We start from the raw sequence: 105,748 nt of genomic DNA on the forward strand, positions 1-105,748 counted from the left end.
AGGAGCTGACAACTTCATATCAACACGTGTGGGTTGCGAAGATGAAATTGAAGCTAAAGAAGCACTGGACAACTACGGAAGCAGAATTACAAAGGTTCAACACAGCCTTCCATCAAGATACTGACAAAGTTGACGAATTCAAGATAGTTCTCAACAAAAGGTTCCAAGCCTTACAAGATCTACTCAGAGAAAAAGAAAATACTATGAAGGGTAACTGGAAGTGGATCGAAGAAGCACTAACTTTAACGTGTCAGGAGGTTCTGGATCGCAAGAAGTGTCATCATAGGGAAGAGATCTCTATCAAGACCATGTGAAATATTCAAGAAAGGAAATGGGAATCAATAGGACATACATTGTGTAAATCATCAAACTGCGCCACGAGGCAAGCCCTAACTTGGAATCGTGAAGGGAAAAGAAAAAGAGGAAGGCCATAGAACACACACCACCGAGAATTGAAAGCAGACATCAAAATGATGAATAGCAACTGGGAAGGGTTGTCTCGGACAGGGTCGGATGGAAAGTGCTGATAAGCGGCCTATGCTCCTCTACGAGGGGTAACAGGCGTAAGTAGTATGTAAGTATGTCAGTGATAAGCGTCGTACGATCTGGAACATGAGAGTCGGTTTAAGCCGCCGCACCACGTCAGTACGGGATGTAATTATCAAGCCGAATGCCAGAGTAGCAGACGTGCTAACAATTTAGTGGCAGCAGATAAGATTCGGTATAGACCAAGTGATTCAAAAAACATGAATTTTTGTAATGGTCCAAAATTCGACAAATGAAGGAAAACAAATAGTGAATATACTTTTGAAATTGTGGTTGATTCTTATCCTAGAAACCCGTCCCTAATCACTAGTCACGATAATTGCAGACACTGATCGAGTAACATATGTTTACTAAGATGCCTCAGCTCAACAGCCAACGACTTTATAAATCGATGTCACATCTTGGTTTGGTTTCTCCTATATTTTTTCTCAGCCTACTCCTACATTAACAAACATCGCGCGTTGAGGTAAGATGTAGTTGGACATACGTAATACATGTGCCTACATTTCGGCCTCAACATATGAGCGCAATGGCAACTCGAACTGATGTACGTACGTACGTAGTTTTACGTTACTGACTGACTGATGAGCTCAACGCTACAAAGGTACCTATGACTAAATACCTACGACTCACAGATGTTGTATTTGTAGCGGCTATGTCTCACAACTGCGAAACAGAGCAGAGCAAACTACTCATTAAATTCATCTGACTAACATGAGAACATCTCGCCCACGCCACGAGCGGGGCATATTACTAAAAAAACAAACAGAGACCGTGCACAGACCTTATCAGGAACGAACCCACTAGAGTAAAATGCTTCTAAACTCCATGAGATTTTTTAAAAATTGCACGGAAATTATGGCCCAATATGACCCAGCTGTTAATTCAGACTAAGGACCTTGAGCAAAAAATACTCACTTTAATCAGCCGTCCTAGAGCAGATATAAGGTCAGCCCATTCCGTAGAGTATTCAAAACTTTTGAGGGACTTGTCAACTTGTGCAATAAAGCTTTTGTATTTTGCATCTTTTGGTAGATCCAAATCATCCATATGACCTTCACATTCATTAAACGCGGAAAAATACAGTGTGAGTGTTTCGCATTCAGTCTTCAGGAGTAAGGGTAGGAGGTATATCAACCTATGGTTATCCTTGCATTTTGTAATACCATAAAGATCCAATCTAGCTTCGAACTCATTAGTTTATCCTGTCATTTCTAGCCAGATTTTTACATAAACTATACTTGGAAGTTCATTTACTTACAGTATAAAAAATAAAGGACCTAGGACAGAGCCTTGGAGTGATCCGATAAGTAATGACTTACGGGATGAGCATTTGGGATTTATCCTTAGTTTCTGTCTACGATAGAAGAAGAAATCCCTGATCCACTTTAGGAGAGGTCTATAGCTTGGTGTAGGTGGTCTTATGAAGTCGATTGATAATTACACCCTTCCAGTCTGAAAGCGACTCATCTTAGCCAGGTGACATATTGAATATTGTAGTCATAGATACAGCAATGTATTTTGCAGTGTGTTTCAAGATTTTGAGGTGTATTTCAACAGGTTACGTTGATTTTTCCGAGTCTAAAACGATAAGTGCCTTTAGCACGTCGTCTCGATTAAAGTCGACAACCCCCCAAAATCCAGAACTAGGTTTGACGCAACTGTTATTGCTTCTACCAACACCGTTGACGAGTGGGTACAGGTTGTAAGGAAGAAAAGTAGGGATATAGAAGGGAACCCTGCCCCCGTAAAAGTAGTTGAAAAATCGAAAGCTGATCATGGCGACAGATCAGCTATTTTTCATAGAATCAAGGAGAACGAGAGCTCTGAACCTAAAGCTCATTTTGAGCATGACATTGTACTGATAAGGCAGCTGCTTAATCAACTCATGCCTCAAAATATGACCGGGGTCACCTTGCTAAAGGTGTACAGACTGGGGAGTCTAGCGGACTCGAAACCAAATCATTCCAGACTGCTTAAAGTAGTATTCGGCTCTTCGAACGAACGTGACCTAATTTTACAGAATGGACACAAATTAAAGGGTTCAGGAGTCTTTATCCGAAAGGACCTACCGTTGGCAGACCGTGTTAAAAGACGGGAAGCCGAGAAAGAACTACAACTTAGGTTAGACGCTGGCGAAAAGGACCTGAAAATTGTAAATTTTCGGGTTGTAAGATTTCGACAGAGAATGATGCCGGAGCCACTCTGGGTGAAGCACGAAGGCACTTAGACGGGCTTCGGATCTGTTACACCAATGCACGAAGCTTACTTAATAAGTGATCGGAACTAGGTGTACAGATTGACTCTACAAAGCAAGATATAATCGCAGTAACAGAAACCTGGCTGACAGGCTATAGATAGTATGGAACTTGATTTCGAGGGTTTTACGTTAGTAAGGGCCGACAGAACACAAAAGCGCAAAGGAGGGGAGTAGCTCTATTCATTAGGAATGCTGTCCCATTTGCCATTATCGATAGTGTATCCCATGAGAGTTGGACATGTGAATTAGTTAGTTGCCGCTTGGAATGCAAGGGACAAGAGCTGATGATTGGTTTGGTCTATCGCAGTCTGAGCTGTGAGGCAAATGAGATCCTGTTAGGCAGTCTCAATACTTGGTCCCAAAGTGGTGGATGTCTAATCCTTGAGGACTTCAATGCACCTATGGTAGACTGGGAAAATCTGCGAACTCAATCGTCGGAGAATTCATTCGACCAGGAACTAGTTGATGGGGTTATCAGCTGGAAGCTGGTTTGTTCTCTTCCACAGAAGGCTGTTGCTCATGGTATCCGACCAACGGATGTTGAGTATCTTGCGTAGACAGCTATGTATAAATACTTGCACCTTCTTGATGATGGTTGTTGTAGTTCATCAAGTTACAGCTCCATTCAGTAGAACTGCCTTGACATTCGTATTGAAGATTCTCACTTTGATATTGGTTGAAGGTTGTTTTGAGTTCCATATGTTCTTCAATTGTAGGAATGCTGTCCTTGCTTTGCCAATCCTCGCCTTTACGTCTGCATCAGATTCTCCTTGTTCATCGATGATGCTTTCTAGGTATGTGAAGGATTCCAAATCTTCCAGAGTTTCGTCATCAAGAGTGATCAGATTGGTGTTCTCCGTTCTGAATTTGAGGACCTTAGTTTTTCCCTTGTTTATGTTGAAGCCTACTGATGCAGAGACTGCTGCTACACTGACTGTCTTCATCTGAATTTGTTCGTGTACATGAGATAGGAGGGCCAGGTCATCTGCGAAGTCCAGATCATCTAATTGATTCTGAGCTGTCCATTGTATGCCGTGCTTTCCCTCAGATGTCGAGGTCTTCATAATCCAGTCGACCACCAGAAGAAAGAGGAAGGAGGAGAGTATACAGCCTTGTCTGACTCCGGTCCTCACTTGGTATGCATCTGTCAGCTGTCCTTCATGCACGACCTTGCACTGTAGTCCGTCGTATGAGTTCCGGATAATATTGACAATCTTCTGAGGAACTCCGTAGTGTCGAAGAAGTTTCCATAACGTTCTCCTATCTATACTGTCAAACGCCTTCTCATAGTCAATGAAGTAGGTGTACAGTGTTGAGTTCCACTCAATTGATTGTTCGACGATGATCCGTAATGTCGCAATTCGATCTGTACACTACCGATCCTTACGGAATCCAGCCTGTTTATAGCGAAGTTGGGCGTCCACTGCATCTTTCATCCGGTTCAGCAACACTCTGTTGAAGCATTCCCCTGTTGCTGACGGTAGTGTGATGACTCTGTAGTTTTCACATTTGCTCAGATCTCCTTTCTTTGGAATCTTGATGATCTGTGTGTGCCGCTTCGATGTCCGGTGGATTCATTGGAGCCGACCTATTCAGGAGTTCCTCGAAGTATTCTACCCATCTGTTCCGCTGTTGTTTAATTTCGGTGATTGGCCTGCCTTCTTTGTCCTTGACCGGTCTCTCTGGTTTACTATATTACCCTGCTACTTTCTTCGTTGTATCGTAAAGCTGTTTCATATTTCCTTCTCTTGCAGCTTTTTCCGCCGTCGTTACTAATTCTTCTACGTATTTCTGCTTGTCGGCTCTAATACTCTTCTTCACTTGCTTGTTTGCCTCCATGTACTCAGCTTGTGCTTGGACTTTTTCTGCTCGTGTTCGACTGTTGTTAATTGCTGTCTTCTTGTTCTTCCTTTCTTTGATCTTGTCCAGTGTTTCTGTAGGGTTCCATTCATTATAATGATGTTTCTTCCAATCAAGAACCTCTTGACGCGTTGGAGTTAATGCTTGTTCGATACCTTTCCACTTGTCCTCCATAGTAAATTCTTCTTCTTTCAGTAGATCCTGTAAGGCTTGGAACCAGTTGTTGAGAGCTATCTTGAATTTATTGAGTTTGTCAGTATCTCGAAGGAAGGCTGTATTGAACCTCTGTAATGCTGGTTGTCCAATTGTCCAGTTCTTTTTCAGCTTCAGTTTTAAATTGGCCACAACTAGGTGGTGATCTGAAGCTATGTCAGCTTCTCTCCTGGTTCTCACATCTTCCATTGTCCTTCGGAACTTTTTATTGATGCAAATATGATCTATCTGGTTCTCTGTGGTATGGTCCAGTGAGATCCATGTAGCTTTGTGTATATGTTTGTGTGGGAATATTGTGCCTCCTATGACCAATTTGTTGAATGCACACAGATTTGCAAATCTTTCCTCATTTTCCTTTCTCTCTCCCAGTCCATGTCGTCCCATGATATCTTCATATCCAGTGTTGTCTATTCCGACTTTGGCATTTAGATCTCCCATCAGAATAGTTAGGTCCTTTCTTGGGAACTTCTCTATGATTGATTGAAACCTATCGTAGAACTGATCTTTATCGTCGTCATTGCTATCATTAGTGGGTGCATAATATTGGATAACATTCATTTTGATTTCCTCCTTCTTTGTTTTGAATGATGCTATGATGATTCTGGATCTGTGAGATTCCCATCCTACAAGTGCATTTCGCGCTTCCTTAAACAGCATTACAGCAACTTCATGAGTGTGTGGATCATCTTCCTCTTCGTGATCGGAGTATAGCAGCATCTCTCCTGTACCTAGCTTTTTCTGTCCAGCTTGAGTCCAATGGGTTTCGCTGATTCCCATTACTGCCAAGTTATATCTCCTCGTTTCCGTTGCTATTTGACTGGTCTTCTCGGTCTCCCACATTGTCCGGACGTTCCATGTACCTATAAAATTTTTTGCTCTGGTTGTTAGAAGTAGCATCGGCCTCGTGACTTCCGAAGGAATTCGGCTTTCACCAAGAAGCGTCACAATTCTTCTAAATGAAGACCTTCTTACGGGATGGGGTCGCTAAATCCATGCCCAACTCTCCTCCTTTACCAGGGCTTGGGACTGGCAGCAACTCTTGGAGAGCTACAGGCGGAGTTATGTAAAGGCTTCTACATCTTCCAAATCTTCTCCGTCAGGTGTGATTCGATTGTTGCATGCTGTGTTGTATCGGAGAATCTTACTTCTCCTTCTGTGTATGTTGCGATCTACTGCTGCCGAGGCTGCTGCTACACTGGTCGTTTTCTCCTGCATTTGTTGTCGCGTGTGCGATAGAAGAGCCAGATCATCTGCAAAATCTAGATCGTCCAGCTACATTCCAGCTGTCCACTGTATCCCATGCTTCCCCTCAGATGTTGATGTCTTCATGATGCAGTCGATCACCAGGAGAAAGAGAAAGGGTGAGAGTAAGCGACCTGACTTGACACCGGTCTTTACCTCGAACGAGTCTGTTAATTCCCCTCCATGCAAAACTTTGCAGCTTAATCCATCATAGGAATTCCGTATGATATTGACTATATTCTCAGGTAAGCCGTAGTGTCGAAGAAACTTCCATAGTGTTGTCCTGTCCACGCTATCAAATGTTTTCTCATAGTCAATCAAGTTGATGTAGAATGATGAATTCCATTCAATCGATTGTTTCACAATGATCCGTCGTGTTGCGATTTGGTCTGTACACGATCGATCCTTACGGAATCCTGCCTGTTAGTCTCGAAGCTGGGCGTCTACAGTGTCCTTCATTCTGTTTAACAATACCATGTTGAAGACTCTTCGTGGTATTGAGAAAAGAGTGATGCGTCAGTAGTTCTCGCACTTGCTGAGATCGCCCTTCTTTGATATTTTGGTAAAAAGTTCTTCTTTCCAGTCTGTTAGTACTTGTTCTTCATCTCAAATCTTGCTGAACAGAATGTGGAGTATCGTTGCAGTTACTGCTACATCTGCTTTCAGTGCCTCTGCTGGAATCCTGTCTGGTCCTGCTGCTTTGACACCCTTGATTTGTCTGATGGCCATGCTGATCTCTTCAATTGTTGGTGGGCCAACATCGATTGGGAGGTCCGTGAGTGCATCTTCGATATTGGGTGGGTTCAGTGGAGCTGGTCGATTCAAGAGTTCTTTGGAGTGTTCTACCCATCTGTTTCGCTGTTCTTAGATGTTGGTGATTACTTTGCCTCCTTGCTTTTCACTGGTCGTTCTGGTTTGCGGCGATTTCCAGAGAGTTTCTTTGTCGTGTCATACAATTGTCTCATGTTTCCTTCTCTTGCAGCCTTTTCGCCGTCGTTGCTAAATCTTCCACATATTTACGTTTGTCGATTCTGATTCTTCTCTTCACTCGCTTCAGCTTGTGCCTTGAATTTCTCTGCTCCTGTTCGGTTGGTGTTGATTGGTGCCTTCTTGTTCCTCCTCTGTTGAATCTTATCCAGTGTATCAACAGTGATCCATTCCTTGTGATCGTGCTTCTTGTGGCTCAGAACCTCATGACATGTTGAAGTGATTGCTTCTTTGATCCCCTTCCAGTTGCTTTCCATAGTAGTTCGCTCTCCATTGAGTAGATCATGAAAGGCTTGGAATCTATTGCTGAGAACTATCTTGAATTTGCTGGGTTTGTCAGTATGTCGAAGAAAAGCCGCAGTAAACTTTTGTGCTGTTTTTCGCCCCACTGTCCGGTGCTTCTTCAGTTTCAATTTCACCTTGGCGACCAGCAAGTGACGATCTGATGCTATATCAGCTCCTCTCTTGGTTCTCACATCCTCCATTGTTCTCCTGAACATTTTGTTGATGCAGATATGGTCGATTTGGTTTTGCGTGGTGTGATCCGGTGAGGTCCATGTGGTTTTGTGTATGCGTTTATATGGGAATATGGTGCCGCCTATGACCAGTTTATTGAAGGCACATAGGTTTGCAAATCTCTTACCATTTTCGTTACTTTCTCCCAGTTCATGTCGTCCCATGATGTCTTCATATCCGGTGTTGTCCGTTCCAACCCTGTGCATTTAGATCTCCCATCAGAATAGTCAAGTCCTTTGTTGTGCACTTCTCGATGACTGACTGCAGCCGCTCGTAAAATTGATCTTTAACGTTTTCATTGTAGTCGTTGGTAGGTGCATAGCATATGATTGAAATGCCCTCTTTCTTTGTTTTGAAGGAGGCTTTGATGATCCTTGGTCCATGAGATTCCCATCCTATAAGTGCATATTGTGCTTGCTTTGATAGCATCAATCCAACTCCTTGTGTATGTGGTGCATTTTCTCCTTCATAGCCGCAGTATAACAGAAGATCCGCTGAAGCTAGTCGGTGTTTTCCAACTTGCGTCCAATGTGTTTTACTGATTCCAAGCACCTCCATGTTGTATCTCCTCATTTCTGAAGCGATTTGGAGAACTATTCTGGTCTCCCACATTGCAAGAGCATTCCATGCACCCAAATAAATGGTTGCTCTGGTTGTCAGAAGAGACATCAGTCTCATGGCTTCCGAAAGAACTCGGGTTTCATCATGAGACGTCAAAACTCTTCTAAATGAAGACCTCCTAACTCCCAGGGCAGAGTTTAAGTGGTTTGAATAATTTTTTTTGATTAGCTTTTTTTGGGAGAGTTAGTTTTCTATGGGATGGAGTCGCTAACCTCTTGCCTAACACACCTCCTTTATCCTGGCCTGGGACCGGCGGTAGCCCCGGAGGGGCTCCAGGCGGGGTTCTGTGCTTCTAGTACTTCAATAAATTTTGCGAAATGAGAAGGACCATGTGATGAATTGCAACTCACGGACAGAATATTGAAATTGTCACCTATTAACTAAGCTTCGGATAATAATGACAAGTATGTGAATATTCGATTTAAATATGTACCATTGGACGAGCATCATTTAGAGGTCTGAAGATACAACCAATTAGAAATTCGTGATGGGCGCACTTATCAGCAGCGATTAATATAGAAATATCTAACAATTTACAACCCTTTGAGAATTTTCTGGTCATCTGATTATCGGATATCACACGTATATAAGGAAGCCGTCTTGGATAACTTAAACGGTCGGGGGAGATCGAACTAAACTACCCTGCTGATGTTGACTGAATAACCTGGGACCTTCTCTTTGGGTCTCCTTAAAATCTCGAGAGCTGCTCGACTTGAGTTCTTATGTATGTGAACTGCATGAGTTTCTGTCTGTGTGTTATATGCGTGTATGTATATGCAAATGGTTCGGGAGCGAGTAGCACAAGCAAGGTACGCAGAAAAATATCTGCCGTATATCCAATAAAATCAGTAGCCTTATACTCCAGGTCGAAGACATAAGAATGTATAATAGCAAACACTGGCGAGAGTTGACCATCAATCTTCTCTGGAAGATTGCGTGTGTTTATTAGTATGCTATGAAGTGCTGGGACCAAAGCCGGGGGTAACGATTTCCCCACTAAATCCCATCCATGTGGCGATATTATGAACCCTAAAAACACGGAATTCAGCTCAAGGAAAGCCACACTAGCTTCACGGGATATAGTTTTATCATTTTCAAATTGCTGGAACACTGCACTAAAATATGACAAAGTACCTACTGTTGCATCATCATATCTTGCCGATGTCAACCGATTTTCCTGCACCAAAATTGGTGGCATTTGATTGTTCGCCTCTTCATATATGAGAAAAACATTCTCAAACTATTTTCGCATTTCTTGATCAATCGTCCCTCATATAACCAACTAAACTTACTCATCAATGCTTGAAAGCGTTCCTAGTCTTGCAACAAACAGATCCGTAGTTTTCAGAGTCTGTGGAGAATAGACGTACCACAACGCCTCTTCCTACATCTAAGAAGTTTCGCGAACCATTTATTCGTTCATGATGGGTAGTTGTTTGCGCTTCACGATACTAAGCATGGCATAAACCAAGGCGCAACCAAGCTAAGCGTACTTTTAAAATTACACCATCGTTCTTTAATTGATAAACTGATGTCTACTAATCAATTCGTCTTTACATCCCACCCTTGAGTGGCCGTTAACTTTGCACTCCACACATTTAAGCGAGGTCTATCGTGATCGCATATTACTTCACGGGCCCTAAACATGAATGTCAAAATAGCGTGGTTACTATTTGCTAACTGTGGGGGAATATATAGATAGACAAAATACTGAAGCATGCTCCATTACAGCTATCAGGAGCCTACTATCGAAGGACGTTTCCGATACTATGGTGGTCATCTCTGTCAAACTAGTATCAGGTGCAGCAAAACCTCCCAATATCAGGCATCTGATATTTTTGTTCAATAGTTGACTATGCTCTAAATAAAGTCTTCCGCCGAGCAGACTGAGCTACGATAGATGACACCGAGTGTAAACGTACGACATGCACAAGAGAGTTTACGGCTAGTGACTTCACAAATTCTACTATCATAAGATTCACAAACAAAGGAACAGGTGTTTATAATATTATCTATGTATATATGAACTACATATCCTTTCATGTATCTTCTAATGTCATTCTTTAGGCAGTACCATCTTGATAATTCCAAAATGACGTCAAATTCATGAACTAACCAAGTTTTTGGTCAGAGCGACGATGAGTGGTTTTATTCAGCCAATAATAAATTTAGTTCATGGGGTTCATTTCCCAGACTGCGAACATTTCTATATAAAACACCTAAGGAGAACGACCTATCCATACAGACCTTGGAAGCATTCGCTCTCAAGGCCTGAACACTGGAAAACCCACTAAGCGGAGATTTTATTCACCATCTCTTCGATGCATTTTTAATTCATCTGGTGCCGCCCTTCATTCTATTTTAACTTCTCATGACATGTCAGGTCTTACTCGGATTTCAGTGTTATCATGACTTTGAGTATTAAATAACAAAAGATTTCGTGGTTTCTTCAGTCCTAGGACCTCTGTTTTTGTTGGCCCTCCTATTATTATTGGTCCTTTTAATCTGAACTCCTGCAGAGTTATCTGAGGAGATGCTGCGAATAAATTACCAAAATTGTTTTTGAAATAATGATCGTGTCTAATTTTTCGATTGAGATCGTCTAATTCTAGCAAACTAATCAAAGCGATGTTTGACGTGATCAAGCTCTCCATAGCCACGCTAATGTTAAGTCAAGTTCTACTTTTGAAACTTTTTGATGCATTCTATCACTGCGGATAGAAGTCCATCAACATATATCAACAAAAAAATACGCATTTAATGGTGTATTTTTCTTTCTCCTTTTTCATCTTGCACTGTAGTCAATTACATTTCACTCGGGATAGCCACATCGAAACTAATTGGGATGGTAACTAGTTTGTCTGCAACTTCAGGTACTACTATAAATCGTGACCACAAATATCCAGTCGTATTTCAACATTTGGCTGCTATAGTGGATGTGTTTTCTAGCCCGTGTTTCTCAGTCTGGTGTTTAGCTCGTTCTGTAACAGCACACACTACACGAACATATTCGCAACTATCAATATTCATATGACCAGTGCGGCAACCATTAAACTTCCTACCGACCAGTGCCAGATTGCTAATCACCCCCTGGCTCACCAATTTTTTGCTCGAACAGCAAAATACAAAGCAAATGAGAGTTTTTCCCCAAGTATCTTTTATGCACGGTGGGATTTAAAGGGATGCCGATCTTGTGTTACCGCTTTTTACACAATGCACACTGCATTTCTGTCCACATTTATAAGTACGACCGACCACTGCAAACAGATTTAAAGCGGAAACATCAATAGAAATACACAGGATAATTAACAGCATCAGGATCGACTAAAAAGTACCACACAACGGATTTGAAGAACGTTCCGAACCTAACCAACATAATTCAATCTAAGGTAGACCAAGTATGCTGAGGATGCGATAGAAACACAAAAATAAAATTAGTTCAAAATAAAAGCAGAATTACTGCCTTCTTTTAGAATTCGCGCGTCGACCATGAAAAGGATTTTTTCAGAGATTTTCCCAACATCGCATAAACAAATATTCGAAGTTGACAACCTGACATTATCTATGTCAATCCTTCACTGTATTGTAATTCCAACCCCATTGTCATGTAATACGACAGAAGTGTTGTAATCAAACCAGATGGAAACACATTCCAAGGTTTAGTGAATCCTTTTACAATGCACAAATTCCTAATCTAAGAATATTTACATAAGGCAGGAAAAACTATGTTCTCTGTACTGTTATTCCGATTTCTTTGCCCTAAAGGTGTCATCAAAGATCTGAAAGCTACAAATAAGCAGTATGAAGGTTTTGGACAGTAGGGATAGGTAAATCCACAAGATAAATAGTTCTGTAGGTCCTCTGCATTATTAGTTTTACTGGACATATCCAAATTGAAGACTCTTGATCACCCATTCTCACCAGATCAGCATTCGGTACTCCATGTTGCTCATCCGTCGCACCAATTATCCAATTTAAATTCAACGCTTCTCAACATGTCAGTAATCCTTCATCAGGCTTTACTCTAATATACAGTAATGTTTATATGCATACACGGAATTATTAAACCAATCAAGGAACTATGATGCATTGTTTCAAGCCTTTATTATTCTTATCACAGCTAGTACACCTGTCATCACACTACTAATTTGTACTTTTCACTTAATAAGTTTAGTTACGTAATCTATTCCACTGTTATAATTGACTCATAAGCTCCCTTGATTGCTTTGTTAATATCGTATATGCATATAAACATTGCTGTATATTAGAGCAAATCATAGTGAGAATCTAATCAAAAACAACACTGTACACTTATGTAAGTTGTTCTAAATCACAATATAAGGGTTTTTCAAATATCGGTAAACTTCTAAATATTTCTTCGAACGCATTCATCTCTGACTTCTGCATTTCACTGAATTGATAACCTTCTATTTTGAAAGTGTTACGGAAAAATCGCTGTCAAGCCCTGAAAATTTGTGCCATTTCTAGTATAGACCACTTTGAATTGATCTTGTGAAATTCAGCACTAGTGACCGATAGGCAAACCATTTAATCTATAGTAGTTAAATTTTGGTGACACATAATATTAAATTATGCTAAAAAAATTTCCCTTCGGTTTGTCCGGTTGTTCACTTGCTTATTCACTGCTACTCTCTTAATGAGCTAGGTTGGAAAAGACTACTAGTAAAATATTCGCTTTATCAACTAGTTTTGTCGACCATCCGTTTGATTAGTTTTTCTTTCAGATAGTGATTTACCTGCAAAAACATTGCTGCTCTAATGAGGTCAATGTAAAGCTTCATAAATAATGTAATTTGACTGGTATGAACTAGTTATGCTCCAGAAAATTCCAAAAAAGCGCTGAAAACGCTGAGAAATATCTTATCAAGTCAGCATTTAATAGAAAGTTTGCCAGAAATATCTCAAATGTGCAACGTCACATTTCGCGTTTCTGAATGGATGATCATCTAGACTGCTACTATACTAAGTAGTGTTCCCGAAATTTTCGAAAACACAAGGTTATCTAAAATGCCATTAAATCCCTAGATTTTCTGTACATAAACAGAACCTTGGAGCAAAGCATTCCTACCATCTTTTGCTCAAGTAACCAGCATACAGTACAACAACTCACTTTTTCATTAATTTCTAATCATCTATTGTTTATTCATCATGTCAATACTTCACATAAAAAATCGATATATATCGAACAATGACGAACTGGAAGTTGGAGAATATTCACTTGACGAAATTGATGATGTTGTGATCGACCATAAAAATCCACCGAGAATGGAACGTGCAATTCCACTTCCACGATATGGTTAAATTACCTGTATTACTTCTATGTACATGAAATGAATGAATGTCATTTCATTTGACTAGTGTGACTTCATTTCGTCGAAAATGGTTGTGGTGCTGATGTGCTATCTGTTAGTAATGATTTTGGAGATGTTGTTTGAGGCGAACTAGGTGCTCAGATTTCATGTTGTCTATTGTTTTGTTAGAACTCATGATAAGAATATTGAATCATATCACCATATGTGTGAACAGAGTAATTACTGATCGCTACTGAAGAGAAAATACATAATAGAGTAGGTTTGTCGAATTACATTAAATAAGTGGTCGCATTCACCAGCTTTACTTCCTGTAACCAGGTTTGGTGATGTCGAAGACACCGATAAAGAAACACATTTCAGTCGATCTTGCATTATGACTCACAAATATCAGGAGAGTGGCCATAATATCATGTGCTCTATCGAGTTTCAGACGAGTAATTACACTGACGACATTTGAATGTAGATTTAATGGTGATTCATGTCTTGTTTGCCCGGAAACACGAATATTACCCCTGATTTCCGACATTCCGAATTCGTCAGGTTGTATTTTATAACACAATAACATAGTTCACGAAAATACATTTTTGGATATCACCGGATTGAGTCACCTATAGAAAACTCGTTTATGGATCACGAAATCGTCTCAGATGGAGTTGCATATACAACAAATTGTTTTGGTACTGTAGAAATCATCAGAGAGACAGAAAAATCTCTGTGGTGAGTAAATCTATGAAATTACAACTTATCTGGTTAGAACTATGAAAGATAAATTGTTTTCATCCTTCCATTTTGCTTTAACCTTTGGATTATTATGTAAATGTATTAGATATTTACAGTCTCGAATCACCTTTTATCTATCTTTCTATAAACTTACATATTAACCATACAATTATAGAAGGACTGCATTCCTACAATTGAAGAACATATGGAAGTTAAAACAACTATCAAACAATATCAAATACAAAATCTTCAATATGAATGTCAAGACAGTTCTACTGTTCAGAGCTGAAATGTGGAGAACTACTACAATCATCCTCAATGAGAAACAAGTATTTATAAACAGCTGTCTACGTAAGATACTCAATATCAGTTTACAGGATATCATCAGCAACAGACTTCTGTGTGAGATGACAAACCAGCTTCCAGCTGAGGAGGAAATTAGGAGAAGACGTTGGAAGCGGATGAGAAATAGACTGAGGAAATCCCAGGGCTGCATCACGAGACAAGCCTCAACTTGGAATCGTGAAGGGAAACGGAAAAGAGGGAGGTCAATGAACACAGTGCGTCGAGAATTGGAAACAGATATGAAAAGGGTGAATAGCGTTTGGAAAGAACTGGAAATGATTGCCGAGGACAAGGATATATGAAGAGATCTGATTGGCGGCCTAAGCTCCTCCACGAAGAGTAACAGGCGCAAGTAAGTAAATCTGATAACCTTCGAAATATAAGAGAAATACCAATCTATATATGTTTGTCTTATGAAACAGCATTCGTTTTGGTAAAGAATAATAATAAACGAAAAATCGGTGTAGTTCATTTTGTTGCTAGGTATACAAACAGACTAGTTAATTATCCCTAATCATCTGAAATCGTTCCTTCTTCCAATGTGATTTTCTTGCACCGTTTGCTTTATGTTGCAATACAGTGGTCTGGAGTTCAGAGTTATGATCAGTTTCATTGTATTTGAACACTTTCCTTTCATCTGGAAAAGAAATCAAGTTACATATGAGATTCTGTTAATTAGTTTGAGTTGAATGTTTAATAATCTGTTAGTTTTGATGGAAAACTGTAAAACAAACACTCGAATGAACATTACTTACTTACTTACATTTGTTACCCACAATGGAGCGTAGCACCTTGACCACCATACTCAAACTCACTCTGTCCTGTATCTACCTTTCTAGTTCTATCCAATTCTTGTTCATTCTTCTCATTTCTGTCTCCATTTATCAGTGTAATATGTTGTTTGGTCTTACTCTTCTGAGTTATATTGAGTTATAATGTTATAAGTTGCTCTGATTCGACTTCCTGCTTTCTTAATAGATAATTATTGAAGTGTTGTCTATCGGCAGTGGTTAGATAGTCTGCAAATGAATCGTTCATTCTAGTATCATTAGAGAGAGATAGTCCTACTCATTCTTGATTCATTTCTCTCACCTTAATTGATTAATAGCACACTATAAATTCTGAAGAAAGCAGTACATTTAATGATGTGATTCTATTGTCTCATAATTAAACATCGATATACAAAAAGAAATCACGGAGAGACGATAATTTCTAAAAGAAACAATCGAATTTAAGATAACACGTCTTGCAATTCAGCGTGAAATTCATCAGCTAAATTGTATTTTAGCATTTCAACCGATGTCAGTTGATGATGAAAACCCCGAATGGAATTCCTAACATTAACCAACAACTGTAAATCATGATTGTAATTCCTCAAACTCGGTTATAATCATCATTCAGTCCTAGTTAGTAGGTGAATATTTTCAACGTCATTTCAACTTCACTCAAATGTCGTTCATAAATTATAGTCTCATTGAAATCGCATATACACATTCAATAAATAAAACTAACTTGTTATTGATTGATTGTCAAACGGATTTGATGATATTTTGGAGAGAAAATTCAGAAAGTGTACATTGTGAACTTCCTTTTGGATAGATGCAACAGTATAGTTTATGATTTGAGGAGCTGGAACAATATTAATCAAAATGAAATAATCTGTGATTATGTAACATAAGGGTTAATCCATAAACTACTTGTGAGATTCATTTACAAAAGAGAATCCAACTGAAATCAAGTAATAGCCTTTACAGTATTAAGATTAGACACTCGATGAGATTGACACTCTCGATTGTTATACTCTCTCTCTCTCACATACATTCTCTCTCAACTATTTAACACACGATAAACAGAGATTTCATGATTCATAATAAACGTGATATGATATATGCCATCTCAATTGTGATCGAGTTTCTATAAAATATGTATACCCATATTCAGGTTGGTAAGCGATCATAACTGGTTATCCAACTAAACGTTTGACCTGTTTGAACATATAGCAAATAAATATTGATTGACGCCATCAGGAGCTCATCTTCAATTCAGAATTTATTAACGATTCGCTAATAATGAATCGTTCAACAGAATACTATACATCGGTTAATCATTTTCATGATGAATATCGTAGATTGTTTTATCAAATCACATGAACGATACAATCGGTATAATTTGTTCTGTATACTACTCATAATCAATCTAACACTTGATTAGACATTAAGGAGGAAGAATGAATTTATAAAATGTCAACGATTGAATTTCAAGTAAATACTCTTAGTTCCTTGATCAAGCTTAAACGAGACCATCGAGCGAAACGTTGAATTTAATTCAAACCAAAACGCTGACATTTTACAAATACATACTTCTTCCTTAATGACTCACATTAACTCGGAAATCAAATGCTGTCAAAGTGTTCGTTCAAGTTTATATGAAAGTTCTTCATCCTCTTGTTTGGTTGAAACAACTATGACGACTGTAGTTACAGTGAATTGGAAAACTTGAATGGTGAAATAATTATGATCAGCTGCGTGAACCGAGTTCGATCATGTGAATTAAATATGATATCATCCGATGTACATGAATAATAATAAGATACAAAACGAATAACCATTCTACCACATTAAACAGACAGCTAGCTATACTCATCAGTAAACATTATTAAATTACATTTCATCAAACATCATCACACAGGAACTTACTTCCCAATACATAGATGCTTAGATTTGGACTATTGACAGCAACTAAAACGAAGAACAGTATAAAAGATTCAGATGAAATAAGGTGGCTTATCTACACCATGTCAATAACCAATACTCTTACTGAGCTCATAACTTGCAAATCCAATGAGTATATATTATTGCATATAGATACAATAATATTTATATATAGAGAGATTTTCTCACGATGATGTCAGTCCTTTAATGAGTAGACCATTTTCAAGTGCATCACAATCAGTTGAAGTGTGTGTGTGAAATTTCACGTTATATTTCAATACTAATAACAAGTTATTCATTATCCAATGAATAACTCGTTGTCAAGGTGATTATTTATACATTTGAATATTGAGTGGTAATGAATGAGTTTAACGGAGATGGGCATTGGAATTTAGATATTGGAATTCATCTGACTAACATTTAGATAAAGCAAACTAATTAAAATCTTGTTGAAGATTGCGTAACAACTCACCCATCATCATCATTATGTGGGTTTACGATGTTGTCAAATACACAGATCTTTCAAAGTCAGACAATCGTTCTTTTTGTGAAAGGATTTCTGTTTGATTCGGTTGGCAAATATCATCACATTGAGGTCCGTAAATTGATTACAGTTTACGACTGATTTGAATCGTACCCTACCATGACACTTTCAACAGTATACCATTATCATGTAGAGCTAAATTGGTTAGCAAGTTGTAACCTACCTACTTGAACATTAATAAAGTCATGCGTGATTATTACGTGTGAGATTGTAGCTTTTCGATGCGCGATAACAGCTATTCGCCGAATCGATCTATTAATACGTGCAGAGTGGAGTGAGAGGAATCAAACACGAACATTAGGATGTGATCATGCATCTCTCCGTCCATCACAGTTCTGAATTTCTATTCAGCACAACAATGCTCAGTTAACTGTCCTCGATATCTCAGTCAAAATTATCCGTCCTACGTTTACAATTAATACCATGCATACCATGCATACAGTGCACCAACAGAACTACAAGAAGTTACTGTCATCTCACAATGTATTTGCTCGTTTACATCTAGTCATGGGTGTATTTTGTTTCTTGTAAATATTTTCCCTATTTATACAACGTAGTATTTCAGAGGGTCCATTTCGTATTTCAATCTGTCGAACTGATGTAACAGCTATACCACATGGACTATTAGATAATGTATTGTCATGTGTAATATGTTATACCGATCAAGGTTTATTTCCAATTGTGTTAGCTAACTGTGGTGTTTGTATGAAATAACGATTGCCTGGCGATTGAGCACTACTTGATTTCCAATTCCAAATACAATATATTCGTTCGTGCTCATCAAGTACTTCACTGTTAAATTGTGTGATTTCTGAGATTTCTAGTTTCTATAAGAATTCAAATTCTCCTAATTATCACACAAACTAAATGTTGTTGTTTGGTAACTTCAAATCACATGGATCAATTGTCATCTACTGACTTAATGTTTACCATGTGAAATTCGGTCAATCGACCAGGTCACAATAACAAGAAAAGAAATGATGCGATTGATGTGATGGGAGATTATGTTTGATTTTGAAATGGATCCAGATTATGGTGGACATCGTGTTCTGGGAAAATTACACTTTCCATTTACTATTTTCACTAGTGAATATTTCTTCAAAATAGATTTCAATCCGTTCAACCAATGGTGAGAGAGGATTTGCAGAAATAATCGAGTGATTGACGTTTGTTGATAGGTCACACTGATCAATGATGTTTGTTGTTAGTGTGATTGATATGTGAATATGGAAATAGAGTTGAAGGGACACGTGAAATAATGTAATAAGAATTTTACTGAAAACCTCCAAGTTATGTTTAGACTTTACAAATGGTATCGTGAATTCGAGATTGAAGATGAGATATGAAGTGTTTCGTAATGACATTTTCAACACCTCCCACACCTACTGAGCATGCTGAGTTCTCATGAAAGCACCATGCTCTCAACACACACACATGGATATTTAACAGTAATATTTGACGATGATTTCAGACATCCATCTACAGATTTACAAGTATCCAACATACTTGATTCGTATCAGAAATTCTCCTCAATGAACAAGTACTCCGTACAGAATAGATTGTCAACACTGTATTCTAACAAGAGACTAGAATGTATATCGAGTAATGGTAGTATATTCGGTTATCAGCCCACACTAATCCTACATACTCTGATCAATGAATTACTCATTTTGATCATTATGTTCAATATAACACAACATACACATTGCTTTCGTTATGTTTTGTTATTCAATACTTTAACTGTTTATTTAATCCGAATCACAATCATCTATCATTTATGTATGATGAATTCTCTAGATATTTCAATAGAACAATAAAGTGATAACAAAATGAAAAAAGAAGAAAACATTGTCATTCAATGATTCACTTCAGTCATGTATATACCTGTAATACTCTTGAACATTGAGTGTATTCATCATTAACTTCAAATGTATTACATGAATAGTGTTCATTCAATGTTACTGATATGATTAAACTTCCTCTCATCTTATTAGATGTATTAAATGTTCATTCGGTTAACAGATAAAACATATGAATTCATTCACTGTTTGATCGATTATCGATTGTGTATTCTAGTTTCTAATGTGTGTGTGTGTTAATCACTAAAGTAACTATATTTCTTGGTTTCCTTTATTTTATCTGAACTAAAACAATTTGATGATATAAATTAGATGAAAGGAATCGGAGGTGTCATCACCAAAGGAGTCAATCCATTGATTTGTAGAAGATTAATAAAACCTGATTTTAATTCAAATCATCTCAAAGTTGAAAATGCTTCTTAAGCTCAACAAGAACCAATCAATATTCAGGTCTACAGGATAAGCTGTGAGCCATATGGGTGGAAATATGAACACTTCAGTTCTACCTGAACTTTGTCCTGATGATGTCATTCAGAAGAACGACGAAAGCTTCACGACTAAACCATCCTGTTCAAAGAACACTACACCATCAAAATCATCCACATGAACTACAAATCTTCTCCAACATCTGAAAACACATGTGTAATTACAGTATGTGTAGTTTGTACTTTTGTAGCTGTTATAAGTAGTAGTACTGTTGCAAGTAAAATTGATGAACAAATACCACACAGTAGTATCAACTTCATTATAGTAAGTTCGATTGTCAAGTAAAACATTGAAACAAATGAATTTCCGTCAGAAAAAATCGAAAGTAATAATCTCACTTCTTAATACTTTTCTATATGTGGTGCACTGAACTACAAAGAGGCTGTTCGTTCAAATGATGACTTGATTATTTATACGACTGAAAGCATTGTTAGTTCTGTCTGCTTCGTTGTTTATCTTTCAATGACAGTGATAAGAGGTTACACTGACTTTCACGTTTAACTTTGATGTTATTTGCATATTATTATTTAGTAGCACTTAATTTAGGAGCTGCACGATGTTATCAACGGACTCACCACTTTAGTGGCTCGCTATCTGACTTCAATTTGATCGTATGAATGATCGCTGTCGAAATAGACATATCGCCAATCCTCGTATAAAATTATCGGCGTAACTCGCATTAGTGTATAACGGAATCGGATAGGTCAAATACGATAATGGATTTCAAATACGTATATTTTGTGCAATCGCTGATCGGAACAGATAATCAGAGAGACGTAATGAAGGAGCCGAAGAATAGAGAGCTCAACGAGACAGCGTGCAGTGCAGAATGCATGAATGCATTTAATCAAGCGTTAATCAATATTTCTAGTCAAAAAAAAATAGTTAGACACATGTGATGAGTAGGACAAGTAATGCGCACACATACACTCATATAACAACAGTCAAGATTGTTAAGCGAATAATGAACAAGGTCAAAATATGAATGAGTATATTGACCTGTCAAGAAGCTGGAATAAATTATATCGCTTGAACATAGTAACAGTCACTACAGCTAGATAAATTAAGTTTGTAAAGAAAAGTAATACCCTGTTCAAATTATCTGACAGTTCACGATGTATGTTTACCAACTATGACAATTAGAAAGATTATTATCATCCATATCTAAGCAAAGTTGATTTAATGAACTACTCGACTACTTTAACTGATTGTAATAATAATAGTAATAATCAACATTCCCGTGTAACACAGTGAAACTGATGGTGCATTATACACTTTAACAGATCCATCTAAGCAGGTAATATTGATGAATAAAAACAATAATTCGAATCGATCACATCATGACAATGATCTATCCACATTTAGTTGTTAATCTCTCGCGCGATAATGATAGGTCGTGAGTCCGAATCTCGCAAGGAGACGCCGTGGATACGCACTGCTAAGGAGCCACACAATAGGTCGAAACGGTCGTCCAGTGCTTCTAGGTTTTTCATGGTGGTCTAGCTTCAATTGACTCATGATCTAAAGTACTGAAATTACTGGTCTTGGAACTTGACGTCGATTTTCGGTAGAATTTTATCGTCATTTACACTGTAGACGAAATCCACACCATCTGAATATGAATGTATCTGGCTCTTCGATTAATCATTCTTCAGATAGTTAAATGTACAGCATTATTAGTAATAGATATACAAGGTAAACAAACGAAGAAAAAAGACGTGTAAACTAGTCAAACGGATAGTAAAATGCGTATCGTAAATTTATCGAATCGTTTGATACTGAAGTACACCTTTTAAGAATAGAAATATGATGATTGTTGTGGTAGAACAAACAATGAATTCCGATGTATACACTCGTCTAGAAAGAGAGTATGATCTGATTGCTTTGATGATGGATCATCTACCATACAGAATGATGACGATTACAAATCAACAGTAATTGAAGAAGGCGAGAACAAATATTTGAGTAGATTAACATAAACTCATTTCGATGGAGTTTTGTTCTCTGAGCTGGATGGTTTGCTCGTGGAGCTTTCATCGTTCTCCTGAACGACATCATTAGCACAAACGTCATATAGAAGTGAAATGTTCGAATTTCTCTGATGATGTCGTTCAGAAGAACGATGAATGATCCACGACCAAACCATCCAGCTCAGAGAACAAAACTCCATCAAAATCATCCACCTGAGCTACAAATCTTCTCCACCATCTCATAAACTCATTTCATTCAACTAGGTTCTCGTCAGTTACTTATAATCTATAATATTTGAAAATCGAAATTATCACAGGACTCAACATACCTACATAGATGAAGTTGGCTATATGTAAATAGCTAGTTTCATAAAAGGGAGGTAAAGATTCCCTCCATTCAAATTTGTAAGGTTGATGAGTAAATGTAGTTATCAACTAGTGATTCACTAATTTCCTCCTGACAACCATTTAGTTAACATGTAATTGATTTGATTACTAATAAGTTCAATCGAGTACATTCAAGTACTTTCACTCAAGAAATACAACAACTAGATATTCGGTCAACAAACATGTAATATTCAAACATAATTCAAATAAATTAAGTGATCATCATGGATTCCTGAGTGAAAGGACACTTAAATTAAAGCTAATGATTCATCACATGATTGTAGAATATACTCAAATATACTAGATGATGAATGGTGAATGCCATCACTCATTTAATGTAATTCTACAAAAATACTCTATCATGTATTTCGTATTTTGTCGTGATCAGCACTTAATCCATTCACACACATAGTGATATGATTCAATATTCTTATCGTGACTTCTAACAAACCAATAGACAACATGAAATCACAACAACCACTCCACCTATAACAACATCTTCGAAACATGTTCAGTTACTAACAGAGATCAAGTCAGCACTAGATCTCATGTGATCTAATTATTTGAATATCATCAAACTACAACAACTTAATCATTCACAACTTATTCAAATCAAAATGGAAAGCTATGATCAGTCAAATGTTTTATTTTGAAAAACAAATTAACCACAAATGAGTACCACAACACTTTTCGACGAAATAAAGTCACAATCGTCAAGTGAAATGACATTCATACATTTCATGTTCATAGAAGTAATACAGGTAATTTAACCATATCGTGGAAGCGGAACTGCACGTTCCATTCTCAGTGGATTTTCATGGTCTACCGCAAGTGAATATTCTTCAACTTCCAGTTCGTCATTGTTCGATACATCGATATTTTATGTGAAGTATTAACATGATGAACAAAAAATAAATAGTTAGAAATTGTTGTACTGGTTGTTTCGTTAAGCTGTCTAACTCGTCAGTGAATTCCCTGAATTTAAATGATACTCCACATCTTATTGACAATCATAACATTCTGACGACCGTGATAATAAAAGGGAATCATTAAATTTTGTGTTTCATTAGATAGACATGTAATCCAAGTAATCCATTCTCTCGTTCGACTTATAATATCGGATTACTCACTAACCCTAATCAATGTATCCGTCGCTAGACCAGATGTATATTTCGATATCAATCATCATATAAAATAACTGGAGTCCGACATCGGTCATTAAAGTGAAATAGCAGTCCATTAAACTGTCGTGACTCATCTGACAATCAATATTCGATATATATATATGTGTGTGTACAAGACCTATGATGTTCTTGTCCACTTAATCAATAGATGTCGCATGCGAAAGAGAGATTCTCGTTGTGGAATTCATTTCAAGCTTTAATAGTCACCGTCATTGCTTCTTTCTTCTCACCGACTTGCTATGCACTAAAATCACATGTACATGTAAATAGTGGTAGGTGATTATCATGGACTACTCAGTGAAAAGTACACCTCGATTAACGAACGCTACTATTGATGAGTGTAGTTTATAACAAACGGTCATCAACATTTTAATCAAGATTACACCTACCTGTTGACAATGAATTGATTCTACTCATCTCCAGTATTATGTATGTTATAATCTGAATAATCAACAATTTCCAATACATAATAGTAAACTAAGTACAGTAATGTTGATCACTTATCTCTTATCTATTCAACTGTATCTATACAGATGTCTGTATATATATAGACAGATAGATAGATGTATATGATGAATATTTAACGACATAGTTCAGGTCATTAGATAATCATTAGATATTTATGACTTGGCAACAAATAACTCATCATAGTGATTGATGTTTATTTATATAAATCGAGTCAAATGATTCAATTGTTTACCTTTTAATTACAACTCAATTATTCATTATTCATTATTCACATATATAATGACTTCTCTACTCAATAGTTGGCGCCCAATTTCTGTCAAACTCTCCGTTCTAATCTTGACCAATATTCATCTACATTATCGTTAGTATTATTATTATTATTATTATTTGACATGAATAAAATGAAATAAAATTCATTTGTGCCAAAACATAATCGCTAACAACTTTGCTTATAGTCATTGTCGAGAATAAAATTTGCATAAATTTATTTGAATATAGTGAAGGTTAGACTTCCTCAACTATTGTATAGTATTAGGTGATAATATCTCGAGTTGCCATGTGCACTTGTACTTCTAATGCTCCTGACATCCAAAAACCGAATTTGCATTATGTTACCACTTAGAGGCGACTCAAATAGTCTCATGTTGAATTAGCCATTGACAGGACATTTTATGCAGTTCAACTTGTCATTATTCAAAAGAAAAAGCCTATGTTACACCAAAATCCCAAACAACGCAGAAGTGATTATGCCACATCTCACCGTTTCTACCAATTTACATGCATGTGCCAAAACACGTACATAGGGAAGAGCAATCGTAATCTGCAATTAAGGGTGACGGAACATATACCTGAATGACTGCAGAAACAAATGAATTACAATGGTCAAATAAGATCACAGAATAGACAGTCATCTTCCTCCATTGTGAAACATTTACTTGACACTGGTCATCAGGTTGATATCATGTCAGCATTTGTGGTGTTGTACAAAAGCCTTCAAGGAAATATACGAAGATTAGCTGAAGCCTCGGCTATGCGGGAACTGAAACATTATTTATGTGTTCAAATACAATTTGTCCTTACGTTTAACCTACCCTGATAATACTGATTTATTATCCAGAGTGACTATCACATTGTTTTTGTATTTGTCTAATTTTTTCTTTCTAACAGCTTACCTTTATTCAGTCTAGTTGGGTAAGTTATTCGTTGCTTGACATAAACCTGTTAACCGTCATCGGAGAGTCTGTGGTCCGAAATTATACAACTTTTCCTCCCTCTTATATTCACTCGAAATGTGGAAAGGTGAAACAAATCCTAATACATTACAGTCTTTTGTAGTTTCATTTATTGAAGCATCAGACGGAATTTTCTACCGATCTGTGAGAGGTCACTTGTTGCTTAAGAAACAAAAGTGGTCAAATGCTTTTAGACCTGCGGTGACGCTTCAAGAATAAAGCGAAACGAACTTCGTTGAAACAACTCATCGGATTTTGAAGCTGCACAAGCTAAATAAAACATCAACCCTGCTGAGATCCATATTCAGTGTGCTTCTTCAAACTGGATATTGGATGGAATCACGAGTTCAGAAATACGTAGCTGATTGTCGCAACAAAATGATTATCGGTGTGCAGCCACAAACACCTTTCACCTATCTAGAGTTGACCTATTAGTTCTCGTACAAAAATGTTTAAACGAGTAGTATATTATGTGTGATCGAAATGTATTGCACAAATATATCGTTACATAATTCCGATCACTTTCATCTTCTCATTGTATTATCGAAATATAAGAGAAATATCAATCTCTATATCTCTATGTTGTCTTATAAAACAGCATTCATTCCAGTAAACAAATATGAATATAGTTCAGTTTGCTGTTAAGGATAGAAACAATTTTCAATTTTATTTAAACAATGTAGTTATCTGTCCTTAATCATCTGAAATCGTTCCTTCTTCCAATGTGATTTTGTTGCACCGTTTGCTTTATGTTGCAATACAGTAGTTTGGAGTTCAGAGTTATGATCAGTTTCATTGTATTTGAACACTTTCCTTTCATCTGGAATAGAAATCAAGTTACATATGAAATATTGTCAATTAGTTTGAGTTGAATGTTTAATAATCAGTTAGTTTTGATGGAAAACTGTAAAACAAACACTCGACTGAACATTCCTTACTTACTTGCCTTGCGCTTGCGCGCGCGCGCGCTTGCGCCGCGCCCGCGCACTTGCGCGCGCCCACTTGCGCGCGCGCCTTGCACTTGCTTGCTTGCTTACTTGCTTGCCTTACTTGCGCTTACTTACTTACACCTGTTACCCAGAATGGAGCGTAGGTCCCTGACCATCATTCTCCAACTCAATCTGTCCTGTATCTACCTTTCTATTTCTATCCAAATGTTGTTCATTCTTCTCATTTCTGTCTCCATTTATCAGTGTAATGTGTTGTTTGGTCTTCCTCTTCTCCCTGTGGCTTTGAGGATTCCGAATGAGGGCTCGTCTTATGAGGCAGTTATGTACTTTCCTCAATGTGTGTCCTATCCACATTCTAATGATGTCTTCATTTCGTTATGTAGTGCGACTAATTGAAATGGTCTACTTGCTAAAGCGACCTCAGATTTTACTCTAGATTTTTTTAATTTTGTTAGTTTTGCTATTGGCTATAACTTTATTCATTCCGTTGCATGATATTCACTCTTTTCAGACTGATGACCACTAATAGTACTTTACTAATTTTCTTTCTGTCAGGTTTCCCTTAACGTAGATTACTGAATTATACAGTTATAAGTTGCTCTGATTCGACTTCCTACTCTCTTAACAGCTAATTATTGATGTGTTGTCTATCGGCAGTGGTTAGATAGTCAGCAAGTAATTCATTCATTCTAGTATCATTAGAAAGAGATAGTCCTACTCATCGTATTTTAGTATTTCAGCTGATGTCAGTTGATGATGAAAGCCCCGAATGGAATTCCTAACATTAACCAACAACTGTAAATCATGATTGTAATTCCTCAAACTCGGTTATAATCATCATTCAGTCCTAGTTAGTAGGTGAATATTTTCAACGTCATTTCAACTTCACTCAAATGTCGTTCATAAATTATAGTCTCATTGAAATCGCATATACACATTCAATAAATAAAACTAACTTGTTATTGATTGATTGTCAAACGGATCTGATGATATTTTGGAGAGAAAATTCAGAAAGTGTACATTGTGAACTTCCTTTTGGATAGATGCAACAGTATAGTTTATGATTTGAGGAGCTGGAACAATATTAATCAAAATGAAATAATCTGTGATTATGTAACATAAGGGTTAGTTTTGGTGGAGTTTTGTTCTCTGAGCTGGATGGTTTGGTCGTGAAGCTTTCATCTGAAGTTTGTGCTGATGATGTCGTTCAGAAGAACGATGAATGCTCCACAACCAAACCATCCAGCTCAGAGAACAAAACTCCACCAAAATCATCCACCTGAGCTACAAATGTTCTCCACCATGTCAATAAGGGTTAATCTATATACTACTTGTGAGATTCATTTACAAAAGAGAATCCAACTGAAATCAAGTAATAGCCTTTACAGTATTAAGATTAGACACTCGATGAGATTGACACTCTCGATTGTTATACTCTCTCTCTCTCACATACATTCTCTCTCAACTATTTAACACACGATAAACAGAGATTTCATGATTCATAATAAACGTGATATGATATATGCCATCTCAATTGTGATCGAGTTTCTATAAAATATGTATACCCATATTCAGGTTGGTAAGCGATCATAACTGGTTATCCAACTAAACGTTTGACCTGTTTGAACATATAGCAAATAAATATTGATTGACGCCATCAGGAGCTCATCTTCAATTCAGAATTTATTAACGATTCGCTAATAATGAATCGTTCAACAGAATACTATACATCGGTTAATCATTTTCATGATGAATATCGTAGATTGTTTTATCAAATCACATGAACGATACAATCGGTATAATTTGTTCTGTATACTACTCATAATCAATCTAACACTTGATTAGACATTAAGGAGGAAGAATGAATTTATAAAATGTCAACGATTGAATTTCAAGTAAATACTCTTAGTTCCTTGATCAAGCTTAAACGAGACCATCGAGCGAAACGTTGAATTTAATTCAAACCAAAACGCTGACATTTTACAAATACATACTTCTTCCTTAATGACTCACATTAACTCGGAAATCAAATGCTGTCAAAGTGTTCGTTCAAGTTTATATGAAAGTTCTTCATCCTCTTGTTTGGTTGAAACAACTATGACGACTGTAGTTACAGTGAATTGGAAAACTTGAATGGTGAAATAATTATGATCAGCTGCGTGAACCGAGTTCGATCATGTGAATTAAATATGATATCATCCGATGTACATGAATAATAATAAGATACAAAACGAATAACCATTCTACCACATTAAACAGACAGCTAGCTATACTCATCAGTAAACATTATTAAATTACATTTCATCAAACATCATCACACAGGAACTTACTTCCCAATACATAGATGCTTAGATTTGGACTATTGACAGCAACTAAAACGAAGAACAGTATAAAAGATTCAGATGAAATAAGGTGGCTTATCTACACCATGTCAATAACCAATACTCTTACTGAGCTCATAACTTGTAAATCCAATGAGTATATATTATTGTATATAGATACAATAATATTTATATATAGAGAGATTTTCTCACGATGATGTCAGTCCTTTAATGAGTAGACCATTTTCAAGTGCATCACAATCAGTTGAAGTGTGTGTGTGAAATTTCACGTTATATTTCAATACTAATAACAAGTTATTCATTATCCAATGAATAACTCGTTGTCAAGGTGATTATTTATACATTTGAATATTGAGTGGTAATGAATGAGTTTAACGGAGATGGGCATTGGAATTTAGATATTGGAATTCATCTGACTAACATTTAGATAAAGCAAACTAATTAAAATCTTGTTGAAGATTGCGTAACAACTCACCCATCATCATCATTATGTGGGTTTACGATGTTGTCAAATACACAGATCTTTCAAAGTCAGACAATCGTTCTTTTTGTGAAAGGATTTCTGTTTGATTCGGTTGGCAAATATCATCACATTGAGGTCCGTAAATTGATTACAGTTTACGACTGATTTGAATCGTACCCTACCATGACACTTTCAACAGTATACCATTATCATGTAGAGCTAAATTGGTTAGCAAGTTGTAACCTACCTACTTGAACATTAATAAAGTCATGCGTGATTATTACGTGTGAGATTGTAGCTTTTCGATGCGCGATAACAGCTATTCGCCGAATCGATCTATTAATACGTGCAGAGTGGAGTGAGAGGAATCAAACACGAACATTAGGATGTGATCATGCATCTCTCCGTCCATCACAGTTCCGAATTTCTATTCAGCACAACAATGCTCAGTTAACTGTCCTCGATATCTCAGTCAAAATTATCCGTCCTACGTTTACAATTAATACCATGCATACCATGCATACAGTGCACCAACAGAACTACAAGAAGTTACTGTCATCTCACAATGTATTTGCTCGTTTACATCTAGTCATGGGTGTATTTTGTTTCTTGTAAATATTTTCCCTATTTATACAACGTAGTATTTCAGAGGGTCCATTTCGTATTTCAATCTGTCGAACTGATGTAACAGCCATACCACATGGACTATTAGATAATGTATTGTCATGTGTAATATGCTATACCGATCAAGGTTTATTTCCAATTGTGTTAGCTAACTGTGGTGTTTGTATGAAATAATGCTCCCCTGGTGATTGAGCACTACTTGATTTCCAAACGGAGTATTTAACAGAAATTGGGCGCCAACTATTGAGTAGAGAAGTCATTATATATGTGGATAATGAATAATGAATAATTGAGTTGTAATTAAAAGGTAAACAATTGAATCATTTGACTCGATTTATATAAATAAACATCAATCACTATGATGAGTTATTTGTTGCCAAGTCATAAATATCTAATGATTATCTAATGACCTGAACTATGTCGTTAAATATTCAAAATATACATCGGTTGAAATTAAATGGACGGCTGTTTTGGTTCCCTAAATCCCATTTCCTAGAAATTGTAGGGCGTGAAATTAAATTTAGACAACACTTCAATAATTAGCTGTTAAGAGAGTAGGAAGTCGAATCAGAGCAACTTATAACTGTATAATTCAGTAATCTACGTTAAGGGAAACCTGACAGAAAGAAAATTAGTAAAGTACTATTAGTGGTCATCAGTCTGAAAAGAGTGAATATCATGCAACGGAATGAATAAAGTTATAGCCAATAGCAAAACTAACAAAATTAAAAAAATCTAGAGTAAAATCTGAGGTCGCTTTAGCAAGTAGACCATTTCAATTAGTCGCACTACATAACGAAATGAAGACATCATTAGAATGTGGATAGGACACACATTGAGGAAAGTACATAACTGCCTCATAAGACGAGCCCTCATTCGGAATCCTCAAAGCCACAGGGAGAAGAGGAAGACCAAACAACACATTACACTGATAAATGGAGACAGAAATGAGAAGAATGAACAACATTTGGATAGAAATAGAAAGGTAGATACAGGACAGATTGAGTTGGAGAATGATGGTCAGGGACCTACGCTCCATTCTGGGTAACAGGTGTAAGTAAGTAAGTAAGTAAGTAAGTAAGTAAGTAAGTAAGTAAGTAAGTAAGTAAGTAAGTAAGTAAGTAAGTAAGTAAGTAAGTAAGTAAGTAAGTAAGTAAGTAAGTAAGTAAGTAAGTAAGTAAGTAAGTAAGTAAGTAAGTAAGTAAGTAAGTAAGTAAGTAAGTAAGTAAGTAAGTAAGTAAGTAAGTAAGTAAGTAAGTAAGTAAGTAAGTAAGTAAGTAAGTAAGTAAGTAAGTAAGTAAGTAAGTAAGTAAGTAAGTAAGTAAGTAAGTAAGTAAGTAAGTAAGTAAGTAAGTAAGTAAGTAAGTAAGTAAGTAAGTGAGTAAGTAAGTGAGTGAGTGAGTGAGTGAGTGAGTGAGTGAGTGAGTGAGTGAGTGAGTGAGTGAGTGAGTGAGTGAGTGAGTGAGTGAGTGAGTGAGTGAGTGAGTGAGTGAGTGAGTGAGTGAGTGAGTGAGTGAGTGAGTGAGTGAGTGAGTGAGTGAGTGAGTGAGTGAGTGAGTGAGTGAGTGAGTGAGTGAGTGGTGAGTGAGTGAGTGAGTGAGTGGTGAGTGAGTGAGTGAGTGAGTGAGTGAGTGAGTGAGTGAGTGAGTGAGTGAGTGAGTGAGTGAGTGAGTGAGTGAGTGAGTGGTGAGTGAGTGAGTGAGTGAGAGTGAGTGAGTGAGTGAGTGAGTGAGTGAGTGAGTGAGTGAGTGAGTGAGTGAGTGAGTGAGTGAGTGAGTGAGTGAGTGAGTGAGTAGTAAGTGAGTAAGTAAGTGAGTGAGTAAGTAAGTAAGTAAGTAAGTAAGTAAGTAAGTAAGTAAGTAAGTAAGTAAGTAAGTAAGTAAGTAAGTAAGTAAGTAAGTAAGTAAGTAAGTAAGTAAGTAAGTAAGTAAGGAATGTTCAGTCGAGTGTTTGTTTTACAGTTTTCCATCAAAACTAACTGATTATTAAACATTCAACTCAAACTAATTGACAATATTTCATATGTAACTTGATTTCTATTCCAGATGAAAGGAAAGTGTTCAAATACAATGAAACTGATCATAACTCTGAACTCCAAACTACTGTATTGCAACATAAAGCAAACGGTGCAACAAAATCACATTGGAAGAAGGAACGATTTCAGATGATTAAGGACAGATAACTACATTGTTTAAATAAAATTGAAAATTGTTTCTATCCTTAACAGCAAACTGAACTATATTCATATTTGTTTACTGGAATGAATGCTGTTTTATAAGACAACATAGAGATATAGAGATTGATATTTCTCTTATATTTCGATAATACAATGAGAAGATGAAAGTGATCGGAATTATGTAACGATATATTTGTGCAATACATTTCGATCACACATAATATACTACTCGTTTAAACATTTTTGTACGAGAACTAATAGGTCAACTCTAGATAGGTGAAAGGTGTTTGTGGCTGCACACCGATAATCATTTTGTTGCGACAATCAGCTACGTATTTCTGAACTCGTGATTCCATCCAATATCCAGTTTGAAGAAGCACACTGAATATGGATCTCAGCAGGGTTGATGTTTTATTTAGCTTGTGCAGCTTCAAAATCCGATGAGTTGTTTCAACGAAGTTCGTTTCGCTTTATTCTTGAAGCGTCACCGCAGGTCTAAAAGCATTTGACCACTTTTGTTTCTTAAGCAACAAGTGACCTCTCACAGATCGGTAGAAAATTCCGTCTGATGCTTCAATAAATGAAACTACAAAAGACTGTAATGTATTAGGATTTGTTTCACCTTTCCACATTTCGAGTGAATATAAGAGGGAGGAAAAGTTGTATAATTTCGGACCACAGACTCTCCGATGACGGTTAACAGGTTTATGTCAAGCAACGAATAACTTACCCAACTAGACTGAATAAAGGTAAGCTGTTAGAAAGAAAAAAATTAGACAAATACAAAAACAATGTGATAGTCACTCTGGATAATAAATCAGTATTATCAGGGTAGGTTAAACGTAAGGACAAATTGTATTTGAACACATAAATAATGTTTCAGTTCCCGCATAGCCGAGGCTTCAGCTAATCTTCGTATATTTCCTTGAAGGCTTTTGTACAACACCACAAATGCTGACATGATATCAACCTGATGACCAGTGTCAAGTAAATGTTTCACAATGGAGGAAGATGACTGTCTATTCTGTGATCTTATTTGACCATTGTAATTCATTTGTTTCTGCAGTCATTCAGGTATATGTTCCGTCACCCTTAATTGCAGATTACGATTGCTCTTCCCTATGTACGTGTTTTGGCACATGCATGTAAATTGGTAGAAACGGTGAGATGTGGCATAATCACTTCTGCGTTGTTTGGGATTTTGGTGTAACATAGGCTTTTTCTTTTGAATAATGACAAGTTGAACTGCATAAAATGTCCTGTCAATGGCTAATTCAACATGAGACTATTTGAGTCGCCTCTAAGTGGTAACATAATGCAAATTCGGTTTTTGGATGTCAGGAGCATTAGAAGTACAAGTGCACATGGCAACTCGAGATATTATCACCTAATACTATACAATAGTTGAGGAAGTCTAACCTTCACTATATTCAAATAAATTTATGCAAATTTTATTCTCGACAATGACTATAAGCAAAGTTGTTAGCGATTATGTTTTGGCACAAATGAATTTTATTTCATTTTATTCATGTCAAATAATAATAATAATAATAATACTAACGATAATGTAGATGAATATTGGTCAAGATTAGAACGGAGAGTTTGACAGAAATTGGGCGCCAACTATTGAGTAGAGAAGTCATTATATATGTGAATAATGAATAATGAATAATTGAGTTGTAATTAAAAGGTAAACAATTGAATCATTTGACTCGATTTATATAAATAAACATCAATCACTATGATGAGTTATTTGTTGCCAAGTCATAAATATCTAATGATTATCTAATGACCTGAACTATGTCGTTAAATATTCATCATATACATCTATCTATCTGTCTATATATATACAGACATCTGTATAGATACAGTTGAATAGATAAGAGATAAGTGATCAACATTACTGTACTTAGTTTACTATTATGTATTGGAAATTGTTGATTATTCAGATTATAACATACATAATACTGGAGATGAGTAGAATCAATTCATTGTCAACAGGTAGGTGTAATCTTGATTAAAATGTTGATGACCGTTTGTTATAAACTACACTCATCAATAGTAGCGTTCGTTAATCGAGGTGTACTTTTCACTGAGTAGTCCATGATAATCACCTACCACTATTTACATGTACATGTGATTTTAGTGCATAGCAAGTCGGTGAGAAGAAAGAAGCAATGACGGTGACTATTAAAGCTTGAAATGAATTCCACAACGAGAATCTCTCTTTCGCATGCGACATCTATTGATTAAGTGGACAAGAACATCATAGGTCTTGTACACACACATATATATATATATCGAATATTGATTGTCAGATGAGTCACGACAGTTTAATGGACTGCTATTTCACTTTAATGACCGATGTCGGACTCCAGTTATTTTATATGATGATTGATATCGAAATATACATCTGGTCTAGCGACGGATACATTGATTAGGGTTAGTGAGTAATCCGATATTATAAGTCGAACGAGAGAATGGATTACTTGGATTACATGTCTATCTAATGAAACACAAAATTTAATGATTCCCTTTTATTATCACGGTCGTCAGAATGTTATGATTGTCAATAAGATGTGGAGTATCATTTAAATTCAGGGAATTCACTGACGAGTTAGACAGCTTAACGAAACAACCAGTACAACAATTTCTAACTATTTATTTTTTGTTCATCATGTTAATACTTCACATAAAATATCGATGTATCGAACAATGACGAACTGGAAGTTGAAGAATATTCACTTGCGGTAGACCATGAAAATCCACTGAGAATGGAACGTGCAGTTCCGCTTCCACGATATGGTTAAATTACCTGTATTACTTCTATGAACATGAAATGTATGAATGTCATTTCACTTGACGATTGTGACTTTATTTCGTCGAAAAGTGTTGTGGTACTCATTTGTGGTTAATTTGTTTTTCAAAATAAAACATTTGACTGATCATAGCTTTCCATTTTGATTTGAATAAGTTGTGAATGATTAAGTTGTTGTAGTTTGATGATATTCAAATAATTAGATCACATGAGATCTAGTGCTGACTTGATCTCTGTTAGTAATTGAACATGTTTCGAAGATGTTGTTATAGGTGGAGTGGTTGTTGTGATTTCATGTTGTCTATTGGTTTGTTAGAAGTCACGATAAGAATATTGAATCATATCACTATGTGTGTGAACGTAGTAATTACTGATCGCTACTGAAGAGAAAATACATAATATAGTAGGTTTGTAGAATTACATTTAATGAGTGATCGCATTCACCAGCTTTACTCCCCGTAATCAAGTTTGGTGTTGTCGAAGACACCGATAAAGTAACACATTTCAAACGATCTTTCATTATCACTCACAGATTTTATTACTGTGGACATTATGCAATAGATTTTATGGATATAAAAAATGGATTACAGTATAGATAGTTGTGCAATGACGGGAGATTGAGAAGCGGAAAATATTGTTTCTCCCGATTTCACGGTTAACTCAACCTAACGCTGTTATATCTAGAGCTTTGTTTCTTAGAGCTTCCTCGAGTTCACCTATGGTCTGTCCTCACAAACGCTAAACTGTAATCCTAACACTTAACATAACCGTGACCCTGAATACCAACGCTGACACTAACCTCTCTTGAAAAATAGTTAGTAAACGTATGTATTAATCTTACCTTCACACTAAGCACTATCCCTCCTTAACTAATCAATAAGTTCCTCACTAAATAATATATGATAATCTGCCTATCATGTAGATGTTTTGACAATTTATTAGTTTACTCAAGTGCAATTAGGTCTTCTTAATCGAGTAAATACCTCAAACAACTATCACAAAATAACTTGTAATTTCCCTGTTTAATTCCAGTTGATTAAAAAATACAAAGAGATCTTATTTGAATTGTTCCGTTTGCACAATCATTCATCATGATGTGTTCATTAAATGTGATTGATGCATGAGGTTTATGTCTCCTGAAATAAAGTTGCGGTGGACGACGATACATATTTTTATCACAGGATTCCTTATGTCCTTTATGCTGACATTTAGTGCAACGGTAGATTTTATATGGACAAAACTTCTTGTAGTGCCACTCACAGCATAATCAGCACGAGGATGTAGGTTGTTTGTTTGATCTGTCTTGCTTACGTACAAAAGAATCTTTCTGGCCATTTATTACCTGTACGTGTGGTGACCGGTCACTGTTTTCAACCATAGGATTGTCATGTTTTAAGTTCATTAACCCCTGACACTCGCTAGTCACCTGTAGAGTTTTATTTGGACACTGTTTTTCTTGACGCGCCAGTAAAGCTTCAACTAGGTCAAAGTTAAATGACATCGTCATAAGTTGACCCCGTCGCCAGTTGTTATATATAAAACTTAGATTCTCAATATACCACGTATAACTTGAGCACTCGGACGCTTAAACCTTGCAAGTTGCAAATCAGAACAGAATTGTCAGGTATTTATAGTTTTTTAGCAAAAGTAAAATCATCATTGTAGTCATTCAATCCGTATACACGGAGTTATTAGTAAGTGTCTAATAGAGAAGCTACATATCGAGATTCTGAGAATATTCTTCAAAAAAAATGATTGGATAGAATATCTTCAACTGTTTTTAAACTTCTTAGAACGTCAATAAATCAATTTGGGATCTATCTTCATACAGTTTTTTTAAGATAATTATAATAGTTGAAATCATGAGTCAATTGAAGCTAGACCATCATAGAAAACCTAAAAGCACTGAACAGCCGTTTCATCCTAGTATGGAACTCTTCAGCAAGGCACATCCACAATCCCGATCCCCGCGAGATTCTAACCCAGGACCTATCAGTCTCGTGCGCGAGCGCTTAACCACTAGACAACTGAGCAGGCCAGTATTCAACAGCTTTAATGTCTAACTTCAATTAACTCATGATTTCAACTATTGAAATGACTAAAATCTCTACAAAACCCTTTCAGATAATTATAATGAATTCATAGAGTAAATTTCATATCAATATTAATCATCAAACTTATAATTATAAAGGTCTTATTCATTTGATTCATCAGCTGATAACATTAAATTCAATAGAATGGATGTCCTTCTAAAGAACATAGTGACATTCCCGTTTTTTTTCGTTTATTTTTCTGTCTTTATCAATAACACGTGATAGAAAGTCAACTTGTTCTCTCTTTTTTCTTTTCTTTACTTTACTTTTTTCTTTGAAATAAAACTATGAAACCATAGAGATAACAAGAAATAGAAAAGAACACACACAATTGTTACTGGTGAACAAAAAACAAACAAACAATGAAACTAACGAAAGTACAGTGTACTAAGACAATAAAAAAAAAGTTAAATAAAACCTTGATAAACCTATAAAAAGTGTCTTTCTCTTCTTCATCATATTCTTCTTCCATTTAATTGACAAGGATTTGATTTGATTTTCAAAACTTAATTGTTTAATCTTTGGAAGATTATGGAAGTTAAGTAAGTCAATGGTAACATTACTTGATAATATGATATTTGAATAGTTATTTTATTTATTCAATACATAAATAAATCACCACTGTTTTCTATTCTGAGACATATCTGATAGCATCTCTAGTCATTATGTCTTACCATATCTAGGACTCCAGCCATGGAGTGGTGAAGGACTGACCGAAGCCAGTTCTGTACAGCTTTCTTTCATACCACAACACCGTGTCATACACTTACCACCTCTCCGATTTTTCCAACCAGTCCCAGAGTCGGCAAATAATGCATAACGTGGAATTCTCTGGGACGACATTCGTAGAACATATCGAAGCCACTGAAGTCGATGTTTCAAGATGGTGGCACCAGTTGGATTATAGTCTCTGTGCCCAAACCTCTGCATTACTAACATTGTGTTGCCACTGGATTTCAGCAATCCTTCAGAGACAACGATGATCAAACACAGAGAGTCTTCTCAACTCGGAGAGGCCAGGTTTTACAGACATGAAGTTAAACCGCTCTCACCAACGCATTGTAGATCCGACCTTTTACAACCAGACTGACATCACGAAGGCGCCAAAGGTGGCCCAGATTGTCATAAGCCGCTCTAGCTTTCATTATACGTGAATCGGTCTCATCACTCACGCCGCCACCAGGACATATGCAGCTACCCAGATACACGAACTTCTCGACTACGTCTATCTGCTCACCATCCAGGGTGAGTACAGGATTAGAATCCTGACAGTCTTGTAGAAGTACTTTGCACTTAGAAGGTGCAAAGCAAATACCGTACCTACGGATACTGATATTTGAATATATTATGTATTAAAGTATTGAATGGTTGGACAGTATCATGTTCATTATTGCTTAACACTTTTCAAATTTTAAAGGTTAGATTTGTAATGTATCTACTTCACTTGATTTAGATGTTGAAAAATATCATGTCTCATGCTGGCATTTGTGTGTGACAAAATTTTAGCACTGATACAGAAGGCTCGACTAACTTTTGCCAACTTGCGTCATTTATGGCGTAGGCGAGATATCCATCTATCAACCAAAGGACGTGTTTACTGTGCAGCAGTTCGTTCCGTCCTACTTAATGGCAGTGAAACATGGCCGGTATGAGTCGAGGATATTTGTGGGCTACTAGTATTCGATCATAGATGTCTTCGAAGCATTACTCGTATATCATGGGACAACCGAGTAAGTAATGAATTTGTAAGGAAACGGGTAGTAGGTAAGGATGGAAAATGAATTGATGAAGTAGTGGAACTTCATCAGTTGAGATGGCTGGGACACGTGTTACGCATGCCTAACCACCGACTGCCCCAACGTGCGATGTTTTATGGTGTAGGAGTTGGTTGGAAGGAAGCTAGAGGTGGTCAGACCAAGACATGTCACAAATCCATGAAGTCACTGAGAAGTGACGCTCCAATTGTTATAGTAAAGGGTTTTACTGTTAAGGTAATCAAAAATTGTGATGACATTGTGATTCTTTATATGTATTGTTCACTGTTCAATGTTATTAGCATTATGCTTTTTGCATATAGGACTAAAAACTGAGTTTAAATGTTTCACAATGTACTATTTTCATTTCGATAAACTTCATTAAGATAACGTATACTGTTCTTTTTTACATTAAACATAAATGTTAATATGCTACATCGATTAATTCAAAAGATAATGAAGGTATTAGAGATGTATATTACTACGATATAATGTATTTTGAAGTGATTAGTCCCATTTGATAAATTTCGATAGTGTAACAAGAAGACAAAAGAAATATAATAGAGGGTAAGAAGACACAAAGATAATCAAGAACAGTATGAAGCGTCATCACTCTGGATTACTTACTTGCGCCTGTTACTCCTCATGAAGGGGCTTGAGCCGCTCACCAGCACTCTCCATCCAACCTTGTCCTGGGCAATCCTTTCCAGTCCCTATACATCCTTTTCATATCTGCTTCTATTTCTCGACGTAATGTGTTATTTGGCCTTCCTCTTTTCCGCTCCCCTTCACGATTCAAAGTTGGGGCTTGCCTCGTGATGCAGTTTGACGATTTGCGTAATGTATGTCCTATCCATTTCCATCGTCTTTTTCTAATTTCCTCCTCAGCTGGAAGCTGGTTTGTTCTCTCTCACAAAATGCTATTGCCGATGGTGTCCGGCCAATGGATGTTGAGTATCTTGCGTAGACAGCTATGTATAAATACTTGCACCTTCTTGATGATGGTTGTTGTAGTTCACCAAGTTACAGCTCCATACAGTAGAACTGCCTTGACGTTCGTATTGAAGATTCTCACTTTGATATTGGTTGAAAGTTGTTTTGAGTTCCATATGTTCTCCAACTGTAGGAATGCGGCCATCGCTTTGCCGATCCTCGCCTCTACGTGTACATCTGAACCTCCTTGTCCATCGATGATGCTTTCTAGGTATGTGAAGGATTCTACATCTTCCAGAGTTTCACCATCAAGTGTGATCAGATTGGTGTTCTCCGTGTTGTATTTGAGGATCTTGGTTTTCCCTGGTGTATGTTGAGGCCTACTGATGCAGAGACTGCTGCTACACTGGCTGTCTGAGAAGTCCAAGTCGTCTAATTGGTTCTGAGCTGTCCATTGTATGCCGTGTTTTCCTACAGATGTCGAGGTCTTCATAATCCAGTCGACCACCAGAAGAAAGAGGAAGGAGGAGAGTATACAGCCTTGTCTGACTCCGGTCCTCACTTGGTATGCATCTGTCAGCTGTCCTTCATGCACGACCTTGCCCTGTGGTCCGTCATATGAGTTCCGGGTAATATTGACAATCTTCTCAGGATCTCCATAGTGTCAAAGCAGTTTTCATAACGTTCTCCTATCTATACTGTCAAACGCCTTCTCATAGTCAATGAAGTAGGTGTACAGTGTTGAGTTCCACTCAACTGATTGTTCGACGATGATCCGTAATGTCGCAATTCGATCTGTGCACGACTGATCCCTACGGAATCCAGCCTGTTTATAGCGAAGTTGGGCGTCTACTGGGTCCTTCATCGAGTTCAGCAACACTCTGTTGAAGCCTTTCCCTGTTGCTGGCAGTAGTGTGATACCTCTGTGGTTTTCATATTTGCTCACATCTCCTTTTTTTGGAATCTTGATGAGGTATCCTTCTTTCCAGTTCATCGGCACTTGTTCCTCCTCTTAAATCTTCTTGAATAGAAGGTGAAGCATGTTTGTATTTCTTTCGATGTCTGACTTCAATGCTTCAGCTGGTATATTGTCTTGTCCTGCTGCTTTCCTGCTCTTGATTTGTCTGGTGGCCGTTCTGATTTCTTCCGTCGTCGGTGGCATCACTCTCGATAATAGGGTAATATTATCAGAGTAGGTTTGTGAGTGAGAACAAACAAGCGTTCGCACACCAGACCGAAGGTCCTGGGTACGAATCCCGTGGGCGAGACCGTGGATGCACACTGTTGATGAATCCCATAATAGGACGAAACGGCCGTTCAAGTTTTCAATGGTAGTCTAACATCAATGAATTCATGATTTCAATCAAAAATTAAAATTATTGCAAACAAATAATAAAGTGCACAGTAATCGAAATTTAATTATTAATCTACATTTACTTGCTATTGTTTACTTCGAACTTTCCATTGATGCTTAACACTGCAATTGATCAGTGTCTTATTAGTGTATATGCATCCTGTGCGTATTGCCTCGATATTGCCTTAGGTCACAAGCAATTTAAGCAGAGATGGATAGTGGATAGCAGTGAAATCCAGTTTGATGAGCATTTCGTCTTATTTGTGATTCGTCAGCTATACGTACCTGCATCTCAGATTCTGGATTCCACTATTTACCACTATCCATTTTTGCTTATTATTAGTCTATTTTAATTAATCTGTTATTCAATTAACTAACGTATGTTATTGTTGTTGTTTTCTTCAGTAAACAAGTCAAATCACGATCAACCATTAAATATCCACTTGTAATAAATCCTGAAAAAGATGCAGAAAGAATCAATAAATCTATCAAACTTATGAGTAAGTTGTTGATGATCTCCTATTAAACAATTTGCCCATTAATCATTTATCATTGGTTTACTTTCTGTATTAGTTTATTTAAAGATTATTTCAGATTGGGGACATTTTTAAGTTAAGGATCAGGTAGTTTATCATCAGTTTGAATCTGCAACAAAAGATTTATCCAGTGGTTCTTGATTTTTTCAAAGTTCAATGGCTAAAGTCATTCCGCAATGAAAAGTTACAATGATAAACCATAAGCAAAGATGGATAGTGGCTAGTAGTGGAATTCAGTTTGACACGCGTTTCATGCTATTTGGGACTCGTCAGCTGGATGTACCTACATCTCAGAGTTCATGTTCACTCTAAGACTCGAACATAGTACCGTTTGCTTAAAGTCTATGACGCGATGATGTTTGGTCCGAAAGGTTGTAAAGGTTTTACATAAAATTACAGGACATAGAGATCGATAAGATTGGTCACAGGATGTGAAGAGTTTACATAAGTTAAGAGAATTAAGTGAATGAAGAGGTATTAGTGAAGAGGTAGTTTTGGTGTACCTAAGATGAGAATTAATTGTGGAAATACCACATAACAAAATAAACACTAATGATATTATGATAGTGACAGAAATAATTTACGAATGTAGTGACTCGTCCGTTGAATGTACCTACATCTCATAGTTGATAATTACTATGGAATTCAAACGCAGTACCCTTTGCTTCAAACGCCATCGCCTTATCCACCTGTTAGCTACTGAATCCTGATAGCCACCTGCTTGTGCTATTGAGTGACCGATTAATTACAGTCCTAAATAACAACTGGAAGATACAAGTAAAACAACAAGAAGTGAAGACAAAACTTAAGTTTAGAATGATCCATCTTTACCATCCATTTAATAATAATCAAATACCCATTATTACTTTAAAGCTTCCACCTGTATATGATCGTGAATGTATACAGACAGAAAGGTCAAAACTTTGAAAAAAGTAGCTGTTTATTGTCTTCTGGTTTTTAATGACGCCCTGTTCATAATGAAAATTGTTTTCGAAAATAAGTCTTCTAATAATGGCAAAGGGTATTGATGTGCTTCAAATGCTTCGTTTAGTCCTGTCTAACAATCTGCACATAACCGGATATGTCGATTACGATTTTTAACAATCACTATTGGTGCTGTCCAATCAGGAAAATTCACCGGTACTATGATTCCACTCCTTTGCAGACACTCCAATTCTTGTTCAGCAATCTTATAATTAAAATATATTTCTTGACGCATAGTTCAATTGTACCAGGGTTGGATGATGAATTCTGATAAGCGGCCTATGCTCCTCTACGAGGAGGTAACCGGAGTAAGTAAGTAAGTAAGTAAATAAGTTCAATTGTACAACTTTAATAGTTTCTTTAGACAAAATTATTGGCATTAACATTTTGTAGATCACTTGAGTTTGAAAGTTTATGTCAATTTTCTGGACTGGAAGTACAAGGGAATCCTCGTAAAGAAAATATTCAGGTCAAAAACATCGATGTCTAATATTTTAGTGTTCCAATAAAAGAAACGTTTCTCTCAGTTCCTCATCTTATATCACACTTTTCACATCAGTATTTATTACTACAGGTTTGCTTTTGTTCGTCAATGATTAAACAGAAAAATTCATGATATCTATACTTATAATCAGAGAAGGTTTTTTGTGAATATTACAGTAATTTAATAGTTGAATTCATGAGTCAGTTGAAGCCAGACCATCATGGAAAACCTAGAAGCACTGGACAGCTTTTACGTTCTAGCATTGGACTCCTCAGTGGTGCACATCGACGATCCCACCTCACGAGATTCGAACCTTGGACCTATCAGTTTCGTGCGCGAGCGATTAACCACTAGACAACTGAGCCAGCCGGCATCCAACAGCGTTAATGTATAACTTCAACCAATTGACGAATATATAAATATAACAGTATTATCTATATACTGCAACGATACAGAATAAAACGTGTAATATTCACTTCATAATCTGAACATTTGATGTTTGAACGGTGTAACGCCAATCTTCTGTAAACATCTAAACCTTTCCGATTGATCGCATACTTTAGGAATAGTCACACTTAAAATAAAAACTCACCTAATAAGTAGTTTCAAATAAGTAGTTTACCATTCTTATTTATCTAATCTTTTATTATTTATCCATTATAGATCCTGATGAAGATGTTATTAATGAAATACTTGGTCACAGAAGTCTTCAGCAACGTTTAGCTATACAAGAAATATACAAACGTTTATATGATAAGGTATAATAAAGTGAAATTTACTGATTTAGTTCCTTTAACTGTAAATTTCTGTAAACAGTTTTGTGAATTAATGAAAGTTAGACAATAACACCATTGGTTGCTAGCCGGCTCAGTGGTCTAAAAGTTATGAGTTTATGTGCGAGACTGATAGATCCTGACTTAAAATCTCATGAGGCATAATCGTGGATGCACACTACTGAAGAGTCTCAAAATAGGACAAAACGGCCGGCCAATGCTTCCACGTTTTCCATGGTGGTCTAGTTTCAATTCACTCATGATCTCAACTATTAGAATTACTCTATTTTTGACACAAACCCCTTCTGAAATAAATTAGTCGAATAATAAAACATTTATATTTGTACTTCTACAATCAGAAATTTTCTTTATCTCAGTTAATTAAATAGTGAATGGTTGCCGGATCATAAGAACCCTTTTTTACCATACTTGTTTCTTCATGATGCGATTCATATTTTTGGTGGTCAGTTATACTCTAATGAACGAGAACACAAGTGCAGGACAATCGAATATATTTAAACATACAAATTACAGAAACTCTTAGTAAAATCAAAGAACCATATAGTAAATACTTCATTTGCAAAATGTCAATCAATCATCTTAGATTTCATTGTTCTTTAGTTTTTTTCGGTCTTCTTAACGTTCTTCTGCCAGGTATTTCACTTTCGACTGGTGATACATAGTACTTATATCTAACAATATCAGTAGCACACACAATACTACTAAAAACAGTTACTTAATGTTTAACCCAAATGAGAATAAAGGTCAGAAATTGATATTAAGAACACATCAGGTATTAAAAAAAACGTACTTAAATGCAACGATTTATGCACTGACTAAAAATGATAAGAGATATCGTCGGTTAACACTGGAATTTTGACTTACCATATAGAGAACTTGAAACAGAACAAAATTAATCGCCATCATAATGCAACCAACACAGTTGAGGATGGTTGATTTCGATTAAAACAACAACAGCAACAACAATAAAACTGATTATTGTAGTAAGCTCATCTGCCCATTGTAATAGGGACACTTGATCCACCATGTAATTTTCTGTGTGAGTCTGATTGAGCACATGTCAATTTCTAATCTATACTCCCATTGGTTGTAATACACAGAAAATCAATAATTTATCCATACCTGATTAAAGCTCATAAATATATATGAACTTTTAACACACTCTCTTGGTTTCACTGTGTGCTTGCTTCCTGTACGCTTGCAGATTTTACCAATCTTTAACAGTAAACTATCTCTATAACTGATGTTCAGGCTTTTGAATAATCTCAAGTAAATCCATAATTCTACTAGGAGATTTAGCCTGCATTAAATACCCAGGTAACGGGATACCATTTATAAGAGTCAAATATAAGGGAAATTGGCCTCTACATTATGTCAATACTGATCTGTATCCATAGATTGCATCGAGGAACATCTTAAATCATTGTGTGGAACTAGAAAATCTACAAAACACCATTAGGTGTAAATGTTATGATCAAGAGATATCAAATTAGCCTAGATCTTATCATAGAGAATCGAACACAATGGCGTCGGTGAATACCCTCTTTGTCTTCCTTTAAACTATGAGATTAAAATTGCTTTATATCTTTCTTTCTGTGCACTAATTCTTCCTTCCTGTACTATACCCTTATATACAGTCTTTCTTTTTATATATTATCACCATTGAATTAACTACTTCTATGAATTTGGTATTGATCTTGCTGTACTAATGAGGAATGGCAACTTGGATGGATGTATATGTGTGCATGGTTATACACTGTAGCTGACTGACTGTTTGAGAGAACACGAGTAAAAGAGGCATCATTTATATGATAAATATCACATTTTCACAGCCATTCACACATTTAAATACTGAAATTGTGTCTGATGCAGATTATATGTTCGAATCTGTTTGAATTCACTACAAATACACCAATTGAATTGTTTCTTATACTATTTTATACTGATTTACTTACTAAGGTAGCAGCAAACACTAAATCATAAATTGTCAGAAACTCGACTTTCTACTCATTAGGATATTATAAATATATTATAGTTGAATTCATGAATCGATCAATATTGGACTACCATCGAAAATCTGGAAACACTGGACTGCTGTTTCGTCCTAGTATTGGACTTCTCATCAGTGTGTACCCACGGCTTCACACTCGGGATTCGAGCCCAAGACCTTAGATCTCGCACGTCAACACCTAACCTATAGTCCACTGAACTGGAATCCAATGGTGTTAATGTCTAACTTTAGTCGATCCATGAATGGCTGCGCAACCATTCATCCATTATCTGAGGTAGATACCTGTTTCTAACCGATACAGATTAGACTCCACTGGACGCGGCTTCTCACTAGAACTCTGAGAATTCCCTCACGAAGCTAGTCACTAGTGACCACATGGTAATTATCATTAACAGGGTTGTGTAGATTATTAAGTTATTGATTAAGATCATGAATCGATTGATGTTAGACCACCCTGGAAAACTTGGTAGCACTGAATAGCCGTTTCGTCCTATTTTGGGTTTCCTCACCAATGAGTATCCACGATCTCGTCCAGAGGGATTCGAACCCAAGATCTATAATTCTCACAAGCGAACTCTTAACCTCTAGATCACTGAGCTGACATCCTACATGAATTATAAAAACTATGCATCTTATTCGAATCAATCATACAAGTAATAATGAATCTTTATGCTTTACATACACCTATTCATTTCATTTCTTATTATAGGAAATCACTGAACATATTGGCTCTGTATTAATTGGCAGTTATGATAGTTTAATCAAAACTTTATTTAGAAATCCAATGGAAATATTAGCTAATGATTTATACAAAGGAATCAAAAATCTTGGATCAAATTATCAAATTATGACTGATATTATTTGTTGTTGTAATAATACTGAAATTTATTTATTAAAAAAAGCTTATGAGAAAGGTGAGTTATGTAATCAGTTATCTTTCTTTTAAAAATTTCATTGAATATATTATGATGAAAGTGATCAGAATGCATTTTGTTTTTAATTGAGATCACAAACCGATTAATGTTAGACCACGGTTAGAAACCTGGAAGAACTGGATGGCCGTTTTGTCCTAGTATGGGACTCCTCCGTAATAGTGCGCCTCCACGATCCCGTTAGCGGGATTCGAAACCAGAGTCTTCAGTCTTGCGCACGAACACCTAACTTACTGGACCATTGAGCCGGAATCCAACGGTGTTAATGTCTAACCTCAACCAATCCACGAAGTTGCACGACCATCTTCCATTATACTAAGGTAGATACCTGTTTCTAACCGATTCGGATTAGCTCCACTGATCATGGCTTCTAACTAGAACTCCGAGAATTCCCTCACGAAGCTAGTCACTAGTGAGCACATGTTCCTTACCAGCGTAAGGGTTGTGGAGATTATTAATTTTTTTGATTGACATCTCGAACCGATTGATGTTAGATCACTGCTACTTGTTAAGGTATGTCTACATGAAAACTAATAGGTTAACTCTAGGTAGATTAATCAGTATTAGCAGGGTAGGTTAAAGATAAGAACACATTGTATATGAACACATGAAGAGGGTGTCAGTTTCCGTATTACCAAGGCTTCAATAAACTTTAGTATAGCATCAGATCATCACTTGCTGGTCGCCAAGATGAAATCGAAACTCAAGAAGCACTGGACAATGAAGTGAACAACAGCACAAAAGTTTAATACGGCTTTTCTTCGGGATACTGACAAACTCAACAAATTCAAGATAGTCCTCAGCAACAAGTTCCAGTCCTTTCATAATCTACTCAATGGAGAGCGAACTACCATGGAGAGCAACTGGAAGCGGATAAAGGAAGCAATCACTTCAACATGTCATGAGGTTCTGAGTCACAAGAAGCACCATCACAATGAATGGATCACTGTTGATACACTGGATAAGATTCAAGAAAGGAAGAACAAGAAGGCAGCAATAAATATCAGCAGAACAAAAGCAGAGAAAGCCAAGGCAGAAGCTGAATACACAGAAGTAAACAAGTGAGTGAAGAGGAGCATCAGAACCGAAAGACGAAAATATGTGGAAGATTTGGCAATGACGGCGGAAAAGGCTGCGAGAGAAGGAAACATGAGAAAACTGTATGACACGACAAAGAAACTCTCTGGAAATTGCCGCAAACCAGAACGACCAGTGAAAAGTAAGGAAGGCGAGGTAATCACCAACATTGAAGAGCAACGAAACAGATGGGTAGAACACTCCAAAGAACTCTTGAATCAACCAGCTCCACTGAACCCACCCAATATCGAAGCAGCACCCACGGACCTCCCGATCGATGTTAGCCCACCAACAATTGAAGAGTTCAGCATGGCCATCAGACAAATCAAGAGTGGCAAAGCAGCAGGACCAGACATCATTCCAGCAGAGGCACTGAAAGCAGATGTAGCGGCAACTGCAAGGATACTCCACATTCTGTTCAGCAAGATTTGTGACGAAGAACAAGTACCAACAGACCTGAAAGAAGGACACTTGATTAAGATCACGATCCTGCTCTCAGGATCATACTTTTCTAATCTAGTCAACTGATGATACCACTTCATATTAACACAATATCATAGTTATGCATTAATATTCACTCCAGATATGTTTAACGAAATAACACTTCAATAATTGAGATCATAAGTCAATTGAAGGTAGACTACCATGGAAAGTGTGGAAGCCCTGGACGGTCGTTTTGTCCTTTATTCTTTAACTAGTTATTTACTGATTGTTTTATGAATGATGCTCATCAGGATACAAGCGTAATTTTTGTTTGTGTGTTTTCTTTTTTTGCTGTTTGCTGTTCATTTTGTAATCATCCCCAACGAATAAACATTAATTATTTTTTATTATTTTTAATCTTTTCTAGTTTTAATGAAGGAAGATCCAAAAGGTAAATAACAGATAGTTTCATTTTATTGATAGTGATAAAGTACTTTTCATTATGAGTAATAATTTTTAATATCAAAAAGGGGAAATAGTGGATATTGTAGTAATTTTAATAGTTGAGATCATGAGTTTGTTGAAGCTACACCACTATAAAAAACCTGGAAGCCCTGGACGGCCGTTTCGTCCTATTGTGGAACTCCTCAGCAGTGTGCATTCACGATCTCGTCCCGCGAGATTCAAAACCAGGATCTATCGGTCTCGCGCGCGAACTCTTAACATCTAGATCACTGAGCTGGCCGGCATCTAATAGTGTGGTTGTCTAACTTCAACTGATTCACGAAATTGAACGACTTATTCATCATTATCATCAGTGAGACTAGAATTTTATGGACAAGCCAATCAAACTTAGGGTAACATGTCTTCGATTTCGGCGCAAAGTTCAATCATCTATGTGGCTAAATAGCGTCTTGACATTTTAGCTGATATCAGTTCGTGACGAAAACCCTTAATCTAATTCCTAACTATAAACATCAACTATGAATCACAATTCTTATCCTCCACACAGGTTTCAAATCATGGTCAGTTGGTGAACACTCCCAAAATCACTTAAGCGTCACTCAAAGGTCGCCCATAAACAATAGTCTCACCGAATATTCAACATTTAGTGTGCAGTACTGCAAAATATAAATGTCTTATATTCACTCTAACTTTGAAATATTTAAACGGACATGTAGATATGTCTTTCAGTATTGAGTAGCTAGGTTCAGTGTTATTCATAAACGGGTGTGTTTTTATATCAGTTTTTCTTTCTATGAAAACATTTCACCTACCTAGATGATTGTGTATAACTTTTGACAACAATTAGTATGATGACAGAACTATGACTTCTTTATACAGGTACTTCATCATATACTATCTGTATTGGATCAACAATGTGAGATAGGGATGAACTAATCAATAGTTGCCTGAATGCAACTGAATGTTAACAATGTTCACCATAATCTAGAATAATTTGGATATGATTAAATTTAGTCTAAGCTCACTAACAATGAATTTGTCAATACAATTATCGTACATGCCAACTTTCAATTACTTATGCAATATTCTAGCCTCCTCCATATATTTTAATACAAGATTGAAATGCATTACAAATGGTAAATCTCAATATGTACCATTTTATCTAAGCAAAACTATTTAGATAGTTTAAAAAACACAATTCATGGAGATACTTACTTACTTACGCCAGTTACCCCTTGTGGCGGAGCATAGGCCGCCCACCAGAACTCTCCATCCATCCTTACCTTAGATATTCATTTCCAGTTCTTATTCATGAAGATGGTAAGTGAATAATTACTTGCTAATCAGCTATCTAAAAATATTTTGAATGAAGAATCGTTTCTTAAAGAATGCTAAATTTTATAATAAATGAACAATAGTGTAATCGTGATATAACTGTAACCAACCTATGAACCCTAAAGAAATGTTTTACTTGGCATTTCTGTACACGAATTCAAAAATGTTCGGATTGAGGATTTTTTGAACTGCTTGGAAATACTTTGGTATTAAATTAGTATGATTCTTAGTAACAATTTAAGATCTTATGCAATTATATGTTTATATGCAAAGATGAATAGTAACTAGCAGTGGAATCCAGTTTGACACGCATTTCGTCCTATTTGAGACTCATCAGACGGATATACCTGCATCTCAGATTTGATGTTCTCTCTGTGACTTGAACCCAGTACTATTCGCTTCAAGTAGATAACGTGATGGTGTTTCATGCGAACGATGCTGGGTTCGAGTCACAGAGTGAATATCAAATCTGAGATGCAAGCGAATTCAGCTGACGAGTCCCAAATATGACGAAATGTGTGTCAAACTGGATTTCACTACTAACCACTACCCATATTTGCTTATAAGGTTTGTGACCTAAGGCAATATCGATGTATTACGCACAGTATGCACATATGCTAATAAGAGAATGATCAATCACAGTGCTAAATATCAATGGGAAGGTTTAAACAAACTCAATAGTTCAATCTGAATTGTTTAAACTTTGATAGACCTATCTTCTTAATTTTAAATAATGATTACGTTAATAAGGTCTAATAGACTAAAATTATAGTTTACCTAAATTTTTTGAAGTACCGTACAGAACTTTATCATTAAGCCAAGTAAATCTATCTTCTACCATATGTATATGTAATTTCATTCTTCTTAGGTTATAGACAGAGATCATTACACATTGATATTATGAAAGAATCTAAAGGTTCATATAAATTACTTATGGAACAATTATTAAAAGGTGAAAGATGTGAAGATAATACAAATAAAATTGCTGAGTCAACATCTATAGTTCATGGAGGTGTTGATCAAAAATTAGTTGATGATGATGTAACAGAATTGTATGAAGCAGGAGAAGGGTAACTTTATCATTATTTGATCATCTATTAATTAGTTATAAATTCATTCAACTCATTTATCTATGTGTTTTGTTGCCATAGTAACTGATCTCTAATTATAAATATCTTTATCTTGTATCACCATGAAGTAAATACGAACGTTTAAAGTTTCCTGAAAAACTCAGTATAGTTACAACCGAACTAAATATCTGATGTTATACTGTTAAGATGGTTGAAAAGATTTATAACTCAGTTGGATGATTTATCCACTTGGATCCATCCAGCTTAGAGAAAACAACTCCATCAAAAAGTTGTACTGTTAAGAAAGCCAGATTACGTATAATAAGAATAGATAAGGTGAGTAAATGTTGTACAAATAGAAGAGAGAAAAGTGGCATATTATGTTTAATGATTGGTAAACGTCAGTTGATCGTTAAGAAACAAAAACTTTCCATATAAGCAAAGATAGATGAAGGTTAGCAATGGAGTCTAAGATGAACGTTTCGTCCTATTTAAGACTCATCAGTCGGATGTATTTCATTGATTAACATTTTTAACCAGAATCATATAAGTAATCATTAGATAATAACGTATGCATATGACAAATTCAAGTAAACAGTTTAACAAGTAGAATTGTCTTTTAACAATTTCATATTAAATATCTGATGAGACTATAATTTATGGGCAAACTTTGAGTGACGCCAAAGTAACTTTGAGAATGTCTATCTACCAACTAGGACTAAATGAGGATTATAAATCAGTGTGAGGGGCTAGAATTATGATTTAGAATGGATGGTTAGGGTTAGGAATTCGATTTATGGTTTTCATCATGAATTGACATCAGCTAAAGTGCCAAGACGCTGTTTAATTAAATGAATGATTGAATTTCGCGCCGATATCCAAGACCTGTTATCATAAATCTGATTGGTTCGTCCATGAATTATAATCTTGCCAAATTTATTTGTAATGATACATTTGTGTGAAATAACAAATCATAGAATTATAATATGGATGGATATAATAAGCGAAATTATGAGGGAGTATTTTATATTACTAATTATTAAAGTAGATGATGAACTAAATCAACTGAATCTTTGAGCAAACTATGAAATATAGAGCATATTTATTTGTACAAAAGGGCACCGAATAGATATGCACTACACAAGTCACTTGATTTGTGTGCGGGTTGTGATATTACCCGGGTGCCCAAACAGAAGCAGATGGTTTTCTTAGAAAGCCACACCCCGAGCCTATAAGGCAGTGGAGCAACGTCAAAAGATGCAGTCCTATGGTAGCTGTTGACCAACAATCAGTTCATACGTCATTTGTTCCCCTAGAATCCTGGAGTCCATGTGCATCATAAGTTTGTAATCAGGGTTTTCCAACTCCTCTGAGTGAATTCTTTGTATTCACCAACATGGTTAAATCGCCGGACATTCGTTTTTCATCTTCTCATTCTCGTAAACAACAGTAATGCCACGAGAAGGCAGTGAGTAGGACTGTAGTGTCTGTGCTTCGTTGATCAATCACCCTCGTAACCGTTACCATATAATGCTCAACGGTGTTTGAAATCATAAGGCAAAGAGAAGCAGCAACTATAGTTTTATTAGCAGATAACTCAGACCACAAAGCAGTGAGGCGAATAAGTGAGTCGGCGAACCGAGAGTGTAGAGTGTAAATGTACATGTATATATATATAGGGAAATGAATGGATCATCGAATCAATTAAGCAGCTAATAATAAAGCTAGCAAAATGAATATATGCGTAGGCGGTAAGCAATGTTCAAGCATACATATTTCATACAAGCACAACAATAATAAAGGTACAATAAGTTGTTATAGTCGGATGACTTTGTCCGCTAAATAAGTTAACAGAAGGGCTTAACCGAGTTAAATGAGAACAAACACAATTGCACATGAGTTGCTATCGTACTTCCCTGACAGTGGCTGTATACGCGTGTTCATCTGAGAGAATCTCTGGAGAGAGAGCTAACTCTGTCCACAGTTGACCGTACTAGGACATTTGGAGGCATAGAATATTTAGTGCAGATCAAAAGGTTAAAGGATACATCTAAAACCTTCATGATTATGGTGTAAGTTTTATTCAAATTGTGACTGTGACAGTAATTTTAACTAAAGATGATCAAATAATCGTGATAACTGGTGTAAGACTAGTGAATTTTGGTTACCTAACAGTTTAAAATTTTACTAGATAATATGCTTATTGTGTAACGCCTTAGGATCAGTTATTATACCGTTATAATCTATTCTGTTCAGAAGTGATGTTATGAACAGTTGACTATATTGAGTCATTCTTTATATTATAAGCTATTAACTCTTCATGAGACATATTCAGTTATATTTATCTCAACTCTATTGAATCTTCTGTATACTGTTTCGAATAAAATTATTTATACAGACAAATTGGCAAAGGTGATCCTTCTATTTATATATCGATTCTATCAAAACGTAGTAAATATCATATCAGAGAAATATGTAAAGCATATCAAAAAGTAGGTTTATCAATCATTTAAATAGTTTTATTCATTGATTTTAACTAACAACTTAATGATCGTGAATGAGCCCTATTGAGGAGTCCCATACTAGAATGAAATCGTTGTCCAGTGCTTCTAGGTTTTTCAGGATGGTCTAGCTTTAATTGACTCATGAATTCAACTATTTAATTACTACAATCTCCACAAACCCTCATTCTGACAATAACCAGCATGTATTCACTAGTGACTGGCTTCAAGATGTGTTTCCTTGAGTTTTAGTGAGTAAACGTGATCAGTGGTGTGAAAACGTGTCTGTTGTGAGACAGTTACCCACTCAAGACAATGATGGACGATTGCGCAATATCATGGATTACTTGAAATTGGACATTAAACCTTTGGATGCCAGCTCAGCAGTCTGCAGGTCAAGCGTCCGCGCGCGAGTCCGATGGGTTATGGGTTCGAATCTCGCGAGGCGGGGTGGCGGATGAGCACTGCTGAGGAGTACCATAATAGGAAGAAACGGCTGTCCAGTTCTTTCAGGTTCTCCATGGTTGTCTAGCTTACATCGACTCATGAATTCAAACTTTGATATATGAGAATTTCCACAAATTCTGATTCTGAAAATAATCAGTGATCAAATTTTTATGGTAAAATGTTAATTAATTCTTCTGTAGTTCTAAATAGCAGAAGTTAAACAGTCAGAATATCTTAAATTCACTTGGTACTGTTTTACTTGTATATTCCCATTGATGTTTAGGATTACAGCTGATCAGTCTGTTATTGTCATATGTGCGTCCTGTGAGTATTGCCTCGATATTGCCTTAAGTCACAAGTTTTTTACGCAAAGATGGATAGTGGCTAGTAGTGGAATCCAGTTTGACACGCGTTTCATGCTATTTGGTACTCTTCAGCTGGATGTACCTACATCTCAGAGTTCATGTTCACTCTAAGACTCGAACATAGTACCGTTTGCTTAAAGTCTATGACGCGATGATGTTTGGTCCGAAAGGTTGTAAAGGTTTTACATAAAATTACAGGACATAGAGATCGATAAGATTGGTCACAGGATGTGAAGAGTTTACATAAGTTAAGAGAATTAAGTGAATGAAGAGGTATTAGTGAAGAGGTAGTTTTGGTGTACCTAAGATTAGAATTAGTTGTGGAAAGACCATATAACAAAATAAACACTAATGAAATCATGATAGTGACGGAAGTAATTTGCGAACGTAGTGGCAGGTTTACTACTGTCTCTTTCTGGATATATAAATCAGGTTCCAGTTTATTTATTGCTATTACTTCGCCAATTCGAGGAGACGCCGCGTTTGTTTATCCGTTAATAGTTTCAAAGGCTTGTAAAATGTCAACAGTATGCCCGGTGTCAAGTAAATGTCGAGCTCTTCCACTCTTTAGAGTCAGTGAGCCTCTCAGTCCCAAGTCCTTTGGAACGTGTTCGAAAATGTGAATTTATACGCCTCTCTCCGTTCTTCCAATGTATATTCTTTGGTGCATACATGTAGATTGGTAAATGTAGTTAGAGGAATCGTCAAATTTGGTTTGTTTGAATAAGCAGTTCGTTTGACATAACGTCATCAGTTTTTCTGACGGATAAGCGTTGGGTGAAAATTTGTCAAATCTATAATTTAGCTACTGAGATAACTTTAAGTAGCTTCGAATTTATTTATTATAATTTAATAAATGGCATAATTAGTTCACTTAATGTGATTAATGAGACATAACATAAACGAAGTACATAATATTGTCAGTCCTTGTATATCTCCAACTACTTTCAATAGTAAAAATAATTACCGGACCCATGAAAAAGTTAATGCGGTAAGACTATAACTCATGGACGACCTTCAAAAAACGCTAAACTGACCTTGAGAGTGCCCACCTAATAACTAGGACTAAATGAGGGTTATAAACCAGTGTGAGGAATTAGAATTATGATTTACAGTTTATGATTAAGGTTAGGAATCAGATTTAGGGTTTTCAGCACGAACTGGCATCAGTTATCATGCTAAAAGTCTATTTAACCGAATGGATGAGTGAATTTCGCACCAAAATCCGAGTCCTGCTATCTTATCCCTGATTGGTTGGTCCATTAATTATAGTCTCGCCGTTGGTGCTTCTTCGTAAAAATTCCGTCATCCATAATGATAAGTTATTTTATTGATACTTCATTCAAGACAAGATGTGGCAAACATGAATCATTTCTATTCAGAATCATTTAAATCATCTTACTTGGACAGAGAAAATAAAAGTGATCATCACAAAGTATGTTTGTCTATGGGAAGAGTACTTAGGCGGTATTTATAAGACAAAGCACTTTCTGAATAGCGTGTCGAATCGTTTCGTACTCTGCATTTTTTTTCTATGTCAATACTGAACTATTTTATCAAAGTGACATATTTTGTGGTTTGATGTATTCATTAATGCTTACTTATTAACTTCTGAATAATCGTTCATGACCCATGTTTCCAAGATTGACTATGACAGTGACAAATGGTTAATAAATGTTTTATTTTTAGTGGCCTGTCTATACTTTGAATATGCAAACTTGAATAAAGCAGTAATTTGTTTTGTTGTGCTCAAGTCTCTTCATGAAATATCTCTCTGTCTGAGCTCACTCTAATCACTCTAAGTAGATTTGATTACATGAAGAGAAAGTTTGTTTTTTTTAACTCAATAACCTATGGATATTCTACAGAGAAAGTATAATCCATTTATAAATAAAAGATAGAAGAATTGAAAAATGACTCCGTTTTGATCTTACTACATGAATAGAGCTGTCCAGTATAATTTTTAGTTTAAGGACGTTAACTAACATAAGATGATTTTTAGTACACTGAATACATACAATAATTCAATAATAATCACACTAAAGTGCAAAAGAAAGGGAAAAATAACCCAAAACATACTCATAAAGAGAATTAGGGTCAAGGAAGATTGAAAAGTTGGACGAATCGTTTTCGCACGCAAAGATTGGGCTTGAGTTCATGGATTACCAATGCCTCAGCAGTGCATAAACTATTGATTCAACATTCCCTCGATCTAATTCTTTTGAATCTGTAGATTACTTTAAAATAAGAAATGTTTGGATCGATTTGTCCACAGTTGATCATTCAATGGCACAATGGGTTATCTTAATTATCATTCTTTTGAAACCTAATACTACTACTACTACTACCATCCAATATTTGGTTTTATTTTAGAAATATGGTTGTCTTCTAGTTGAATCAATATCAAGAAAATTCTCAAACCCTCTTCGTAATGCATTAAATACTATCAGTGAGTGAATTATATCTTTTCAAGTTTTATTATGTTATGATAATACCATTACCATGGAAGCATCAATCATGTATGTTTGTACTTTTACTGTTATGTAACTAGTAATACTGTTCGTATAAACAAATAGTAAGATGGAACACTAAGAACTTACATTTAATATTCAGGTTTGATAAGTGGTTGACTTTGTTGAATACTAATTACATTCAATCCATTAATCATTAGATTTGTAAAACTTTAGTAGCTTTTCTTCAAGTAAACAGGAGTTCGTTTTAAGTCCATCAAGAGTATTTTGAACTAATACTAAGGAATCATATTCATTCAATCAGATGCCATTTTTATAAGCAACTTTCCATATATTGAAAACTTTTAGATATCTCCTAATCAAAGACTAACGTCTATTTAAGAAGCAAAAGATACTGTCAACTACTTGTATCAAATGAGCACATAAAACTTTATAGATCTACATTAAAATGCGGTGTTAAACCACTGTATGAAATCATAAAGTTGATTTATTTATTTGAACACAGAAATATTGGTACAAAGAGGCATCGAATACATATGCGCCACACAAGTCACTTCTTTTGTATGTGGGCTATGATACTACTCGGTTGCCCAAACCGAAGCAGGCGGTTACCTTACAGGGTCACACCCGGAGCCTTTGATATAAAGGTCTGATCTACAAGAGAGTGGAGCAACGTAAGGAGATGTAGTCTCATGGTAACCGGTGACCAATAACTGGTTCACATGCCATTTGTTCCATCAGGATCCTGGTTTGAAATCAAGGTTTTCCGACTCTTGAGTGGTTCCTCCATATCTACCAACCCGGTTGAAGCTCAGGACATTCGCTTTTCGTCCTCCAAATTTCATAAACAACAGTAATGCCACGAGAAGGCAGTGAGTACGACCTCCCTGACAGTGGCTGTATACGCGTGGTCATGTGAGAGCATTTCGAAAGGAAGAGCTGACTTTCTGAACCTCGACCGTACCAGAGTATTTGGGGGCAAATCTTGAAGTGATGCATATTAAGCAAGTAACTCAGGAGTGATATTTCCTGCTTTGATTCTTCGATATAGTTTAACAGTAGTTGTGTAGTGTATGCTACTTATGTCGAAATAATTAGTATATAACACTAATCAGAGGTGGAATGCCTGGTAGTAAGAGGTTGGCAACATCGAATCAAAGAGAATAGAGACAGAGAGTCATTGTTATTGCAGTTAAGGGACTATAAAGTTTAAGATAATTAATAGAGGATTCGCAAATGAAGTATTAAACGTATAGTTTTCACATTTGACGAAAAAACTCGGTAATTTTATGCTAAAATATATTTAGTTGTTGCCACCGGTGTTCTCATTCACTACATTTGTCCTGGAATAGGAACTGATCACAAAGACAAGCATTCTTCCAACTAATCGAGTGTTCTTACTAAATACGAGCCCAGCATTATACATAAAATGTGAGAGCGTTATTTATCACGCTCCTAAGTTGAAATAGTACTATTTATTCAGTGATGAAACTCTTTAACAGTTGTACAATATTAGAATTCAATTGAAGTTAAACATGTCAAACCGATAGAGGCTGACTAAATGATCTAAACGTTAAGCGCTTGCTTCAAGACCGGGAGTTTATAGGTCCAATCCTCGGTACAGTCCTGTATATGAGCTAGTCGGGAGTTTAATACTGATATGAAATTAATGTGTCACCGTTATCTGATTTTTAATAGTACTCCAATCTATATCAATGTATGATAAATACTACTAGCTATTCAATCTTAAAACATATACTGCATGTAATATCCATGTTGTATTAAGTAAGTTAGAAGTGTATAAACTACTTAAATGAAAGTAATGAATACTGTATATACCCAAAACAAATTCAAATCTTGTTTTTTTTTTCTTTTTGTCCATTTTACTCTGAAGTAATGGCACTAGTCGATCTGCGTCTATTATTGACCTGTCAACTTTACTGTAGTATGGAAGGTTTAGGATCAAATGATGATACAATTATTAGAATAATTTGTCTTCGATGTGAGGTAAGATACGATGAAATTGATGCATAATGAAAGAGAAGTTTTTGTAAAGATCATTTTTAAAAAATCAATGATAATAATAATTTGGACCCAGCACAGTTTGCTTCAAACGCCATCGGGTTATCCACTTGAAGCGAACAGTGCTGGGTTCAAGTCCCAAAGTGAACATCAACTCTGAGATGTAGATACATCCAGTTGACGAGTCCCAAATGTGGCAAAACATGAGTCCTAGATTCCGCTGCTAGCCAGTGTGCATCTTTGCTTATAATTAACAATTTAGTTGTGTAACCAAAGTGTCCTATATCAATAATCAAGATTTTACAGCAGAACTCTTCATTATCTCACCGATTTCTATACTGAGAAAAAATGACCTTTTCTTTTTTTACGTTGAGCACATCAATTGCATTGGAAGAATATGCACAGCTGGATCGGTTGTACTGAATTTATGTAGTTGACTGACAATAGATTATTAATCTTTCTTTTTCTTAAGTTTCCCCTAATTAAGTCATTTAAACAATGTAATACATCTTATGTAATTTTGTTCCGATAATGTAAATGAATCAGTTCATCGTTAACTAGATTCATTCGCCGTCATGGTTTATCACGAATTCTGTGGCAGAGAAAGTTCTATTTAAATTTGCTTTAAAGGACCGCGCATACGGTGATACCTGGAGTGTCCCTTTTTGATCCCTTGATAATGTTAAACAAGAATGTAATTAGTGTTGACTTTCTCTGTTTTTCAATGTTTATGTATTTGATATCAGTTTATGATGAGAACGAATATAAAAGTTATATACACTGTTGACTATTGGATTAACTTGCGATATATGTAGGCGAGTAAGTAATGCAGTTGTTAGGAAATGGATACTAGGTAAGGATGGCAAATCACATGATGAAGTGTTACGTATGCCCAACCACCGACTGCTTCGGCGTGCGATGGTTCATGGTGTAGGAGTAGGTTGGAAGAAAGCTAGGGGTGGTTAGACCAAAACGTGGCACAAACCCATGAAGTCACTGACAAGTGGACTGAGTCATTTTGGTAGGTGTAGACTACCTGATTGGGATCCGCGAGATGATGGCAACCGATGGTTAGAGACTTTGAATGACATGGCTCAAAATCGTTTGCAATGGTACAGATGCATCCACTGTTTGTATTCTCCCGAATTCTAATTTTCTGAATTCTCTTTGTTTCTTTTTCTTTCTCTTTCGAAATTTATTTCACTGGATTATACTCCTTGAATAACATCTACAAACCCTAACGTTTTCGATTAGTGCTTATAATTTTACTACCTCGAACACTACGGGATTTGAATCGACAATTGTATTTGTGTCCTAATGTGGTATGACAGATCGAACTGATGTACGTATGTACGTACGAAGTTCTACGTTGTTGCTAACTGACTGATATATAGGCTAGACTATAATTTATAAATTATAATCTCACCTATATATATACATATCTACCTATTTTAAAATAATCACCAAGTGAATATGAATAATAATTCAGTGAAAAATTCAATGAAAACAAAATATCTAAATAATAAATTGTAATTGATGACTTCATTTTGAAGATTTTTTTCTTTTGATTTATGAGATCGATGGAAAACACCATGGAAACATGTGATTGATTTTCAATGAATGATCTAATTGGTATTTAGTGTATTACAATGATTTCTATGGGTCTTGATTAACTATGTGAACTATGAAAACCAAATAGATTTATGAGTATAACAATGTATATAGATATGAGATAGTATTTGAATCTAGTTTTCGATTTGGATTATGAAGATCTCGACATCTGAAGGGAAACATAGGATACAATGGACAATTTGGAATCAGTGAGAAGATTTGGATTTTACAGATAACTTACCTTTTTTATTTCATACATATCAACAAATGTAGATGAAGATAACTAGTGTAACAGATGCCTCTGAATCAGTGGATCTTAACATACACAAGAGAAAAAGCAAGATCCTTAAATATAACACAGAGAACACCAGCATAACCACACTCGACTGAGAAATTCTAGAAGTGGAATCATTCACGTACCTGAGAAACATCATCGATGAACAAGAAGGATCTGATGCACATATAAAGGAGAGGATTAGCAAAGAAACGGCAGCATTCCTATAATTGAAGAACATATGAACCTCAAAACAACTGTTAACGAATATCAAAGTCATAATCTTCAATATGAACATGAAGACATTAATACTGTATGGAGGTGAAACTTGGAGAACTACCACAACTATCATCAAAAACGTACAAGTATCTATAAACAGTTGTCTACGTAAGATACTGAATGTTTGTTGGCCAGATACCATCATCATCAGCCTACAATGTGAAAGAGTAAATCAGCTTCTAGCTGAGGAGGGAATTGGGAAAAGACGTTGGAAGTGGATAGGACATACATTGAGGAAATCACCAAGCTGCATCACGAGACGAGGTTCAACTTGGAATTCTAAAGGTAAATGAAAAAGAAAAAGACCAAGGAACACACTACGTCGAGAATTGGAAACAGATATCAAAATGATGAATAGCAACTGGAAACAACTGTAAAGGGATTGTCTAGGACAGAGTTTGATGGATAGTGCAATGATTGCGTTCCACTGATCACGTTTTAATGCATTCAAAATTTCAGGTAGTGTGACATCGTACACTCTATCCTAATATGTTACATGACCGAAAGTAAAGGATATAAAATGCTTGTCCTAGATTTTATGAACCTACTTCAAATAAAGACTATTCTTCAGACTCTAGAATTCAGTACTGGATTTCGAGCTCTAATGATACAAACTTTTTTCATTTGTTATAAATACAAACAACAAGTAGTAATTGTGTTATCAACTTTCACTCTACATTGCTAATAGATAAGTTTGTCAATTCATGACTCAACCTAGAACAATCTTCACATAACATATAACAGTTATTCCGCACATTCAAAATGCTCAAACTCCTCATATGTTCCATCTTTTCCAATGAATTGTATAAACGATCATAGAGGTACATAAGGATATCACCGAGTTAACTTACTTATTTACGCCTGTTACTCCTCGTGAAGGAGCAGCATTCTCCATCCAACCTTGTCCTGGGCAATCCTTTCTAGCTCCGTCCAGTTGTAATTCATCTTCTTCATATCTGCTCCTATTTTCCGGCGTTATGTGTTCTTCGGCCTTCCACTTTTCCGCCTTCCCTCAGGATTCCAAGTTAGGGCTTGTCTCGTCATACAGTTTGACGATTTGTGTAATGTATGTCCTATCCATTTCCATCGTCTTTTACTAATTTCTTCTTCAGCTGGAAGTTGATTTGTTCTCTCCCACAGAATGCTATTGCCGATGGTGTCCGGCCAATGGATGTTGAGTATCTTGCGTAGACAGCTATGTATAAATACTTGCACCTTCTTGATGATGGTTGTTGTAGTTCACCAAGTTACAGCTCCATACAGTAGAACTGCCTTGACATTCGTATTGAAGATTCTCACTTTGATATTGGTTGAAAGTTGTTTTGAGTTCCATATGTTCTTCAATTGTAGGAATGCTGTCCTTGCTTTGCCAATCCTCGCATTTACGTCTGCATCTGAACCTCCTTGTTCATCGATGATGCTTTCTAGGTATGTGAAGGACTCTACATCTTCCAGAGTTTCGCCATCAAGAGTGATTGGATTGCTGTTTTCCGCTTTGAATTTGCGGACCTTGGTTTTCCCCTTGTGTATGTTGAGGCCTACTGATGCAGAGACTGCTGCTACACTGACTGTCTTCATCTGCATCTGTTCGTGTGTACGTGATAGGAGGGCTAGGTCATCTGCGAAGTCCAGATCATCTAATTGATTCTGAGCTGTCCATTGTATTCCGTGTTTTCCCTCAGATGTCGAGGTCTTCATAATCCAGTTGACCACCATAAGAAAGAGGAAGGAGGAGAGTATACAGCCTTGTCTGACTCCGGTCCTCACTTGGTATGCATCTGTCAGCTGTCCTTCATGCACGACCTTGCACTGTAGTCCGTCGTATGAGTTCCGGATAATGTTGACAATCTTCTGAGGAACTCCGTAGTGTCGAAGAAGTTTCCATAACGTCCTCCTATCTACACTGTCGAATGCCTTTTCATAATCAATGAAGTAGGTGTACAGTGTTTAGTTCCACTCAACTGATTGTTCGACGGTGATCCGTAGTGTTTCAATTTGGTCTGTACGCGATCGATCCTTATGGAATCCAGCTTGTTGATCTCGAAGTTGGGCGTCTACTGCATCTTTCATCCGGTTCAGCAAAACTCTGTTAAAGACTTTCCCTGGTATTGACAGTAGTGTAATGCCTCTGTAGTTTTCACATTTGCTCAGATCTCCTTTCTTTGGAATCTTGATGAGGTGTCCTTCTTTCCAGTCCATCGGCACTTGTTCCTCCTCCCAAATCTTTTTAAATAGAAGATATAGCATGCTTGTGGTTGCTTCGATGTCTGATTTCAGTGCTTCAGCTGGTATGTTGTCGGGTCCTGCTGCTTTCCCGTTCTTGATTTGTCTGACGGCCATTCTAATTTCTTCCGTCGTTGGTGGGTTGACATCTATAGGAAGATCTATGTGTGCTGCTTCGATGTCCGGTGGATTCATTGGAGCCGGCCTATTCAGGAGTTCCTCGAAGTACTCTACCCATTTGTTCCGCCTTTGTTGAATTTCGGTGATTGGCTTGCCTTCTTTGTCTTTGACCGGCCTCTCTAGTTTACTGTATTTCCCTGCTAGTTTCTTCGTTGTATCGTGAAGCTGTTTCATATTTCTTTCTCTTACAGCTTTTTCTGCCGTCGTTGATAGTTCTTTCACGTATTTCTTCTAGTCGGCCTTGTGTATACGCTTGTGTGGAAATATTGTGCCTCTTATGACCAATTTGTTGAATGCACACAGATCTGAGAATCTTTCTCCATTTTCGTTCCTTTCTCCCAGTCCATGTCGTCCCATGATATCTTCATATCCGGTATTGTCTATTCCGACTTTGGCATTTAGATCTCCCATCAGAATAGTTAGGTCCTTTCTTGGGAACTTCTCTATGATTGACTGCAGCCGCTCGTAGAATTGATCTTTAATGTCGTCATTGCTATCATTGGTGGGTGCATAATATTGGATAACACTCATTTTGATTTCCTCCTTCTTTGTTTTGCATGATGCTATGATGATTCTGGATCTGTGAGATTCCCATCCTACAAGTGCATTTCGCGCTTCCTTAAAAAGCATCAGAGCAACTCTGAGTGTGTGGATCATCTTCCTCTTCGCGACCGGAGTATAGCAGCATCTCTCCTGTATCTAGCTTTTGCTGTCCAGCTTGAGTCCAATGGGTTTCGCTGATTCCCATTACTGCCAAGTTGTATCTCCTCATTTCTGTTGTTATTTGACTGGTCTTCTCGGTCTCCCACATTGTCCGGACGTCCCATGTACCTATAAAAATTGGTGCTCTGGTTGTTAGAATGGGCATCGGCCTCGTGACTTCCGAAGGAACTCGGCTTTCACCATGAGGCGTTATAGTTCTTCTAGATGGAGACGTTCTAATTCCCAGGGCAGAGTTGAAATGGTTTGAATTTTTTTTCTGGTAAGCGTTTTTTAGCGAGTTGGTTTTATACGGGATGGGGTCGTTAACCTTATGCCCAATCCTCCTCCTTTACCCGGGCTTAGGACCGGCAGTAACTCTAAAAGAGCTACAGGCGGAGTTTGTAAAAATAGGATAAACTTTTAATTCTATGGATAAACTAAGTATCATTCTTCATTCAAATCACATTTCTATAATCTCCAATCTACAGATGGTGGTGAACATTTGTAGCTCACGTGAATGATTTGCATGAAGTACTGTTCTTTCAACTGGATGGTTTAGCCGTCGAACTTTCATCGTTCTTCTAAATGACATCATCAATACAAACTTCAGGTAGAAGTGAAGTGTTCCGATTTCTCCACACATGGTTCACAGATTGTCCTGTAGACTGCAATGTTGATTTAAGGTTTCCTGGTCAACAACAACCAATCAATATTGAGGTCTACATGACAATCTATGAGCCATATGTCAATAAATTCGAACAGTTCACTTCTACGTGAAGTTTGTACTAATGATGTCATTCAGAAGAATGCTGAAAGCTCCATGATCAAACTATCCAATTCAAAGATCAATACTCCATCATTATCATTAATTTTTCATAAAAAAATATTTAAAACACTTTTTTATGTATAAACAAATAAAACATTGAATACCAACAACAACAACAACAACAAAAGGAAAAAGAAAAAAAGAAAAAGACTGTCAACAAAGAACAATTGAATTTTTTTTGCTTCTTTTCTTTTCATTACTCATTTTTCTCTCTTTTTCTCTCGTGTGTTTTTCTCTCTTTCAGATTGATTTACAAGATATAAAAAACATATATGAGAAATATTTTTATAAACCATTAGCTAAAGCATTACAATCAGAAACACATGGTGGTTTTAGAAAATTATTATTAATTCTATTAGGTTGTGAATCACCATAGCAACTAAAATGAATAGTAACTAGTTTATTAGTTTTTTTTTCTATTTTTTCTAAAAAAAAGTGGATTGTACACAATCAATTGATTAGTTAAATATAATGATGTAATAGTATAATACATATTGGTGTTTTTATACTTGGTTGTTGTTTATCCCTAATCTATTCTGGTGAATGGGGAATGTAACTGGGGAATAATAAAATGACGATGAAATTTTGTCCTCTGAGCTGATGTCGTTCCGAAGAACACTAAAAGCTCTACGATCAAACCATTCAGCTCAGAGAACAAAATTCCATCAAAATCATTCACCTGAGCTACAAATCTTATTCATCATCTCATAACAAAATTACAGATTATCTTAGTAAAATCTGAGAATTATACAGTAAATATAAACAAACATGGATAGTGGTTAACAATGGAATCCAGTTTGATCCATCTTTCGTCCTACTTGGAGGTCATCAGCTGGATGTACCTGCATCTCACTCTGGGTTCGAACCCAGCAACGTTTACTTCAAACGCCATCGCGTTATCCACATGCTAGCTACTGAGTCCTGATAGGTACATGCTCATGCAGTGGGGTGAAGTTTAAATTCGATTGCTACTGTTTTACTGGAATCTTCTCATTAATGTTTAGGACTGCGATTCATCTGTGTCTCATTGACATATGTGTATACTGTGCGTCTTGCCTCGATATTGCCTTAGGTCACAAGCAATTTAAGCAAAGATGGATAGTGGCTTGTTGGGATATTTAGGAAAATATACCCGAAAATTATTCTGTTAAGTCTAACGCTATCCTTGGACTTGAGATGGTGTCGTTTCCTCATTGGTCAATGTTTATTTCAAGTGTCATTTTCCTACTGGCCAATATTGTACAATGTTATTTTCTATTTTATGGTACGATGTGGTCTGCTTGATTAGTATATAAACACAGTATGTTTGAAATATAGTGATTCATATCTCAGAGGCTAAGACTTGCGTTCTGGGCTCAACTGGCTGGGCTAGACAGGGAAGCGGGACCAATCAGAACTCCAGGCCGTTCATTACGTGTTTACGTGTCACTGAATCGATTGATAAATACGCTGCTCCATCTAAACTGCAATCCACAAGTTACAACAGGCTAGTAGTGGAATCCAGTTTGGCTCGCGTTTGGTCCTATTTGGGACTCGTCAGCTGAATGTACCTGTACCTAAGAGTTGATGTTCACTCTGTGACTCGAACGCAGTACCCTTCGCTTTAAATATTCAAGTAAAACAATATCAAGTGGATTAATTTAGTAAATAATTCATTTGTAAAATGTCCATCAATAGTCTCAGACTTTATTGTGTCTTCGTTTCCACACCAATCACTCTCTGTTCTCTTCGATCGTCTCAACTTTCAACTGTCAGGCATTCTACTTTCGATTGGCGAAACATACTACTTATATCTGACGAAATCATTAGCGCACAATAAACTATCGTTTTAACAGTAACTGTTGTCAAATTAATGAAAAATGAATCGTTTAATATTGATTGATATTATCAATCAATTGATTTGAACTACTAGTATTAGATCGTTACTTTATGGTCAAAAGACGGATAGAAAGAATTCAGTTTTCAGCATAATTGTATATTAAATTATCTGTTTTACTATGAAAAAGAATATCATTAGATTTCTGACTAGTGTTTTTTAGCCAGTTACGTTTCTACAGGATAAGGTTGCTAATTCCATGCCCAACCCTCCTCATTTATCCAGACTTGAGACTAACAGTAGCCTCAAAGGGGATCCAGGCAGAGTTGGTTCATTAGATAATCATTTCATGAGAATAAAACGAATGACGAATGAGGTAAATAAAGGTGATTACTTCAGTTTGGCATTCAAAGACATTAACAAGCATATAAAGCATATATGCAGTTAAGGAAGTTAAGAATCAACTATATTTCAACAAAACTAAAGAGACAATATTATCAACAATAATTATACAAAAATAAATATGAAAACAAGATCACTTATGAGTGTTTGATTGGTTATTTATAATCAGTTTTTGTATAGACTTAATTGAAGTCCAAAATAGGGAGAGTGATTGATATACAGTGGCAACGCCATGTTAGTAATGCAGAGGTTCGGCATCGTGTGTTTGGGCACAGCGATGATAATTCAATTGGTGTTACCATCTTGAAACATCGACTTCGGTGGCTTCGACATGTCCTACGAATGTTGTCCCAGAGAATTCCACGTCGTGCATTATTTGCGGATGCCGGGACTGGTTGGAAAAAGCGGAGAGGTGGTCAGTGTATGAAATGGTGTTGTGGTATGAAAGAAAGCTGTACAGAACTGGCTTCTGTTGGTCCTTCACGACTCCTTATTTGGGGTCCGAAATATGGTGCAAAAAAGTGGCTAGAGACTTTATCAGATATGACTCAGAATAGAAGCCAGTGACGATCCTGCTGTAACTTTATTTTACTTTCTTCGTAAAAAAAGACGTAACTTCTTTAAGTGGAAGAATTCCCTGTGGCTGTACTTAGACTAATTGATCTGTCTCTCCAATTATTATTATTTCACTATCATACACTAATTTCTGTTCGTTACTGTTCCCCTTTTTATTATACTCACTTTACATTCTTTATGTCTTCACAGCCTTATTGTTATTGTATGGCACATATGTATCTAGTGCCCATTTCTACCAATATAAATGCGTTCAAATAAAAATAATAATAATCAGTGTTTGTAGATGTTTCTTATGAATGCAGGCTATAAGTATGTTATTATTGTTATCGCTCGTGCTTCTGGCTTTTTGCGGAATATACTCCCCCGTTCGTAATTCGACTCCTCTCTCTAGTTAGCGGGGCTGAGACGCAACAGAATGGCTGGTTTATTGGTCTTTGGTCACAAGTCTCTGTTCCGTTCGCAGACTAAGTGAACTCGTAATCGCTTCAAGCATAGCAGTTATGTTGAAATTTAAGTCAATGAATTAAGTGATTTGCAAAATAGTCAGTAATAATAACGTATATTACTATCATCAATTAGAGTACTATTTCTTTCATCATATTTAGAGCAACTGCTTACCGGTGAACTATTGTCAATAGCTATATTATTAACTGATATGAATTGACTTCACTTTTTTTAAGCTACTATATATTGAAAGTAACTTTAAAGTGTGTGATGTGTGCTACTTATATCGATATGAGTAGTATGTAATGATAGTCAGGATTAGAATGTCTGGCAGCAGAAGGTCGACAAGGAAAGAACGGGATCAAAAAGCGATTGGCATGAAAATTCAGAAATAATGAATTCTGAGACGATTGATGGATATTTTCAAAATGGAACAGTCAAGTTTGAGACAACTCATTGACATATTGAAAGTGAAGTATTTACTGTATCGTTCTCAGATTTCATTAAGAGATTCTGTAATTTTGCATTCAAACACATTCGATTGTCCTCACTTGTATGTTCCCGTTTACTACAACAATGCAGCATTATCTTGCGTGTTATCTTGATTATGAACTGCTGAAAAGTTTTGTAATAAGATGAAACTGTAGTCTGGCACTTCTGGGGAGTCCCACAATAGGACGAAACGGTCATCCCGTGATTCCAGGTTTTCAAGGATGTTCTAACATCAATCGATTCATGATCTCAATAAAATATTTGTCTGTTCTGTAGTTGACCATCGTCATGAGACATTTAATTCTTAGAGCAAAATTACAATAGCTTTTTTCTCCATTCATCTTCAAGATTATAAATTCATATATGTATGGAAATCATTGAGTCACAGCAAGAACCGAATTCCTACAATTGAAGAACGTATTTAGATGACGGACTTTAGGTTATTATACCTGGTTTTCGTGCGACCACACTTGGAATATGGGCTTCAAGCAGCGAGTCTTTGTTTGAAGTGTGGAGGAGATACGCTAGAAAGAGTCCATCGACGAGGGACTAAGATGGTAAAAGGTCTATCTGGCCTATCTTATGAAGATAGACTGAAACACCTTAAGTTATTTACGTTAACTTACCGTAGAATACGGAGTGATCTAATATTGGCTTATCGTATAATGAACGATGGCCTTGGTATTAACATGTCTTATCTTTTACTTCCGTCTAGGACTGCTCATTTGAGAGGACATTCGAAGAAAGTTCAAAAATCAAGATCAACTCGTTTACGTCTGGAGTTTCGTTTCTCGCATCAAGTAGTGAATTACTGGAATTTTCTACCGGAACACGTAATGTCAGCACCTTCTGTTGATATATTCAAAACGAGATCGGACCTACACAGTATTACAAACTGCAAGGATTAATGAAGGTTGGTAGACCTCCTATGCTTATTACTGAAGACTGTCGACTGATATGAAACTCAAAATAACCGATTTGGATGTAGACTGTTGGCAGGCGGCCTATGCTCCTCCACGACGTGGATAATAGGCATAAGTAGCAGTAATAGTAACAGAAATCACTGAATATATTGAAATAATACCCTCCTAATTCAAATAAATAAAACTTTTTTTTCCTTTTGTTCTTTATAGTTATATGCCAATTAGCTAAAACGTGTTGTTCTTGTTGTTGTTCATTTTCAATGAAAGAAATATGTTTAGTTTTTAAAATAAAAAAAACAAAGAGAAAAAATCAAAAAGAAAAATTGGATGTACTTTTAAACATGTCAATATGATAAAGAATTTATTGATCGATTTTAGTAACTAAGTGATAAAAAAGCAACATAAAAATGAATTATTCTTTATTATTCCTTATTACCTCTCTCTCTTCCCCTCCCCCTTTAGAAAATTATTATTGATATGATCATTTCTATCATTTTGATTTTTGGCGCCTTTAATATTGTATCCATGATTGATATGGTGTATAGAATTGATTATGAAATTATTGATTATAATGGTGAAAATCATGTTTCTCAGTGATTACACACACACACACACATACACACGTAAACGTACGCGAACGCACACGCACACACACACACAGTAACACCAGAAATGTTTATATATACAATATGCATAAATGATTATCCATTTGATTAATTAATAAAAACTTACTTGTCGTAATCTTGTGACAATAATGCTCAATTGTAGAGATCAGACATAGAGACTATGGGGGAAATTTTTTGTTGTTGTCGACTAAGTTTTTCTTTTGGATAGTGATTTACAACTAACTTTATATGAATAAGTCTGTGAATTTGTATGTGTAACAGCTATATGATCTACTGACTTGTAGGTATGTATATATACATACATATGACAAATATGGAATTTCATGAAAGATTAGAGATTTTGATGAAGTTATGTTCTCTTACCTGGATGGTTTGATTGTGGAGCTTTCAGCATTCTTCTGAATAACATCATTAGTACAAACTTCACGTAGAAGTGAACTGTTCGAATTTATTGACATATAGTTCATAGATTGTCATGTAGACCTCAATATTGATTGGTTGTTGTTAACCAGTAAACCTTAAATCAACATTGCAGTCTACAGGACAATCTGTGAATCATATGTGGAGAAATCCGAACACTTCACTTCTACCTGAAGTTTGTATTGATGATGTCATTTAGAAGAACGATGAAAGCTCGACGACTTAACCATCCAGTTGAAAGAACATTACTTCATGCAAATCATTCACGTGAGCTACAAATGTTCACCACCATCTGTAGATTGGAGATTATAGAAATGTGATTTGAATGAAGAAAGATACTTAGTTTATCCATAGAATTAAAAGTTTATCCTATTTTTACAAACTCCGCCTGTAGCTCTTTTACAGTTACTGCCGGTCCTAAGCCCGGGTTAAGGAGGAGGATTGGGCATAAGGTTAACGACCCCATCCCGTATAAAACTAACTCGCTAAAAAACGCTTACCAGAAAAAATAATTCAAACCATTTCAACTCTGCCCTGGGAATTAGAACGTCTCCATCTAGAAGAACTATAACGCCTCATGGTGAAAGCCGAGTTCCTTCGGGAGTCACGAGGCCGATGCCCATTCTAACAACCAGAGCACCAATTTTTATAGGTACATGGGACGTCCGGATAATGTGGGAGACCGAGAAGACCAGTCAAATAGCAACAGAAATGAGGAGATACAACTTGGCAGTAGTGGGAATCAGCGAAACCCATTTGAACTCAAGCTGGACAGCAAAAGCTAGATACAGGAGAGATGCTGCTATACTCCGGTCACGAAGAGGAAGATGATCCGCACACTCAGAGAGTTGCTCTAATGCTGTTTAAGGAAGCGCGAAATGCACTTGTAGGATGGGAATCTCGCGGATCCAGAATCATCATAGCACCATTCAAAACAAAGAAGGAGGAAATCAAATTGAATGTTATCCAATGTTATGCAATGACAACGATAAAGATCAGTTGTACGATAGGTTTCAATCAATCATAGAGAAGTTCCTAAGAAAGGACCTAACTATTCTGATGGGAGATCTAAATGCCAAAGTCGGAATAGACAACACCGGATATGAAGATATCATGGGACGACATGAACTGGGAGAAAGAAAAAAAATTGAGGAAAGATTTTCAAATCTATGTGCATTCAACAAATTGGTCATAGGCGGTACAATATTCCCACACAAACATTAACACAAAGATACATGGATCTCACCGGACCACACCACAGAGAACCAGATAGATCATAATGGCATCAATAAAAAGTTCCGAAGGACAATCGAAGATGTGAGAACCAGGAGAGGAGCTGACATAGCTTCAGATCACCACCTAGTTGTGGCCAATTTAAAACGGAAGCCAAAGAAGAACTGGACAATTGGACAATCAGCACTACAGAGGTTCAATACAGCCTTCCTTCGAGATACTGACAAACTCAATGAATTCAAGATAGCTTTCAACAACAAGTTGCAAGCCTTACAGGATTTACTGAAAGAAGAAGAAACTACTATGGAGGACAACTGGAAAGGTATCGAACAAGCATTAACTCCAAAGTGTCAAGAGGTTTTTGATTGGAAGAAACATCATCATAAGGAATGGAACCCTACTGAAACACTGGACAAGATCAAAGAAAGAAAGAACAAGACAGCAATTAACAACAGCCGAACACGAACAGAGAAAGTCCAAGCACAAGCTGAATACATAGAAGCAAACAAGCAAGTGAAGAAAAGCATTTAGAGCCGACAAGAAGAAATACGTGGAAGAACTAGCAACGACGGCAGAAAAAGCTGCAAGAGAAAGAAATATGAAACAACTTTACGATACAACGAAGAAAGTAGCAGGGTAATATAGTAAACCAGAGAAACCGGTCAAGGACAAAGAAGGTAGGCCAATCACCGAAATTCAACAACAGCGGAACAAATGGGTAGAGTACTTCGAGGAACTCCTGAGTAGGCCGGCTCCAATGGATCCACCGGACATCGAAGCAGCGCACACAGATCTTCCTATAGATGTCAATCCACCAACGACGGAAGAAATCAGAATGGATATCAGACAAGTCAAGAGCGGGAAAGCAACAGGACTCGACAAAATAACAGCTGAAGCATTGAAGTCAGACATCGAAGTAACTACAAACATGATTCACCTTTTATTCAAAAAGATTTGAGAGGAGGAACAAGCGCCCATGGACTGGAAAAAATGACACCTCATCAAGATTTCGAAGAAAGGAGATCTGAGGCATCACGCTGCTATCAGCAGCAGTGGAAGTCTTCAACAGAGTGTTGCTGAACCGGATGAAGGATGCAATAGACGCCCAACTTCGCTAACAACAGGCTGGATTCCGTAAGGATCGGTCGTGCACAGATTGAATTGCGACAATACGGATCATCGTCGAACAATCAATTGAGTGGAACTCGTCACTGTATATCAAATTCATTGACTATGAGAAGGCGTTTGACAGTGTAGATAGGAGAGCGTTATGAAAACTTATTTGACACTACGGAGTTCCTCAGAAGATTGTCAATATTGTCCGGAACTCATACGACGGACTACAGTGCAAGCTCGTGCATGGAGGACATCTGACAGGTGCATTCCAAGTAAGGACCGGAGTCAGTCAAAGTTGTCTACTCTCTCCCTTCCTCTTTCTTCTGGTGGTCGACTGGATTATGAAGACCTCAACATCTGAGGGAAAACGCGGCATACAATGGACAGCTCAGAATCAATTAGATGATCTGGACTTCGCAGATGACCTAGCCCTCCTATTGCATACACACGAACAAATGCAGATAAAGACAGCCAGTGTAGCACCAGTCTCTGAATCAGTGGGCCGCGACATACAAAAGGGGAAAACCAAGGTCCTCAAATACAACACGGAGAACACTAATCCGATCACAATTGGTGGCGAAACTATGGAAGATGTAGAATCCTCCACATACCTGAGAAGCATCATCGATGAACAAGGAGGTTCAGATCAAGACGTAAAGGCGGGGATTGGCAAAGCAAGGGCCGCATTCCTACAGTTGGAGAACATATGGAACTCAAAACAACTTTCGACCAATATCAAAGTGAGAATCTTCAATACGAATGTCAAAGCAGTTCTACTGTACGGAGCTGAAACTTGGAGAACTACTACAATAACCATCATCAAGAAGGTACAAGTATTTATACATAGCTGTCTACGCAAGATACTCAACATCCGTTGGTCGGATACCATCAGCAACAGTCTTCTGTGGGAGAGAACAAACCAACTTCCAGCTGAAGAGGAAATTAAGAAAAGACGATGGGAATGGATAGGACATACATTACGCAAATCATCAAACTGCATCACGGGGCAAGCCCCAACTTTGAATCGTGAAGGGAAGCGGAAAAATGGAAGGCCAAAGAACACATTAGGTCAGGAAATAGAAGGAGATATGGAAAGGATAAATAACACCTGGAAAGAGCTATGAAGGATTGTCCAGGACAAGGTTCGATGGAGGATGCTGGTGAGCGGCCTAAGCCCCTTCACGAGGAGTAACAGGCGTAAGTAAGTAAGTATCTTTACACTGTAACTACATCACAAAGAGTCCATCTGAGGCTTTTTATTAGATTGATATTACTGGTTTATTAATATTCTCTTTGGATATGAAAGTATTAAATTACTTTTTTAGCCTAGAGATTCTGTCGTTCAGAATATTAGACAATTTAGATCTATTTTTTGTTACCATCTGTTCATCAACTAAACTGGGAATGTTAATCATGTCTCTCTCGTTATTGACTAAGTAGTAACTGTTGACAATTTTTGTTGCTAATTGCTATATCATTTTAATAGTTGAGATCATGAGTCAGTTGAAGCTAGACCACCATGAAAAACGTGGGAGCATTCGCCGGCCATTTCGTTCTATTGTGAGACTCCTCAGTAAGGCGCACCCACAATCCCGCATCACGAGATTCAAAGCCAAAATCTATCAGTCTTGCACACAAACTCTTAGTTTGCAGACCAATGAATTGATTAACGCCGTTGGATGCCGGCAGGCTCAGTTTTCTAGTGGTTAATCGCTCGCGCACGAGACAGATAGGTCCATGGTTCGAATCTCGTGAGGCGGGATCGTGGATGCGCACTACTGAGGATTTCCACAATAGAACGAAATGGCCGTCCATTGCTTCTATGGTTATCTGGTTTCAAGTGAATCAGGATTTTAACTAACAAATAATCTCTTCATTCAGTATTACATGTTTTGCACAGTGAACATTCTTAGTAGAAAAATGAGTTTTTCCAATATATTCACGACATAATACTAGTGAACATATCAATATCGGAAATAATTGTATTCTTATTACTGATAGTGTTGCAGATCTGACAGTGATATACAAGTTGCTATGCGCTAACCTCGCTAACTGAATCACTGAGCGAGAAGACAAGAGTGAAATTGAAAGTCTATTAGAGTATCGAATAATATGCATAAATACTCATTTATATATACCCCTTGGAAAATCATTCCATTTCTTAGCCACTTATGTACATTTGACCCTGAAGGTTATTCTTGATTGTTTTCATATGAAGTTCCCATGTTGGTTAGACAAAGATGGATACTGGCTAGCATTGAAATTCAGGACGCGCGTTTCTTCTTGTTTGGGACTCATCAGTTGGATCTATCAAGGCAGTACGTACAGGATGTACATATACCAACAAGAGACTGATCAATTGCAGTCCTAAACAACAATGGGAAGATACAAGCAAACAACACCAAGTGTATTTTTACGGTTTTTTTTCGTAGCACTTAGCACATTGAAAATAGTTATATATCACATATCCTAAGAGTTCACTATTGATAACATACTTACTAACTTTCGCCTGCTGCCCCCAATAGAGCATAGGTCGCCAAGTAGTATTCTCCAACCCACTCTGTCCTGGGCCTTTCTTTCTTGTTTTATCCAATTGTTGTTCAATCTTCTCTTATCTGTCTCTATTTCTCAGCGTAATGAGTTCTTTAATGTTTCTCTTCTCATTTGACTTTGAAGATTCCAAGTGACATAATTAGGTGCTTTCCTCAATAGGGAACACATTGAGGAATCCACCTAACTACGGCACATGACAAGCCCTAACTTGAACTCCTCAAAGCCATAGAAGAAGAGAAAGACGAGAAACCTCTTGATCCAAATCACTTAGATTAACTTCATTAATGGAATTATATCAACCAATCAACCAACAAACAAGTTTTTATCAGAATGAGTTTTGTGGAGATTTTAGGAAATTTCACTGGTTGAATTCATGAGTCAGTTGAAGCTAGACCACCATTGAAAACCTGGAAGCACTGGACAGCCGTTTCGTCCTAGTATGGGACTCCTCAGCAGCGCGCATCCACGGCTGTCCAGCGCTTCCAGGTTTTCCATGTTGGTCTAGCTTCAATTGACACATGATCTCGACTATTGAAATTACTACAATCTCCACAAAACCCCTTCTGATACTAATCACCATATGCTCACTAGTGACTGGCTTCAAGAGATATATCCTGGAGTTCTAGTAAGAAGCAGTGACCAATGGAGTTCAGCCGGGTCTGTTGTGAGATATCAGCTCACTGAAGACAATGGTGTTCGGTGGCGCAACTTCGTAGATTGGTTGAAGTTAGACATTAACACCGTTGGATGCCGGCTCAGTGGTCTAATGGTGAAGTGCTCGCGCGTGAATCCAATAGGTCCTGTGTCCGAACCCCGTGGGGGGCGGGTTCGTGGATGCACACTGCAGAGGAGTCCCATACTAGGACGAAACGGCCGTCCAGTGCTCCTGGATTTTCAGTGATGGTCTAGCTTCAACTGACTCATGATTTCAACCAGTGAAACAAGTTCTTGTTGACGAAAATGTTTTCTTATAAATTACACATTCTTGGAGATAATGCACAAACAACAACAACAACCACAACAACAACAAAACCCGTTTTCTATAAAATTACTTTACAATATCAGATACACATGTATATAGATTCAAGAAAAATTAAATCTTTGTAATACAATCCACACTCACTCCCTCACACACTCACACATACATACATACATATATACATACACATACAAACACATACAACTATACTACACAATAGTATCAGTACTTATTTGGCATTGATAAGTCTAAATAGACATAGCACATATACTTTGATTACAATTATAGATTGGATTAAACAAAACGTGAATGATTCTGATGAACTATTATCGACTAGATAGATTATGTAACCTTTATATACGCACTTAAGTGTTGTCTTTCTGATCAAGGTCATTTATTTGATTATATATATTAAAACAAAATCAGTAATTTAAGAAAATTTGATACAATTAAGAGATTAGTACATTGAACTAATAAGAATGTAAGTAAATAATCATATTGTAATTGATAAATAGTATTCTATAATGATTTTTAATTAATTTATTGAGATCATGAATTGATCATTGTTATTACTTACTACTTATTTACTTATTTATTCCTGTTACTCTTAATGAAGGATAGTCCACCGACTAGCATTCTCCAATCCAATCTGTCATGGACCTTCCTTTCTAGTTCTATCCAATTCTTGTTCATTCTTTTCATGCCTATCTCCATTTCCCGATGTAATGTGTTCTTTGGTCTTCCTCTTTTCCTTTGGCCTTGAAGATTCCAAGTGAGGGGTTGCTTTGTGACGCAGTTGGGTGCTTTCCTCAATGTGTGTCCTATCCACTTCCATCACTTTATCCTGATTTCTTCCTCCACTGGAATCTGGTTTGTTCTCTCCCGATATAAGTTGTTGCTGATAGTGTATAGCCAACGGTTCTGAAGTATTTTGCGTAGACAACTGTTAATAATCACTTGTACCTTCTGGATGATGGCTTTCATAGTTCTCCAGGTTTCCATCCATTCAGTACAACTGCCTTGATATTTGTATTGGAAATTCTGACCTTGGTGTTGGTTGTCAAATGTTTCGAGTTCCAGATGTTCTTCAGTTGTAAATATCCTGCTCTTGCTTTGCCAATCCACATCTTCACGTCTGCATCAGATCCACCGCCTAGAGGCCCTGGGGATGCTGCCGGTCCCAAACCCGGATAAAGGAAGAGGGTCGGGCATGGAGTTAGCCACCTCATCCCGTAGAAAACTAACTCGCTAAAAAAACACTAACCAGAAAGAGTAATTCGATCATTGTTATACTACTATGGAAAACACAAAAATATCGGATGGCTGTTTCGTCTTGGTATGGGACTTCTCATTAGTGAGCATCCATAATCCGACATATGAGATTCGAACCTAGGATCCTAGGTTTTACGCACGAATGCTTAAATTTTAAATCAATGAACCGATATCCAATAATATTAATATCTAACTTTAATCAATCTACGATATTACTTGATCACCTGCCATTGTTTTCAGTATGTAATTACCTTACCCCCTACACAGTTGAAGTTCATTAGTCACGGATTCATTGACAGAGCCATATAAACAATCGCTACTACTGTCATTGTTAAACTATTAAAAGATCTTATTTAAAATAGGAAAAATTGATGAATTTCAATTTAATGTTACATGTGTAAACTAATAACTTTCTCGTTTAATCTCTAACTAGTAACAAGTATTGTAAGACATACTTTATATTACAATAATGTTGAAAGACTCTATACAGTAATTCCATGACTATTAAAGCCTTTCAGTACTGTCCATTTCTATTATTCTTTTGTTTACTATTTTATGATATGTTACACAGACAATATAAAGTTTGTAGTATTGTCTGTATAGTAACATATTCACTTCATATTGAATGCTCTCCTGAAAAGTCATCCTATTCTCCTCTTATTTCCAATTCATATATGCTTCTTATAACAAAGTTAGTTTCACATATTATGATTTGATTTTAATAAAATTTCATGCGTAAACACTCGACTGTTGCTGGTACCTTGACGTGGTAGTCCGGCTTGCCTATCGTCTGTCTATCAATTAGGGGAAAAGTATACTGTGCAGCAATTCGTTTTGCTCTACTTTACAGCTGCAAAACATGAACATTAAGAGTAGAAAATACTCGTAACTTACTAGTATTTAATCACAGATACCTTAGAAATATCAGTCGCATCTGCTGGCATCACCAGGTAAGTAATAGTGAGGTTAGACAAAGGGTATAAGGGAATGATGATAAGTCAGTTGATGAGGTTGTAAATCTTCATCGACTGAGATAGTTAGGCCACGTGTTACTTATGCCTGAATACCAATTAACACGACGCGAAATGCTGACTAGTGTTGGGGGCGGTTGGAAGAAAGAGGCGGCCGAACCAAAATGTGGTATCAGTACACAAAGTTAAAAAATTCTCTTCTTTACAAGAAAGCCCCCAAATGCCCTGATACGGTCGAGGGTGGGAAGAGTCAGCACTCCCTCTGGAAATGCTCTCACATGGACACGCGTATATAGCCACTCTCAGGGAAGTCATATTCACTGCTTTCTCATGGCATTACTACGGATATCTATTTAGAATATACATAGATGAAATATACATTAGTTGACTACTGAATTGTAACCAGTGCCACTATTGTCTAATACACCTCCTTTGCCTAATTCGGTAGATCAACTTTCAATGTAGTTATTAATCTAGTTGACTATGCACTATATAAAAGCATTAGATGGTGTTAATTTGTTAACAGGATACAACTTAAATCAAAGTTTTGAGTTAGGTGTTACACTCCAGTATGAAATACCCTTAATCCTAAACAAAGTGATTCTCTCGCTGACAAAAATTCTATTCCCTAAACACAGGTATTTTCACGTAGTTTATATATTAAAATGTAATTATTTAACGTCAAACTCTTTACTTATCGTATCAAGTTTACTTAACATACAAATGTAAAACCGTAATGTAGTGTTTGTTACCATGGTAACTGGGATTTATTTATGATCTAATAAGATAGAGATATTTTTATTGTATAATTGTTGAGTAACTAAGTTCAGTAATTACATATTTATGTTCCTCTTATTATAAGCATCATTTTGACCTAAAAACTATTATTATACGATTTACCGTCCTTGAGTTGTGCTTGGTCTATCAATGACTACCTCCCATATTCACAGCCACATTCGCCTTGATCTTGTACATATGTTGTTTCCTATTTTATGGTACTATGTGGTCGGTTCGGTTTGTAAATAAACCCAGTATGTTTGAAATACACGATTCACATAGCAGAGGCTGAGATTGGAGTTATGGACTCAACAGACAGTCAGGGCTAGGCGGGAAGAAGAACCGATGAAGACTCTAGACTGCTCGTACGGGTTTTATGCATCATTGGTCCAGTTGATAAATCACAGTTCTCTAATTGGCGGTATCATTACATCATGTATTGATAGGAGTACAAGGCTATGAATTATAACAGTTATATAATACATGAAAAAGTAATTTACTTATGTTTGTATCTAACATACTGGACTGTCCGACATGTCAGCTTATTCAAATGTCGATAAAATGGAGATATTATAATTTCAATAGTTGAGATCATGAGTTAATTGAAGCTAGACCACCATGGAAAACCCGAGAGCACTGGACAGCCGTTTCGTCCCATTGTGGGACTCCTCAGCAGTGCACATCTACGAGATATTGTACATTGAGATAATTTATTATACACAAAAGGCATGAAATCTTATTATTATCATTATTAATATCCGGAATTCAGGTAACTATGAGTTAGTTATATAACAATAAAACTGAGTATTAAACAAACAGAATCTAAGTGGATAACGCGATGACGTTTGAAGCGAACGGTACTGAGTTCGAGCCCCAGAGTGAACATCAACTCTGAGATGCAGGTACATCCAGCTGACGAGTCCGAAACAGGACGAAACGTGCGTCCTGGATTTCACTGCTAGCCACTATCCATCATTGCTTATAATGCTTGTAAATTAAGGCAATATCGAGGCATACGCACAGTATGCCCATATGCCAATAAGAGACTGATCAATTTCAGTCCAAAAACATCAATGGGAAGATTCAAGTAAAACAGTATCAAGAGAATCTATTTTGTTTGCAAGAAAACAAACAATTTTCTTTAGTTGATTATGAATAATAAACATACATTGATTTCAATAGGTGAGATCCTGAGTCAATTAAAGATAGACCATAGAAAACCTGGAAGCACTGGATGGATTTTTCATCCTATTGTAGAACTCCTCAGCAGTGTGTATCCACAATCCCACCTTACGAAATTTAAACCCAGGAACTATCGGTCTTGCACGAGAACGTTTAACCACTAGACCACTAAGCCGGCCGGCATCCAATGGTGTTGATGTCTAACTTTAACTAATCCACGAAATTGGGCGATACATCCACCATGGTCATCAATGAGTTAATATCTCACAACAGAATCTGCTTCCCACTAGAACTCCAAGAAATACCTCTTGGAGACCGTCATTAGTGAGCATATGATGATTTTAATCAGATAAGGATTTTCTGTGGATATTAAAGTAATTTAATAGTTGAATTAATGAGTCAATTGAATCTAATATGAAACGGCTCTCCAGTGCACTCAGATTTTCCACAGTGGTCTAGCTTCAATCGACTCATGATCTCAACTATTGAAATTACTATAATATTCACAAACACCCCTTCGATTTGGCAAAATACTTCATAATGAGAAAGATTTTCCATACGTATTTTATAAATAAAGTTGGATTCTACAGGTGTGAGCGAGTACAATAATGATATAAATCAAGTAGTTTGGATCTAGTTTTGAAGGTATATTGAGTGTTGTTGGGATACGTATAATGCAACTTATGTGAGGTATAGTGAGAAAAAGATGAACTAGTGATAAGGTAAGCTAATGAGTTGGTTAGTGAATAGGTTATACCTGTAAGATTCAAAATAGCTTGTAAGTGAAAGTTATATATGCTAACAGAAAACTGAGCATTTAAAGTCCTAAAACATCAATGGGAAGATTCAAGTAAAACAATATCAAGTGAATTAAACTTCACCACATTGCACAAGCAAGTGGCTATCAGGACTCAGTAACTAAGTGGATAACACGATCGCGTTTGAAGCAGACGATACTGCGTTCGTGTCCCAGAGTGAACATCAATTCTGCAATGCAGGTACATCCAGCTAATGAGTTCCAAAGAGAACGAAACACGTGTCAAACCGGATTTCATTGCTAGCCACTATCCATCTTTACTTAAAAAGCTTGTTACCTAAGACAATATCGAGGCAATTCACACAGTATGCACATATGTCAATAAGAGACTAATCAATTGAGGTCCTAAGCACCAGTGGGAAGATACACATAAACCAACATCAAGTAAATTTACTAGATATTTTAGGATTATAATATTTTTAATAACAAATAATCGGTAGTATGTTTGTTTATGTTAATCTCTACTACAAATTGGATGTAGTTTGTTAGGATGAGATCAATATTGAGATCATGTTTACTTCAGTGTATCATTAAATCAACCATTAATATTACGTAATATTTGTATGTTATTCAATTGATATGACGAATGACGTACTATTGATATGATGGTTATTCAATAGAATATTCATTTTGATTAATTAAGTGTAATTCTATAGTGAACGAGAACACAAGTGGGTGACAATCGAATGTACTTGAGTACACAAATTATAGAACATCTTAGTAAAATCTAAGGACCATACAGTAAAGACTTCATTTGCAAAATGTCAACCAACCGTTAGATGGTGGTTGGAAGTAGCCGACAAGAAACCTTGGAACCGGATTTCGTGTTACTTGGCACTCGTCAGAAAGGTGTGCCTGTATTCTTGAGGAAACTGGTGCTCCCTGGCAGATTCGATCCCAGCTTCACAGTCGAGACGTTACCACTGAGCTATCCGAGCAGCGACTGACCTCCTGTAGGACTGAGATATAGTCGCGATTGATTGATCATTGGGTGGTGATCAATGTCATGTATGTCATGTCCTTATTTAGTGCAGATCGAATGCTATCGACCATTAAATTTGCTAAGATAGTAGACAAATATAACAAGTTGGTTGATGAACCTGTAAATTTTCATTAAATGAGGTAGCTAAGACGTATAGTACATTTGGTTAACTATTGTTCACATCGATGGACTAAGTTTACTGGTGTAGAACTAGGTTAGAAGAACACTTAGGCTATATATACATATAGTTGATATATGTAACTAATAAGTGGTTTTGGTTATATTTGATAAGATTCAACAAAAATGGATAACTGAACGGTTATCTGAATCACAATTAGTTAGAACAAAGCCATCAGTATGTAAGAAAAACTAACGACTATACAATATTAACATTTGACTAAACAATACAACAAGATAAACTAGATCAAAACAATTTAAAACATGTAGGACAGTAGTGGACAAGAATACTAGCGGAGTACAGCCGAATGTATTGGAACACAAAATTACAGAACATCTTAGTCAAATCTAAGAATCATACAGGAAAGACTTCATTTCCAAAATGTCAATCAATCGTTTCAAACTTGACTGTTCCTTCTGCAAAATATCAATCAAACATCTCACACTTCATTGTTCTTTCGTCTCAACACCAATCATTCTCTGTTCTCGTCTTCTTTTCTTCAATCTTCTTAACCTTCTCTTACCAGGTATTTCACTTCTCGATTAATGGTAAATACTACTTATATTTATCGATATCAGTAGCAACAATGTAGTTGATTAAAATATAATATGAGCATACCTTAGAATGATGAGAAAACGGTTCAAATAAAGTTTCAAGACTAAATAAACAAACTTAATGTAGGAAATCGAATTACTTAGGAAGTTTAGTTGTAATATTCAGAGAATACAACTGTTTTAGCGAGTCCATCTTGTAAGTAGATATAGACTACGTGATTGCATTTTACACAATACTCATAATCAATGATTAAAGATGACATTGTTCAGAATAGTTCCTTTCGTTAGGATCCGAAGTTTCTGAATTATTTGTTTTGTTTTTCATCCATATCTTCTATTTCTTATCTTTCCTAATACTACTACTACTAATAATAATAATAATATTGCTACTACTTTTGCTATCCTTTGATTTGTTTTAACAACTTTATCTTGTTATGCTAACAGGTTGTAACCATTTGAACCAATTCACAGATACTTCTGATTGTATATAGTGTTTAATTGATTGATTGACTAATTATCAGTTTAGGGATTGTAGAGATTGTCAGGCTTTTGATTGAAATCATGAGTCAATTGAAGCTAGACCACCATGGAAAATCTGGAACCACTGAAAGGCTGTTTCGTCCTATTGTGAAACTCCTCAACAGTGCGTATCCACGATCCCGCACCCCGCGATATTCGAACCCAGGGCCTACCAGCCCCGCGCCAGGTGCTTGACCAACTAGACCACTGAGCCGGCATCCATTGGTGTTAATGTCTAACCTCAACCAATCCACGAAATCGAGCGACCATTTTGCACTGTACTGAAGTAGACACCTGTTTCTACCTGACACGGATTAGCTCCACTGGTCACGGCTTCTCACGAAGCTAGTCACTAGTGAGCACATGGTAATTATCAATTTAGGGGTTGTGAAGATTGTTACGTTTTTGATTGAAATCATGAGTTAATTGAAGCTAGACCATCATGGAAAACTTGGACGAAACGGCGGTCCAGTGCTTCCAAGTTTTCTATGATTAACTGATTGATTGATTGATAACCAATGTTTAACATTTGACTCGAAATTATCATAGGTGAATTGATTAACTTGAGTTGTTACTTGGTGTTAATCAAAAAGAGTTGAAATTTACTGTTTGTTCTTTATTCTTAATGAAATAAGTAAACGAAGGAATGAATTGTTACCATTCATTTTAGGATAAGTCATCAAACTGGACCAAGTATTACATTTCCTGATCGTATTAGCGCTGAAAATGATGCAGAACAATTACATAACGCTTGTAAATTACTGTGTAAGTATACATAAAGTTAAATATGCTTTCATGATTATATTTGTAAACCACATTTGTTCCCTTTCAATTATGTGTTTATTGTTGATTAAATAACGATAAAATGTCATTAAGTGACTGTATATCCGTTGGTTTGGATCTATTCTTGTACAACCAATAGTGGTTGGCTGTTTCTGTTCTATTTATTTAAACACATAAACATTAGTACAAGCAGGTACTAAATACATATGGGCCACACAAATCACTTGATTTATGAGTGAGGGCTAGGATACTGCTCGATTGCCCAAACCGAAGCAGGTGGTTTTCTTAGAGGGCCATATTCCGAGCCTTCGACCTAAAAGTGTGATCCACAAGGCAGTGAAGTAACGTTAAGAGATATAGTCCCATGGTAGCCGATGAATAACGATTGCCTCATATGCCGTTTGCTCCTTCAGGATACTGGAGCCCATGTGCACCATTGGTTTGAAATCAGGGTTTTCCAACTCCCCTAGGTGGACTCTGCGTGTCCACTAACCTGGTTAAAGCGCCGGACATTCGCTTTTCATCATCTCAATTCCGTAAACAACAGTAATGACACGAGAAATCAGTGAGTAGGACTTCCCTGACAGTGGTTGTATGCACGTAGCTGTGTGATTGTATTTCCAGAAGGAGAGTTGACTCTTTCCGCCCTCGGCTATACCAGAATGATGATGTACTGAATAGTGTTAGGTATTATAGTAGACTGAATAATGAATAATCTGGTATTTTCTAAGCTTTAAATGAGATTTAAATCAGCATTTCATGGTGATGCACATGAAATTATCTTGATCAGTTCATTTGTTCCTTCTGTTATTCAACATTTATCGGATTCACAAAGTATTGTTTGAGGTGAGTTTTTACAGTGTATCCTTCTTAGATTTTAGGAGTGATAGCCTAAATTCATCAACATATTTGATTCACGATTTATATTATATCACGTTGTGGTATGCACTACTGATATCGATAGATATAAGTAGTATGTATCATCAATCGAGAAGTGAAATGTCTGGTAACAGAAGGTTAAGAAGATAGAAGAAAAGAGAACGAGAACAAAGAATGATTGATGTGGAAACGAAAGAACAATGGAGTCTGAGACGATTGATTGACAATTTGCAAATGGAGTACCTACTGTATGGATTTTACTAAGAGATGCTGTAATTTGTATGTTGAAATACATTCGATTGTCCCCATTTGAATATTTATCCATTACAAAAGATTGATTGATGAAGACTTTGTTATCATATATGAAGAACAAATGATATGCTAAAGTCTATCTAATTTGAATTCAAACAATTAATGAAGATTGTACTGAATAATCTCTGAGATGATTGAGATGATTTGTAGCTCAAGTGGATGATTGTGATAAAGTTTTGTTCTCTCCTTGATTTGAAATGAGATATCTTGATACCTAAAGATTAAGTAACACTAAAAATGATCTCAACTATTCAAATAGAAATGAATCAATAAATCAGCTATTCACTGATAACCCTGATTACTCAACATGTTCAAACTTGTTGTTTTTCGTATACTTAATCTATAAAGCTTCATTCTTAATTTACCTCTTACCTGAGAATATCATTTAACCAAGATATCGATCATGGTCAGTAAGCAAAAAAGATAGTTTTTATTGAAGTTTTGTTCATTGAAATGAATGGTTTAGTCGTGGAGCATCAGTGCGAACTTCAGGTAGAAGTCGTTCAGAAGAATGATTAAAGCTCCACGATCAAATCATCCAGATCAAACAACAAAACTCCATAACAATCATCCACCTGAGCGACAAATCTTCTCCACCATCTCAAAAAAAAGTTAGTCAAACTAACTAATAGATTAACAAATTTATCGTATATCACTCTTTACTTATCTATCACAAATAGAAATAACCAAGGCAGTCTGCTTGAATAACTGAGCTACATGTTCCTACCATCTAGATATTTCAACAAGTTTTGTTTTAATACATCATGATGTCTATTAATGGCATAACCTATTTAGTTGTGATGATGAAAATTTTACGACATTTAGTTCTACAAGTTATAAAAAAGTAAAATAAGAAAAATCATAGTTGCTGCCTATATGCATCGAAACGAATGTACATTATTTAGATGTCGATTCCTGGACTGCTAACATCTAACTGGCGTCCGCTGAATATTTGTCGTCAGGATCGACCAAGAGATAAGAAGACGGAAACTTATTGAAATACAATGTGCTGACAATTCTATATTGTACTAAAATACATAATATTGAATAAAGCCACTAATAATAATAATAATATCATAAAGGGTTTTCGAGGATATTAGTTGAGATCATGAGTCAATTGAAGCTAGACTGCCATGAAAAACCTGAAAGCACTGGACAGCCGTTTCGTCCTATTGTGGGAATCCTCCGTGGTAGTGCGCATCCACTTCGCAAGATCCGAACCCAGGACTTATCATTCTTGTGCACGAACGATTAACCTCTAGACCATTGAGCTGGCCGTCATTCAATGATGTTATTGTCTAACTTCAACACATAACAATAATAATTTACATAATTGCTTACATTTCATAAAAGTATTTACTGGAAAGTTTAACCGCTTTGTTAATAATTTGTAAATATATTTACTCATTTATTCTATTTTAGCTACGGATGAAGAAACCATCACTAAAATTCTAGGACATAGAAATCTACAACAACGTTATCAAATAAGAGAAACTTTTCATAGGCGATATAAAAAGGTAAAGTGTTTCATCTTCCATTTCAACTTTTATCATAATATTGAGTAAATAGTTGCTATGGATTGATCTTCCGATTTTATGACATAACAAGCATGTTTACACTATACTAATCTACTGATACTCAGAATCAGAAAACGCTATAATTTTTGTTCTAAATGTTGATGTAGATGAAAATGTCTTACTTAATTTACATAAGTATAAGACAAAGACAGAAACCGCAACGAGACTGCTGAAAACCTTAGGAATAGGTGTGGCACACAAACCAACAAAATCACTACAATCAATCCCGTGCAAACCAAAGGATGAAATAACAAAGGAAAACAAATCAAACATCATCTACAAAATAAATTGTACCAACTGCGACAAACACTATATCGAACAAAGCCGACGCCCCCTCCACCTTCGCCTACACGAACATCAATTAGCAGTCAAACGCCATGATATTTCCTAACTTATATCAATACACGTGGACAACTGCGGACACTCATTCGATTGGGAAGATGTGGAAATCTTAGACAGAGGAAAGTCCAAAAACACCAGAGAATTTTCAGAAGCCTAGCCCTCAGGTCAATCAGCAATCAACAAGCATATTGAAATCAATCCAATTTATCAACCAATAAGGAAAATTATGCACAAATATGGGAACAAAGAAGTAAACAATGACAAATTTAAGGTCAATAAGAACCAATCAACATTGAGGTGCACAGAACAAGCTGTGAACCACATATGGAGAAATTCGAACACTTCACTTCTATCTGAAGTTTTTGCTGATGATGTCGTTCAGAAGAACGATGAAAGCTCCACGGCCAAACCATTCAGCTCAGAGAAAAAACTCCACCAAGAACAAAGAAATTACCTTTATGTTGAAGTTTTGTTCTGTAAGCCAAATGGTTTAGTCGTGGAGATTTCGTCGTTCTTCTGAACGAGATCATCAGCACAAACTCCAAGTACCTGAGCTACAAGAGTTCTCCACCATCTCAAAAATTATTTTTGCTAAGTACTATGTTTCTAATCAAATAACAATATGAAGTTAATTATATGTCCTAGGACTATGTTACCTGAATACATTGTCTTTACGATCATTCAGTTCAAATTCATAAACAATGACAAAGATGTCATCGCAAGTATTTACAGTACATTTACATCCGAGTGTTCCTCTAGAAAATGATAATAAAAAAATGGAAGAATACAATCAATAAACTTTGTAAGAAAAGATGGGTAGTAACTGGCAGTGAAATCCAGGATGCGTATTTTGTCCTGTTCGGGACTTTTCACCTGGATTTACCTGAATCTCACAGTTGATGTTCACTCTGGGACTCGAACCCAGTACCGTCCGCTTCAAATACCATCAGGTTAACCAAAATAGGAAGAAACATGCGTTAAACTGGATTACACTACTAGCCACTATCCAACTTTACTTAAAAAGCTAGTGATCTAAAGCAATATCGAGGCAATACGCACAGTATGAACATATGCCAATAAGACATAGATCAATTGCAGTCCTAAATAACAATGAGAATATTCAAGTAAACAATACCAAGTGAATTTAAACAAACTCTGTAGTCATCATGTTGAGTACGGTATCTTATGTGTTGTCAAAAGAAAGGGAACATTTTCAATAACTAGATAAGACCAACTTACAGTATGAATTATACATTAGAATATCACATAGGTGAATCAAATACAACAATAATGAAAATTTATCAAGTGTTATATCATGAAAATAGGCATTCCAAAATAAAACGATAGTCACAAAGGCCTAAACCCATTGATCTTGATCCTCAATGTGTTTAGAGAGGTTACATATACTGAGAGTTCTATCTCAAGACAAACGAGTTCCCCAGTGTTTACCAATTTCCAATAACTGTTTGAACAATTTCATTATTATTAATAGTTGTATTCATAAGTCAATTAAAGCTCGACCACCATAGGAAACCTGGATGCACTGAGTGGCGATTTCGTCCTAGTATGGGATTCCTCAGCAATGCTCACCCACGATCCCACAGACGGTATTCGAACCCAGGACCTATTGAACTTGCAAACGAACACTTTATCTCTAGACCACTGAATCAATACTATTACTTAATCAGATTCATGAATTATTTCTTCTTTTCTGAATTAACATTTTTTCTTTGAAAGGATTTAGTTCATGTATTATGTAATGCAACAAAAGGTGATTATGAAAGTCTTATTAAAACTTTATTTCGTGGAAGTATACAAATATTAGCCCATGATTTATATAAAGGCTTAAAGAAACCAGATATTGTCAATGAGATCATCTGTTGTTGTAATAATAATGAAATTATTATGTTGAAAAAAGCATATCAAGAAGGTAAATGTGAATTTTCATTGATTTTGTTGTTTGTTTATTTTCAGAAAGGGGGTGTTGTGGATATTATAATTGAGTTTATGAGTCAATTAAAACTAGATCATCAATGGAGAAAACCTGGAAGCAGTGGATGGTCGTTTTGTCCCGCAGGACGGGATCATGGATGTGCACTGCTAAGGAATCCCACATTAGGACGAAATGGCCGTCCAGTGCTTCCCAATTTTCCATGATGGTCTAGTTTGTTTATTTATTGAAATGATAATGTAATGAACAAGAACAGAAGTTGGAACAGCCAAGCACATTTGAATATAAAATTACAGAACATCTTAGTAAAATCTGAGAACAATGCACTTTAACTGTGTCGGTGGTTATGGAGGATCCTTTGGGGAGTCGGAAAACCCTAATTTTAAACCAACGTTCTACATGGGCTGCAGTATCTCGAAGTAAGAAGTGGTGTATGATACAATTATTGGTCACTGGCTACTATAAGAGTGTATCTCCTTACTTTGCTTCACTGCCTTGTGAATCAGACATTTAGGTCGAAGATTCCGGGTGTGGCTCCCTAAGAAAACCACCTGCTTAGGTTTTGGCACCCGATAGTATCACAGCCCACACACAAATCAAGTGACTTGTATGGCGCATATGTATTCGGCGCCACTTTTGTACCAATCTATCTGTGTTCAAATAAAAACATAATAAGTATTAGTGAAATGTGTTGCTTACCTATTACATAATTCATTGTATTATCAACCATTTAAGAAATCTGTTAGCTAAATAACTCTTTATTATAAATATGTTTATCTTGATTCTATTTATATAGTGCTTCAGGAAGAAGAGCCAAAAAGTAAGGATTTTTAATATTTACGTCTAAAATATTTTTCATATTAACATTATACTATTTATAAGTAGTTAATGGAAAAGCATCAAATTTTTAAGATTTTTTCTTTCGACTGCAATTTCAAAGTAGAGAGACTATAATTTATGAACGAATCAATTAGATATAAGATAGCAGGTCTTAGAATTTGGCGCGAAATTCATTCAAACATTTGACTAAATAGAGTTTTGGCAATTTAGCTGATGTTAATTCGTGATGAAAACTACAAAAATCTAATTCGTAACCTTAACCATCGACTGTTAATCACGATTCTAATTTTCCACACCGGTTTATAAGCCTCATTTTGTCTTAGTCAGTAGGTAGACACTCTCAAGGTAATGAAAGGTTGAAAAAATCAATTAAGTAATAAATTATTTAAAAAAATTCCATACATTCTGTTGAGAACGCCTTATCTGAATTTTAGACTATTATGAATTCAATAGTTGAGTTCATGAGTCAATTAAATCTAGACCACTATGGAAAATCTGGAAGCAGTGGAAGATTGTTTCGTCCAAATATGGGACTCAGCAGCGCGCATTCATGATCTTTCTGGAGGAATTTGAACCCAGGACCTTCCGTTTCGCGCGCGAGCGCTTAACCTTCTAACATATAAGTTATGAGAACTTAATTATTCGTTCGTTGTAATCAGTATATTATCAATAAATCATTGAGTTTTATCTATCTGTTTATGTATCAGGATGTGCTTATTATTCAGTATCAATGCTGAGTATCATCCTTAATCCAAACTTAGTCTCCTCTTATATCGTTTGATACCACTATCAAGTTTTTTTTTGAGTTAGAAAGTTAACGAATCGTTATGTTCGAACAGTTTCACCGATGGATCTGACTGAAAACTAAGGAATAATGTAGTAAAGTATGAGACCGTGAATTCAACCCTTAATGTTGGAGGTTGGATTTACAAGTTGTACTTCTCATCCAACAAATTAGGATTAAAATAAGTTGATTTGACTTAAGTATGAAATTTCCCTATTTTAAAGACAATGACAGTTTAATGGTCAACAATAACCAATCAAGATCAAAGTTTCCAAGATAAGTTAAGTCATATATGAAGAAATTCAAACACTTCACTTTTACCTGATATTCATGCTGACGATGTCATTCAGAAGAACAATAGAAACTCCACAATCAAACCATTCAATTCAGAGATCAAAACTCCACAAAAATGTTCTTCCATATTGTTTATTGAATTGCTTGTTACATTTTGTTCTATTAACACTTGTCAATCAGCTTCATGTCAATCGATGACTGAAGTTGAAAACAATACACATTTATTTACTTTTATAAAAGACTCACTTTTAATGGCAAACATGATCATAGGACACTGTGAAACTTATTTATTTTCTCTCAATACTATTCACAAATGAACCCTGTTGGTATAATGTTATATCAAAAGAAAAGTATAATTGAAATTCATGTTAAAGAATGATTGGCGAGACTTTAATTTATGGACGAGCCAATCACAAGCGTTTTAGAGATTTCAAGGTTACGGCGCCAACTTTAGTGCTTTATGCTAACGTACGATTGGTTCACAGGCAATTTTGTATAAAGCGTGATAATTGAGCAGTTATGTGCATCATGTTGTTATCCACAAGTAGCATTTTGTGCGCTCAACAACCGGAGTGTACAAAAACAATATTGAAGCTATGTGGTCGAAGCTGAAAGTTTTTGAGACTTTACCATGGCTCCGGAGGCCGACTATTTCGTAGCCATATGGATGATTTCCTCTACTGAATGCATTACGACATTAGATCCTTTGAACCTCTTTCTAACCTTGACAAGTTTTTGAACCACTTATAAGAAGTGTATCCACTTTATTTCCTTGGTTTTGTATAACACATTTTTATTCAATACTGACTGTTTGCTGATTGGCTAATATTTGTCAAAGTGGCTTAAGATTCGTTCAAAGGTCGTTCATAAATTAGAGTCTCGCCGAATGACTTAAAGTGTATGCCACCTATAAAATATAATACACATTAACGATAAGACCATAATTTATGAACGACCTTTAAGTGAGACCAAAGTGACCTTGAAAGTGTTTACCTACTTACCAGAGCTAAATGAGGGTTATAAAGCAGTCTGAAGAATAAGGATTATGATTAAGGTTAGGGATTAGATTTACGCTTTTTCATCATAAATTGACATCAGCTAAAATGTCAAAACTCTATTTATCCAAATGGATGAGTGAATTTCGCGCCAAAATCCGAGACATATTATCTTAAATCTGATTGGTTCATCCATAAATTATAGTCTCGCCTATATATCAGTCAGTCAGCAACAACGTAGAACTACGTACGTACATAAATCGGTTCAAGTTGCCATACCACATTAGGACATAGATACAATTGTCAACTTAAATCCCATAGTAGTATATGTAGTAAGAGTATAAGCAGTAATCAGAAACATTAGGGTTTGAAGATGTTATTCAGGGAGTATAATCCAGTATAATAGATTTGGAAAGAGATAAAATAAGGAACATGAAGAATTCAGAAGACTAGAATTTGGAAGAACACAAATAGTGGATACACCTGCTCCAAAACTTGCTCCAAAATCAAAGACCCGTTACCTTAAATCTGTTCGGTTCTTCCATAAATCATAGTTTTGCCCAATGAACTAAATATCTAATAAAACATATTGATAATATATTCATTGAATAAATGACTACATTTACTATCTTTATGTAGAAGCTTCACAGCGTACACTCGAAACTGATATAATCAAAGAAACAAAACCACCATATGAACAATTATTAGTAGCATTATTACAAGGAAAACGTGATGAAGATCCATTGGAATTAGTAGAAGAAGCTGTAAGAACTAGAAGTACATCAAGATTAATTAATCGAAGTCAAGTTGAAAAAGATGTTGAAGATTTATATTATGCTGGAGAAAAGTAAGTCTACTAATAATAACTAATCAATATTTGATTTGATTTCGTTAAAAGAAGATTGACCAAGACATACATATGAAGAATAGAAAACTTGATGAGTGTAAATGAATTGAAAGGTTAATTAACCATAATCAGTAATAATCTATTCATATTACTATCCTAAACTATTACATAACAGTGTTTACTTGTTAGATGGTGGTTGGAGATAGTCGACAAGAAACTTTGAACCCTAGTTTCGTCATACTTGGTACTCGTCAGCAAGGTGTACCTGTATTCTTGAGGGAGCTAGTGCTCCCTGACAGGTTCCATCCCGTGTCACCCAGCTTCACAGTCAGAGACGTTACCACTGAGCTATCTGAGCCGTGATCGACCTCCTGTAGGACTGAGATGTAATCACAATAAGTTGATCGCTAGGTGGTGATCAATGTCATGTGTGTCAAGTGCTTATTAGTGCAGATGGAATGCTATCGACCATGTTGCAATGTAACCACCAGTCTAGGTGACTCGACACTGCGTGCACTATGTTGAGACGTTACCACTGAGCTATCCGGGCCACGCGACGTGTCAATCAGTCTTCACAGACTTCACTGTTCCTTTCTTTCCGCAGCAATCATGCTCGGTTGTGGTTCTTTTTATTTTGGATCTTCTTAACTTTCTGCCATCAGGTATTCCACCTTTGATCATTGACATATACTAATTATATCAGTCAACATCAGTAGCACACGCCATAATGATACTTACTTACGCTTGTTACTCCCAATAGAGCATAGGCCGCCGACCAGTACACAGCGATACTATATAAAGATTATATTGTTGATCCGCAAACTGATATAATTTCAATATATGAATTATTGACAAGTTTAAAACATTGTATTTAGTGAAAATCTGGAAAGCCTTTAACTTGATCTAGTATTTCATCACAGATGTACACAATTCATGAGTACCTAACTAAGTGAAAATACGTTTCCAACATTTTTTAAAAAAAATTTTCACCTCTCTCTAACTGATTTCTGTGACGACGGACCACGGGTGAACTCGAGGAAGCTGTAGGAGGCTCAGAAGGAGCAGAAGATATTCCATCCAATCACCATTCGGAAGAATATTCTAGAATTCCTACGTGTAGCTTCTCGATTGGACAATGCTAATGACCCCCTGTATGCGGATTGGAGGAGTGTAGTGATGATTTCGTTCTTACCAAAAACTATAAATTCCTGACAATTTTGTACTATAATTGACATTGCCTGGGAATAATATTCCTTTCATTAGTCTTCTGTCTTCTCATTGAAACTTGGAAGGGCTTTGGAGTCCTAGTGCTCATGTTATACGCGGCAAATCAAGAACAACCTTCTAGATATAACAATTTCACTTAGTGACAAATATTACTTACTTTCTGCTTAATAATACCATTACAATAGACTTCATTCATTAATATCATATAGCATATTGATTAAATCAATTCCTATTATCTTTTTTATTGTGTGTGTGTGTGATATAGACGTGCAGGTAAAGGTGATTCTGAAACATTCATTAAAATTCTAACAAAACGAAGTAAATATCATGTAAAAGAAATATGGGATGTATATTTATCAGTAAGTATGATATACAAAATAAAGATAATCGATATAATTTATAATTACATAATATAATTTTTGATTGGCATCAAGATCTGACTCCAGCTAGATCGTATGAATGATCACTAGTGAAATAGACGTATCATCAATCATCAACTTAAGTCGCATTAGTCAATAATGGAATTAAATAAGTCAAAGACGAGAATAGATGTTTGAACACGTATACTTGATATAATCGTTGATTGGAACAGACAATTAGAGGGACGAAGCCCCCAAATGCCCTGGTACGGTCGAGAGTGGGGAGAGTCAGCTCTCCCTCTCGAAATGCCCTCACATGGCCACGCGTATATAGCCTCTGCCAGGGAAGTCTTACTCACTGCCTTCTCGTGGCGGGGGTGTTGTTTACGAACGTGAGAACACGAAAAGCGAACGTCCGGCGCTTTAACCGGGTTGGTGGATACAGAGAGTCCACCTGGGGGAGTTGTATAATCCTGATTCCAAACTAGTGGTGTACATGGGCTCCAGGATGCTGAAGGAACAAATGGCGTATGAACCAATTGTTGGTCACCGGCTACCATAGGACTGCATCTCCTTACGTTGCTGCACTGTCTTGTGGATCGGACCCTCAGGTCGAAGGCCCCCTAAGATAACCACCTGCTTCGGTTTGGGCACCCGGGTAGTATCACAGCCCTCACACATATTAAATGAGATATGTGTGGCGCATATGTATTTGGTGCCTCCTTGTACCAATATCTATGTGTTAAAATAAATAAAATAAATAAATAAATAAGCGAAGAAGGCATATAAGCCAATTCAATTTAATCAAGCGTTAATATTTGGGCTATCTGTTCTTGTCATTTAAATATTTCAACAAGTTATCAGTTTTCTTATTTGTTTGTTTTAACACATCACTATGCCTATTAGTCTCATAACCTATTTAGCTGAATGTGTGAAACGTTTATGACCATTTTGCTGTACAAGTTATAAAAGAGCGCCGTCACAGATATCGTGTCTGCTGACAATGTACATCGAGAAGAATGAACACTATTCAGATGTCGATTCCTGAACTGCTAACACTTAACTGGCGATTACTCAATAGGTTATCATCATGATTGATCAATTAAGAATGGGAACTTGTTCGAAATACCTCGTGCTGGGAATTTTATATTACACCAAAAGATATATTATTGAATAAAGCCATTCATAATAAAAACATTAAAAAAACATTCTGGTTATTATATTTCAATACCTTATGAATATATTCCATTCCAATGTAACTAGATAAAAACTGGTTTGTAATTACATTGCTTATCTTCAATTCAAAACTCCACCTGGGACCCCTCTGGGGTTGCTGTCGATCCCAAGCCCGGACAAAGGAAGGTTGGGCATGAGGTTAGCGACCCCATCCCGTAGAAAACTAACTCGCTAAAAATTTTTAACTCTGAATTCAAATTAGACAATAAGTTTTTAATAGATCTTATTGTTAGGAAAAGTAATTTTTATCACTAATTAGCACAGATTGAAGAATTATTAGCCAACAAAGATCACTGGACTGTTATTGTATTCTATCTTTTAGTTTCTCAGTACTGCATATTAAGGGGTCTAGTAGAAATGCAAATGACAACATTCACATTTCCTTACGAAAATTATACTTACTCACTTACTTGTTTGCTTCCTTACGTCTGTTATCCCTCATGGAGTAGCATAGGCCGTCCACCAGCACTATCCATACAACTCTGTCCTGGGCAATCCTTTTAATATCTACTTCCAATTCCTGACGCACTGTATTGTTTGGTCTCCCTCTTCTCCGTTTCCCTTCACGATTCCAAGTTAGAGCTTGCTTCATGATGCAGTTTGATGATTTCCTCGATCTATATTCTATCCATTTCCAATGTCTTTTCCTAATTTCTTCTTCAGCTAGAAGTTGGTTTGTTCTCTCCTACAGTAGGCTGATGCTGGCAGTATCTGACCAACGGATATTCAGTATCCTACGTAAACAACTATTTATAAATACTGATACCTTTCTGATGATGACTGTAATAGTTCTCAACGTTTTAGTTCCAAGTAACTAATCTGAAACTAACCTAAATAAAACACTGAAAAATCACTGAAGTGATCATTTCATCAAAATCGTATTTGATATATAACTTAAATAATAGAAACTATTCTATATGTTATAGTTGTATATGCCATTTATATTCTATTTATAGAAATATCATAGTACAATAGTTGAAGTTATATCGAAAAAATTCTCTGAGCCATTTAGATCAGGATTAAATACAATGAGTAAGTGAAATATTTTCAAAATTTATTTTCCATTTCTATATATGAATGTATTTTTTTTCATATTTCAATGTTCCCGGTGGTTGGTTTTCTTAGGGGGCAACACCTAGAGCATTTGACCTAAAGGTATAATCTACTAGGCAGTGAAGCAACGTAAAGCGATGCAGTCTAATGGTAACTAGTGACCAACAATAGGTTCATACGCCATTTGTTTACTTAAGATTCTGGAGCTCATATGCACCATTGGTTTGGGATCAGGATTTTCCAACTCCCCTAGGTAGATCCTCCATATCCACCAACCCGGTTAAGACCGATGCCGGACATTCGCTTTTCGTCCTCTCAACTTCGTAAACAACACCCCCACCACGAGAGGGTAGTGAGTAGGAATTACCTGGCAGTAGATGTATGCATGTGGCCATGTGAGAGTGTTTCTGGAGGGACAACTGACTCTCCCCACTCTCAACCGTACCATGGCAATTTCTTATCATGAGATATATAAAATACTGTTTAACAGTAAAATTTATTGCAGATAAAGGAAGTTGAAAGGCTGTTTGTCTGATATCGGACACCAAGTAAGGATTACATGAATTCATATATTGCCACATGAACAGTTAGTGTTGTTATCAAGAGCTATATCATCTGAAATCGTTACGATACTTTTTATTCATACTAATACACATATGATATAGACTAATATGAAGTGTAATGAACTATAGATTGATAGTATGTAATTCATGATAAATAAATTGTCAATTGATTCACTTGGTATTGTTTTTACTTGAATCTTCCCATTGATTCAATTAAGGCAATATCGAGGCAATACGCATAGTATGCACATATGCCAATAAGAGACTGATCAATTTCAGTCCTAAACATCAATGGGACGATTCAAGTAAACAGTACCAAGTGAATTTAAACTTCACCCCATCGCACAAGCAGGTGGCTATCAGGTCTCAGTAGATAAGTGGATAACGCGATGGCGTTTAAAGCGAACGATACTGGGTTCGAGTCCCAGAGTGAACTTCAACTCTGAGATGTAGGTACATCCAGCTGACGAGTCCCAAATAAGAAGAAACGCGCGTCGTACTGGATTCCACTACTAGGCACTATCCATCTTTGCTTAAATTGTCATTTAGTTATGGTGCAGATTCATAAGATAGGATTTGAGCTAGACCTATTTATAGACTCCTGTAACAGACAATAATATACCCTGATGATTCTTATGACATGAATCATTCAAAAACAACAAAGGTCTCTCATGACTGATCAATTAAACTGGCAAAATATTACAGTCATACAAATGAGAGTACTGATTAATTATTCATGGAATCATAACTGAACGTATTTTATAAGAAAAGAAATTAACCATCTAACTGATTACATATTAATAACAACTGCCATTTCTATTTTAAAAAAAACGTTCAATCGAAATAGTATGACTTATCCAATTAATAGTGAGAATGAAAGCTAGTCACAACCTGTTAAAAGAAGTAAGAGTATGGTTTATTAGCATAACGACAAAGTAGATAAAGTAGATCTGTATCTGGCTATTGGATAACAAATTCTTGTATGCTTTCTCTGAATCATTATTAAGTTGTAGTGAACGAGAACAGAAGTTTGGACAATTAAATGTATATGAATACAATACTACCTACAGAACATCCTTAGTCAAATCTAAGAACTATACAATCAGTATTTCATTTGAAAAATGTCTCAAATTCCATTGTTCGTTTATTTCCATACCAATCACTCTTAGTTCTCATTCTCTTCTCTTTGATCTTCTTAACCTTCTGCTACCAGGTGTTTCACTTTAGATTAATGATATATACTACTTACATATGTCAATATCAGTAGCATACATCATAAAGTCATATCCAAAAACAACTGAATAAGTATGAAATAATCATTTCAAAACTGTAACTTTTTACAATTCATGAATAGTTGACAACACTAGTAAGGTGTTCAATTCAATTTAAACTAACTATAAAACTTCGATAATGTAATAAGAAGACGAAAATTATCAGAATTATGTGGTGTATTAGCCCAATACATTTCGAACAATCTGATCATGAATATACTGGTTAAGAGCATTTATATATAAAAATAAAAGGTCAACTAGACTGGAAATGGGGTAAGAGGCGATAAGGATAATGATAAGAGTAATAATAATAATAATAATGTGGAGACAATTCGAGACCTAATCACTCTGGATAATAAGTCAATATTACCAGGGTAGGTTTATGGTAAGAACACCATCTCAGGAACAAACTGCTTTTGAACACACAAAGGGTGTTTGAATTTTCGTATGGCTAAGGCTTCAATAAACCTTAGTATACGCCCTTTTACAACAACACAAAAGCCGAGTTAAGATCAATCTTATGGCCTGTTTCGATTATATGTTTAGCAATAGAGGATGATGGATGTTTATCCCCTGCTCTTATTGGGTTACTTGATTGCATTTGTTTCTGCAACCATTTTGATACACACCCTAATTTTGATATCACGATTGCTCCTCCCTATGTACGTGTGGCCACACACACATTTAAATTGGTAAACACAGTTGGATGTGACACAATCGTTTTCATGTCTTTTAGGTTATGGATGAAGCATGCACCTTGTTCTTTCTTTGATAATGACCTTTGCTGCGCAATACGTTTTGTTGATGACTGATTTAAGTCTTTGTTTCTGTGACGACGGACCACCGGTGAACTCGAGGAAGCTGTAAGAGGCTCGAAAGGAGCCGAAGACGTCCCATCCAATCACCTTTCGAAAGAATGTTCTAGAATTCCTACGTGTAGCTTCCCGATTGGATAATGCTAATAACCCCCTGTATGAGGATTGGAAGACTGTAATGATGATTTCGTTCTTACCAAAAACTATAAATTCCTGACAATTTTGTACTATAATTGACATTGTCTGGGAATAATATTCCTTTCGTTAGTCTTCTGTCTTCTTATTGCGACTTGGAAGGGTTTTGGTGTTCTAGTGCTCAGTTATTCGCGGTAGTATCAAGAAAAATCAACTTTTCAGAATATAACAGTTTCAATAAAAGGCTATTTGAATAACTTCTGAACGGTAAAGTGATGTAGACAGGCTTTTTCTCTACCGAGTCTACAGTAGGCCTCGTTGTACCATGGACTTTCCATCTATTTATGAATCTCAGAGGATAGCCATTTCCTAGTAACGTTTTATTTAGCAACTTAACATCATCAATGGCATCATTTGTACAAATACGATGAAGCCTGTTGTAAAGGCACCTTGTATTGCACAGGGCAATAAGCTATAATAACTAAGGTATTGACCTGTCCACGTTGGTTTTCTGAAAAATGGAACGCTTGACTGAGTCATCTTCTCGTCTACTCAAAAGTATATCTAGGAAGGAGAGCTGATTGTTCCTCTCCTCTTCACATGAGACTGATATGGTTTTGGAGAGTGTTAAATTTATTCAATAAACAGTATATATACTCTTTTCTTTCACAAACAACTAAAATATCATTCACATATGTGGACGATATGTATTGCGCTAATATATCATCATCACATAATTCTGATAATCTTCGTCTTCTTATTACACGATCGAAATATATCAAAGGGACGAACTGCTTTAACTATAAAACCTTTTTTGAAATTTAGTCATATTCAACGCATGAAAATTCAATGCAATTCAATATGATTATCGTCTTTTTTTGTATATTAAGTCTACAATTATTATTGTTTCTTCTTCTTCTTCTTTAAAACAGTTATGGCATTGATAGATTTACGTTTGTTATTAGTCTGTCAATTATATGATAGTATGTATGGACTTGGAACACGAGAGGATACATTGATACGAATTACCTGTTTACGATGTGAGGTATGTATATAGTTGATATATTATTTACTTACATACTTACACCTGTTACTCTTAATGGAGCATAGGCCGCTGACCAGCATTCTCCAACCCACTCTGTCCTCCGCCTTCTTTTCTAGTTCCATCCAATTCTTGTTCATTTTTCTCATATCTATTTCTATTTCTCGGCGTAATGTGTTCTTTGGTCTTCCGCTTTTCCTTTGGCCTTGAGGATTCCATGTCAGGGCTTGTCTTGTGACGCAGTTCGGTGCTTTCCTCAATGTATGTCCTATCCACTTCCAGCGCTTCTTCCTGATTTCTTCCTCCGCTGCGATCTGATTTGTTCTCTCCCACAGTAGGTAGTTGATATATGCAACTACTAAATGTTTCCGGTTAAATTTGCTAAGATAGTAGACAAATATAACAAGTTGGTTGATGAAGCTATAAATTTTCATTAACTGAGGTAGCTAAGACATATCGTACATTTGGTTAACTATTGTCCACATATATATATATATATATATATATATATATATATATATATATATATAAACGAGATCAAAACAATTTAAACAATGTAGGACAGTAGTGAACAAGAATACTAGCGGAGTACAGGCGAATGTACTTGAATACAATATTACAGAACATCTTAGCCAAATCTAAGAACCATACAGTAAAGACTTCATTTCCGAAATGTCAATCAATTATCTTAGACATCATTCTTCCTTCGTTTCCACAGGAATCATACTCTGTTTACATTCTCTTGCCTTCGATATTTTTAATCATCTGTCGTCAGGTATTCCACTCTTGATTGCTGATACATACTACTTACATCTTTCAACATCAGTAGCAAACACCACATAACTAGTTAAGTATTAAAATAAGTTGATATCTCAGTTTTCTAGATTCAATCACTAATTTTTTTTGTTTCTATCATTAGATTGATATGAATACATTGAAATCAATGTATCGTGAATATTTTGGTAAACCATTAATTGAAGCAGTACGAGAAGATACATCGGGAGATTTTCGCAAGTTACTTTTGGCATTATTGGGAGAATAACTTTTTTTTCGAGCGGGGCAGGGGGATGAATATAAAATAATGTTCTGTTATTATTTTCATCAATAAATAACAAACTATCTTCATTTGAACAACAATGAAGCTTTCATTCATTCATTCATTCATTATTATAGTAATGAATTACTTGTGCCTTTCAGCTTGCTTTTATTTACTTTCAAAACATAGTCTATGTATATCATGAATTTAAAGAGATTAATTGATGTTGTTTGGTTGATTAATGATGTGAATAACTCATTATTGTTATCACTCGTGGCATTATACTCCTATCAATATATAACGTAATGATATCTCCGATTAGAGAAGAGCGATTTATCAACCGGATCAATGAAGCATAAAACTCGTACGAGCAGTCTAGAGTCTTTATCAGTCCTTCTTTTTGCTTGTTAGAGTTCAGAACACTAATCTCAGCCTCTGCGATACGAATCATGTATTTCAAACATACTGGGTTTATATACAAACCAAACAGACCACATAGTACCATAAAATAGGAAACAACATTTGTACAAGATCAAGGCGAATGTGGCTGTGAATGTGGGAGGTAGTGATTAATAGACAGGACATAACTCAAGAATGGTAAATCGTATAATAATAGTCTATGGGTCAAAATAAAGCTTATAATAAGAGGAACATCAAAGTGTACAGTTCAGCTACTTAAGAATTATACAATAAAAATGTATGCAGCGTATTAATCCATAAACTGTTCTCAAAAGTCACCATTTATAATTTTCGTCGGGATATAACAATAAATACTACATTACATCAAAGCCAGCTCATTATGGAAAACCAGGAAGTACTGGTGAAGTTCAACTGTGTCTGATGTGAGGCAGTGACTCATTGAATATAATGGTGAACAGTTGTGCTATTTCATGGATTAGTTGAAGTCAGACATTATCGCCGTTGGATGCCGGCTCAGTGGTCTAAAATTTAAGAGTTCACGCGTGAGAGAGATAGGTCCTGGGTTCGAACCTTGTGAGGCGGGATCGTGGATGCGCACCACTGAGGAGTCCCATACTAGAACGAAACTACCGTCCAGTTCTTTCAGGTTTTCCATGGTGATCTATCTTCAATTGACCCATGAATTCAACTAATAAATTAATTAGAATAAATAAGAATATATTTGTGATATCCTAACGAGTAGAAAAATTAAATATTTTGACATTTCGTGACTCAGTGTAAGCCACTTCATCAGAGAATAAATAACCAAATCAAAATTAATCCAAGTTTTAATAGTACAAATGAATAAAACAAGAATGTTAGCCGCGATCGACTGAAAACAGGTTTGACCAAATCAATGTCATTTCATTCTGGTCAAGATGATTTATAATCGACATATATGTAGATTTGTGTGTATATGTGCGGGATCAGGGATAAAAAATACATGTGACCTTTGTGGTGAGAAAGGATAGTTTAATTTGTATGCACAATAAATGTGAAATGTAAATAGAATCAGATATGGTAGCTTGGATAGATAATCAAAGTTGGATGTATAGTGAGGCCAATAGGATTAAGCATTATATGGAAAGATTCAGCTATTCACCTTACTTTGTAGTTGGAAAAACCTTTTTATACTATTTTGACGGTTATTGAAAATGGTGTGAACTGTTATTGCCGATTTAATTTGAAATCTATCCAGTTCTACGGAACTATTAGATGATTTCTTTGTGTACCTAAGATGTTCTTTGGCTCGAGTCAAGATTTCATGAGATGTCTTTCCAATGTAAAAGGCATCACAATCGACACATCCTCATTTGTAGACACAATTCTCAGAATTGAGTTGACATAATGGGGATTTTTTTCTCTCTTAAGCGAACTAAAGTATTTCGAAGGGTGTTCGTTGTTTTGTAATACGAAATGTCGTAAAAATTTAATTTTAGATATAACAATCTACCGAATGCTCAATTTATTTGAAATTGTCAAGTCAAATCTTGGTAATCATGTAGTGAACAAGAACATGAGTGAGGACAATTGAATGTATTTGAGTACAAAATTACAGAACATCTCACTAAAATCTAAGAACCATATAGTAAATAGTTAATTTGCAAAATATCAATCCATTGTCATAAACTCGACTGTTCCTTCTGCAGATATCAGTCCCTTGTCTCAGATTTCATTGTTCAGACATTTTCATACTAACTGCTTTCTGTTCGTGTTCTTTCTTTCTCGATCTTCTACTGAAATAAATTTTTATGCCTGACCATCGTTATATACTACTTATATGGATATAAGCAATCCACATCACAATGATACCAACTTAATTAGAATAAGTTTTATGACAGAATTTTAATGGGAAGCACTTAAGATTAAAGAAAAAAGCTCTATAATAATTGAAACTCATCATTGGCATTCAGAAGCATCGTTGTGATTGTCGTTTTCCTACTGCTAAGATTTTGAAAAGAAGTTTTACAAGAAGCCATATTCCCATGAGATATTAGCTACTAGACGTAGTAGACATTATTCAGGAGTTTATATCAACCTAAAGAGTGAAATATTGAAAGTACTTCTGTTCAATAATTGACACATGTATAATTTATATTTAGTTTGACGTATATAACTGATATCGATTAACTATGAAATATTGTAACTGAATCTTCACAACAGTTAATCTAAAGAGCCGAAATAAGACAAGATAATTGTAACCTTGTCACTGCTTGAAAACAATTAGATTGTCAATGATACATTTATCGATATAATCCTACGAGTTATCTTCAACTAGACTGAGCGAAGAATTATAACGATACGAAGTACACTCGCAGTTTATTACAAATAAATATCATCAACTAGTATCAACTACGAGTAAGGGATAAACCCGTAGATTGATTTTCGAAAATTCTCATAGGAAACCAAGTTCTATTTAGTAATTCAACTATGATAGTAGACGAGGAATGTAATGTATAACAAAGTGATTGAAAGCATAGACCATTCAATTCTGATTTGGTATTGCCAAAATATCATACTCGCCGTGATCGATTTCAGATTCTACATTCTATTCTTTGTAAAATCAAGAATGAGCATTATTGAGAAGTGTAAGGCTACGAGTTAAAAACTCTTGTTTTCTAACATGAAATGGTCCTCTAGCAAATTTTGTTTGAGACAAAATCTACTAAAATAACTTGATTTATCAAACTGCTTTCTGTCACTCATACATCAAATTCCATTGATTATACGAAACAATATTTCAATAATGGATGGATAGTGGCCAGCATTGGAATCCCGTGCGACATGCATTTCGTCCTATTTGGGACTTGTCAGCTGAATGTACCTGCATCGTAGAGTTAGTGTTCACTCTGGGACTCGAACCCAGTACCGTTTGCTTCAAACGCCATCGCGTTATCTACTTAGCAACTGAGTCCTGAGAGCCACCTGCTTGTGCGATGGGGTGAAGTTGAAATCTGCTTGGTGTGGTTTTACTAGTATCTTCCCATTATTGTGCAAGGACTGAAATTGATCAGCAGGTGGTTATCAAAACTCAGTAGCTAAGTGGATAAGGCGATGGCGTTTGAAGCGAACGGTACTGGGTTCGAGACCTAGAGTGAACATCAACTCGACAA

At 36.2% G+C, this 105,748-nt stretch overlaps 4 protein-coding genes across 6 annotated transcripts in view; 2 read left to right on the top strand and 2 right to left on the bottom strand.

Annotated features, from left to right (window-relative positions):
• The window catches only part of MS3_00011011 (uncharacterized protein), a gene marked incomplete at its 5' end in the record, with an annotated part of 82,165 nt that extends 80,569 nt beyond the window's left edge, over window positions 1–1,596 (bottom strand). The window contains one exon of the mRNA XM_051219418.1: window positions 1,465–1,596. Coding sequence (XP_051065199.1) covers window positions 1,465–1,596 — 132 coding nt within the window. The remainder of the gene's footprint in view (window positions 1–1,464) is intronic.
• Window positions 1,597–25,804: 24,208 nt separating this feature from the next.
• MS3_00000547 (uncharacterized protein) lies at window positions 25,805–29,010 on the bottom strand. Its single transcript, XM_051208272.1, has 4 exons — window positions 28,886–29,010; window positions 28,765–28,855; window positions 27,391–27,507; window positions 25,805–26,304 (listed from the first exon to the last, which is right to left on the bottom strand). The coding sequence occupies exons 1-4, from the start codon at window positions 28,892–28,894 to the stop codon at window positions 26,168–26,170; spliced, it is 354 nt and encodes a 117-aa protein (XP_051065200.1). The 5' UTR covers window positions 28,895–29,010; the 3' UTR covers window positions 25,805–26,167.
• Window positions 29,011–37,430: 8,420 nt separating this feature from the next.
• ANXA13_1 (Annexin A13) lies at window positions 37,431–67,284 on the top strand. Its single transcript, XM_051216608.1, has 10 exons — window positions 37,431–37,492; window positions 41,397–41,491; window positions 43,659–43,753; window positions 46,510–46,714; window positions 48,660–48,683; window positions 50,901–51,102; window positions 53,501–53,594; window positions 56,789–56,864; window positions 58,781–58,893; window positions 65,248–67,284. The coding sequence occupies exons 1-10, from the start codon at window positions 37,482–37,484 to the stop codon at window positions 65,377–65,379; spliced, it is 1,047 nt and encodes a 348-aa protein (XP_051065201.1). The 5' UTR covers window positions 37,431–37,481; the 3' UTR covers window positions 65,380–67,284.
• Window positions 67,285–76,838: 9,554 nt separating this feature from the next.
• On the top strand, window positions 76,839–102,494 carry ANXA5_1 (Annexin A5). 3 transcript variants are annotated; one of them, XM_051216610.1, is made up of 11 exons: window positions 76,862–76,929; window positions 76,973–77,064; window positions 84,506–84,600; window positions 87,232–87,326; window positions 89,466–89,658; window positions 90,476–90,499; window positions 93,232–93,439; window positions 94,932–95,025; window positions 97,218–97,293; window positions 101,031–101,143; window positions 102,060–102,494. In XM_051216610.1, coding segments are annotated over exons 2-11 (1,023 nt in total). In that variant the 5' UTR covers window positions 76,862–76,929; window positions 76,973–77,062; the 3' UTR covers window positions 102,183–102,494. The 3 variants fall into 3 exon arrangements, with proteins under 3 accessions (XP_051065202.1, XP_051065203.1, XP_051065204.1); XM_051216609.1 differs by lacking the exon at window positions 90,476–90,499 and having other exon boundaries at window positions 76,839–76,929; XM_051216611.1 differs by lacking the exons at window positions 76,862–76,929; window positions 97,218–97,293 and having other exon boundaries at window positions 77,016–77,064.
• Window positions 102,495–105,748: the final 3,254 nt, after the last annotated feature.

Source organism: Schistosoma haematobium, chromosome 6 (genome assembly GCF_000699445.3).
Source record: "Schistosoma haematobium chromosome 6, whole genome shotgun sequence".
NCBI lineage: Eukaryota > Metazoa > Platyhelminthes > Trematoda > Strigeidida > Schistosomatidae > Schistosoma > Schistosoma haematobium.

Bases quoted from the DNA above. Each gene is read 5' to 3' on its own strand.
- ANXA13_1 (XM_051216608.1), top strand. The intron at 41,492-43,658 runs GTAAGTTGTTGA...TATCCATTATAG, and splicing joins TAAATCTATCAAACTTATGA to ATCCTGATGAAGATGTTATT. The intron at 58,894-65,247 runs GTAAGATACGAT...TCTCTCTTTCAG, and splicing joins TAATTTGTCTTCGATGTGAG to ATTGATTTACAAGATATAAA.
- ANXA5_1 (XM_051216610.1), top strand. The intron at 89,659-90,475 runs GTAAATGTGAAT...CTATTTATATAG, and splicing joins GAAAAAAGCATATCAAGAAG to TGCTTCAGGAAGAAGAGCCA. The intron at 95,026-97,217 runs GTAAGTATGATA...TTCTATTTATAG, and splicing joins TATGGGATGTATATTTATCA to AAATATCATAGTACAATAGT.
- MS3_00000547 (XM_051208272.1), bottom strand. The intron at 27,508-28,764 runs GTAAGTTCCTGT...ATATTGTTCCAG, and splicing joins AAGCATCTATGTATTGGGAA to CTCCTCAAATCATAAACTAT. The intron at 26,305-27,390 runs GTTAGTTTTATT...TTTCTATTCCAG, and splicing joins TGACAATCAATCAATAACAA to ATGAAAGGAAAGTGTTCAAA.